We start from the raw sequence: 108,216 nt of genomic DNA on the forward strand, positions 1-108,216 counted from the left end.
GGGTTAAGAATAACAATCAGGCTCCACTGCCTCATGCTGCCAGAATGAAACTATTTAGGGGCAGGCTTCCTAGGGCTGCCATGAGCTTGCTCCCCTGGCAGGCTCGCAGGGAGAAGATCTTCAAGAGGTAAGGCCCATCAGTACCCCCAAAGGAAATGGAGGCCAGTGGGGACACGACTTCATGCCTATAAACACAAGAAGTGACAAGTATTTGGCACGTGCTTTACAGAATAGGATTAGCATGCGCCTTGCAAAGCTCTACTCGCCTGAGCATGGCTTTTGCTTAGGGGGTTTCTGATCTCACTTGTTTATCCTGGTTGTACATGATCATGAAAGCCTTCCAGAGCCAACAGAGATGAAGGAAGTGCATTCCTGACAAGTTGCTCCCTCCCGAGTCAGGCCCCTCTCTTTCAGGGGAAGACTCAGCAGCCTACACAAAGCATTGTGTTTCTTAGGAGACTAGAATAGAATCCATGTCCTGTTTCTGGACAAGACCTACTGCAAGCTGCCCTCACATGACAAGGACACCTCAGAGTCCCCCTCTCACAGCCCCCATCACAGAAGGGATGATATGAGGGAGACTAGGCATGGGAGCGCTGTGCAACCCCTTGCTGAAGGCTAGAAATGCTCTCTCTTCCTTGGGAAGTCAGACCTCAGCACCCCTCTGACACACATGGCTGGGAAAAGCAGGAATGGGATTTATGATCCTCATGACCCTGGGCTGAGGTCATGCTATCCTCTAATGGGTGATAGTCATCCATTATACAGAGGTACAAGGTGCTCTCTAACCACATGTACCTGCAGAGCTCCAGGATATTCTTTCCTAAGAGACCATCAACTCCAGCCTGACCTGTGCATTTTTGCAATGGGGAAGAAGAACTTCATGGCAGCAGATGAGGAAAAAGGGAGGATGAACACAGTGGTGGAAAAAGGGAGGGTCAAAGCAGATAATCGCTATAAAACACTGAGCCCTTTGCTTCTACATGCTCATAAAATTAAAGCAGTTAAGAGCCTGGGTTGAGCATTAATTATGACATTTCAGATAAGCTCAAGCACAGTGATGCAAATAAGTGGGGCAAAGAGTTACCACCACTTGCATGGAAACCCCTCCCTGTGAGCTCCACTTAAAGGTAGGAGCCTTCATCTAACAGGCTGTCATTGGCCACTGCTACTCCATTACCTGGCAACTTCAGAAACAAGCAAACCCATCCCATGGCACTGCCTCCTTACTGACGTGCAGGAGCTGATGCGTGCAGGGTGTAGCTGTCATCCAAGTAAACACAGAGTAGCAGGGTGAATCTCCAGGAGCAGAGGAATTGCAGGATGCGAGATGGCCATTGTACTTTAAGACAGCTGATGTTGGACAATTGCCACACAAAGACCACCCAACACCATAATTTTCTATTCCCTGGACAAAACCAGCTTCAGATCCAGAATAACCATCAATTCCTCAGGCTGGGAGGAGGAAGGAGACATTGTCACCAAGTTGCCCTGTAACCACCAAGCTCCCTGCCCTACTCCGCAGGGAGAACATGCCAGGGGCCATCCTGGCTTGGCCATTTCTGCAGTACAGCTGGGGTAGGAAGAAAATAGGGCATTTCCACCCTTTGAAATTTAGTGGAGGTGCCCTGCATACAAACAGGCTTCTGCAATCATCACCTGTGCTCCCCGCAAACGTCTGCTCTTGTTCTGACAGGGACTAACAGACCAAATGTCTCATCCAGAGCGAGAGACCCTCTTGCTCCCAAGGTTTCCAGCTGCACAACACATTGGCTTGGTTCAGCTTGTCAGATGTGGGGAGGGAAGGCATCTCCCCAGGATGTGCATCTCCTCACATGAAGCCCAAAGACGAGTTGCCACAACCCAAGCAGCACAACCCTAAATATTGACACAGTTCCTTGTGAAGTCTTGTCCTCACCGCAACAAAGTGGCCCTGTTGTCAATGAAAGCTGCTCAGAGCAGACCGATCACTGTCCCAGTTAAAGCCAGGCCTGGGTCTCATCTTATTTGACTGGTTTGGGTGTGCAGTCAAGCTCAAAGTCCTTTTTTTTAAAAAAAAAAGAAACCCGGAGCCTTCTATACCATTGAGAAATAAGCCCACTGGAGCTGGCAACCTAGTGCTAAGTTAGGGTTTCACTGCTGCCAGGATTGACAGGACCATAAATCCCAGAGATTTGGGATTTGTCTTTTTAAACCAGTGACCAGAAATGTGGGTGAAGGACAGGGAACTGCTCTGGCAGCTCTTGTAGTAATTTCATTAGTGTCACAAAGTCAGCAGTCACTTGTACTGCAGGAGATCCAGAGATAGCCCATCTGCTTCCCCATTTACAGCCCTAGCACATGCCTGCAGAAATCAGCCACATACCATCCCACTTTAATACCCTCTCCTATTCTTAGCCCAAGCTGGCCTTCTTATAGGCTATTACTCAGCTGTGTACTCCCTGTTTTTGGCTGCCCTATATTCCTCCCCTGACCTCTTCCAGCCCCACAAGACCAGCCAACTCCCCCATCTAGAAGTTTCAGAGAAAAGCAAGTAAGTGATCCACAGCACAAAGCTTTCCAGGAACTGCTAGAACATAGAGAACCAGGACAAACCACCTTCCCCTCGACAAAACATCCCTCGGGCTTGCTCCTGCTGCTTACAGCAGCATCAGGCTCAGCCCCAGCTTGTACACTATGCTCACCTGGCAGAGGAGATGGAAAAAGCAAGGTAGCGGGGCTAGAGGCAGCTCTGGTACTTGTCCTCTCCTAAACTGCCATCTAGAGAAGTAAGAAGAGCTCCCTCTCTAGGAGCTGCAGCAAGGCAGGAAGGTTTCATGAGGACCTACCCACCTGCTGATATAGGGCATCATCCAGAGCAGCTCCACCTGAGCTATGGGGCTGATCCCCAACACCTACTCTCCTGGCCCACAGCTGTGCAATGGCATTTTCTGCTTAAACTTGGGGGTTAATGGGAGAAATGTCATTCTTAAGAAAGCAGAAAGTCCCATTTTAGAAAAGCCTTCTGGGGTAAGGGCTGAGAGTCTTCCCCTCAGCTACAGGGGGCTATGGGAGGCAGGAACCTTTTGTAGCACATGTGCCTGTCCTGTGATTTGAATCAGCAAGTAAAGATGAGTCTCTTCTCAATAACTTTATTGTGCTTCTCAGGCTGTTAAATCCCAGCTCTTGTCTGAGATGACATGTTATTAATTCTTTTAAAATCTAGGCATTGCCATGCCTTTGTCATTCAAAAACTGCTCCTGCCCACCTTACTCTTTTGTTTTGTTTTCCTCTGCTTTTCTTTATGGTAGCAAAACAGAAAAGGCCTCAAGGGCTGGCTGAGCCTGGGGATGGGTGGGAGTGAGAGCCAGGAAGAAAACTTGACTGGGGCCCTGGAGCCAGCCCCAGCAAGCATAGCTGCCATACACTCATGTTTTCAGCTTTAAATACTCGTGGGTTCAGATAGCCAGTGTCCCACCTTTAAATTCCCATCCCCTCTATTACATAGGAGAAGTATTTCAACTCTGACGATGACCTCACAAAATCCTCTGAGAATTTAAATAGTCAGAAAATATCCAGACTGGGCAATATGCAATAGGAATATGATGCTCAGGTTATTTTTCGGAGGGTGGAGGTGGCTTTTCCAGCTAAGACTAAGGATGTTGTGGAGGAGAGCCAGCCTGGGGACTCTGGGCAGGACCAGAGGAATCCAGGCCCAGGGACGGTGCCAGGAGCCCGGCAGCAGAGCATCGGCAATGTTTGGAGTACAGGGACCACGTTTATATGTTACATCTCATTTTCAAGCGGCTGGGAAGCATGACTATGTCCCTGCAGGCCGAGCTCTCCGGGCCAGGAGCGGGTGCCAGCGGCAGTCTCCACTGTCCTCCTGCAGCTGTGCTGGGGACACCCGTGGGGCGCTGGCCTGGACCTGGCCTGCTGCCTCGACCTCCTCTGTGCTCCGGGAGAGGGTCTGCAGCCCCCGGCAGCCATACGTCCCCCAGCCCATGGACATCTGCGCTCGCTCAGCCCCCTCACAGACAGGGCCCATCCTCCCCAGACCCAGAAACCACGCGGTGAGCCTGGCTTTAGAGCAAAACCCGAGGGAATAAAGTTCCCTGAGCACCAGGTTCGTGCTGTGATTTGCACCTATTGCCTCTGCCCTAAGAGTGGTCTGCAAATGTGGTTGGAAATGTCCAGGGATTCCCGAATACACCGTGCCCAGCAGGGCGGCTGCAGAGGCACCATGTGGGAGCCTTGGGGCCCTCGCAGCCTTTGCAGTCCCCCGCCACCCGCCCCTGGGTGCCTGGAGCCCCCCACCCTGCAGGGCACAGGGCTCGCTCTGCTTTGGGTCTGCAAAACACGAGTACCTTTCACTGATGGATCCACAGTGCTTCACCCGTGCGGAACTGCTGTGTCCCCACGGGGGGACGATGCAGCACGCTGAGCACCAGCACGCTCACTACAATGGTGTCTTTGTGCCACGGACATCTGCTCCCGACGCCCCAGCCCAGCCGACCCCACACTGAACCGATGACGGTGACGGGAAGCCCTCCGGCTCCCGTTTCCATCCCGGGGGAGCTCGAGCCTCCTGCGGCCACATCTGGAGCTGATGGCAACAGCAGGGCAGCTTTGGACCGGCCAAGCAAGCCACATGCCATGAGGAGACAGCAGCTTTTCTCCATCCTCCCCGAGGGCTGTCTGGCAGTAGCGGAGCCCTGATTCCCGCTCCATTTCTGATCATCAAAATGCATAATATGAAGTAGAGAAGGGCATATTGAAAGCCTTTCCCCAGGCTTTATTTATAAACCACAGTTCCCCCCATGTTAAATAAACTTTATTTAACTTGACATCCCGTTAGTGGGGGTCCCAGCACCACTGTGACCACATCAGCATGGCTGCAGGGTCACTGGTCCTTGTTACCACAACAGGCTCCTTGCTTGGGCTGGAGAAGCCATGGAAGCAGTGCTAGTCATGTCCCTGCCTCCTCTGATCCTTCAGGTGCAGCTTCCAGATATTTCTTTTGTGGAACAGGTCAGAAAAAAGAGAGCAGGTGTCTTCTCCGAGATGCTGTGCTCCTACCTGGCCTCATCTCCCAGAGGAATCTGTAACATGCTGACATTCATGCAGTGTCACCCCAGCAAGGACTAAAAGCCATGTCTTCTTGACTCGGGAGGGGAGAGGAAGAAAAACGATGTGAACTGAAGAAAAATCCCATCTCCTGTAATGGCAACCCACAACACTCTGCCCCTGCAGCCCCTGCTCAGCCTGGCAGGCAGAGGTGGGATGGGGAGCTGCTTTGAGCAGATCGACACCGATGCAGTGGAAACAACCAGAGGCAGCTTTACTCAGCAGAAGGAGCTGCTACATGTGAGGTTTTTTTCGGTTTGTATTTTTTTTAAAGGATATTTAATGGTTTAATGGGAGGTTTCCATTGACGCATGCCTCACAAATTCACACGGTAGCACTATGCCTGACCCCTCAGCAAACGCCCTGGCTGGCACTGCAGGAGCCAGCCTGGGGTCCCACAGTGACACAATGACACTGCCCCCGGCTTCCTGCCTGCTGCCGGGTCCCCCCAGGAGCTGGCCCTGGCACAGGCAGCAAGAGGCGTTTCTGTAGGAGCTTTGCAGAAGCAGGGCAGAGAAGAACAGTGTGTCCCAGTGGCTGCTGGCCATTTCTCTCCTTTAACATCCCTAGACAACAGCAGTCTGGAGGACCCTGGCCTCCCCGACATCGCTATTGCTGTTCCTAGCACAAGTTCTCACTCACCACTTTCAAGGACTCTCAAATGCCCAAATTATACCACAGAAAATGGATTAGCAGTGAGAAAAAAAACCCCAGTAACATCCTAATGCAGTACTTGACCTTGCTTCTGTCACTCCAAACTCCTGGCCGAGGCATCAAGAAGAGCTTGAGGCTGACTGTATAGCATCCTTCTCCGCTCTGGCCCATCGTCCGCAGCGCAGCCAAGTGTGACAGAGTCACAAATGAACGTGATACATCTTGATCCCTCCCAAAATGTAAAAAAACCTGAAACAGGAACTCCAAGAGCAGGAGTTCATGTGCACGGGTTAGACTGGGGCGGTGGGTGTAATTGCGTCTCATTTGGCTGCGTGCAGCAAGGCTGGTCTTTGCAGAGAGGTGAGGCTGCTCCCGAGCCGCAGCAGCCAGCACCTCACTGCAGGTGGCATGCTTGGTCTGCAGAGGACTGGGAGCTCGCGGTGTGGGCAGCCAAGGTTTATTAGAGAAATTGTTAAATTCAACTGACTCGGATACAAAGACAAGCTGCACTGCATTCTGAAAGGCAAAGGGGTTTCTGACCTGTAGCAACTGATACAGGTTACCGAGACATCAGTGACCACAGCAGGTTTGACAATAAAATTATCACCTTGCAGTTAATCTTAGTGGAGTCAAACTTTCTTTCTACCTAGTACATCCAATAGGATGTGTACATTGTGTCAGCATCTAACTACTGCCTCTGGCCTATAGCCTTGCTGCCCTTCCTCCGGGATGTTGCCATGCGTCTCAGCAGCATCTCTTCTGTTCCATTCAATCACAGCAGCTCTCCCCTCCCTCGTTTGCCATGTTTACACATCCAAAGTAACACATCTCTATGGAACATTTCTAAATTCAACATTAGGCTGCTCTCATCTTTAACTGGGTAGGGGAATAAGAAGGTGCAGAACTCAAAATCTGTTATTAGACCTTTAAACTAAAAATAAAAATAAAAGAAAACCAAAACCCACTGTTCATTTCTCATGGAGAATTCAAACCCTTCACTGGGATGTTCCTAGGAAAGTTTTTTCTGCTTGCAACAGTTAGCATCACGGGGTTGTATCCACCTCCACTCCCTGCAGCACCATGGCGTTGTCTCGTCCGTGGGGTGAGATGTCATAGGGCTGCACACATCAGTGCTGCTGTCCACACACTTGTCAGCACGAGGCTGGCTGACAGTCTGAGCACAGGGCAAGCCCGGAGGGACGGGGAGGCCGAGGTGCAGGAGCAGACCTCGTAGCCGTTTTCTGAGCGGCTCTCGTCATGCTGCCCTGGTTTGGAGCGTGCCCCAGTCCTGCTGCTCCCGGCTGCTTCTGGGGAGTCGGACTGCATATCGCTGCACACCAGCCAGTCTCTAGCGATGGACTGGGGATAACCAGGCTGGGCCTCCAGGTCACTGTCCAGCACTTTCCAGTACTCCTTGCCCCTGAAGAAGTAACTTGCACCTGCAAAGAGACCAAAACCCAAAGGCAAGATGAGCAGTGATGGGCGCTCTCCCGGTGGAAAGGGCAGAGGAGCACTCCCAGCCTAGCCAAGCCCCAGGGAGCCGAGGCACATGCGATACCACCACTTGGTGCCAATACCCTCTTACTGCAGGAGCACAGCGGCTGCTGGAGGGATGCTCTAAAAGATGATGCTGTGCCCAGCTGGTATCTCACAGCAGGCAGGAGCCATCAGACAGATGGGAGGTGGGTGGTGAGATGCTGCCCCTTCTATGGTGGGTCCTAGAGCAGATGCATCCCCCTGGTACTGAGGGTGTGCAGGGTAAAAACCCTAATAAATCCACAGCTGGACACACCACACACATTTCTCAGTGGCCGCCAGTGGACAGTCTTGTAACAGGGCATGGTAAGGCTGATGGAGACCTCACCTACCTGTTAATGACCTGGGGTGCTGCTGCTATCCCTGGCTCAGATAAATAACCTGAGCCTGACAGGGCCCTGGGAACCTTCTGCTCTTGAATGTGTTTTTTGCACTCTGAACTGGGAGGTTGTGAATTCTCTAAGCAGGTCCCATGCTCATGGAGGACTCCTACCCGCGTGAACGGCCACTCGTTCTCAACAGCTTCAGGAATTCAGTTTGAAAAGCTTCTGGAAATGTCCCTGCCCTTCTGCCTGGTTTATTGGTTGCTATTACACCATTAGGTTGCCAGTAAATAACACCTGGAAGTGCCACTTTGCTGTGAGCGAATGGCTGGTTTTAAACATCTCCTGTGACAAAATTTTTGTGGTCTTTTCAGGAAGAAGAAACTACTGAGAAATCTCATCCCCAGAAAATAAGTCGTAACTCTAGGGAAAACATCTCCTTTAAAAATATCCCCTGTCCACATCCTCATATATCTAGCTAAAAATCCAATGACAACAAATTCAGCGAAGAGCAAGCCAGCACAGATTAGGACAAAAAATCACTGCAAAGCAACATCAACTGTGTTCTTTTAATAAAATCAAATTATTAGGCCCTCAGGACATTTTTGTTTCCTGCTTGAAATTACTGTGTCTTTTAGTAAGCTTTCTTCAGCTTTCAGACACCGGGAACTGGCGTCCCATCTGGGGCTGAGCAGTTTATGTCAGCAGGCAGGGTAGAAGGGGCTATAGCTCAAGTGCAAATGAAGCATTGATTTTTTTCTTGTGTTTTTTGAACCAGCATATAGACTCACCATCTGACCACCTCATGGCATCATCTAAAGGGCTTGGTATTCCCTTCCACAGGATGGTCTCTGAAGGGTACCCGGGATCCATCCTCCGCTCGTGGTCATCGTAGCGCCAGTAGAGATTGTCCTTAAAGAAATAAGTCTTGTCATTGTGGGCCCAGGAGAAAGCGGCGTCGATTCCTCCTGGTGGTAGACTGAAGTCCGAGATCGGCCGTGGGTATCCTTCCTCCACGTTATTGTCTTTGAAGACCCAGTATCTGTCTCCTGCAGAAAGGAAAGAAGCACAGAGCAAAATCACATTTGTTTTCACATTTGTTTCACAGCCGAAAGCAGCATTCCCCCACAGACAAGCTGGTGTTTCATTATCTGTTGCCGTGACAATCCTCAGGACTGAGCTCTTGACATTGAAGGATGGGAACAGGAAGGCAGCAGCCCAGTGGGGAACCTGTCTTTGAATAGTTGCTTTTTTTTTGTGTCAGGCTCTCCACAGAGCACAGCCCTGCTTCACTCCTGGACGGCTGCAAGCGTGATGGTCCCAGGACACGAACACGCCGACAGCGTTAGTGCAGTCGTCGCTTTTATGCCTTTGGTGGCAGCATTTGGTTTTCTGCCCCTTTGGTTTCTGCCTGATATCCAGCTGCAAGGAATAGAGAGTTACCTGCAGCTTTTGTGGGCAAATCGAGCACCATCTGCCTGCTATTCAACTCCTGCGAAGCACAGCGTAGTGCCACTTTGGAAGAGAAATCGCCACACTTTTTAGAGCCAGCCAGGCTGAAGGACCTGTGGATTTTAAGGAATGTAAGGAGGATGCATAGGGGCTGGACAAATCCCATCTGAGCAGCTCACTGCTCTTCAAGTGTCCTACACAGCCACCCCCCCAGCCCTACCCTGGGCAGGAGAGAACTGTCAATATGGGGTTTTTTTCTGATAAAAATGAAGCACGACATGACTGGCCCATGGTCTGTGGCAGAACAAGAAAAACCCAGATCTCTCAATAATCCATAATCCTCTAACCACGATGGTCTGTGGAGTCACCATCTCTGGATGTGTTTAAGAGAAGACTGGACATAGCACTTAGTGCCATGGTCTAGTTGACATGGTGGTGTCAGGGCAATGGTTGGACTCGATGATCCCAGAGGTCTCTTCCAACCTGATCAATTCTGTGATTCTGTCTCTTTGGGAACCTGCAGTGTCCTTTTTAGGTATCGCACAACCTATTTTAAAGATCAGGCTTTTTCCTCCCTCGGTTTTCTAGAAGATCTGAAGAGGCACTTAAATACATGCCCATGTATCAGCAGCAGGACCGTAGAGGCCAGGGTAATTTGTGTGCTTTGGTTTTTGTCCAGGGATCAATGAAACAGCACTGGAGAGAGAGAACAAGACAGTATTTTATAGCTGGAAAGGAAATCTCGAGTTTAATCTTAGGAGCTAGGCAGGACTAACACACACATCATGCGTGACCATGAAGCGCTGTGTCTCGCAGGGGCAAGACCCCAGCCGTGACACAGCTGTAATTTTGGCCTTACCAGCCAAATTTAGCCAGCAGCCCAGAGGAGCCCCTGGACCTGAGCTGTAGGAGGTCTGTCCGTCCTCAGCAGGGACGGAAGGGAAGGAAGCGAGCGAGTGCCTCTGTGGTCTGCAGACCTGCCTGGGAGGGTCTGGTGCCTGGCATAAGGGCTGCCGCGCTCCAGCTGGCCCCATTCCCTCTGGATTAGCAGACAGGCAGAGCGGGGTGGGCTGCCTGAGGCAGCTTTCAGTGTGCTGTTCCTTGGGGAGATGCAGGGCTTGGCACAGCTCTGCGGCGCTCAGCGCGCGGGTAGCTTGGAAGGGCTTCGGCTGCGCTTGGAAATGCTCCTGCGAGCGCAGAGGCTCGTGCGGGACGTAACCCATTCCTGCAGCCTTGCTGGAGGAATCAAACCCAAAGTGCTTGGTCCAGCACTTCTGAAACTGGTAACTGCCCCATGCTCAGAGCAGAACGGTCGGGAGACAAAGAGCAATTCCCAGCGGGGGAGCACGAAGGGCTGGGATGTGTTTAGCTCTTCCAGCGCACAACCAAGAGCCGGTGCCTGCTTGGGTGACTTTCAGCACATGGGTCTAACCAGCATAGACGGACAGTTTGTGGGGGACTTGGACATTTGTGCAGGAACCATGAGCTAATCTATTTCCTTCAGCGCTTCTGAAAGAAACTTGAGATGTTTTTAAAAAAAGAGAGGATTATAACACTTATTGCAAGAAAAAAAAATAGTAACAAATATAATTAGCAAAACCAAGCTCTTCAGATTTTCATTTTTGTCCCCCCTGCAGCTTCTTCACATCTCAGCAACAAATACTAAAAAGAGAAAAGGTCAAAGAAGGAACACAAAACCCATGAAGTGTGTGCGTGGGAGTGGTTCCTGCTTTTAATTCGTTCTTGAAAAGCAAAGGTTTCAGTTAGGTTTGGCTGAATTTTTTTCTTCAATGATATTTCTCTCAGTTTCTGGGGAACATGACTGCTGCTTTTGGCCTGCCCTCCCTGTGAGCTAGTTTCTCCTGGCCTCCTGCATGGACCACAGATCCTGGATCTGCCCTGGGAGATGCTCAACAGCTCATGCCAGTGTCTCCTGCCTACAGAAGAGGTCAAAATGCTGCCAAGGTGCCTTGGCACTGGGCTGTACACCAGGGACACACACGTGCTGCCTCCAGCACTGCATTCACTCTCACCTTTGAAGAAGACAATCTTGTGGTCGCTGGTTCTCTCATAGACGGCATCCAGGCTGTCCAGGTTGAGCGGCAAGCCCCGCCAGAAACGGTGGATCTGAGCCGGCTGGAGGGAGACCAAGTGCTTATTGCGAGTCAGTCTCCAGAAGTACTTGCCTGGAGGAACACACTGGACGTTACTGAACCACACTGCAACCACCTTCGCCGGGGGAGATGAGCGCCGGGCACGCGGCAGCAGCAGAAAGCAAAGTGCGTGAGATGGCAGCTATGAATTAGAGGCATCCTGCTTCCCAGCAGCAGCTGCTAGCGCTTTCTATTTCTGGCAGCCATTAGAAGAAATCCCCTTTCTGGGATCAAAATAATCCTCCGGACATTGCACCGGAGCTGTTATACTCCTGGCCGTGGTGTGAAGCTGCACCGCTGAGCTGGAGCAGGTGAGAGGAGCCTTTCATCTCCTCCCTCACTGCTCTGCGTGGGACCTCCTGGGAGCTGGTGGGACCAGGCAGCAGCTGAAGCTACACCAGGTACCAGCAGCCTTTAGCGAGAGCCTCTGAAGAAACATCCCTATTTTTCCTCTCCCAGAGCACCTGCAACTTCCTGCACGTAGGGTGCCCAGCTGCTGTCATGTTTAGAAATGTGTATGATGTTATGACAAAACATGGAAATATCAGAGGATTTTTTTTTCAGTGAAGAAAGGGAGTAAGTAAATAGAGGATGATCAAACTACATTAACAAAACTGGAAGGGGTTGAGGGGGGAAAGGAGGCACAATGAAGGAGTTTGGTACCATCTAGAGGCGTAGGATGAGCAGGGGACCTCGGTCCTGCCGTGCTCCCAGGGGCTGAAGGTACTGGCGGTGTAAGCAAACACACTTCCAGCACTTGCAGCAACACTGCCCCAGCTAGGGAAGAGTGTGGCTTGGGGTATTTCTGCAGTATTTTAGGTAGTGGAAAAGCAAACAGGTTTGTCCTCTGTGGGAAGGATGCCAAACTTTCTCCTGCTGAAGGAGCTTTATGTGGGATTTCCCGAGGAGTCTTAATGATTGCAGGGGCAACTCAAAACCTCCCTCTCTGCACTGTCTCTGGGATTCTCAGCCTGAGTTTTTGCAGCACACTTTGGGCTGTGTTTTCCCCAGAGAGCTCCACACAGCGAGACCTGAGCCGGAGCAAGATGTCTAAGAGACAGCTCTCAAGTTTGTCTCATATTTATTATTGCCTGTTAGAAATTATTGCATGTTATTTACATCTGCTCTGGCATGAATTCCCAAGGGGGGATAAGCAACAGAAACCAAAGATACGTCTTCAGATTTGTATTCATGACACTCAGGCCTTTCTCCAGAGCCGGCAGATTGTGACACCATCTTTTAAAATTTTATGGAAATTGGATCTTAGCCTAATAATGCAGGAGGCAAAACTCTAACACTTAAACATCTGCAGAGAGGGGGTTTTATTCTAATTATAAGGATTTATATCATATTCCTGTTCTTCTGCTCCAGTTTGCATATTTGCTCTATCTGACTGAAATTAATAATACATTCAAATGTGGCAGGAATTGCCATAATTACAGATTCTTTTTAAGAACTTTTAAAAAAATAGGATTTAAATTTGGTGGCCATTGTACATCGATGGAAACACATGTAATTAAATAAAGATTATCTCTGCATCTCTAATTAGTGAGGCACTAGACAAAGCCAGATTTTCACTTTTTTAGCAAGAAATACAGCTCGACATAATTCCTTCTTTAGTAGATAAGTATCTGAACTTCGGAGTGCGCTGGGCTCATCTGAGACACGGAGGGAAGCCCCAGGGCTTTTGACGTTTCAACCCCTTCCCAGCGATGGGCCCAGTGGGTGTGCAACTGCAGCAAGCAAGCTTTAAGCGTACCCTCAAAGGCAGGCATAGCCTGGACTGTTGGTTAGTTTGGCTGTTTCTTTGATAAGCTATCAGGAAAAAGCAAAAAAATACAGCAATTAAGTAGCAAGGAATTCTTTAACGCGATGGCCCCATTCTGCCTGTGCTCATGTTTTGTCATGGCCAAGCCTGCTTGCCAAAGTGCTGCGGTTGCTTGGACGATCATCAGCCAAAGCCAGATCCATAGGGGAATTGCTGCCATTATCATGCAGAAATATAATAAAATAAAATAAAAAAAAATCTCAACCCTGTGTTTAAAAAGCTTGATTTAAAACCACCCGCCAAGCTGGCAAACTATGCAGGATAAAAGCCGAGTGTAAAGTCCTGCTGTCCCAAGCGTCTCATTTTATATGGATGATGGGTTGAGGCAATTGCTTTCTTTAATACCAGGTGATTTTGATCCCAGCTGTGTATCACGCTCTCCGTACTTTGGCTGCCTCTGGCACAACTGCTGCACACACCATGCAGACAGACACAGAGGCCAAAGTCATTTTAAAACTTCAGAAGTGTGTAGCAAGGCACCTAAATCAAAGCAAGCGGCACTTTGGAGGTGCAGAGAACCCACCGTTGCCTTCAATACGACAAGCCTGGGAGCCCTGGGGAGTTCCAGACCTGGTGCCTCTGCGGTGGGAGAGGCTGCTCCGGGAACCAGCCGGACCAGCTCAGAATCAAATGTCCATCGATGGAGGGAGCTCATCACTGGAGGTCATTATAATCCTGCCCGAGAGGTGATGTCCCAGCTCCTTGGCGCCCAGCACAGTTTGGTGGCAGCGATGGGGGCTCCAAGGGAGGTGCCGGGCTCTGGAGGCAGCCGTGCAGCTGGCACCCACTGACACTGTGCTCTTTACATTTGCATTTTGGCCCACAATAAATACATCCAAAAATAGACACCAAGATGGGTTTGTCTTTAGTTTTCATCGTTTTTTTCCCTCTGAAAGACAGACAGCCGTTTATCCTGCACACCAGTTCTTGTCTCTTATTTTTCCTCCTTCACTGTGGCGTTTTAGAGCCAGCATCTGAACAAATACCGCAGGGGAACAGCCTCCATATTGTGCTCCCCCAATGGCACAGACGACATCGAATTCTCTGGAGCCCTTCTGCCATTCTTGCTTGCGACCTGGGACTCACACTGTGATACCCAGATGGGTTATACGCACCCGGATGCCACTCCTGGTCCTTGGGGGAGATGCTTCTGCTTCCCTGCTGGGTGGCTTTGGGGTGGCCAAATGGTGGCCAGGGATGGAAAGAAGTGCCCAGTGGGCATTTTTCCATCTTGGAAAGGTGGAAAAGGTGGCCCATGGAGTCCAGCCTGGAGGGGCTCTGTACAGCTGAGAAGGCACTGGTGGGATCCTCGTCGACAGCCAGGCACCCCAGGGACACACTGACACAGAACCAGATGGCTCTGCAATCACGCACATGTTGTCTTTGAGCGATGCACAGCAAGCGGCATTAGGGAAGGTGAAGCGTGGGAGAAGAGGAAAGTTGGAGGCATCCAGGAAAAAAGCAGCAGAGAGCTGCTGTTGTTCTGCTCCTCCTTGGTTCAACCCAGATTTCAACTTTGATAGAGCAAATATCAGATTTTAGTTCTTCACTTGGGCAGTGCGGTGCGGCGGATCACAGCATGGTACAAAGCACCGCGCTGGATCATCACCAGCCCGGCCGCATCAGAGGGAAGCGTTAAACCCCAGCTCCTGGGCAGCCATGCTGGGACACACGCCCCTTGTGGGCACCACACTGGCCACGCGCCGCGGTGATGTGGGCAGGTGGGGTTTGCCTTCACTGGCCTCTCCTTCCTAACCACACACCAGACCCCCAACCTGCCATCGGCTGCAGGGGCACCTCCTCCGCCACGCTGACAGCAGCGGAGCCGGGCGGTTTCCTTCTGCACCAGAGGCGGGATTTGCACTGACATTAAAATTTCCTTATTACCCATCCTCAGCCTCAGCGGGCTGATTAAAGGGCTAAGCCCTTTGATTTGAGCCAAAAGGAGCCAGCGGCACACGAGACACCTGCCTGGGTCTGCAGGCCCCGCAGCCTGCACACCCCGAGCCAGCTTACCCTCACCGCCCGCCCCAGCCTGTCCGACACTGCTGCTGCAGCGCTGCGCTGTCACACCAACGTCACCGCAGCGTGACGCACGCGAAGGCCGCCAGCGGCGGGCACTTACCTTTGAAGAAGAAAGCCTCTCCCCTGATCTGGGCCACCGCGTCAAAGTGAGTGTTGCATCTGTTGGGCACGTCCCGCCTGAGCCTGTGGAGAGATGCCCAGGTGAGCACGGTCCAGGTGGGCAGTGGGGGGCCATGTCCTCCCTGGTTTCCCCCATCCAACGGACCGCATCTCCCCTGCCCCCAGAGCCCCCAGCAGAAGACCACAGGCTGCGTCCATCTGTTGTTCCTCATGTTCAAACCCAGCCACGTGCATGGGGATCGCCAAGGCGAGCTTGGGCAGCCCTCAGCCTGAAGACAGCTTTGTGGCAGACATGCTCCCTGGGCCACTGGAGACCATCGCTGGGAGCCAAGCGAGGACACGCTCTACATCTACCAGCTAGCGTAACTGGTGAGGGCAGAGCTGGCTTCCCGCTCCCTGGTGGCACAGCACAGCTCAGCTGGCTGCCCCCAGGCAGCAGGACACGTGGTGGATAAAAGCCAAGCAGCATCTCGCTCCAGTGGCTGGTGATGTTGCTGCTCCATGGCCGAGCTCCAAAATGCCAGTGAGAGGTGGCGGAGCTACAAAGCAGAAAGCAGACAAGACCAAATGCAGGGAGACGATGCCACATGCGAGACAATGCCATGTGATACGTAGTGCAAGCCACCTGGCAAGTCGCAGCTGAAATGCTGAACTGCTTTTAACAAGGTGGGTGGGAAAGGCACACACATTGTGAAGGACCAAAAGTGCCACGAAGCCCATGTGAGAAATGATGATTGATGGAAGACAAGGAGAGGATGCTGGGAACATGCACAGAAAAGCTGCTCTGGGTGACAGGGAAGCATAAATCTAATTTGCTGATCCAAGAGTTGTGCTGGGCTGCCAGCACCAGCTTCACTGCCCTCTTTGGGCACAAAACAACAGATGTGGAGGTGAACCCTGTCCACTTTCCCAGTCATACACAGGGCAGGAAGAAGGGGTTGGCACGAACAAGTGTCCTGCTCCTCCTGCTGCCCGTGCAAGACGACGGTCTCCTACAGCAGCAGGGAGAAATGCTCTCGTGTTTCTAGGTCAAAACATGGCCATACAGAGCCTCGTGGACAAACTTCCTTGGAAGCTACACGGGAAGAAAGATAACTGATGGCATTCAGCATGTTCAAGGAAAAGGGTCCCTTAGGACCCTCACAGACTTTCTGCAACCCCTGGCAGCTGGGACACCTCCACCAAGAGCAGATGTTCAGCACCTCTGTACTGTGGGCATCACAACAAACAGGGCAAAGTGGGGTGAAGAAGGTGCTGACGTGGGAAAAGTAACTGCAGCACAGGGATATTTTTTCAAGATTAGATTCTTCTTGGTCCCATTACTGTACGACAGATGCAGTTATTCACGCTACAGTGCTGTTATCCCCTCTTTGCAGACAGAGCATTAAGGCACAGAGAAATGAAGTGATTTCCTCAAGGTCACGCCCCAGATGGGGGCAGACAGGAGGTGAAGGTGACCTGCTCCATCCCTCCTGCTCTCACTTGGGGTGCTCCTGGTATCTGGCAAAAATACGTGTGACCATGAACTCCTGCCTTTTTGTTCTGTGTCCCTTCCTCTTTTAACTGCCCTGCTGCCCTGGTAGCAAAACAATTTGGTAACTCCAAGGTTTATTAATGAGCTAGATCCAGAACTTCCCTTAATGAGGGCATGCTGGTTGCTTGATGGCACTCAGCATAAGCAGTCCCTTGCCAACTCAAACCTGCGCTGGAGTCAGGCTACCGGTCCACTTGTTCCAATATTCACCCCCATAGGTACATTAGGGAGTTGCTCACCGTGGAAAGATTTAGGTCAGTTATGCTTGCACAATTCAGGATACTGCAGAGGAAGTTTGATTAAAATTTCAGCAAGGATGAGTTCACCTAAGGGTGATGGGAACGAATTTCCATTAACATGAGTAAAATTATGAGTCTTAGGGAAATGCAAAGCATTCCAAGATGATACAGAATTTCTGGACATGCCTTGAATGATAAAAATTAGCTAAGGGATAAATAACAACTATCACTTTTTCCTGTTCTTAACTACTTCAGTTGTGGGCTGGCTGGCCAGTCTCCACACATACTGCTTGGAAAAAGCAACAGCGTACACAAGAGATGATCAGGAGAGGTGAGGCAGAAGGTGCATTCTGTGTGTGTGTATGTGTTTTCCAGAAGACAAGAGGTCCAGAGGGAAATACCGAAGCCAGAGTGAGCAAGCAAGCAAGATACTGATGCTTAGGTGGAGCTTCACTACTACATGTCCTTTGCAGGAACATCAGCGACGGCTGAAGAGAAATGAACTTGACTTACGGGACAGTGGAGCGGTTCTCTGGCAGCTCTGGCAGGATAGGATGGTCATCGGCTTTGCTTACTTCAGGCTTGGCTGTGGGGGACACAGATTCCCTGACTCCTATGCATAAAAACAAAGAAGCAGTAGAGGGGTACACCATCCTCCCCACTAGCTCCACTCACCCCAGGAAACAGCTATTCCAGTGTGCCCCGTGGCAGAAATGGGCTGTAGCCAGGCGAGGGACACAAACTTACCGTAAAGTTGCCAGATTCGAACTTTGTCCTCATAAGGTAGGTCATACTTCAGAGGATCCCCCACTGGACCCTGGTAGTAGGGTCTCATGATAGACTCTATGGCAGAGATGTGGGTCAAGCCAATGGCATGGCCAAACTCATGGACAGCTACAGCAAACAGGTCCATCCCATGAGCATCTGGAAATAAAGACAAAATTGAAATAAAAGTCACTACTTGCTGATTGTATTTTGGGAGCTTGGTGGGCTGGAAGAGAAAGATACGTATATGTTGGATAAGCTGGAAAGAAAAGTTTTGGAATAGGTGAAGTTTGAGATGGAAATTTTTCTCCAGTTGGAAAAAGGAGACTGAAGTGTATTACATAAAAATGGAAAGCAAGCCAGACATCAGCCCACAGTGCGAGTCCTCAGCCCCATACAAGCCTGGGGATTGCCCGGCTTATTCCCAGATCACTGGTGGCACCTGAGAAAGAGCTGGACAAACAGCTGAGACAGAAACCTCAACACAACCATCCATCATCCCCGCTAACCAGCGCTGCAGGAGCTGGGCCAGAGCAGTCATCTCCCGTATCTCACGTCTGCCCTGCAGCAGCTGCAGACACAGCCTTTGCGACGCCCAGAACACCAGACTCCTGCCGCCAGCCAGCAGCTCGCCAATGCCTGCAATAACGAGCAAAGCCACGTGCCAAGGAACCGGTGAGCGCCGGGCAGTGCCCGCCTGCCCACGGCGCTCTGCTGCTCGGCTGGGCTTTCCCTGCCTGCCCAACGCTGGCATCGCATGCTGCTGCCCGGGCCAAAGCCACTGTGAAAGCCTTCCTGCACACATACGCACACGGAGCTGCTCGCCTGCTCATCGGCCACCAGCCCTGCTCATCTAACTGCTGTCCTGACTGGGTACGGCCGAAGGGGCAAAGTGACCACATCCAGCTTGTTTCCAGAGGACTTGCCCATCTTCTCTCCTTCCACACTTTGTGCTGGTTGGGCTGCAGCTCCGGGGTCTGCTCCTGTAGGCAAACACTTTGATACTCACACACCACACTGGGCATGAGGGAGACTGCACTGAACATCAATACCTCCTCTGATGACTTTTTTTCCCCTCAGTCTGGGGTCTCTCTATTCTCTTTCCCCAAATTTCCTTATTTGCACCCCAACCCCTAGTGCCTCAGGGCGCACCCGCACACAGACCCGTCCCATACTCTCCAGAGCCCCAGATGCTCAGGTCAGATCTCAACAGGGGTTAATGTCCGCTTCCAAACCTACACCATCGCTGCCAAAGCAAAGGAGGAGCTTCCCCCAGGAGCCATACGGGACTGATCCTGCTTGGTGCATTCCCACCACCCACCTCCAGACCGGCTGGGCCAAGCACCTGTGCGATTGCTGCCCCTCGCTGCACAGCAGTGCCCTGCAGAGCAATACCAGAGGGCGGCAATGATTCTAAGTATGGTTCTTACAAAGATTATGATTGCAAGTACTATAATAAAAAGGCGGGGAGGTTGGAAAGCCGAGGTCTCCGCAGAGCTCAGGAAGCCCCACGTTCTCTGAGCCATGGTCAGAGACGTCGCACAGAAGCAGCTGTGGCTGATCCTGCACAGTCCTTTGTGCTCCCCACCGGGCTCGGGGTGTTGGGGGGGATATTTTTGCTGAATTCTGCCTTTTCCTTGATGACTATTATTTACAGTGTCTGTAAACAGCCGGGATTTTTATAACCTGAGCTGGTTTTCCCCGGCACTAGGAGAGAACAAGACATATGTTTTCTGACATTTTAATGCCAAACTGACAACCTTGGGGATATTTTTATATCACCTACCAAGTTGTTATTTTTAAATCACTAGGGAGAACAAAATAAATAAAAGATGAACTTCAGATAGCTCCAAGACCTTCAAAATAGAGGGCAGCTTTCTCACTGTCAGGCTCATCCCCTCGTTCCTTGGCGATGCTTGGAGGGATCCTCCCTGCGGGGCTGCCGGCCCCGAGCCCGCTCCTCCATGTGAGCCTGTTTCATGAGCATTCCCAACCATCAGCTACAAAGGAGGTACCACTCCTTACTTCATCACATAACACATCTGCTACAGCAAGCTACCAGACCTCATCACTTGCCTCTGCTCTGTACGTCTGCAGAGCAGAGCTGTTGCTTTTTTCCTTCCCCAGAAGACATTGGTTGGGGTTGCACAGCAGCATGAACCAAGATGCAGGATGAATCCTGAAGAATCAACCTGTCCAGACCTTTAGGCTTAACCCCCGATCTCCTCCAGCACGGCTGGTGAATGCCCCTGCCCATGAACACTCAGTGGGGATGGATGGAGATCAACCAGTGAGAATGGAGAAGGATGGGGAGAAAGAAGGTATTAGCTAGTTTCAGAGAAGATGATTAGGTCTAAATGAAATCACTAAGCTGAGGCAGCAGGAGCCACAGGGAGGCTGGCAGAGGAGGTGGCATGACAAGTAAATTAGCAGCTGGCAACTGCAGGGGAGACACTGTCAAAACGTGCCCGATATGAAGGTTGGGGACCTGATCCCCACAGGTAGCTCACGCAGCTGAGGCACACTTGCTTCTGAAAGTCCCTCTGCTTATTAAAACTCTGCTTTAGCCAGACATGATGAAATAAAAGAAAAAAACTGTAACTCGTAACCATCCTGATGTCAGGTAATGGACATGAGATGGCAGGAAAAATCTAGCGTTCACAGGGGGCTTTTCCCCAGCAGACCACAGCGCCCTTTCCAGGCAGGTCAGCTAATAAATACGCTTCAAAAATAGGAAACCAGGGCACGTGGCAATGAAGCCACCCAAAAGATGGCGAAGTCAGAGAACACAGTCCCTATCCAAGAGCTCCAACAGCTGCACACCCAACTTGCAACCTTCCAGGTCCCCGAAGAGACAGGGACGGGGGCGGGCGATGGGGAGCTCTGCAACTGCCAATACAATAGAGAGAAACAAGGAGATATCGAGGCTTCCAAGAACATAGAAGGTTCTCGATGCTGGCTACTGTCATTTCACCAGCAAGGCTGAATGGGGAACCAGAAGAAGGTGTTGGGACCTGCAGGCCTGGGGTGAAGGCGTAGCAGAGGCTAAACCACTCTAGCCACCAGCACAGAAGAGGGAAGCTGGAAGCACATGCATTTGGCTGCAGCTCTCCCACCCCGACATACCTGATGATCGGAAGGTCCAATACTCATCATCGTCAAAATGGGTGTCTCCTGCCGTGTCATGGTCTCCAGGAAAGAAAGCATGTGCCACTGTCCCACCAGGTCCATCAAAGGGGTAGCCATCGTTGTGATCTGCCTTGGAGAAGTCTATCTGGATGTCGGCATTGTTACCTGCCACTTCATGGAAATTCAGGGGGGTAATGTCGCTCCAGACCTTCAGGGCGTAGTACATCAGGGCTCGGACTGTGTCGTGGCCCAGGTGGGACTCTTTTGGGAAGGTGCGAACTCTGAAATAAAGAGGGCAAAAAAAGAGGATGGGGCAGTAGCATGAAAGATCTTCTCCAAGGACCACCAGGAAGGGCTCTGCAGGTGCCTGGTGTGTCACAGAACCTCAGTGAGGCCTCTGGAGCTCTTAGCACACCTCCAAAGTGCCCCAACATACTTTATTTAAGTCTCTGAATCACTTCTGTTCCAGAGCTATGAGGATTTCAGAGACTGAGTTTGGGTCCTCTGGGAATACCAAGCCAGTCTTGCCCACCAGTGTGAAACATCCCGTGGATGTGAAACACAACCAGGATTTGAGTCCTGGTACCTCCTGATCTTGCTGTACCAGGTGGCAGTCAGCCTCAGAGCCACACTTCATGCATGAACTGCTGTTAATGCCTAGGACCACTACCCTTGCCCAGCCTTGGAAATGCCAACACCATGAGTCCCTTTCCAGAGCTTGCCCATTTCTTTTTTCAAGCTCCCCTTCAGATCTATCAACAATTATTTTCTCACCACTTATTTGTTCCAAGTGCAACCCAAATATGCAAAGATTCTTGACTTCTGAAGCCTTTGCACCACACACAGGCCCATCAGTATTCCTGCAACAAACAGCAGGTCATTGCTCATTCTTATTACACGCACATGGAAATCCAGTATGCATTTGCTGCCTCCATATATTTCCCAGCGTGTCTGCCGGAGGCATGAAATATTCTCTGAAACCAGTACACTGCCAGCAATCTCTGAGACTGCAATCCGTAACAAGGAAGAAGAGGAAAGGATCTATTTTATGTAAATCACATTCAAAATTCCTCCAGCCTATTGCCTGCAGGAGATGGGCTATCTGATGGAGCATTGGAGTTGAGAAGTTCTTGCCTTGCTTCTTGGTAGGAAAAGCATTGATGAGCGGTGGCCTACGACACTACTGCACACACCACAGGGCTGCTATGGTTTCTCTGTATCAGCATCCCTTTGTCCCCACCTCTGCCTTGCCCTGGAAGAGAAGGCAGGTGGGATGAGCCGTGTGTCGGCCTTTGTCCTGCAGCTGCGTGATCCTCCCTTTTGTGCTGAGCTGGAAGGAAAAAAAGTCAGTGATGTTTGCTGGATAATCAAACCTCCAAAAAGAATTCCTAATATTGTTGATTTAACAGAGGAGGTGAAAAGACAAAGATGCAACAAGGTACCTTGGCTTCTAAAAGAGTATGTTTAGATAATCTTTCATTAACAACTCTGACAGAAATAAACACACTCCAGAAAATGTACTGTTGACTGAGTAATTATTGACAAAAAACAATTCGGCTGGAAAATTTCTGGCCAGCTCTACCCTAGTAATAATGGATATTTTATTTCTTGTGTACCGGCACATCGACCAAAGTGTTCATGAAATATTCATGCCTTGACAGATTTTTAAAGGCTGAAGCAACAATTATGATCACCTCACTTGCCCTCCTGCATAATACAGCTGGGAGAGCATCGCTCAGTATTACACCACTCCCCAGCACCAGTGTGAAGTAATGACCCAACTAAACGTCTAGAGGTAATTACAGGTGTCAGAAAGGGGTGTCACGTCACTCAAGCTCTTCCTACAAGTGGTGATTTGGGTACTAGGAGACACCATGGATCAGCGAAGAGGAGTAGGAATGACTTGCTGACTGAGGTTGGATGCTCTTGCTTTCATAAATATTTGCATATATCCCATGCCCTCAGAGACACACAGCCCAAGGTGGGTAGCACACCTCCTGACCTGGGCAAAACTGATGAGGGTTAAATCCAGGACAGAACAAAAGGGGACTCATGAGAATAAGCAGAAGTCTCACTAAACAGTTTCTCTGAAGATCTTGGTAAGCCCATCCTAGAGATGGTGGGAATGAGATGGGTGAATCAGTCAAAACATATCCCAGCCAGATGAGCAAAAATCACCCATATCTACGCCTTTGCTATCCCTAAACTGTTTCAGGCAAAGAAAGACCTTATTTACAAAACTAAATGAGTAACCATACATGTAGCATCAGATAATTGTAGGACTTCAAACAAAACACATTTGGAAAGAAGACAGCATGGCAGTACAAACAGTATGGGCATGGGATTAGAAAAGACAATTTTCAGGCAATTTTTAATTTACAGAAGAGACTGTGGCTGGATGTAAACCTCTACAGTAAAAAAAAAAAAAAGGCCACCTGGTTTCCAGATACTCTTTAACTAGGTATCTTCATCTTCCACAACACTCCTCTAGACTTAGGTAAACCCTTTGCTGCTTTAATCTCTACTGAACAAGTCATTATACATGTTAAACACCCCATGTCTAGTCCAGAAATTACAACCTATCTCCAAGATCATGGTGCCTAGGGCATGGACTCAGATTCAAGGCCATTATCTGCTCTTACTTCCTCAAGGCCCGCTCAACCACGGGAGCTGCTTTCCTTTCCTTTCCCTTCCCTCTCTTTCCAGCTGTAGAATGAGGATAATAAATCTGAGCTCCCTTGTAAAAGGATGCTGAATGAGAAGCCCTGTCTGAAGAGACAAACATTATTAATATTCATCCCAGCCTCTGACTCCAGAAACATTCGATTAAGGCAGGAACAGTATCAATACTTTGCTGCTTCTAAAAGGCCCTGCACCTCTGAGCTGACCCACATTTTATTAACATGCTGCAGGTGTAAGTGAAAAATCCCCCATCCTTTATTCATTACCACCGTTATTTTTCAAGAGAATCCCATCAGGGTTTTTCAATTCAGCATCTGATTTGATTGCCGGAGCTCTGCTAATTGTTTTCAATGAGATCAGGAGAAGACTATTATGCTGATAGGATGTTCGGCAGCGGTGCCTTACCCAGTTCCACTGAACAGGAGGCACAGTTCTAACGTCACGCAGATGCAGACAGGACTAAATAAGCTTTCTCCTACCTTGATTATTATTATTATTTGTAGTAAACGGTGCTTAGGTACCCAGTGGAGAGCAGCGCTCCTTCTTGGATGTTAATCCCTCCCGAGACTCCCCTCACAGAGCTCCAATCTCAGGCAAAAGCCTGATGTGAGTAATTGCAGAGCAAGCTCTCTCCTCCAGACAGTCCCTGCCAAGCCCCGGGAAGGTGATGAGGACTGGGCTGCTCAGTCCCCCTCCGGTCACCCCACCAACACTGCCCCGAGCTGTGGGGTCGGTCGCATCCCTCTGCAAAGCCACGCACTGGGACACCCTGAGGAGCACCTGTCCCCGCAGCGGATGGGGCAGTGGGAGGCAACGTCAGCCGCGCTGCTTGAAACAGCATCTGCCGAGCTGTGCATGGCTGTGCGTGGCACAGCTCTGCTCTGCTTTAGGGCTCACCCAGGCAGCAGCACCCCCACGCAGACAAAGGAAAGCTGACTCTCACCTGGCTGCTGCCAGTCCTTCACATGTCCCTTGGGTCCCCTCCTTTGCTTGTCCCATCCCAAAGAGATTTCGGGTCCACTAATAAGTAGTGGCCAGAGAGGTGATCTGTCTCTGTTCACTATTGAGGGGCACCCACACCAATGGTTCTTTTGATTTCTGGGTTCCTTTTTGGTTTTTGTCCTCCCAAAGCCAAAAGCGGAAGAGTATTAGTGATGTATGAGAAATTAATTGCTGGTTAATGAAAGCACTCCTTCACCTTCCGCATCCCTGAAACCACAGAGAAATAAAATAACTGCTGATAACTACCAAACACAGCAGGCTAAGGATTGCCTGATAAACCCAAACTGATTTTTCTGGCAGAGCGAAGAGGGGACGGTTGAAAGAGTGGCTGCTGGCTGCCATGGTAAAGGCGCTTTCGGAGCCACCTGCGGCACGAGCGGTGGCACAGCAGCCCCAAGCCGATCCTACCCCGACGCTGCCACAACACCCCAGTGCCACAAGAGGAAAGTAGTGGGGCTGTCTGCACCCTCCATTGCACCTCCCCCCGCACTTTGCAAAAATTACTGAACATTTTGGGGTGATAATGCTTCTCCTGCCCTTTCATAGGCACATATCACCAGGCAGCTCCCTGCAGCCCAGCAATGGGTGCTGGCACGGGAATAATCTATCCCAGGGAGAAGAGGTGGATGAAAGCAAATTTCACAGCTGGTTTTCTCAGGCTGTGAGAGGAGCAGCTGCTCCGGGGGGGCTGCCGGAGCGGGGCCACTGCACTTCGCCACCCGCTCCAGCTATCGTGCCCCTATCCTGCTGCCTGCACTCTGCTCCAGCTGCTCGGGGCTTTTCCTACGAGGGTCCCACATACCAGCAATGGGTGTGTTATGACAGCCCTAAATCAGCTCTGCACTGGGGGAGAGACACTCCTGCCCTCCTCAGGCATCTGTCACCCCCAGGCAATGGGGGCACTGCTGCCTGCGACCAGCTGGGCTTGGGCTGGGAGGTCCCCCACAGTGGAATGGTACCAATTAGAGGAGGAAAGCGGGAGGATCAGGTCCGTTGTGGGGATGGGAGCGTGGTACTGGGGGTTACCCCGGTTGCACACCTTTACCCACGGTACCTGCCCGGCAGCTGCCCTTCCATGCCCGGTAAATCCACATCTCAGCTCAGGCAGTGCCGTACCTCCACTGCGAGCGGCCTCAGGATGCTCGCAGCGATGACGGGCAGAGACTGACAGACGTCACTGCTCCCCCACCGCCTGCATTTGCTCCAGCGCCGGCACCGCGTGCCCTGAGCATCGCAGTTTCAAAGGCTGCAGCTTTGATGAAGTGGCACCAGGGACTCGTCCTTAACTAAAGATGCATAAAAGTCAGCTCAGTTTGGCACTGGGCTGAGATTTCAGCAAGAAAAAACCTGGGCAATTTAGAAAGCCGGGCTTTGGTGGCTTCCCAGCTCACAGTGTGCAGAGATGGGGCACAGCCCTGACTCCCATGACTGCAGGGAGACAGCGAGCACCTGGGAAGAGACGGAGATGCCAGCTGTGAGCTCCCCTTCTGTGGGGCAGAACCAGAAGCAATAAAGTAAAATTAGCAGAAGAAAAACCAGGCTGCAAACGTGCAGGGGAACTCGCTGCGGGCAGCTCCCGGCGCCGATGCCAGCAGAGGGCATCCACAGTACGCCACTCCCGCACCCCGCGCCAGCCCCAGAAATATCCCAATGAAAAGATTTATATGCTGTAATATCGGAGATGAGGCACAGAAGACGGTGTGTGTCTGACGCTGCAGCAGGATGCTCTGAGGTTGGACCGCGGGCCGTGCAGGATGCAGCCCGTCCTGTTTTGCTCCCCAGACCCTCCAGTCCCACAGGCTGCCTGTAGTCAAGTGTAAAAAGAAGAAACCTGAGCAACCTGCATGCCTATAAAATGTAGTTTGCCAAACGCTGCCTTCTCCATCAGTGCAGGTGCCCAGCCCAAGATCATCCTTTCGTACAGCTTTGCTTACCTGTTTATTCCAGCCTTGCAATTCTTTAGGTTTTTCTTCAATTTTTAAGTGCATGGCATAGTAGAACTTGGTTTTGTTTTCTTTTTTTAAGATCTTCAATCAATGTGTAAAAGGCAAGCGTGTAAAACTTTATGTCTCTATTGGCAGATTTTCTCGGCAGTTTCAAAAAAGCTATTTTAATCTCAAGTGTTGGATGTAAATACTACGTTGGAGTTTCTATAATGCTATAGCCTTCTGTTGGCTTATACAACCTCCAGTTATAAAATACAGCCCTTTCTTGAACAAAAGCCAAGATCTTGGAAAAGATCAAAGAATAAAAAGCAGAAATGAGTTTGTCAGGAGATGGATTTTTTTATGTCATACACATAAAATAGTTTCAAACCTAAACGCCTTTTTTATGGCAATCTTTGCTGCAGCATCACAGTTTCTAAGGAGGTGGGAGGTGGGGGCTATCCTGGGGCTGTGTTCACCAGAACAGCCTGACCCTGTTCCCTCCTCCACGCTTTGCTCCAGCCTGGGACTGTGGATACGGTGCCAGCACGGCCGGAGTCCTGGGGATACCTGCAGCACCAACTCCTGACTGCGCTGCCTGGCCACCGCGCCTGCCCGCCGTGGGACAGAGCTCAGGTTTGTCCAGCTCAGAGGAGCTGCCGAGGTCAGGGCTATGCACAAGCCATCCCCCCTGCACTGGCTCTGGCAGCTCGCAGGACATGTGAAACAGCAATAGCCAAGTCAAGATTTGTTACTGCAGTGGGAGGTGGACTTGCTCTAGGGACTATGTCAGGATCAAAGAGAAGCTTATTATGAACAAGGAGATCTCTCCATAGCATCCACATGAGTTTTCAGGATAGGATGAGCGCCTCGTGGTGCTCACCTTTCTTGGAGGAACAATCACTGCAGCACATGATCTTTGAGGAAGGCAAAACGAGTCCCCAAAAGCACAAGGCTTGGTGGGACGGGGATCAGCTTGTTTGCCAACACTGACCTGCAGTGTGCCTGCAGGGTCTCTGGAAGTTGGACCTGAACTTCCACGTGTCACGGGTTCAGAGTGACTCACACGTTTTGCTCCCTGAGTTCAGGGTTAAAATACTCCCCTGTGGCAAGGACTAGGAGGAAAAAAGTGACTCTATTACCCAGAAAATGCTCCCAACCCTTAGGCTCAGGTGGGACAAGAGAAGAAGCCCCATCTGTGCCAAGCCAAGTCTGTGGTAGCTACTTTAGAAAGCACAAAGTCCCAATGAACTCCAGAGAAATGATGCTCTAACCATTGCAACACAGCAAAAAGCTCCCAGCTAATCCACCGGCCAAATCTGCACCATTCCCAGCCTCTGGCTGAGCAGGTCCAAGAAGTCAAAGCTGGGATTGGCAGGAGAGGAGTTTAAATAAATAGTCTGCAGGGTTCTGGGGGCACAGAGGGACACGTTTTAACACATCACCCTGAAACTCATCACAAAGCCGTATTTAGCCCAGGTCTGTGGTGTCAGCCCTTCGCTGCAACATTGTGGTAGTGGAGGATGAATTCCTACCTCCAGGACAAGTTCCTTTTGCTCCATTTGGTGATAGCCTGCACATATCGCTTCCTCCTGGTCTCCACGGCGGCGAGGTCGGGCAGAGAGCAGCGAGGGGTCTTCATCAGCTCCAGCGTGGCTTCGTCTGGGGTTAGAAAAAAAATAACAGAAATAATGGGAATGGTGGGTTAAGAAATCCCAGGGGGAACAGGGAGAAGGGAGAGGATGCAGCAGTGGAGCGAAAGGCAGTGCCTGGGAGCCATGGGGCAGGGTCCTGGCCCCAGCATCACCCGAGGTGCCACCCATGGGGCACTGAGCCCCCTCCAAGCCACAGTTGCACCCACCAGTAGCAGCAATTCCTGCTGAAAGCCCATTTCTTCAGAGCACTCACCAGCTGGGGCTGCCGGGAGGTGAGGCGAGATGGCACCCCGCGGTCGAGGGTTGGGGCTCGCTCTGCTGTTACTGTCAATGGACGGTTTTATTGATTTCAGGAGAAAACGCAGCAGGTTACCTCTTGTGTGACACTGCACAGATATTGAAAACTTGTGTGGAAAACCACCTGTGGCCAGCTTTGATTATATTTTAAAACATAAATTTTTAGTTATTCTGCTTTATTCTCTCTTGGTGAATTTCCCATTATTCCCCTGGCGAAGCAGAGATACGTTCGCATGTAGATAAACTGTATCTCTGTTCAGCTAGGAGCTCATTTGGAAAATGTTCTTACTCCTTTTTATTTATTTTTAAAACTGAATGAAAGCGTAAAGCTCCTATTCTCATCTGCTGAAGGGCAGAGAAGTTGTTCGCTCACCCATTTTCTGTGCTGACTTTACCTCTTTACTTAAACACTTTGTTTTCAGATGCAAACCCATGTTCACGACCTGCCCAGGGCAGCCCCCAGGCCTGCTTCAAACACCCCCCCTCCAAAAAATGAAAATGCAAATGCATTTCAGAGGCCGTCCCTGCTCCCGAGCCTCCTGCGCCTGCGATAAGGTGGAAGAGAAATAGTTAAGAGCAGGGAGGGGAAGTCCCAGCAACAGGACAGCCAGCGGCTGCTGGGGGGACCAGGATGCACAGAGACCAGCCTGATAATTAGCAGCTTCTCATTAATTCTGTACGGAGCAGCAGAAGCAAGCTGGCCACGTGTCAGGAGGTCACGGCCGTGTGTCAGGGAGGGGAGGAGAGCAGCCAGACGCCCTTCCGAGGGCCAGAATAATGCTGGCTTTCTCTTTCCCTCAATGAGGACATTGAGAGGAACGACCCCGGCCATGCCAGGAAACTTGTGTCACTTCAGCCTGGCCTTGGGCTGCTCCCTCTCAGCCAGATGTGGCCGCCATACCAGGCAGAAGCCACCCACTGCCCTGTCCTGATGGCCACCAGAGCCGGCAGGGAGGGTGATGGGCTCTCAGCTGGCCGGGGGTGACGGGGGGTGCCCGGAGCTGCTCTGGCTCGGTGGGAGCCAAGGAGACCCCCGCCCGCTCCGCAGGCACCTCGGGGCTCTACATGTCACGGGCAGGGGCGAGCAGCGCTGGGGCGATGCAACACTGTCTTCCTCCCTCCCCTGCGTTGTGCCCCGGCGGTGGAGAAACCAGAATATATACGTACGCAAATTAGGAGGCTTAATCAGGATTTTTGTTCAACTCAACGTGATGCTGCAATTAAGGCTTTGAACAGGACGGCCTATCAGCCTGAGTTTCTCTTTTTTTTCTTGTCTTTTTTTCTTCTTTTTTTTTTTTTTTGAACACACCAAGAGCTATTTTAAGCTATTTTAAGCACGACAGGAACCCCAAGGGTGTGTGGGTCTGGTGAAATAATTGCTTGCCTCAGGTTCTTGAAAGCACAAGGCAACACAGCACCTGAGCCATGTAATTACTCTTACAGCTGCAAACTGGGCCGTATGTTACACCCGCGTGTGCTTTTCCTGGAGATGATGCTACTCCATAGCTCAGCACCAAGTCCCTTCTCCTCCCCAGACCCACAAGGAGCCGTCCCTGCATCCCTCTGCACTCAGAGAGGAGGGATCATGAGCCACTGACCTAGGACCCCCGTTGCCTCAAGCCCCCCGAACCGCTGCATGGCAGTGATGGCCTTGGTGAGCTCCTCCTGTGTCTGCAGCTGTCCTGTGACAGGATCCGGAGGAGGCAGATACCCAAATTTCGTCAGCCAGTCCTGTGAAACAAGGAGAAGGCGGGGGATGAGAAAAGGAATCAGCAGAGTGGACTTGTCCCAGCAGCATCAGAAATGCCAGGACTGGCTTAATGGTGAAGCCAAAACCTCAGTCACCTGCAGCCCCTGACAGGACTGACTGATTTATTTAAGAGGAGAAATAAATGGCTCTTCTCTCTGTGCCCTCATTTCCAACATTTCCACGTGCCCTGGTTTAACCATCTCTCTGCCAGTTGCCTTAAAGCATTTAGAGCCAAGCGTGGGTATCTCTACCACCAGAAAGCAGTGGGGACCTGTGAAACACCTGCATGTCCCTCTGCCAAAGCCTAAGCAAGCACAGCCACATGCCAGCGATCCCCCTGCCACGGATGCCTCATTAAAACCAAGACCGCTATTTGATAGGAATTTGTCTTTCAAAGCACAACGCATCTTTATGAAGATCTTCCTCTTTTCATTCTAAAACTGATGACAAAATGCCATAAATCTTCTTACAACAGCTTTTTAAATGTCTGGTGAATTATCTTTCTCAATCCTTTCCTACCTTCCTTCTTGCTCTCCTACCTCAGCAAAGAATAGTAATACCACATGCAGAGAATGCTATAAACACCTACCCTCTATTTTCTTTATCTGTATCAAGGAAACATTGATCTATCGAGCCTCTTGAAGGCTGATATTGATCTAGGCTTCCACCGCAGTCGATATGCCACAAATTTATTGCAGTCAGATTGGTGCCAAAAGTCAGTGCCTGCTTATCGCTACAATCTGCATGTTTCATAGCTCGGTGTCACCTGCAGCGGCCACCCCGAATGCCACAGCATCCCCAGCGCCTCTCTGGCAAGCCCAATTAAACAATTGCACACTTACAGTCCTTTACGACAGATCTCCCCATGCCTGGGGTGGTTCTCCGTTGGGGAACATGGTCTCCTGTGCTGGGTTTCTCACCGGCAATTCACTTCCCTCCTCACCCTCCTTCACGGTTGCCTTATTTTAGCAGGGTGCTGTGTTATTACAGCCAGAGAAAGCAGCTTCTCTGGCCAGTTCTTGTTGCTTAATGCAACTCCATTAGCCACCACCTTGCTAGGAGCACATTAGCATTGTCACAGCCTTCCCTCGCCATCAGGCCGAAGGCCAGGCCAAGCACTCTCTCCTCCTCCCCCTGCTCCTCTTTGTCCCTTTGCATAGCAAAAACGTTTGTGACACAAATTAGACATACAATTCGCCCTTGATTGTTCATGAGAAATTGGCTGTGACACAGAGCTCGGCAGCCGGCCCATCAATTGCCGAGGATGGTGGGGTTTAATTTGGTTTCTTCGCCGGCCATGGAGACAGTGTCATTTATTCTCTAATGACAGCGGAGCTGATGCTACCCCAGAGATGTACATAACTCAGCTTTGCTCAGGTCCTCCTGGAGATGGAGGTGGCAGCAAAAGGCTGGGGAAAGCAAAGGCACAGTGAGGTCCAGCAAAGGTCCTGCTGCTCTGGCTGCAGGCAGGGCAAGATCTTCTCTCTTTCTTAACCCAAAGGAACAGAGAAAGCACAAACACAACTGGACACCCCAAAGCGAATGGGGGGCTCCCTACAGAAAAGATGGAAGGAATGGGCAGATATCACAAGCCCTTCACCTGATCCACCTTGCAAGCACTGATTTTCCTGCCTGTGAGTTTTCATGTAGACCATCATGTTTATCATGTCTTACTCAGGTTCTCCAGAATTTTATAGACCTCTGTGACATCACTCTCATTTCTCTATTTTCCAGTGTACGGGTTCTGGCCTGTTTCCTCTCTCCTCATAAGCAAAGCTGATCCATAATATTGAACTTTCACATACCACCTTTGCTGTGGCAGAAAATTCCATTAAGGAAAATGCAGCTGGATTTGAGTTTGAGAAAGACCAGCAGGACTTGTTTGGCTAATTATCTGTGTGCCCTGTGAAAGCTTTTCAGATATTTTCTTGTCCTTAACTAGGACAAAAGTTAAACTCATAAATTTCCATAAATGAAAAAAAAAAATGTCCACTGAGATAACTTCAACATGTTCCCTTATTTCCACTTTTTTTTTTTAATAAAAAAGCTTTTTTCCCAACTCTCATTAGCTTAAAATGTTTAAATGAAATAGTGATTTGAGCAGAATGCTAAAATTCTTTGAACATATTTCTTGCCTGAGTTGGCATGATAACAACTTTTCCTTAAAAATGTGCTGTGCTAAATGAATTGACCTAATCCCATGAGAAGATTCAGCTTCAGCAATTCCCTGCTTTAAAAGGAAAAAAAATTGCTTCACCAAAAACTTCAGATTAAGCCAACGTTCGAGCATTTTCCAACTCTAAGATGAGCTGGGAACGAGTGTGGCTGTACTACATAGCTCATGCCGTGGCCTGGGGTACGTACCTTAGTCTGGGACTCACAGGATCTCAGGGAATCACCTCATTGTGTCTCTGGCCCCCAGTTCCTCATCTACACAATACTTGCAATAGACTTCCCTGGTCTGCTCACACTGGGAACTCCATCCTCAATGGCGAGGGACTGCCAGGCCCGACCCAGCCAATGTGTTTCACTGCTATTGCCAAAAGTGGACCCACACAATGGACTTCTCCTCCAGTGCTGGGAGCTGGCAAAGATGGGGCTGGGGGCAGATGGAGGAACCAAGCCCAGCCCACAATGGATCTTTTGATCCAGCTCCACCACCGAGCCACACAGAATTAAAGGTTTCCCATTGTGCCCACGTCTGGGGAAAAAAAGAAAGAAAAAAGAAAAAAGTAAGAACTGCATGCCTGACAAAAATGTCCAAAGACACCCATCCATCTGCACCTCCCCTCCACTGCACCAGATAAACACAGCTGCCAGCGAGAGCCCTCACGCTGGTCAGCGTGGAGCAGAAGCACACACACACCCCTTAGAAACCACAGACAGGGGGTTTATTGACAAAACACCATCCCTGCGTGGGGCTGGAGATCCCACCCTGCCCCGTGTGGCATGGCGGGACTCACGCCGTGTCCCGGGCAGCGGGGAAAAGCCATTGCAACACTTTCACCTCTCAGGACCGAGGCACCAGGGATGGAGGCTCCCTGGGTGCTGCCTACGCCGCATCCCCTGTGGTGTCATGGGACCAGCCATCCACGGGCAACACAACTCAAGAAATGTAGAAAAAATGGGGGGGTGGGAAGAAAAAAAAAAAAAGATTTTCCCTCCCTTGTATCCCTACAATCTTTAAATGGTTTGATTTTACCCCTCCCATCCCACCGCGGGGGGTACCCAATAAAAGATGTCTTAAGGCAACTGCTTCAAAGCACAGTTTTACTGTGTTAATGGTGATGCAGCAGCATCGTTCCTCCACGGAGCCGCTCCACACGGGCGTTTGGAGACAGATTGCTCACTTGGTTGGCTAAAAATAAGCTCTATTATTTTTTCTTGTCTGGGCTCCCGTACCGCTGTGGCATAGCGTGATGGGGAAAAGCCTGCTTGTCGCCTTAAAAAATGGTAAACAGAATCTAAAGCAGCAGAATTTTTTTGCATGTAATTCTTTTTCTTTCGGAGAAGGCACAAAGTTAGGAAAAATGCTAATTAAGTCCTCTTCTCTCCTGCAAACAAGCCCTGCTTCAAATTTGGACTTTTTTTACTCCTGAACCCATTTGATGGAATACCAGGGAGCGATGCTGCTGTGGCAGCACCCAGGGACTGTGGCTTTCCAGGGCCAAGTGATGACCCAGAGCAAAACACTGACTCCAGCAGCAGTGAAGCCTGTGGTATCACTTATGCAGAGCCAATTTTCAGATTAAAATGGCAATTTGATTTCTTTCTTCTATCCACTTCCTTTGTATCAATACCCTTTTGTCCTAGAACCTACTTACCTGCTTCGTTTTAAAATAGATGTAGATATTGTCCCTCTTTTATGGAAGATTTATGAGCTTTGTAGGTTTGCTTTTACAAATATTAATATTATATAAGCTGATGGGCTTATTCAACTGCCACAGGCAAAAAAAAAAAGACTCAGTCAGCAAGTTTTCTTCCTGATGATTTCTTTTTAAGGGTCGTAGGCTGGCATTTACAAGAAGACAAACTCGTTCGGGATAACAAAGAGAGGATAAACAGGATAAACAGCAAAACAGAAATTAGGATAAGCAGAAAAACTCTACCCAAGCCAGTTCCGTGCTCCTCCCTGCTCTTGTATTATTATAATGACCATGTTTCTAAAGCTTAGCCCCAAAAAACAGGGTCTTTTTCTTTTTTTTCTTGATGTTGCGTAACTGTACAGGAAAAAAAAACAGCCTTAATCCTGCCGAGTTTGTAACACTCCCTTTGCTTAAGGATGTCGTTTTACCCGACACATCCCCATGTGGAGAGGAGCAGAGAACTACCTGGTTCCTCTGCAGACTCCCAGACTGGCTCCATCCCCATCTCATCAACACTGGAGGAAAAAATTCATGAGTTTAAATTCATGTCCCTGTTGACAGGGGTGCAAAAGCAGCACCCACAACGCTCTGCCTAAGGGCTGTGGGTTGTGACACCTGCGGGCACCTCTCCCTGGTCCATGCCACGGCCACCAGCATCACCCCGGATGCCTCTTTGCAGCGAGGATCCACGCTTGCAGTGACTTGCAACATACCTCCAGAGACTCTTCGGATGTGCAACATGCACAGAGAGGATGCTGGTATATCCCAATTTCCAAATTTTCAGGGCAGTCCAAGGTTTGACCAGAAGCATGTTTTTTTACTCAAAAGATCCCTTTAATTAGCACCTTTTCTTATTAATCAAGCTACAAGTTGCTTTTATTCATTTAAAAAGGCTCCTGTCACAGCTGAGAGGCTAAACCCTTACCCTGACCTGAACCTGGCCCTTGGCTTTCCGGCGGGGGCAGCCCCAGTGAGGTCCCTCCCCGCCGTCCCCAATGGCCCCAGATGCTGCAGGAGCACAAAACACCCCAGCGCTCATCTCCACAGCTCGCCTCCTGCCATCCACGCCAGATAACCACGGAGAAACGGGGCTTTGTTTTTGCAGGGTCACCCAGGGGGAGAGGAATTTGAAAGCTCCCTTTCCTGCTGGAAGTCCCTTTACACCCCGGTGCAGTCGCCCTTTGCTCATGCAGGGGAAGAAAATCCAAACACGCTATTCAACAAAATTAATGACCCAGATTACCAAAATAAAGCTACAACTCAAACATCCGGAACTAATTTCCAAATTACACTTCACTTTGTCTCTGCAGCTACCATTAAATAGGGTGGAAGTTTTTAAAATTACAAAAAAAAAAAAAAAATCACTGCCACAACAAACTAAATTAAAGGGAAATTGCTTTTGGCTGTTTGAGTTTTTCTTCCAAGTTTTCGAAGGTTTATAGTATTCAAATTTTTACAGTAATTTTCCTGAGATCAAAGGACCCCAGGAACAACACCCATTAATTAGAGCAACACATATGGTGCCGCAATACTCCAAGGAGCACGCTCCTGCGATGTAACGGCCTTTGGGCCACGCAAAGCCAATAATTTTTTTCCAAAGGTTGCCACGCACCTCTCTAATGAGCTATCGTATGCATGTAATCAGCTGATTAATTCATTAGGAGAAAAAACTGCAGTTTGGATTAGAACCAGGATTTTGGTTGCCGCCACCGCTGAACCATGGGACCAGTTTCATTAGTTCACGCCAGAGGAGTCGCTTGAATCCAAACAGCTATTTAATTCGAGCGAACGCTACGCACAGAATCCAAGGTAGAAGTTAATGCAGCTGCTAATGATTTCCTCTCCCTCCCCCTTGCTTTAAATGTTCCATTAGGTTAACAACAGCCGCGTTGTGAAAGGTCACAACCTACGAGTCCTGAAGACAGCAGGTCCCTTGGCAAGGGACAGATCACACCACTCGATGACATTGGACCTGTGACATCCAGGTCATTAAAGATCCAGTGTAGATAGCACCTCCACTCTGGCACAGCTTGCTTCCCAGACAGCAACTGGATGCCAACTTGTCTGCCTGCAGGTCTTGTCAGACATGATCAGGTCTTGCCTGTAGCCTCAAACGCTCGTTTGTAGGGCTCTGCTCATGTTACCGCTGTCCTGGGCGTTGGGAGATGACATCCTCCACCAGGCAAGGTGAGCACAGAAAGCGTCTGTCATGATTTGGAAGCAAACTTCATCCACTCTGCAGTAGATGTTACACAAGGTGTAAGCATCTCTTTGGTTGGCTGGATACCAACAGCCTTCCCAGAAACACAGAGTTAATCAAGAGATGTTGTGGAAGCAGAATGAAATTCTCTGCAGACCACAGAAACAGCCTTTTCAACCTCTTTGAACCGAAGATCAAAGACCCAGTTCCCACCCATAGAAGGCAGGCAGAACAGTGCAGCGCAGAACAATGTTTACTACAGCTGGTTTAGGTTTCTTTTCAGAGTAGGAAAAAGTGACAAAACATATAAACAAGGTACAGTTTATTCTGTATTTTCAACATAAATGTGTATTTTTCGTGGTGGAGATTTAACACACCAGGGCTTTAGGGAGGCCTTCAATCACTGGAGGTTTTCCAGCACATCCTGAAAATTTCCCCTCAAAGGCAATGAACGATGCAAAAATATTTGTGTGCAATTGAAATTCCACATGACCATCAAAAAGGAGTTTCAATGGGAATAGTTTTCTGTTTTTAAATCAGCCCTAGTTTTGCATAATGCTGCCTGTCGTGGTGAAGCATCCTTTGTCATCAGTGAGTTATTTAGGAAGGAAAAGAAGAAAGTCCTGGCATATAACAGTCTGTTGAACTGTGACGGGAAGTTAGGTAAATGACCAAATTAGCATTCTTTTATCTTGCTACAAAAATAGCTCTAAACCATGGAACTCATCACTTACCATGGTTTATGAAAACAACCCTGCTCCTTTTGTGCAGGTGTAGTCGGAGGCTGTTTGCGGCAGGCGCAGGAGGCTCTCACCTGGCAGCACCATGTCCCAGTGATGGGTGCCACCGTCCGGATCCCATGCTGAACAGCAGACTTGGGACTTTCGCTCTGCCTGAATACCCCCAGCCCTGCTCACTACAAAGGAACATGCCAGCGCCTGCATTAAAAATAAAAATGTGACAAGTCCTAGCCCTCTGGTGGGCCCAGAGGCCAGTAACATCACTGGGGGATCTAAACAACCTCAATGCTCTATTCCATTGAGAAGCACAGTAAGTAATTACCATTGCAACATATGGCACATAAATACCAGCAGCAGAGTCTGGATGTGCTTTAAGATCCACTTCAGAGCATCTGTGCTACTGGTACCCGGGCTGTGCCCGGCTTCATCACTCCAGCTCCATTTACAAAGGACGAACCAGAGCATGGCCTCGACTGATGAGTCCAGGTAGGATGGACAGTGGCTAAGCAGGGTAGAGGAAAAAGCCCAACTCTAGCATGAGAGATGGAGCACCTGGAATCCATGAGACCTGCCACCCACCACTCTTGAAGCGGCTGCAGATGATGATCAGCAGTGTTCACAGCTCACATTAAACCCCAGGACAGATGTTTCTCCTGGATGCCGGCTCATCTCTGTGCTGGAGCCTGGCAGCCGGCAGGTGCCCAGAGTCAGGGAGCACATCCCCCTGGCACCCCCCTTCCCCACCAGCATCACCCACTGGTGTGCTCTGAGCACACCCGTAGGTACGACTGGAACAAATCTAACTTCAGTTCTGGTGTGATAGGGTTAAATGTCACCAGATACAGTTCTTACAGCATTTGTGAGCCCAGGAGAACTGTCCTCCACATGTACCCGGCCGCCGTCCACACGTAGCCAGGAAAGAGGTTTCCCTGCTCAACACAGCGCAATAAATCATGGTGTGAGGTTGCCTCATCCCTGAAATCACATCCTTTCTGTATGAAGAAAAATCAAAGCCAAGACTTTGCGAATTCGAGTTTTCTGGGCACCGGACATGGGAATGTCCATGGCTTCCTGGATGATTTTGCACAAGGCTCATTGGAGTCCAAAGGTGCTGGAGGGCTGCTGTGAGCAGAGCCAGCTGGACAGTGCTCCTCAGGAAATGTCTGCTGGAGATGGACAGAGGGAACAAAGCGTGCCTTGACCCTCCTCTCCCTGCACTCCTCCACCTTGTCTCATCCATACAGCAGGAGGGTGGGCAGGAGGGCAGCTGCTGTGTCCCTTGCCCAAGGGGAATAGCACATCAGGAGGCTCCCCGAGCCCTCTCCACCATGGGAGCTGGGCTGCTTGCCCTATGCACAGCAGGGAGGCTCTGCAAGTAGGGTTCTCTGGGGGTTTAGTTCATCTCAGCTCACAGATGTTCAGACATTTAATTAAAATCTCTGAGCTTCCCAAGTATCCGACAAGGGGCTGTTGACATCACCCAAGCAGACTGTGCAGAGAACTTCCAAACACTTGTGTCTTCCAGCTGGACTGGGACCAAGATGAGCAAGAAGATGATGAATTCTTTTAAAAGTAGTATAAATTGCTCTTTACGAAAGTGAGAATACATGGCAAGGCTCTCCTAGGGGGTGAGTTTAGAGGTCCTGGTTTTGCTTAATGAGCCTGTCGATCTCATTGGACCCAAACGGCACGTTTGCTCACGGTACATAGGGAGAGTCAATGACGCACTGAGAACACAATGGCGTCAATCTATATTCTCTCCTGGTCTCACCGAGATGAGCTCCTACTCTTTCGGTTTCAGTCATTAAACAAACCACGTCTGGCAGCTAACTGAACAGACCACTATACATCAAATCAAATCTCTCGCTAACTCCATTTATTGGATCTTTTATTAGGACAGTGTCTTCTCCAGGATGGACTCCACACCTCACTTTCTCTCTGCAGCATGACTGGTAACACCAGAGTTTGCCTTGGCCTGTCCACGTCCTCACTCACAGCTTTCAACCTCCATCCCAGGCTTCAGAGTTGAACCTCCAGGATGGCTTACCTGTTTCCCCATTTACAGCAGCCAACAACATTTTACCTTGATAAATCAGCTCAGCTGCACATCTCTCCTCCACTCATTAGCTCAGAGATCAGTGGCTTCCTTCCTCCCCCATGTAGCATCATGCTTCCCTCCAGCTAGGTAGGCTTGGCTTTCAAGATAACCTCAGGACACAGACTGCCTGTTTAAATATGCTCACAGTGTGGCTCAATAACCCTTTCAAGAGATTGCAGAAATTCTCTAGTCCTCTGCAAACTGGGAATTCAAATGCTGTTATCTGTGCTCTGTGCTAGGACTGGTCCAAGGGCTGCTAACAACAGTCGCAGTCCCCGCATTTACCTCAGCAGCTTTTAGATCGGGTCTTAGCTGCATCTTCCCATTTAGTTTTTAGCAATGAAAATATTGTGACGTTAAGAAATCCATAAATCAGAAGCTGTGCTGGGGTGTGAAATAAAGCATCCATTTGGGAGAGAATTAAGCCCTATTTATGTGTCCTGTCCCTGGATCTATGTGACTACAGGAACAACACATTTGCTACCTGGTTGGCTTTGCTGCTTCCCCCAATCTCTTTAAAACAGCAGTATTACAATGAGCTCTTCTTGTTGACAGGCTCTTTCTATTAGCTGTACAAGTGTCTTGAACAATTATTGATGCTGTGGGCAACTGGGGAACAGAAAAAAAAGGAGCTTTCTGTTCAGGATCAAGGCTATTAAAGCAAAGGAAGCAATAATATCGCAATTCTCAGGTGACCAGCCCTCAGGTGCAAACGTCTGCAGAAATACTTCAGGAGCACCCCACAGGCTGCATGAGCTGGAAGGAATTACCCACTGAACAGCAGCAAATTAAGTCACCAAAGTATTGGGCAGTTTGCAAAACATGACAAAAACTCTTTAATTATTAAAACAAACTAACTGAAATGAATAATTTAATCTGCTCTGACTAGTCCAGGGCATTATCCCATGGCTACCAGATGACTCTGCTTTCCACGAGAAGCCAGAGGGGTGCCGGGAAGCACCAGGGAAGGGTCTCCTCATTCTGCACAGTGACCCCCAAAACCGAGGCTTGGCAGGCGGGAGCCAGGCTTGGCTAAGCATCACGTGTGAACAATGATGTCCCTTATTAGGAGTCCTTGTTCCTGGCTCTGTCCAGGAGCGGCAAGAAGCCTCGGAGGTGCCTGCTGTGACTGATGGCACCGGCCATGGCAGCGTGGCTGTCATTCGATCAGAGGGGATGCTTTATGCACAGGCTGCAGATAATAAATAAGATTTGGGTGACTTTTAATGTTCCCTTGAAGAACATGGGTACTGAGTGGTGCTGTTGTGACTCATGTCCATGTGAAGGGACAGGGGACTGGATAGCTGTGTGCTGAAGGACGGACTGTCCTGATGTACCCCCACACAGCTTCAAATGACCCCTTCAGGAGGCCGGTTCCCCAGGGACACCACCATCCCCGGGGCACCTGCCCAGCATCCCAACCCCGGGTTTCTGCCAGGTGGCTCAGTGCCATGTGTCCATGGCCACAGGGTCACCCCACTGCTGCTGTCTGCTCCTCATCAGCCTGCAGACCTCAAAAACCACCATTATTTTTGGCGTGGGCTTGAACAGGTACAGGGCAGTGGAGCTCCAAAGCCCTTAGACAGGGACGAGCCTTTTCACAACACAACGGCCGTCTGCGCGACTGCAGCCCTGCACGGTGCCTCGAATCCAGCCCTGATCTTAATTACAACAGTGTCTCTTCGCTCACTCCGGTCCTGATCCCACCAGTGTTGATGGGATGTGCAAATTAAAGCCAGTGCCTGCGATTTTACACATCAAAAGCCACTCCGGGCTTGCGATAAAGGAGCCAGCTCTCCCCACCGCCCTCCAGCCGGCACCTCTGCACATCCCCTTCCCAGCACGGCTGGCAACAGCCACATTTATGCACAAAGATCATCTCTCCCCCACTGTGTGGCAAATGATGAAATAAAAAGATTATCAAACTTACATATTTGAAAAAGCTCTAATAGGAAAATATCCCCAATCTTCTGTGGCCTCTCTACGGTGTTGATAAAGCCTGACACAGCTGGAGGCATCCTTCACCTTTCTATGCATAAATAGCCAGAGTTTATGTACCTATTAGATCTATCTGCAGTGGTAGGCAGATATTGAGATTAAGGGGTTTCAGCTTCCCAGCCACGTACCCCATGCCGAGACCCAGGTAAAAGCATCCCACCGAACTGCCCCAGCTACCGCTAGTCTCCTTAAACCTCAGGCACACTTCCCTACCCTCGAGGCTTGGTTTGCCTCTCACACCATAACCCCTATAGCATAAGCAATAAAGGAAAATTGACATTTTTATCTTGCTCAATCTTTGCTAAAAGTACGCTTCCCCTCTGTGAGGGCTGTGGGTGTTGGTGGCGACAGCAGGACGAGGCAGATGACTCCCGTTACGGGCAGCCGCTGCGCTATGCTCACAAGGTTTATACAGAAATTCATCCCTTGGCCCCTTCCCGAGACCTATTCCAGCCGAAATGATGCAGACTAACTTTTGATACCAAACTCATTAAATGAAGAGGTCTCACATTCCTACATAAGCAGAATATGAAATGCAGAGAAACTCCTGGAACAGACCATCCTGCACAGCAGAACAGAAAATCCATCTGCTAAATTGGATACATTTAATCACACCGGGTTTGTTTTGCCTTTTCTTTATTATTTTTTTAAAGGCCCATATATTTTGACTCCTTCAGCTTCACGACACAACCTCTGTCAATGCATTTGATTGAAAATGTCACAGTGACCATCTGTATCACGTCAGGAGCGGAGTCGCTCTCCTTGCAACACCAGGACGGCTCTTCATCAGGAGCAGAGACATGCCCCAGCATGCTGAGTGGGCTGTTGTTCTCCTCCGCTGTATATATCAAGTACCATTTGTTAACTATATGGAAGCCAACCATCCAGGCCCACTGTCTCTTGCCCTAAATACCAGGAGAACAATCTCATCTCCTGCTGAACCTTGTGCAGAAAGGTAATCAACATCATCCTGCAACTGCAGAGTATCTTCAGACACATCTACTGCCAAAGCTCACAAAGCTGGGTGATACCCCAGAAGGAGCTGAACACCTTCCCAAGGGGAGAAGGAACCATGCACAGCCACATCTGCATCACCCTGGTGCTCAAGGACTTGGAGATGTGGTGCTACAACAGACACCATTACGGTGAAGGGCCAGCAAAACCCACCAGAAACATTGCAGAAGAGAGGACATGTATGCCCTTGGAGAAACTAAGACAAAGCACCAGGTTCTGCTGACTGCGGTGCTTGGGGTTTTGCCTTGACCACGCAACGAGCTTGTTCAGAAATGCAAGTGATGAGTTTCTTTTTCATAAAGAGTGGGGTGAACCCTTGTTCCTCCTTATCAACATGTCAATTCTTCCTGCTTTGCTTGGGGAAGGAAGAAGTGCTCAAACTGCAGCTAGCACAGGAGAGCTATAAAAATATCAGTAAATAAGTGTTACTCCCTCTTTAACACAGGGAATGAGACAATTTGACCTTTCAGACACCTGCAGCTTTCTACAGCTCCAGCCCTGCCTTTTGGATGATGTTTTGGGGTACATCAAGCCCGCAGAATGCAAAGGTGGCACAGAGAGCTTTCAAACAGTTTAAGCAGGTTCAGTGCTGAGACCTGTCTAGCCACGATAATAAACCAGCTTTGTTTTGTTCAGGGTTTTTTTTTTCTTCCTTTTTTTTTTTTTTTTTTTTTGTGCATGCCACAGCCACAAGCGTAGACATTATCCTTTATTTTCTTCCATAGCAAGGACACAGACATACAGTGCAAGCAGATTTGCTGCTGCTGTGCAATTAACCCACTTTAGCAGACAGCTGTCCCTGAGCAAAACCCCAGCAGCAGCAGGGGAGGTAGGACACAGCCCCTTCCTCAAAGGGATGCGACTTTCAAAGCGTAATTAGGCCAATTTCAGCGATCAAGCTATTAAACCGAGTTAATCTTGTTTTTGGTTATTTCACCAAAGAAATCAAAATGTAAACCCCTAAGTTAATACATATTTAAGCTTTCACATTGATTGTCCATCACGTATTTATGTCATTGCTTAATCTAGCAGCACCAAAATGAACATGCTTCTAGCGATGGTACAAATAATAATCCTCAGTGCCTTTCCGTGCGCAATAGCATCTCTGGCTCTGAGGCTGCTGCCGTGCAGGGGTGCACAGAGGCCACACGCAGACAGGCAGAGCCCTTCCTTCCCCCCAGGGAGATCTCTCCATGTCAGCAAGAGAAATGGCAAAAGGGAAACAGGGAGGAGGAGGTGTGGGCTGGAGGTCACACCACAGGGAGCACATGTCCCCCATGTGCCAGGAGGATGCCCTGGCCACCAAATCTCAGTGCCTCGCAGCAATTATTCACAGCAGCGCTTTACTTTATGTGTTATGGTCTAGCCTTTTTTCCCCTGTTAAAGCCTTGGATTAAAAATAAAACAATGATTTTGTTGAAAATCTTGTTTATTTATTTATTACCTTTTGAGAAGTATCTGCAACCCACAGAGCATTGCTGGGGAGGTGGTGCGGCAGCGATGCTGTCAGCATCAGGCCTTAATGGTTAGCGAACCCCCCCACAGCCCTTGTTTTGCTCCCTTTTCTGTATTTAACACCATCATTTATAAGGCCCTTGGGTAAAGCAATGGGTTTGCATGCGAGTGTCCCGTGAATGTTCCACAAGAACCCAGGTTTCTGTGAGCAGCGATGCAGCTGAGCGCCTGTGTTTAATGAGGTTACATCAGAGCTGGCTGTGTGGGAAGAGCAAGGGGGTTGCAAGAGCCTTTCCTTTTTCTCCTTTATTTCCTTAAATGAATGTCTTTTGTCATCTTTTTCTTCTCCTTTCTGCTTTGCAAACAAGCCATTAGCGTGGCCCGGTGACCATGGCCTGGTGGAACGTGTGGCCAGCGAGCAGAGAAACTGAGGCACGTGAGGCTCCCTAAATAAACACGTTTGAGCTCCCAAGGAAATGAAACGCTGGGGTGGGAAGTTGATTGGGTTTTGCCATTGAGGGCTGCCCAATTCCCCACAGATGTGGGGACGTCACAGCCAGCACAGGGGGACAAACGCCAGCCTGGCCGGATGAGGAGGGGAACAAAGCCAGCGGAAACCCTCACTGAGACTCCTCTGCTAACCAGGTACAGCAGGAGTAAAACAAACACAGGAGAAGAAACAACTGTTCTGCTGCAAGAGGGAAGTTACTCCACAGCAGCCAAAGCCAGAAACCAGAGCCCCTTCCCCTGCTCTTAGACAGGGAACCCGGAGAGGGGCAGTGTCACCCAGCCCATACTGATCTCAGTCATCCCAACACCTAATTTTGATCTGTCTCTTTTCTTGCTTTAATACAAAGACCTCGCTTGGCTTTGGACAATCTATCCATCAGGCTGAGCTTTCAAAGCACTAAAAGAAGATGTCCAAAGTCCATCTTGTAGACCAGGGAAGGAATCTTGAAGGCAGGACTCGCCGCAAGTCAGGGCAGCATTGTTATGTATATATTCTGTGAATCAATGCCTTTTAGCTAAGCTAGCAGGACTTGAATCTTTTCCAGCCCACAGGCTCATGGTTTTAGTAAGCAGCAGGTATTGACTTTTAAAAAGGCCAAGATAATTTTATGACCATCAGGAATATTTCAAGCTATACAAAGCCAGATAATGGCATGGAGGGGGAAAAAAATAAAGAAAGAAATCAAATCAGTTCATATATATCAGGCCTTAATTACTCACTGACACCAGCCAGGAAGGAATTTTTCCTTTCAGAAGCAGCATTTCACACACTGTTAGAGACGGGGCTGGCAGGAGCCGAGAGCACATTTGCCCTTCACGGGATGGCTCAGAGAAGGAGCACGAAGCCCTGTGCTCCTACCAGCGCACCGGGACCCCGCTCGGCCTGACCCCGCACCTTTCACCATCAAGCCAACCCTTTTCTCAAGCGCTGGGCTGATACATTGGATGCTGGATAGAAAGACACATTTCTCTCTCCAAACCATCCAAATAAAGAGGGGAAGCCACTGGCACAGGGCTGGCAGCAGAGCTCCAGAGGAAAGCAGGGTGAAAACATGATGTGAAAACACACAGGAGACAGTTTCTCTGTGGCTGACTTGGCAAAAAAAATAAATCGCTAATTAACAGAGTGGGGAGGCTACAGAATCAAAGAGGAGCCAAAATATATCCGATTAATTGAGCTCACTGGATGGGTGAGATGGAGCCGGAGGGCGGCAGCCGGGCCCTGCACTGGGTGCTCCTCCCCACCTATCCCTGCAGAAGTGAGGACAGCAGAAGTTAAAGAATTGCATTTTTTCCCCTCAGTTCTATGGCTGTAAACTGCCTTTCTCTGGAGGCCCAGCACCAAGCGCAATCCAGCACTTCCACTGCTGCAAGATCTTATCTCATTTTGCTCCCAGTTTGGCGCTTCATGGGCTGGTGGGTTTTGGGAGGAACAGGGCAGGTGGAGGAAGGGCGAAATCTCGGCTCCTTTGAAACCAGAGCAAGACTCCCACAGCTCAAAAGGAGCCAGGATTTCTCCCCCACATCTGATCATCCAGGCGAGGAGGTCTGAGAAGTCACTCTCCTCCTCCGTTACCCATCACCCCAGCCTCAACCACAGCCACAGTTTGTACTGGGTGGGAGTATAAACATGTCAGCAAAAGGTGTCCTCCGATTGATGGATGGAGAGGGAGGAACAGAAGAAAATATATATATTGTTTGCTCTGACACAATTTAATCTGACTAAAAGCCACGACCGCAAAGGCAGCGGCAGGCAGACACCCACAGTAACCCCAGCCCACCACCTCAGCAGGGCCCATTTTAACGGACTTCTTGTTTGCTCCGAGTTTGAGTATATCGTACACCGTTGTGTTGTACTACAAAGAGCATTAAAGCAGCTTCCCCGCTCTGGGAGCGTGAGCGACAGGTAAGACAGCATGGGGACCCTCTCAGTGGGGCGCTGGGGTGGGCAGGCTCCACCAGTCACCCCCCCAAAGCCTCACATATGAAAAAGCAGCATGTGAGGTAGGTTAGGAAATGCAAGGAGAGGGCAAGAAGAAAATGTTGCACATCCTGATAAAGAACACCACAGACTGCTTGGTAAGATACGGCAAGTGTCAGCCAAGAGCAGGAATGAGACAGACGCTGATGAAGGTTTGGCTAAATAGAAAATTGCAGCAGTGAGCTGCATCACAGGGATTTCTAAAGGAAAGGCAGGTTAGAGAGGGAACCAGTGCTGGAAGAAGTCTGACCCTCTACAGATGCTGCCAAGGCTGAGTATGCACAGCCCACCCCCGCCTGCTGCCCCCAGACCCCCCCAGCCTTCGGCAGGCCGATGGGCACATTGCAAGAGGCGGGTGGCTCCCCCCGGCACGCTGTGCCAGCTGGGAGCACGCTTGTGCGGTTATTCGCCCCCACCAGCAACGCCCCATGTGCAGCATCAGCATCCCCACCTGCCTGGCCAAGGAGCTGCCCACAAAACCATCGCGATTCCCCCCCTCGGGGGTGAGGTACTAACAAACACGCACGTGGCTCCCTGCCCCGCTGCCTTTGCGCCCACCGCACCCATCCGCCTGCTCGCGCCCAAAGCGTCGGAGACGAACCCTGCCATCCTAAGCAACCCAGCAAGAAAGCATTTCCAACAATAAACCCACCACCACACAGCAAACGGAAACTATTAGGAGAAAGCAAGCGAGGTCTTTGGGTAAGAAAACTTCAGCCGAACAACATAAGCAGAATAAATTTCAAGATATACTTGACCTGGACAGCAAGAAAAATCATCTCAGCGTGCTGCTCCCACCTCCTTTTGCTGCTGGGGGCTCCGCTGGCTCCCCGTGCATAGCCCCAGCGTGTCCTGGCCATCCCAACACCAGGGACATCAGAGGCAAAGCCAAAATCCCCTGTCGCCTGGGCAGATGGGGCTGGGGGGAATAAGAGGCAGTGGGTAAACAGGGAGCAGCCAGGGACAGGAGCTTCCCTCGCAGCTCCAGTGGGTAAGTGCATTTTGATATCACATAAGGGTGGACTTTACAGCAAAGCTCCTTCTGAAACTGGTCTTGTAAGAAAAGGTTAAAGAAGCTTAAATTATTTTCTCTGAACTCAGAGGCTCAAAAGTGACGTCTTTCATGTTGCTTAAGGTACTGGAAACCAGAAGCGCAGCCCCACATGGGGTCTGGCTGCTGTGGGGGCTTCGGGCTTCAAGGGAAAACAGAAAGTTTGTAGGAGATTGTATTTTTTTTCATTTGTGCCCATACCACAGCACAGGCTCCAGCTGGGACTAGCTGGAGAAGCGGTGAAAACCACTTTTTTTTTAATTAAAGAGCTGGCTGAGTATGCCATTATTTAAGTTCATTTTGTGGCTTTTTTTTGCAGGGAGTCTCCCCTGGGAAAACTAAAGCAGTATTTTCAGAGGCTGCCCTTCCCCATCCCCTTGGTTAGAGGGACTGAGCAGGTCCAACACGGCCCAACACTCCCTGGGGCTCTCTGCCCCAGCCAGGCGCCCGCGGGGCCCTGAGCCCGCAGCCAGCACCCCTCAGAGGTGATCCGCCCCACGGCAGCAGGATGGTGTATTTTCCATCACTGCTGTAGGATGCTGCAGGATAGTTTTAAGGAGGTTTTGGCTCAGCTTTGCTCAACGCCCACCTCCACCCCTAGCCATCAGCACGCCTGCAGGGAAAGCCGCTTATCCTAAGGGAAGCGTTCCCAGCCCGGCCCACTGCAGTACGGTGTCTGATCTCTACACCATGCCAAGAAAGAGATTAGTTAACAGACAAGGAGGAAATATTTACTGCTTCTCATAAGGGGACGTATGAAGCTCCCCGCCACACCCTCAGCAGGCTGTGAGCACCTTGAAACCTGGAACCAGGAACACGCTAATGAAGGGACACAATAAGAGAGATCATTAAGCAGTTTTAAGATTTTTGCCTTTCCGCCTTGTCATGTAAGGTCACACTCTGCAAGCCCAGAAATTAAGGGAGAAGCAGGGAGGCAGGACCACTGTCCCCAAGGGACCAGCCAGCGCCCTGTTCCAGGTGGCTCCGTGGCATCTTTAGCAGGAGCAGGAGGCTCCAGGGCCTGACTACTCAGCCTAGTAAGCTAGTTGCAATGCTGAAGCAGCTACATAAAAAACATATAGTTATGCAGGATTTTAATTATGTATATAGTGGCTTTATCTTCTTGTTACCTTCTTTCATTATTGAAAACCTTTATTTCACATATACATTTTAATTCTCAGATCCAGCCACCAACAAAACTACTTGTAAATAATTTAACACACAACAAGGCACCAATTCCTCCAAAAGCAGCAATCCTGGAATGAGGGTACTGGAAACTCTCTCAGCATCTGACACTTTAATGTTGTACCAGAGCACCCAGCAGGCAGCAATATACGGCTCCTCCAAGCTACACACACTCATCTAGAAGCTGTAGCTGAGAAGCTCATGCGAGAAGAGCATCTCCTGGTGATCATCAATATACAAGAGAGGTCTTTGGCACACATCAAGGCAGAGGAGCCTGCCAGCAAGTTTGCAACACCAGCGTGAGAGCTTCACAGAGAGAAGGAAAAAAACCCAAAACCCTTCAGCTACATGCTCCTCTCTGCCCTGGAGACCCATAGCCAGCTACACAGATTGGGCTGGGCAAGAACATTCCCCTAGCAATATCTTTTGGCACCATGATACCACATTTAGGATGGAGAAGAGTCATTGCAGCATGTCAGACCACATGGAGCAATTAAGGAGGTCTCAAGCACTGATAACAGCTACTGAGCACCAGCATCCCTACAAAATAACCCCAGGAGAGCCGAAGGGAGGCCCTCACCTCCCAGCTGTACCAGGAGCAAACACCACTAGTTATCCTAGCACACAACCAGCATTTGCTTAATAAATAGATTGTTCTAATGATGTTTGTCAGCTTTTCTAATTACACAAGATATGCAGCACAACACCTTAATTTTTCATGTACCTGCCTCCCTTTTTCCTTCCAATAAAATGAAATTAAAGATGAATTCACCCATGCATTCTCTACCCCAATGAAACTAAGACTTTCACCACAGTCATTCACACAGCCAGGCTTTTACCTTACATTTCTTCATTGCATTTATTCCCCCCGTGAAGCTGCATTAAAAATGTATAGGTTAAAACAATAGATACCTGGAGATAGAAGCGTGTCCTCTTTCTCTTGGTCCTGCTACAGTGAGCATTTGTGCCTAAGACCCAATGAGGGCAATAAGAAACAAGCAGGTGCTTAAGTTTTAATCATGTGAATAAATTAATTGTTATTGAAGAGAGCACACATGTGCATCCTTTACTGATTGCTGAAGCAGTGCTTTTAAGCTAGCAAATTGGATCAGCCTGACTGCCATTACAGAGTGCCCTTTTGCCTCCCCACCACTGAGGCAAGACCTCCTCAAACTGACTCTTGTGGCGTTACTCAGTGGAAGGGGAGACACAGGGAGCTCCCCTGAGCCCCTGCTTCCACCAGCCCTTCCCGTGGGGCACCTGTGCTACGTCTTCAGCTCAAGTAAGTGGGAGATGTAAGAGTAGCTGCTACGGAGCCAACTCTGGTGCGCCGCAAAGAGGAGGCGAGTGCACCCATGGGTGTGGGATGACTCTCAGGGTTCTCCGGTTCTGTGTGTGCTACGTGGAAGGCAGCGTGGGCACCACACAAGCCTTCTGCTCTACAGTAAGATGGGAAATTAAGACGTATTCCTAGGTAACATCAGATTTTTGCCACTAGTACTAACGAAACCACAGCTGGCAGTAAACCAATAGTGATTTTGGGTGCTGACAACAGCCTAAACTGGTGCGATGACACAGCGGCAAAACGTTTGCAGCTGATGGTGTCAAACAAAGTGCAAGCAGCACTGAAGGATCACGTGGATGATGAGCTTCCTCCGAGTCCCTCCCGCAGACAAACCCAGCGTGTTTGCTCATGTCGGTAAGGGGGATGCTCCGGATCGCCCCTGGCACGGCCCTGCTCCACAGAGGGCCCGACCCAGCCTCGGGCAGGCACGCTCCTGCCAGCGGCGTGTGTTGGAGCTGCTGCGGGCAGGGCTGGGCAGGCTCTGCCCCTACCCTGGCTCCTTCCAGCCCCCATCCCCAAAAACCAAAGGGTCGGCCGCTCACCACGCATGTCCCAAACCTCAGCCCTCATCCCTCCAGCCCTGTTACATGTGACTACGAGGCGTTCCTGCAGGCTGGATCAACTCCCAGTTTTGAAGCCGAGATCGTCAGATGAAGGTCCCATGGCCGTGGCGTGCGTCACCCTCTACTCCTCCCCACGCTTTCATCTGGCGTGAGTGCACCGGGACCCTCCTGGGAGCAAACAGCCTTTGCAAAGGGGCTTTATCTTTGCTTGCAGGAAACCTTGACGGTTCAGACGGCAGCAAGGGAAATTTGTGCTGTCAAAATCAAAGCCGCAGTAATTAAGCAGGAGTTTCCTCTGTCCCAGGGAGGCGGGCACGTGGAGGCAGTTGGCAGAGCAGTATTTGTGAGCAGGGACACAAGGTTATGTCCTACAAGAGCGGGTGTCCATACTCCGCAGGAGGGACTGCACACGCACAAGGGGAAAACCCATCCCGTTCCACGGCACGTTGCGCCCACACCGTGGCTGCGTCCAGATCTGGCAGCAAGGTCACCACCGCTCCCGTGTGTGGGTGTATCCTGAGGACCCTCGCCCTGCTGTTCCAAGTTCATCCTCACCCTGCAACTCAAAACTTATCCCTTCTTTGTTCCAAACTACGAAAACCTTCCAGAAAGAAGGAAAGAAAAAAAAAAATAAGCAGCTTCTAAAGCACTTCCCAGTCTGATGTGCAAAAGCCAATTACCCAAAGCAGAGGTGAATTGATGGAAAAGGCTCTTGGGTGTGAGGAAAGGCAGCAGCTGGCCTTTGCCAGGGCTGCACACAGCCCAGATCGATGCTGCTTTGCGGCTGGCACCCGCTCTCCATATTCCTATTTGTTCCAGTGATGGGTTGCCAAGGTGTCAAAGTCAAGTAATTTTAATTTCTCACCAAGTGAAAGATACTCAAGGTTCAAAATTACACCTTGACCCAGCTGGGTCATTTTGCAGCAATTATCACCAATTTCCGCGGTGGAAGATTGTAAAAGTTCAGAGGAGAAGAAAAAAAAATTGCTTGTCCTTTTTTCACCTTGCATACAAATGAAAACCAAATATGATCTTCTTGCTCTTGACATAACCATGCTTTAAAGAGCTTCACAAACATCTATTTCCTCATTTGATCTCACACAGAAGACATATTATCTCTTTTAAATATGCCTTCTCCTTGGCAGTGTGCAGCCTATCCCCCATCTTCAACATTTCAAGAAGCCGCCAAGTGGTTATTTGCAAAACTGACGTTAGGAGATGGATATAATCTATTTTAAACCTCAGCAAAATTGGCCAATTTCACGAGGTTTTAACATATGGATGAATTAATCAAGTCACACAGATTATGAAATGTGAAACGCAGCCCCACTCCCAGCTCTCCACCCACATGGGAGCGATTTGGAAAGAATCCAACCCTCTCACGGCACAGCGAGAAGAGGAAAAAATAATAATAACGGGAATGGTTTGCAACACACACCGGCTTCCCGAGCGGGGATGCGCTCCCGAGCGGAGCGTCTCTGTCTTGCAAGACTTCCACCTCAACTCGCCTCTCTGGCATCGCCACACTCCGCTCCTTTAGTGGCGAAGCCCAGGGAAACCCCAATGATGCCTTTGGGCCCCGCACCCACCCTGCGCTGCCTCGCTGGCAGTGGCGGGGCCACATCCAGCCCTTCCTCCCCTCTTCCCGGGTGCTTTGGCCACCTCCTGCCTTTCCCTGCTGCCCTCTGCGTGGGTAACCCCCTCCCCAGGAAAGGAGCCTCCACGCTGGCTGGAAGCAGCTTCGCCCTTTCAAGGGGAAATAAATCCAGGAAAAGGCATTTCCTCCAACATTAGAATCCCAGACTCCTCTGTCTACTTGATCTCTTTGCGAGGTCTTGCTATTCAGTTGCTTGGAGCCTTTTATTTATTGCCTCGTTTTTCTGTTGTTTTAAATGCTTGAAGTTAGCGTTTTAACTGAGAATGAGGCCAAAAACATCGATTCCCAGGCAAAACCGCCTGGAGCCGGCTGTGGTTTCCATCTTCTGCTACAGACACGCCTGACGTGAAGCACGGTGCCCTGCGCAGGGACTGGCAGACACGGCACCACACGCCAAATGCTCCTTCCAGTGCAGACGGCTGGCTTGGGCTGGGGGACATCAGCAGAGCAAAGCCATGTGGGGCTGGTGTTGGAGAGGGAGTTGCTTGCTGGATCTGGATTTTTGCGTCTGTGCAAATTTCTTCAGCTGCCACCCTCCCTCAGGCTCCGTGTACGGGCAGATGGGCAGCGGCACATCGCTGATGGTCACCAGGAGTGCTCGGAAAGCTAATTCTCCTTCTGGGTAGCACCGTGCAGCAGCTCTGGATGCTTTACTCACAGCTGAGGTTTTGCTCAGGATGGGGGACCCGCAGCAGGCAGACGTGCCCTGGGCTCACACTGGCAAAACCCCAGCGGTGCCAGCTCCCACCTGGGCAGTTCAGCTGCTCCCGGGAGCAGCAGCAGGTCCCAGCCCTGGCTCGTCCCCCAGGCACAGGGTGACTTTGGTTTCCCGGTGCCGACCTGCCCACGCTGCTGGCTCGCTGCCTGCCCTCCTGCCCTACCATTGGCAGCGGGAGAAAGCTTCCCGGCACGTGCCCTGTCCCGTAGGACCCGTACCAGCCGGCCCAGAGCAGGCACAGTGTGGCGGGCAGCAGCAGCTTCTCAAAGCCAGGCAGCTATTTTGTAAATTATTCAGTGCAGCAGCAGCTGCCGTGAGCGGAGGCAGCACAGGCAGGAGCAGGAGCACGGCCCCTGACAACACGGAGAGGGCTTGAACAACGGCTGTGTCACCCATGGGATCTGCTGGATGCATCACCCAGGACATTGAACCCCTGGAGCAACTCGGAAAATAAGGTGGAGGTTTCCAGCGATGGCAGGAGGGCAGCAAGGCGAGATGGGCATGCACCCGGGGTTGGGGTCCTCTTGTGGCCCACCATCCCCTGGGCTCTCCTCCAACACAGCAGGTTGTTTTTGAGGGTGCACGCAGCAGCATCACTCCCACAGACACCTTCTCAACTGCCTGCACTCAGACTGGATTTTCAATAATGCCAAACACGGCATGCACAGAGCTGAATTCAACCTTCCCTCGGCCTCGGCACCCCGGGACAGGCAGCATCTCCCAGGCGCCGGCTGCTGTGCACAGCCAGGGAAGGGAGGATGCGGTTTGAATGCAAAAGTGCTAGGGACGAGAAGACAAATGGCTCCAGGGGAAATACAATGACCTCCCCAGCAGTGTCAGGAAACATTTGTCACATGGCAGAAGTCATTAGCTGTTTTGCCGCTCACCTATCAGAACGTCACATCGCTGGTGACGGCTGGTTCATGCAGACCTGACAGGGCTTTTGCTGCCAGAGCAGAGGTCAGCTCCCCGCTTCGGGTGGCAGCAGCCAGGTTTGCCACTGGTCCAGGCACCCCCGGCTCTGCCCCCGCCTTGCTGATGGGCACAGCAAACTGAGCCATGCCAGGAAAACCTGCCTGGCTTCTGGCATCCCTTTTGAAGTAACCCCCAGTGCTCATTTTTCTATAAAATCAGAGGATTTCTAAGCCTTTTACTAAGGTGGAAGACTACTGCAAGCCTATCGCAATGGGTGGGAAGCCAAAGGCCTGAGCAGGTAAAGGATTTCCTTGAAATCCATGAAAGGTCAATGCAAACCTCATCAAACCCTACGACCTATCCTTTTGGATGGCTTTAGGGAGCGTTGTGCTGAGCTGTATTGAGCACAAGCATCCTCCCGGGAAAGCCACTTGCCTCCTACATGCAGCAGAGCAGGAGCAAGCTTGTCACCAGTCACCAGCCCTGTGTTCGAACGAAGGAAAGCAGATTTAGTTTGTGCAGTGGTTGAATTTTGCCTGCCAGCAAACCTGCACCGTTTGGTGTGGGACCCTCAAGAAGGGACGCTGTGGCAGTGGGGACCAGAGGGGTGCAGCAGCATCAGGCCCCTGCTGAACCTCCTGCTCTGGTGGGAAATGGTGTCTGGCCCTTCTGCAGCACTTCAGCCCCCCAGATGCATTTGCAGTAGGTACATCCCTCACCCATCTCAGGTCCAAACTCATCCTCCTACATAAAACAGCAAAGCACACCTGAAAACACAGCGCTGGGGGTCTCAGCCCCGCAACGTGGATGAGGCAGTGAAAACGAGCGAGAGGTCAATTCCATAAAAGCCTCCACCATCCCCTCAGCAAAGAGGCCGCTTATCTGCGATGCTCCCTGCAGCAAAGGAATACAGAATTGCCATGAAGCAAAGACGTGTTTTCTTTTAGTGGGTCCTTTTGCAGTTAAGACATCAACACAGGCGCGCGCCGGTTGAGTCACCAAACCCACTCCTGCAGGGTTGCCTTCCTGGAGGAACCTCTCCTGCGAAAGCGGCTTTAGGAGGAGAGTAGAAAGGGCTGCAAAACACACGAGTGAGCAAAGCCGCACGGCATTGCCGCCGCAGCCTCCGCGGCAGGGCCCTGCTGCCAGCTGCCTTACGGAGTGCTGCCTTCGCAGGCGGCCCTGCTTCCAAACAACATTTTCTCTGGAACGGAGCTGCGTGTTAAAAGTCACTATATAAAAAATATAAAGCAATATAAAAAATGCACAGCAGAGCAGGGCAGGTTCCTGCAAAGCCTCCCCTTGTCCCCCCAAGCCCAGCCAGGGTCGCAGCACTCCCCCCGCCACCTAAACCACTTGCACCGCTTTCAGCCGTGTCTGGTTTTCTTGTCCCAGACCCCGATGGCGTGGGGCGTTTGGGTGCCCAGCCCTTCGCTGGCACACACGGGTGGTGCCCAGGGATGCCGTGGGCACTCGGTGCCTGCCACAGGCACGGGGTCTGGCATCACAAGCACAGCGCACCAAAACGCAGAGTTAACATCAAGAGTTACATCAACAGTTCAAAACACAAGCAAACAGCACTAGCGCAGTGCTGGAAACAGGAAAAGGCTGTCAGAGGTGTCAGCACCAGGACCATGCCCCTCTAAGTGTTGTTTCAGTAGGACAGGGGGGAGAAGCAGGATCACCAGGAGACCCTGAGCAGGCAGAAAGGGTCCTCCAGCCATCGTGCCACCAGACTGTGGCAGTTTTTGGTCCTCCCCATCCTGCCCAGAGCTGTCCCGCGGGCAGGGACGATGCCAAGGAAGCCCTGCAAGAGCCTCTTGGCCACGGCACGTCCCCGCCGGCCGCCGTGCGCTCTCCTTCCCCCTCCCCGTCAGCCTCCCCAGCGCAGGGCTGGCAGGGCACCAGGGAAATTAAGCAGGCGATTTCTAAAGCCGAGAGAAAAGCAGCCATCTGGGCCCTAACAGACAGGTCGTTTTAACGAACAAAGGGAATTTTCTAGAGAAGCCAGAGAAACGCAACAGTCTGGATAAAAGAAGGGGTAACCTCTCGATCCATCCAGGGGCTGCCTGGAGAGAGAAGCTTTCAGGGAGCGCTGAATACCGGGGTAACGCCCCGTCCTCTCTAATTAAAGGATGAAGCAGGAGATGGGCTGAAGCGGTGGGAAGCAGGAAGGAGCCCAGAACAAGAGCAGGGTGGGCTGGGGGTAAAGTTCAAGGGGTGTTTGTGCCATGAAGAGCCAGGGCAGCCACCCATGATGGCGGGAGCAGAGCCAGCCCCCTCTGCTGAGGCACCTACTTCTGCACCTTTGGGGATGGGATTTACATCGCCAAGTCCCCCAGGAGACTTGATGTGCCCTCATCTTAACTCTCAGCATATTCCCCTGCAGAAAGTAAGATTCCTACTGTGTGACAGACAGAAAACCCAGGCGATTTTCCCAGGTCACAGTTCCAAAGTTCAGGGGACAAACCTGGCACCGTTGCCTTCGCCTTGCACACCCACTGGTGGATACAGGCACCTCCTCTCCTTTCTGTTCTTCCTCGTAGGAAAGCCATCATCACTCATAATTTAATTTTCGAGTACTTTCTCACCCTGTTGCTTCGTGCTCTGCCGCATTTCGTAACCTTGTTTTGCACGCCCGCGGGCAGCGCTCCCCCTTCTCCCAGGGCTGGCGAGCAGGTCTCTTCTGAAGCTCTTCCAGGTTATTGAACTACTATGTTAATACAGCTTGTTTCCCATCAGTTGAGGGCAGAGTGCCGGGGACATCATTTATTTTCCATGTTTGTTTATGTCAGGAGAGTCCTTAAAGGATTTGTTTGCAGCTGCTTCGGTCGCTGCTCTTGCCGAGATTACCTCCCACCCCACCGCGTGCCAGCAAGTCAGGCCCCGGGAGACCGGAGTCCACCAGCTTCCTTCAGCTGTTTTGATGCCGTGGAAACAAATAATTTCCTTTATGCTTCTTAATGAGGAGCAGAATTGCCCTTTCTTCTGGCTAATAGGCCCTTATACTCCTTGAAGGTAAGGCCAGCTGGGAACCACCAGTTGAACACCCCTATTTCCGCGCAGTCCCCAAAAAAGGGCCGGTTCTGGTCACCTCCTTTTCGGATGGCTTGGGCATGTCCTGTCTGGGCTTTGATGATATGAACACAGCAGAAAGCAATTGTTCCCGTGGCGTGTGGGCCCCCCAGGAACGAGCTCCTCCTCCAGAATGATGTGGATGGAGACCTGTGAGCCCTTGAAAAATGGAGGTATTGGGATTATCTCGACTGAGCAATTCCCTCTGCCCCTCTCATCCTTGAGGAGGAAGCAACTGGGTGTATAATTTACTCCACATGCCACTGCCTTTATTATGACTATTTCTCCAGGCTCAGTCATTGCTGCAGGTGGTCACATTTTTCTTTGCAATAAACAATAAAAGCCTAATTTGCAAATGGAGGTGACCTCCTCTGCACCAGCCCCTGCTCAGGGCTCCACACCAGCCCTGGTTCGTCACCCACAGACGATGGCCAAACCCTGTGCCCTGCCCCAGGTGGTCTGAGCCAGATCATTGCCTGCTCCCAGCTGCTACCCAGCAACTTCCAGCTCTTCGGAGCGTCCCAAGGTGATGTGCTGAGAGCTGGCTGACAAGTAGTCGTCTTCTCTTCAGGGTTCAAGGCTACCCAGGCAGAGGAGAGCGTGCCATATCAATTTCCTCCGTTGTCCTCGCAACCATCCGGGCAAAGAAACATTTGTTATTTTGTGACAGATCCCTGTAGAGGCTGCTCAGGCATCCTACCCGCTCGCACAGCAGAGCTGGCAATTTTGCCAGAAACTCTGCTTCAAAGGGTTTTGCAACATTAATTAAATCTCTGCAGTTGTATCTCTTGGCTCTGAACAAGATCGGAGCTTCTCTGAGCACGTGAGGGAGGGCTCAGCTCCTCGTCCCCCTTAAACCTGGCTCTGAACAAGTCTGGCTCCCAAGACTGAATTCCCTGTGTGCAACAGCCGAAATACAATATTGTCCCTCACCAAAAGGAAATTAATTCAGGACTGTCAGGGTTCAGATACAGTATGGGTCAAGATATCCTAGAGGCTGAGAGATGATCCCAGAGCTACAAAAAAAGCAGATGTCCTTGCCCAGGGAACCGATTCCTCTAACAGACAATCAAAAATGAGTACTTGTGATAGCACAGACAGGCACGATGCAGGAGGGACAGCGAGTCACCCCACGGACTCCGGATGAATTCGACACAAAGCTCGAATGCTGGCACCAATGACCTCCCCCAGCATGGCTGGGCTTTTGCAGACACTGCTTTCCAGGAAAGCGTGGAAGGAAGAGCAGCTGCCAAGTGCCTGGGAAATGTGGGAGATAGATAGGTTTTAAAATTATTTAGAAATTTAAAACAGAAGCTGTTTTTTCAGGAAGAGGCTATTAATAAATGAGATGGGAGGGAAACGTCGAGAAGTTAAGGAGAACTTTTAACTCAAGGGAGCTGTGGGACTGGGGCTTCCTGAGCAGCAGGGCTAGATCCACTGCCCGAGCTGTTCTTGCGGCAGAGGTGGGAGACGGGCACGCAGCTCACCAGGGTCCCGCAGGGCTGGGAAACCAGAACAGAGGATGGAAAACAAACCAACGCTGCTGGGCTGGCATTTTCTACGCAGGACAGCACGATTTCTGCCAGCTATTACAAAGGGGCCTGGAAGCGAGGCGGTCGGCGGGGTCAGAAGATGCTTGGCACCAGCAGGTTTGCTCCAGGGCAGCTCTTATTCATCGCCCTTTGCTGCCGGAGCGACGGAGGGGTGGTGCTGGGCTACAAAGGCGAGAACCAGCACGTTGGCACTGCGGTCCCGTGGGCATGTTCACCCGCTGACACGTTCAGGAGTTGGCCAAAGCAGCATAACACCTTCCCAAGGAGAGCGGCAAAGCCACCGCAGATGGGCCATGGTAGGTCTGTGCCTGCGCTGCGGCTGTGGGAAGCACTCGGCGGGCTCAGCCCCGTGGTATGCTATTTCAAGAAGAAAGTCAAAGTTTGTGCAGCTGTCGATAAAGGTATTTGCTACGAGGTAAAAGGCAATTCCTGCAGAATAAGAGCAAAGAGGCGCAGAAGGCACTTTGCAAACTTTATCCACTTAAAGCACGGACTGCGGTCACCATGCAGTGATTTAGTGACCAAAGGTCTGCTCCAAGGGGCAGGACTTGAATGCTGGGAGCCCCTGCCTCCCGGGCTAAGTTAATACCATTTCCCTCACCCTCTAATTAATAACAGCAACAAAAAAGGCACCCAGGCAGCAGCGTGGAGGGCTGGGCACGGTGCGGGCCCGGGGGGAGAGCCCAGCGCCCCACCGCGCTCCCACGGGTGGGTTTCCAGTCTCCACACAAACATATTTTCTCGGCTATTTCCCCACTTCCCACAAGAGGGCACCGGCACGACACCGACGGGCCCCCGGCTGCCCCCGGCCCTGCGCCCCGCGGGAGCGGCCCCGGGCCGGGCTGAGGGAGGGCAGCGGTGGGTGCCCAGCGCCCAGAAGGGCTCTCTGCAACGGCTGGGAGCGGGGAGAGCCCCGGCCGGAGCCCCGGCTCCCCAAGCGACTCGCAGAAATAACCCCCTTCTGCTCAGAAAGGCGTTTTTCTTCTAACAGCGAGGGGCTGCGGGCAGGGGAACGGGCTTTCCCGGGGGGTGCGGAGGGGCACCCACCATCACCCACTCCTCCGACCTCTGCATCCCCGTGCCCAGCCCAGGCACCGACTATGAACCCTCAGGAGCTGCTGCTTTGGGGAAACAGCTTCGTGCACAGGGCACTGTTGGGCTCCTGGCAAACCCCACTGCAGGGAAAGACCCAGCTGGAAAGAGAGTGACCAGGGAAAGTGAAGCCTCCAGTAAGAGCAGCATGGATGAAAAGAGGTGGCCCAGCTCGGCAGGTGGGCTCTGCAGAGCAGACCCACAGGGCACACACCTACCCCAAGCCGGGGCTCAGCCAGCAGACCCCTAAGTGTCCAGAAGGCACAAACCGCTCCAGGGCATCACCTGGGAGAACCACATCGCACAGCCAGGGCAGGCCCAGCTCCCAGAGGTGCCAATGCCTCTGGCTCCCAACAGTGTCACGAGCAGTGACAGGACTCAGCACTGCTAGGAGCCTGCCAAGGTGCAGCCTAACCACACGCACATTGTCACTGGCACCTACGCAAAAGCATTCGTATTCATACCGCAACTCTGAGCGAATCCATCAAGTGCTTCTTCCTCCACTACATGACCCTCCGCAGTGCTGTGGTTTGATGGGGAACAAAGCAGCTCTTAAGAGCTGGAATACATAATGCTGCCAAGCAACCACCTCTCATGTGGAGCCCCTTGAGCTGTACCCCAGGGAGCTGCAGTGATGGTCAGAGGACACCCTATGAAAGCCACCCAACACCAGACCAGACTGGATGCCCTTCACGAAGGGAAGCCTTTGGCTATTAGAGACCTGGTGCTCGGAGCTCAGGTTACCTTTCAGCAAGCGATGTGGTTGCTTGGTCAACAACTACATCTCGTGCCTCAGAGCCTGGCAGATCAGGCACTTGGTGCTCTGGGCTTTAAGCAGAGAAAGAGAATTTTAGTTATCTTCTCAGGGAAGTTTTTCAACCCAGGTGAGCTTGTAGAAGACTATCAAATCACTGCTGTCCTGTTCACCACCCATATGGGCCCCTGGAGCATGGCAGCTGATTTCCTCTAGATTATCTTGATCTTGCTGGACACCAAGTGAGCGTGTACCAAAGCATAAGGTGTATTAGAAAGGCCAAAACAGCAACAGATTGTCTGATGGGGCTGTCATTCTGTCATGAAATATGACATGCACCCAGCCTGGGAGGAAGAACGGGATTGCTGTACACTTCAGTGCCAGCTGAGGCCATGCAAGATTATTCCTCATTTCAGAGCTTCATTGATCAGACCCGGAGGATACATTTCTGCACCATAAACAAAATGTGACAAAAGTCCCAAACCACCCACCTCTCTTTAGCTGTGCCTTTACATAAAACACGTTGCCATTTCACAAGCGTGTCTATGAGGGATTTCCCTTTTGTGAACCCAATTTCCTCTCGCTTTTGAACAAAAATGCATCTCTGACATGAAGGATGCAAAGGTAGAGACAGCATGGCTTGGTACAGAGCAACGGGGAATTTGCCGAGCAGCGACAAAATGAAGAACAAACAAGAAAAATAAAAGCCAATTTAATGCAGAGAATTTATCAAAGGAGCAAAGATGCTTCTAGAGCAGCATCACTGACTGCCCTTCTGTTGGTGGACGTGCCGGAGGGACACTATGAGCACAAAGAAGGAACAGCAATGACAAAGTAAACACAAGTAATAAGGTGGGAACAAGCCTACTGGCTGGTGGGAGCTCCCCATGCTCCCCACCATGTGCCTTCTCAAAGGCACAGCCTCAGCCAAGCACCAGCTAGGACATAACTAATGTTAAGTGGATGTAGTATCTCTGGAGGAGATCCCACATGGTCAGCTCAAGAAAAACAGGAGAGATTGCTTTGTTTCTCTCTTGCTCAGTGATAAATGAGTCCTGACACCCTTTCCCAAAGGCTGAATTCATCAACTCCAGAGCTTACAGGTAATTAGAACTGGAGTTGTGGTGCGACTGGATCTAGAAGTTACGGTATCTTTTTGGTTATTGTGCTTTCCTTGGCATGCTATAGCAAATATTCCCAGGAACTACAGTAGGACAAAAAGAGCATTTGCTTGTGTTACACCCTTTACCCAAGCAGACCTCCATGTTTTTTGGTAATTATAGGCCTTTGAGAAGTCACTGTGCCCACCGTGGCTGCAAAGGAGCCCAGCAGAGACACCCAGCAGCTCAGGGCACCAGGAGTTACAGCTTCGACTTCAAGGGTAACATGAAAATCCATCTCCTGAGATGTACTTCAGCCACAATATCAGCAGTAGAACTTCTGCACGTGACAACGTCTCACAGAGAAAAGCAAATCTTCATGAAGGGTTGACTGATACGTAGACAGTCAAAGCCTGAGAACAAGCAGTATCGCCTATAACTTGCAGTATTTTGGAAAGTCTACAGCTGCCAATCAAGCGCACGCTTCCTCAGATGAGTGGGCTTTCCTCTCAAAAGGGATCCCGTGGGAACCCCTTCCTCACACACCAGTCTTTGCTATCTTTTTATCCCATTCAGGATCCCTTCAGGGTTCAGCTGCCCAGTTGGTCCCAACACTGCTCTCATATCTGCTTCCTCAACCTCAAAAAAGCTCTGGATAGCAAGATCCCTGAAGTCTGGCAACAGCCCATGAAGTTTCCTTTTGGTCTCTTCGTAATCTGCCATCTCCAGCAAGGGGTGTTTGGTGGGAAGTGGAAAAATCCAGAGCTGGGTGGTTTGGGATGGAGGCCCTGGGGAAGCTGTATGGGATTAAATGCCTTCACCACGGTGTAGGATAGGCAACCTCTGCAAATGAAGACAGACCTGTGGATGAAGCAGTCCAGACTTCTTATCTCCCACTTGTAACTTGGATGAGAGAACCTTTTGTCCTGCATCATTAAAGAAGGAAGTTTGTAGCAGGCCATGTAGGACACTCTTGAATTGCAGAGCAAACCCAGGACGTTACGGCAGCACCTGGGCTGTCGTGTGATCTTCAGCAGCCGGAAGCTGAACCACAGGAGATGCCAGTTGGGGTTTGTTAAATGACAAGACGATATAATCCAAACATGTCCATCATCTTCAAGCAAGGACCCTGTGACACAGGTAAAATTGTTTTCGTTCACCCAAAAGATCAGTATTGTCAGGACGAAATAATACGTCAGCCAGCATGAAGAACTCCGCCTGACCACTGACAGTCAACAGGCAGAAACTCCCTCTTGAGAAAATAATATAAACAAAATCCTGAGTATACTGCCGCCTTCCAAATCACCGTATTCGGACCGTTCTCACCAGGAGCTGTAGATCATCTCCAGATTTCTTGTAAGAATGATTTTCTGTACACATGGGTTATTCTGATGCAGGAAATTCCTCAGATTTAATCGTGTTCTTTTCTGTTAAATCACCACGGCTAATCAAAACTGCCAGAGTCCCATCTGAAGACCTGACTCCTCACTGAACATCGGCATTTACTCCATGTCAGTCACAGCAGGACTTTCCTCTGAACAAACCTGTTGTCAAAGGCGGTTTCTCATTATGCTCATCTAAAACTCTCCGGCCCTTCAGCAGCTTCTTCCCCTCGCCCCTACATGTCTGCTTTGCTTTGCATTGGATTTAACTTTGCACATGTGGTTTGGTGTGGGTTTTTTTAATATAACATCAAAATCTCTTAATTCTCTGACCCAGAAATCAGAGACAATCCTCATAAAAATCTGGGACAAAGAAGACACGCAGCTGCACGTGTGTAGCAGCAAAAGCTTCTGAAACTCCCAAATCTACCCATTTAAAGTGATTTTGATTAAAGAAAGCATTTTGAGAACTGTTGCTGTCAGAGCTCAGGTTATTTCGAAAGCAAATCCTTGGCTTTCAAGTGCAGCTGCACGCTGAACAAGACACTTTAAAGAGCGACGGCACCATGGCCCAAGTTTACCATCAGCTGGTGATTCTCACCCGAGATGCGAGGGCTTTTCCCTCCCGCATTGTCAACTCCACAAGGCCACCTAGGACCCGAGACCCACGCTGGGTACACACCTACAGCATCCAGAAATAAAGGCTCCCTCAGCTGCAGCGTGACCTTTCCCGGAGCCGCACAGCCCGTTCCTGCAGCACGTTTTCCAATGAGTAAATAATGAGAAATTAGTGTGCGGCCCCAGCGATGAGTCAGAGCGAGCTGCCGCTGGCACTAACGAACCTGCGTGGACCAAGCAGGGTGTCGGAGACAGCTAAGCCCCCTGGTTTCATGACGACGTCACCGTGTCACTCCCACGTCACCCCCGTGTCCTCGGTGGGGCTAATGCACATGGTCCCACCGGTGAGTCGCAGCCAGACACCAAACCGGGAGAGCCCTGTCCGATGTCGGGCAGGGGATGAGAACGTGCTGCGTTTCACATCGCCTCTTTGCAAGTTTAATTTAATGAGGGAGAGTAACGAAACATCGCAGGATGAGTCAGGTGGGCGCACACAGGCAGCGGCCTCCCTTGTGAGAGCCCCAGGAGTTTTTAGGGGCAAAAGGAGGGTGCAGAGGCACGGCCCCACTGCACACTGCCACCAGGGATCGCAGGGTCCAGCTGGAGGCGGGGGGGTGTCCTGCCAGCCAGGACCTTCTTGTACCCCCCCAGCACTTCGCTACGTTACCCAAGGATGAAGAGCGATGCCAAGGTGGGATCTCACCCGCTCCATCCCCAGCACCAACCATGGGCAAGTCCCCAGAGACAGGAGGATTTCACCCACCTGCTCTGATCCCTTCCTGAAGGCAGAGTCTCATTAAAGCGGGTAATTTGTCTTAACTGTCCTGGGTAATTCACACGGCTGGGCCCACAATAGCAGCCAAGCCAGGAGGAAATTGCATTACTGTATCTGGAGGTCTGGGGTGCTCAGATTTGAAGGGGAAGTAGGAGTTCAAACCAGCCAGGGCTTCAATACCAGATTAAACGCTTTCACAGGAGCCTGTCTATTTGAAAGCTTCCAGCCAGCCTTTTGTCAAGCCAATTTAGTTTGCATCGTTCTTTGGCTTCAAGAGGTACCTTAAAATGTAACCAGCAGCACTTTTTTTTTTTTTTTAAATACGGTAGCTTAACTTCTTTGGAGGAAATTAATGGACCTGGGATGGCCACTGCTCCATACGGGACAGGAATGAAGTGCTGTGATGGCAGAGGGGCCAAGCAAAGCTCCTCTCTCCAACACCATTGGACTGAATGCATTATTGTTTAGGGAATCTATTGAGCATTTTGTCCTGAAAGACTTGCCATTTTAGAAGGCTGAATGGAGCTCCAACTGGGATTATCAATTTTTAATTTCCCCATTAGCAGAAACAGAAGGTTACGCGTCTGGTAGTTTCTCCTGGCAGAGGGAACAGCCTATTTCCACACAAGGATTTTACTTTAAGAGGGCTAATTACCCCAAGCCTTGGACCAGGAGGTAAGCCATGTCTCAGGTACACCATGCCTGGCCCGAAGTGCTTAACTGCAGCAATTTAGGAGTTCCTGGCTGATCCTGGGGCAGGCAGGAGCACAACTGGACCGGCGTGTGCGGCTGCACGTGGGCGCCTGGCAGCGACAGCAGCGGGATGCTCCTACCCTCCTGCGGCAGGAAAAGCACCCCAGAAACAGCAAGAAGGAGCCCGTTCCCCAGGCGTGGGCTGCCTTCGGCTTTGAAACTCAGCACCCAGGAGATGCAGGGCACAGATTTGTAGGAAACTGCTGCTGTTCCTCCTGCCCCTCCGCTCCCTGACGTGGGGACACAGAGGAACCTCTGTCTGTCCCCCCAGCCCACCCCACAGCGTTGCAGGGCTCTGTGCCACCCCGGCTCTCCCCACAAGCGCATCCTTGTCATTCAAATGAGAAGCTGCCACAAAGACAAGGGCCCTGCCCTAACAAAGAGCCACTTGGGACCGCAGCGGAGGGGGACGCGGGTTTGAGGTCTCCACTGATGAATGCAAATGCCTCCATCCCCTGGGAGCAACTTCTCTGGAACAACACAGACCGGCTTTGTGAGCAGGAGACCGAGAGAGGCATCGCTCATACGCAAGCCCCCAGGAATGCCCAGCAAGCCCCAGCTGGAGAAATGCCTGGGGGGCACACACAGACCTTCCCCGTCACCCCTGACCACGCAGTCAAGAAAAAGCAGCTCACACTTGTTTTTTCACACCCACGCTCTTGCAACCAAACTATAACTTCCCTGGCACTCCTGCGTCCCTTGGCCACTGGCACCGGAGCCCACGTCCACAAGGGATGATCTCGGTGATGCCACCACCACCCCACTGCCAACTCCTGTCCTGCAAACTCAGTGCCAGGGCCAAGCATCTCCCTCGGGGCCAAGCTCACTCAGCTTTGAGTGTCGGTCCCTCCCCAAGCCACAGCTTTTGCCCAGCACCCGGTGTCCCACCACACAGCTGCCGTACCCACAGCGGGCAGTGGCAGGAGCTGCCCGTTTAACAGCCAGCTCCTTTACAAACCAGGAGGGCTCCAGGTCAACACCTTCCCTGTACAGACTCCACCGCGCCAGCTCTTCTGAAAAATAAAACTCGAAGGTAGACCTCCCTTCAGAGCTGGTTCAGAGCCCAGCGAAGTGAGAACTCGTCTTACTCAGCTACTACTAACGTACATAAAGTTTTTGCTGCTCGCACCCCTGAGACTCTCAAGCCCAAACAGCCATAAAAAGATGCGATTTGCGAACGCTGGGCACTGCGGTGAGGAGGGGCTGGGGGGTTTACTGTAAAGGCAGCACTGCAAAATGCAAAGTAGTAAATCTCAAAAGCGATGCACTAAAATTCAAGGGAAACACTCAAGTCAAGCTCTGTTCCATCTGCTATTTTATGCTCTCTTTGTTAGAGCAGCTAATGGAGAACAATAAAAACATTAATAATCAAGCTAGATTTATAAACTGGGCAGGATATTCCACTAGTAATGAAATCTGGAGAATCATTCAATATTATATTGCTTTGGGCAGCACTCTAACAAGAGCTGCCTTTGAATTATAGCCCTCTTTCATTTTGCTGAACTTTAATTTGGCCCAGCATCACTGTTTCATTTAAAACAAACCTATGGCAGGACTGGAGCTGAGGATGCAGCTCGGAGGCAGTGTCCTGCTCGGTGCTGAAAGCCTCTCGGCTGCAAGGGGGGAGTATTTGGGATGTAAAAGCTCTGTTGACATCGTGCTCTATTTACTGCAGAGAATTGCTGGATATAATTTTCAAAGGTTAGCGGAGCTTTCTATTGCCATGGTTTCATGCTTCCTAGTTTTCAAATATTTGGTTGAAATGCATCACAGATCTTTAATTTCTTAGTTGCTTCATAAAGTGGATGTCAAATAATTCTTAAAGCTCTCACTTCCCACACAGTGGTATTTTCCCAACAAACACCTCCGAAAATACCTGGCATTTTCTGCTCCCTGCTGCTCATTAGAGGGCATAAGCACATACCTGCTTTACCATCAACTCCTTCGTAATCCCAGCAGTGCCATCTCAAGACAGAGAGATGTATTTGCCCTGGCAATTACACCCACCGGAGGGGAGAAATCCCCCAGACACCCTCTGACATCACCGACTCTGTGTCCCCAGCCTGAACAGGGCTTGCTCTGAACGTAGGGCTCTGTAATCCCCTTCTCCCGCAGTTCACTTCTGCGCTCTTATCACCATCCCCAGCACCTTTTGCTTTGTGAGACTGCCACAGCTTGTCAGCATGGTTTTGAGCTACTGCTTAAATCCAGTCCAGGACAAAAAAAAAGGTACCTTAATGTCTGAAAGCTGTCAGCGATAACTAATAAGCCCCCTTGAGTATTAACGTTTAACCTGTAAAAAGCTGAGTGCAGCGTGAACGGTAGCAAGGGCAAAAGCAGGTCAAAGATGAAGTTTGAGTCAAATTGATTGGGGCAGAACACACCAATTTGCGTGCCGTTTGCATGAAATATTAATTCCAGCTTTAACATTTGGTTATAGAGGAAAGCAAACGCACCGTAATAACGCAGATGTGCCTTATTTTCCCCACATTTTCTATTCTGCTAGGAACCGATGGGGAAGGATGCGCTTTGTCCTTCCCGGCAGGTGTTGAAGCGGGAGCCTGCGAGCCAGAGCACGCGCTGGGTGGCCGAACCTCGGCGGCAGCGACAGCATCCTGGCGCACTGCTCTGTGCGAGCCCCGCTAGTTAGATAACCCTGCCGTGCTGCAAACACTCCCTCCCTCCTTCCCAGCAGCGCACAGGCGGCGTTTTGAAATTTGCTGAATTTCAGGGAATTTCTCTAAACCGGCGGGTCCAGCCCCAGGACTGCTTGCCCACGCCCAGCCACAGCCGGCTTCCCGACACCCAAGTCTGATGTACTGCGGGGCTTCTCCTCCCTGAGCTACGGCTTATATCAGCTACAAGAAACTTTTCCTCCTCCAGGAGAAAAGCCTTCATCTTTCCCATCTCAGAGGAGACGGCGCAGAGCTGTACGGACCTGCTGGCACTGTGACCTGGCGGGGACATGACCTAAGCCCTCGCTGCCTGCTAAAGCCCATCACCTCCCTGCAAACAGAGCACGCACCCGTGCATGGCAAAGCAGGACCACGAGGATGCCCACGCTGTGCAGACCACAGCAGCGGCGCCAACCCTCCGCCTGCCACCAGCACCGAGCAGCCCCTAACGTGTCCCCGAGCGTGTCCCAGTCCCCAGGGATCGCCCTTACTCCAAACATGCCATTTTAGCCCACTTGCTGGCAGAGTTTGTGTGGCTCCACCGCAGGCAGAGAGCCCTTGAGAGAGGCCAGCCCTTTCCCAGCGCCTGAGAAATCACCATCCGGGTGTGAACGCTGGTGGGGCCGTCATGGTGCTGGGCTGGGGGACAGCTGGCCCACCGCGCCAGGGTGCAGGGGGACACGGCGTAGTGGGTGCAGGGGGGGCACCATGCACTGGGTGCGGGGTGTGTGCAATGGTTGCAAGGGGACGCGCCATACACCGGTTGCACGGGAGGGGGGACACTGGCTTCAAAAGGGCTCCGTGCAGTGGGTATGGGGCGGGGGGTAAATGGACCCTTCCGCGGGTGCGGAGAGGGGCACCAGGTGCAACGAGATGCTCCACGTAGAGAGTGTTGCCGGGGAGCACCGCGTGTGAAGGGGCACCGGGCGGCGGGTGGGAGCTGGAGGGCACCGGCTGCCAAGGGAGGCACCGAGCAGCGGGGCGCTCCGGGGAGAGCTTCCAGCCGCGGGGGCCGGGGATGCCCGGAGGTGGGGAGGGGGGGCCCAGAGAGGCGGGTGCCGGGTGGGGTGGGAGCGGAGAGGAGCGGGGGGGGGGGGGGCGGTCACGGATAACTCACAACTCCCCGGGTGATGTCGTCCGGCGCGGGGGTCGGCGCCGCGGGCGCTTCTTGCCACGCCAGGCACAGGGCGACCACGAGGAGCATCTCCCGGCGGCGGGCGCGGTGCCGGGCGGCGGGGCTCAGCATCCCCCCGCCGCCCGCCCCGGCAGGGCCAGCGCCCGGCCCCGCGCTGGGCTCCGCCGGGCTCCGCGCCGCATCCGCGCTCCCGCCCCGGGCTGCGGGCGCCGCCGGGGAGAGAGGCGGCGGGGGGGGCTCCACTCCGCTCCGCCGAGGAGGTTCCGCTCCGCGTCCGCGCTGCCGGGGAGGCTCCGCCGCGGGGGCGGCTGCGGGGCGGCGGGTGTGCGGTCACATCGCCCCGCTCCCGCACCCCGCGGAGCGAGAAAGTTGCTTCAGGCGCTGGCGCGGAGCAGAGCGCGTCTCGGTGGCTGCCGCTGCCATGTACCCCTGCGCGCCCGGCCGGCGGGGGGCGAGGAGGAGGAGGAGGAGGAGGAGGAGGAGGAGGAAGGGATGCTAATGAGGGAGGCGGTGTCAGGGCTCCGGCGGGGAGGGGGCGGCACAGCGCGGTCTGGCCGCGGCGCTCCGCAGCGCCGAGCACCGGCAGCGCTCCCAGCGCCGCAGCTCGCAGGAGGGGGCTCGGTCCCCGACGGCACGTTGTGTCCCTCCCAGCTTCGCATCTGCGTCTGGCTGAGGCGTCTCAGGTTTCCCACACGCTTCTATCTAAGCATCAACATTTCTTTAAGTACCAGCCTCATCCTCCGAGTTTTTTTAAGGCGCTGTGGAAAAGACTTGGGTGGTTGGTGCGTCGCCGACTGATTTCCAGTCTCAGCGAGACAAACGTCTGGCTTGTCCCCATAAACAGCATAAGGGGATCCTATGGCCTCTGCAGCGCGCCCTCCCATGAGAGCTGTGAATCTGCCACACGCTCTGCCAGGCCAGATGGCCCGGGACACCCTGACATCTCCAGCTCCTGCCAGTTCAGGATGAAAACGTACTTCATACTTAGCATCTGTGTTTCCCGCTTCCTATTAGCACATTAATATACTCAACAGCTTTGGAAATGATCTTTAAAGTTGTTTTAAAGTGGAAACTGTAAATGTACTCTTTTTTTTTAAAAAAAAAAGATAAATAGGAAATTGAAGTAATTAAAATTGGCAGAGATGAAAAATTGCTTCTAGATGCTGCTGAGGCAAAATTGTAATGGACATGGACATTCTGCACAAATAGATTAATTCAGCAATGAACCGTATCTGCTTCTGGAGATATTTAATATGAGACAGGACCAGAGCAAATCAGTGGAGGATGAGAGAAGAAATCTTTGTCCAGAAAAACTGGTTAAAAAGAAATGACAGGGAAACCTCGCTTCCCATGGGCGAGTTCATGCTACCCTGTGTCCCCATGAGTTGAGCTGAAATTACTGCTCCAACACCAGAGAAATCAGAGGGAAAAACCCTGGATTCCAGGGCTCAGAGCCTCCCCAGTCAGAGCTACCTGTTGTAGCTCAAGAGCTGTTATCTATCTCGAGAGCTTTGCTCCCCACTAAAGCAGAGCCCAGCCTCTGGTTCCACAGGTGCAAGGAGGGAGGTTTCTGAAGGGCAGGAACTCCCCGTGCCCAGGTGCTATGTGATGGGGCTGGCAGCTCCCACTCACCATTTGATTCCACTTTGGAAAGATGGCCATGGCCACCTTGCCGCAAAGCCCCCCGTCTCCTGAGGGGTGGTTCCCCTTCTCCATACATCGCTCTCCCCTTTGCAGGACTCGCTCCTCCTTTGTGCATCTCCTGCTGCCCCCGCCGCAACCTGCCCAATAACTGTCACACCAGCCCCGATGAGACGAGACTGTTATTTGCTCTGTTCCAGAATCCACTGCTCTGAGCAGAAAGCAGCAGCCACCCAACACCCCTCGACCTTTCCCGGGTTTTCCAGCAGAGAAGTGTTATCCTGGGCAGTCAGGCACGCCTGACATTGCTTAGCAACATCACACGTAGTAATTTCCTGCTAAGCAGCTCCAGAATCTCTTCTTATTAGGGGTCATTTCTCTTGGCAGTTGACATGACTGTGGGCAGATCAAAGCGATCCTTGGGAGGAAGGCAGAGGCAGCACAGCCACGTGGGGCTGGGAGGAGCGCGCAGCAGTGACTCAAAATCCCAGAGTTTAGGACAAGCCTGCAGCCCTCAGGGTGAGCAGCTTCTGCGGCGACAGCCTTGGCAGGGTGAAAACTGCCAGCCCAAGTTCACCGACCTCGGTAAAGGACACAAAATAGGTTTGGGGTTATCACTGACAAATGCTTCAGCACCTGGAAATGCTTTCTAGGGGTTTTGGGCTCTCTTACAACAGCTCAGCACAAAAAACCTCTGTCCCTCTACATGTCACAGTTTGCATGCTAGCCTGGTGCCCGTGCTGGGCAGCCTGAAGCTCCAGGGCTTGGTCCTACACCATACCCCAGTGCCACCTCTCCTGCACTCGCCCCATCATCCTGTAGCAGCAAGGTTACCTCAGCTCCCTCCCCCGTGTTTCTGAAAGATGTTGCGTGCTCCACCTTGACCTTTAATTCCATTTTGCAGATGAGGGCAACGAAGGATAAAGGTTCATCGTGGGCAGCCTGTGAGCTGTTGGACCAAAGATAAAGGCTGAGCCCACTCCAGCTGGAAGAGTTTTGCTCTTAACTTCAAGGGGTCAAGATTTTAAGGCACATGCTACCATTTTATCTTCACCTCCTAGGTCATTCTCTCACAGCAGCACATCAGGGACAAAATTTTCACGGTTTTCCATCAGACCCGGTGTTTTAAGCAGATTGACAGCAGGGCAAATGGAAGACGCTGCTCCATGTCAAATGTTCTTTAATCCTTTTAGATTCTTTCCTGTGGCATTAAATGTAAGAGTGTACCCATTTTTAACAATTGTAGAGTATACTAAAACTTGCCTATTGCAACAGAATACTTTTCCCACAGCTGTTCCTCACGTACGTGTATTACATACAGGCACGGGCTGTAATCTCAGAGTTTTGGGTGTTTGTAGAACGTTTCGCTGCAGTAGACATGATCCAAGCTGCCAGATCCATCCTCCCACTAAGGAGCACCATGCAGAAGTCCAGCTTCCCATCAGCTCCCCTTTGCACAGCCTCCTGCCTCCAGCATACCAGGTATGAGCATCACCCTGGCTGGGATAGATTGGCTTTTGGTGGAGCAGATGGTCAGATGGCCCCAAGCAATGCCAAAAAACAAACAAAACCACCAAAACAAACCAACCAACCAACAAAACAAGAGTCTTGTGTTATCTATTCCTGCTAACAACCCCAGTTGGGGAGGACTGTAATATTAGGGTAGCTGCAGATATTATAATGAGAGCCAAGACTCACAAACAGCACTGCCCAAATCAAGATTTTGAATCTCCTTTAGCACCAGTTACTTCATGGCAGATGGGAACAGGTCACCAGGAGATGGGCTTTTAACGCTTAGCTCAGTTAGCGAAGGTTGAATGGACCCCTGCTCTCTTGGATGCAGCGTTGCTCACCTGCACAGGTCAATTTTGGATTGTCTGCAACTTTAAATGCCCAAGTTCTGCCTTGGCCCCCTCTACGTGCAGCAAAAGAAGCGTGCACAGGGGCGTGTGTGCACCCATTGCCCTCCCCTGCTAACACAGGGCCCTGAGCAATCAGCTTCAGGGGGTGTTTCAGCTAGTGGTAGTTAGGTGGGATGGGCAGCATCCTTGGTCCTGCTCAATGAAGCACCTCAGCTCATGGCTCAGGATCCTCACTTGCATTCCAGCTTCTTTGTTGTGGTCTCAGGTCCAGGGCTGTGATCTGTGCACCTTCCTCCGACTGGGACTGGAGCAGAGCCGCATGCAGGGTAGGAGTTGAACTGTTTTGCAGATCTGGCTGAGATTTTCAAGGAAAACAAACAAACAAGCCCACAAAATACTCAGAGTTTTTAGGTGGCCAAATCCCACTGAATTTTCCAGCCTGACTGCTGCAGTTGTCAATACCTGCTCTGTTTCGCTGTCCCCAGGTATTAGTTATCAGCATCCGTGCTGTGACAACACCTCAGAGCCAATCCTGTAGCACAAGAACCTGCAGTGTCAATACTTATATATGCTGGATGAGCAGATGCTTTGTCCATACCCTAAAGCTATTCAAAGTAATTCCCAACCTATTTATAAGCATTTTTAGCAAGCACTTATAAGAGACAAGATGGCAGATTTCTACACATTTATCAAAAGCTGTCACAAACTACAATACAAAAAAACTCTACAACCATGCCTTGTACAAACAGCAGGGAGAGATTCTTTAATAGTTTAATTTTATTGCATGAGGATTCCTCCTCCAGCAAAATACAGCTCGATCATCAAGGCCCAGAGAAATATCAGAGGAGATCTAAACCCTCAGGCTGTTGTAGGGTATGTATTCAGCTTTAAGCACATGAGTAATCATGCTGACATCACTCTAACCAAATGACTGTAATAAAAGTACGTCTCTTCCTGGGAAGGTGGAAGGCCGATCGTATGGATGCCATCAGCTCCTTCCAGCTGCAGAGAGCAGAGTGAGGCAATACGAAGAACCTAGTTAGAACAAACTGAACTGTGAATATTTTTTCTCTCTTTCCTTTTCAGTCAATAAAAAGCCACCTTCATGGCGCAGGTTTAACTCCATGCTCGCGTCGTAAGAACAATACGGGTAGATAGAGTTTTCACGCTGTTCATTACACAGGCGAGTCGCTGAATAGGATTTATTTAAGGAAGGAACAGTGTGATGGTTTTAATTCTGTTAAGTGTAGCTTCCAAAATGCATTCTTTATGCTTCATTTGTTGCAAATGAATGACTCAGTTAAAACAGTATTTCAACACGTTATAGCCAAAATATTTGCTTTGCACAACACCACAATACAGATAACTGCAATCATCTGTAAATAAAAACAAGCACATTGACAGACACAGCAGATAGCTGTTTATTGTGATACCTATAGTCTTTTTTAGCACAAAACTTTTATGCAAAACAAGAAATGGTAGTAAAGCTGATTTGCAAGTTTACATTTCCCTGGTCTGCCTGGTATTGTCAGCTTTTGTAAAAAACTGTAAACAAGCACGCTATATTTGTTTTCTTTCCACATGCTTTCCAACCAAAACGCACGTATCTAAAATATTTGCACATTTGTGCACCAAGATGGTGAGTATGAATTTAAAATATCATTATCTTCTAACTATATATGCTACATGCAAGTTGAAGATTTCTCGTCTCAGTGTCTTTAGTATAATTAGCATGTATGAAAACATTCAGACGATTTAATTTCCCAATTACACAGCTATACCTAAAATATCCTTTGCGTTAAATATGCAGCAATTCTTACCACTAGATACTCTACAACTTCTTCTGCCCTGTTATATCACTGCAGATGCTCCTGTTTTGGCAAGTTGAGAAATGATGATTTTCCGCCCTATCAACCAGGGAGCCAGAAACCGCAGCCCCGCAGCGGCGCGGGGGCCTGGGCTGACGCGGTGCCCCCTCCGACGGCACACGCGGTGGTCCCAAGGGCAGCCACGCAGCACGGGCTTCTCGCTGAGCCTACGTGGTGAATCCGTGTATGCTGTGAAGTGTGAGAATGAGGACATTTGTGATATCATCCCGCTGTTCTAGAAGCTTTGGTAGCCATGGGAAAAGCAGTTACTGGAATCTAATTTGCTTGCTTGTAATTAATATCACTCAGAAGCTACTTATTTGCTTGCCTGCTTTTAGGACTGATGGATGACCAGTGCTAACAAAATAAAATCAATAATTTTTCCAAGACCAGTAGTAGACATATAGTTGCATATATGTTCAGTACTACTCAGGGGAAATTTGGAAACTTTTCTTTTCCATGAGTAAAAACAAAGCAGAACACGGCATTTACAGATGGCTTGAGAGTATACAGCTTTTTTTCCTTCCTTGTTCCTCAACTGAAAAAACAACCTACTGACATTTCTTCAATAGCGTATACGAAAGGAGGGAAGCCAAAGTTAGAAGGAATGAGGAAACCAGTATTTTCCTGCAGTCCAGGGCTCTGGAGTGGAGGGATGCTGCAGAGATGTTTGCGGTGCTTTTGGCCACAGGAGTCTTGTTCTCTGCATAATCACACACTGGCACAAAGGATCTCCAGCATCTCATGGACGTCCATCTGCCAGCTCCAGCTGAAGAGGCCAAGACAGCACTAACCATCTCCCCTCAGAGCTCATCCCTCTTGAGCCCACTAGCAGCACGGCTTAGACCTCTCTAACTCACTTTAAGTTCTAAATCTTGCAGATTTCTCCCACATAACACCTGAGAAATACAGCCTTCCCCAGCTTCCCACGCAGCTGCAGCTCTCCCCAGCCCGCATCTCCTCTGCTGTAAAGCCCTTTTATCTCCCCCTGCCAATCACGCTCCTCCAGGTACCTGTATCAGATGCTGTTTCAGAGGTATTTTTCCAAGCCTATCGCTTTGACCATCTCTCTGCACTCCTGAGCAGCTCTCTGTTGAATTCTGTATATCAGATCAAACATAAACTGCTTGTCTCTATTTCAAAGGCTTTCACAGACAACCCTGCTTTGTCTTTTATTGCTCATTTAGCACCAAGAAATCAGTTCCCTCCTCCAGCTGGCCATGAAACCGGCCTCTCTCTTCCTTTGCTGGGCTCTCAAACAATTATGGCCACACTTTCTTCCATGCTGCCCCTTCTGCACAGGGTTTTTTTTCCTTCTGAGAAAACCCAAGTTAGCCGTGCTGTCCTCCCTTTGCCTGTGAATATACTCTATAAGATCAGGACCCCCCCCCCCCCACCTCGGTGTTTTTTTTCCAGTACAACTATGCTCCAAGAAGTTGAGCAATGTTATTTTGTAGTTTCCTTCATCTCCCTTGCTTGCAGTCATGCCTTGTTTTGTGTCTTCTCCTGGGTAAGAGAGCTCTTTTTCTTCTCCAAGTTTGTGAGGCACCTAATACGAGGTCATCTGAATCTACTGCTGGAGTCCCTTGGCACTGCAGTAACATCAGTGATGGTGACAACATCTAATTACTCAGCTCACAGCCACATTGCCACCAGCAGACGTAAGCACACACCATATCGCACAGCACCGGCCACTTCTGCCTCCCCGCTGCATCGTGTACTTCTCACAGAACAGTGTTTAACGCATTAACACCCATGAATTATAAAACAGTACAAAAGAGGCACATGTTCTCCAGGCTTCGCTTTGCTGCAAGCTTCCCCAATGCAGCAAAGCCTCCATCAAGATCTTGTAACAGCGAGCCAGGCAGCAGGACGGGCCAGATTGCCATGTTAAAGCAAGCTAAAGTGTCATTGTCTCTTCACTAGCAGCATTCCCATCCTTGTTCCCACTGCTTTTTAATAACATCAACATCCTTTCATGCACTGTCTTGTTTAAGCAATGAAGAGGAGTCTAAAGGTTAATGAACGAGAAGTAGAACATAGTCACTTTACTCAAAAAAAAAAATCCCAACAAAAAATAAAAAAAAAAGAAAACCACTCCCAACATTAAAAGCTACAAACTAGCATTTGATGGAGTTTTCCAGTGGAAAAAAGTACTAATTTTAACACAACAGACTGTCCTTTGGCTTAGGAAAGTCATGAAACTTTTGACCTACTTTCATGATGCATTAATAAGTGTTTGTGCTCTCTGTCATTTTGGAAGACAGCAAATTATGTGGCGTACATCAAAAGCCAGCAGTCCGTTACATGCACACGTACAGGCAGAAAGGCACTTTAGGAACAGCAGAACATCTCATCAATTAGATCTAGCCATATATCTTCTTTCAACATATGACACGTTGATTGGCGACCTTTCTAGTGACCTGGCTCAGACATCTGGGGGAATTTGCTGGCCAGGTCAGTAAGGCTTTTAAAGCAATGCTTTCCATCACAGAGTCATGGGTGGCGAGCTAACAGACCTCATCTGCATGCTGTGCTGTGGTACCCGCCACTTGCAAACAGCACATGCTGCATCAGCGATGCCTGCCCTGATCTCAGGTCCTTGCTCTGCTCTCTGCACTGCTCCTCTTCCTGGTGTACCCCAAAATTCTTCCTCTGCCCAACCCTTCTTATATATCCTGCCAGTTCCTTCTCCTTTCTCTGAAGTCCCTAGTAGATGGGGTTTGACTGCAGTGCTATTCCCTGCTTCCCACTGAGCTCACTCTTCTCCTCTCTGCCTGGCTGCTTCTCTTGGAGGGCAGCAGCTATTTAAGGTGCTGAGAGTCCTGGGTTTGAACTCTGGATAAATCCTGGTGTCCTTCACCTTCTACTTCTGGGAATCTCACTTCTAGAGAAATGGGGATTACTTGGTGTGCAACAGAGAGCAACAAAAAGCATTCAGATGTTTTATGAGAAAGGACTTAAGACTGACCATACATACCCATCTTTTCAAGGGAAAACGTTACCAGAAAAAAAGAGGCAGGTGAGAAACCAGTCATGAGGATGGGACAATCAAAAAGCAGGTTAAACAGAAGATGCAAGATGGACACTATGGAAAGCTGTAAGAATAGCAAGGTATTTAACCTCATTGCCTGGGAAGGCTCTGGGATCCCCACCATCAGACCAAGAGGCTCTCAGGATCAGCTCAGGCATGGCTGGCTACCTTGGTGCAGAAGGATGGAGAACAGTCTCCTGATGGTCTTCCTAATCTAGTTTTATATTTTGTTTCTTCTGCTCCTCAGCTAGACCTGGATCTTCCTGCCTTTAAGAGCTTCAAGAGGTTCAAGAGCTGAGGAAAATCAGCCATTAGCCTAAGGCCATTGTTGCATTCATATAGATGCAGCCCCAGCTGCTTACCCTTTATAATGGGATTTAGAAGCCTCAATATTCAAATTCAACTTTCTCTTCATTAAGCAAAGAACCTTTAAGACGTGTTTGAGCCACATGTTTGGATTCAGAGCTGAACACTTACCAAATTGCATGTTCAGAAGTTTTCCCTGGCCCGGTTGGTTACAAAGTCCAGCTGGCAATCATGGAACCTGTTCTGAAATGTCAGCAAAACCCAACAATATTTTGGAGCCAGTGTTGCAAATGCAGGGTTTTTCTTGCTATAAACAATTCATCTCAGAAATACATTGCCCACAAAGCTAACATGGCCCTTAGCAGAGATAAGCACAACCTAAGGACACCTGCCAGTGCCGCTCAGCTTCCCTGTTAATGCCCTGACGGGAAAACCCTGCATCTCTCAAGCAAAGCCATTCCAGTGCATCAAATCCACACAAATCAATACTTGCAAGGCTTCTTTCTCCACAGCCTCCTCTAGACCTTCTCAGCAAAACTGCGACCAAAGGAAAGTATAACCTGCTTGATCAGTCCTCCCTGCTTGAAGCCTGCAGGGAAAGTGACAGTTAAATAAGGCAGATGCTCACTATGAAACCTCTTCTTGGTGGCAAAACTAATTTTTTGCATTTTGGGGCTATTCTTGCCTGTGGAAAATTTTCCACCAAGGTGAAATTAAGTGGCTTTTGTGTGAAGAGGAAGGCTTCACTACTGGAAACACAAGGCACCAACCCAGGAGGAACACCCTTCTCTTATTCTACTCTCTCCTGGACTGATGAAGGGTCAAGATCAAAAGCCCAATTCAGACTGGAAGGATTATGCCTCTATATGTCAGAGGTGTGTGAAATAAACAGCAGTGTAATATGTGGAGCAACTTTGGGAACTTAATTATTTGTCAGGGTTCAACTTTACTGACTCCTTTCTACTCCCTGGATCCTAAGCATCTAGTTACGTCATGTTGCATTAGAAGCTGAAGCTGCAGCAGACAGAACAGCATCAGACCTGGGGAGGCGGGGAGGAAAGAGAAAGGGAAAAAAAACCCTGAGTGATTTTCCTTTACCAAGAACAAACATATGCAGTAGCACAGTGCTTTGGAAATAAATTGCTCATGAACCTTCTGGCTTGAAGCTATCAGTAAATCTTCCTGTTTGCAATGATGCCCAGGTATATACGGCAAAAAATCTCCCTGCTCTATTAAAGGTCTTACTGAGAAGTCTCCCTGCTTTACAGAAAAGCTCTTATTTACCCCTTGTGTCCTCAGAATAACGGATTACCACAGCTCCTGGCACTCAGCACAGCTCAGCTCTGTGTCCACACTGCAGACTAAAGTGCATTACACAGATTGCAAGCTGTTACATAGACCAAACTTTTATTATGGTGGTTATAGCAGCAAGATGTCCAATGGGATGTTTTATATACAGCCTCTCTCTGTGCTTAATCAAAGTACAATCAAAAGCCTTTTTTTTGAGCTTCACTATAGAAATGCTTTATTGTTTTTAAATCATCCAATACTTACCACTAATTCCCTATGTTATTAAAGCTTGAACGAGGAGACTAGGGTCTAGCTCTTGCAAATCCTCAGTCGATTGAGTTTGGGGTTTCTAAAGCCTCAGTGCTGAGTGATTCAGACCTGAATTCATTGCATCTGAACTGTCAGAAGACAGCTGTCAGTGAACAGGAGGCTCAATACTGTCCAGCTCCGCTCATTATTGTCCCTGCTTTGTTGTGAGAACAGACAGCTACATTGCTTAGAAGCAGGGTGAAGAAGGTGGGCAAACAGGTGATGCTTTGGCCTGGAGATGCTGTGTGGGACTGGACACAACCAGCAGCCCCTCGTCACTCAGATCTGACAGCAGCGTTACGTTTCTCAGAAGCTTCCATAGGAAGATACAGGACAGAACACGAGATGTTCGGTTAATGTGGTAATGTGCCTGTGGAAAGAAATCAGGCTGCCACAACAAAGGTGGTGTAGGCCAGTGGATCTGGGACCCCAGAAGTGCCCTGGTCCTGATCAACACCAGTGGCTGATCGTGCTCTGCTCAGCTGCGTCCCGTGTGTGGGAGCAGTCAGAAGTGTGCATGGACACATGTCAGGGCTCTGTGGTGGGTGTGCAGCATCAGAGCACCTTAAATACCCACCTCCTGCCTCAGAGCAATGTACACAGTCCCAAACGCACCCCCCATCCCACCAGAGCCATTCCCCAGGAGCTCTCAGTGCACACAAGTCCCCTCCCAGGGGACAGAAGCAACTTCCCCCTGCCCAGCACGAGCCGGCTGTCTCCTGACTGTAAAGCCGTACTAATTGCTGTCTGGTACAATTAGGCTTATTCCTACTTGTAATTTAATTTGTGTGAGAATGCTAGTTCAGCACAGGAGTTTGCATGCGTTTGTGGCTCCTTCAATTAGCGGCACTTCGTCGTCACTCAGACAATGGCTGCGATAGGGCTTTGTCTCCTCCCTCCTGGAAGGATGCTCAGAGGACAGCAGGGCTGGTGGGACTGGGGCAGGGACATACCCAGCCTTGCCCCTGGTGGGGACCCGCTCAGGGTAATGGGGCAGGGCAGGACATTTGGGATGAGCCAACCCTGCCATGACCCTGCATGGCAGCAGAGGTCACCAGCCAGGAGCCCTCTTGTCTCTCTTGTACCAAGGGCAGCTAGAGTTAAGGGACAGGTGGAGATGAGTGGCAACAGAAACAGGAGGAAAGCAGAAGGAAGAGAGCAAGGAAAAAAAAAAAAGCTGCTGAAGGAAGCCTGACATATGCGACACCACGGCAATCAGCCACGGCCTCCCCAAGAGGCCCCTTCCCATGAGGTTTGCTGGCCCATGGACTCAGGTGTCTCCAAAAGGGCACATGCTTCACCAAGACCACCAGCCAGAAGTCTAGACGATGCTGTGCTTAACTTAGGGAAAGGAGGAGGGAAAAGAGGCGGGAAAAGACATAAGAAGTAGAAATTAGAATAACATAAATGCAAATCAGAATTTACTAGCACTTGTGATGCTGCACATGATATATTTATTGTGGGATAAGGAACATCTTAGGTACCGCGGGAGGATAAGAGTTCTTGACTAAATAAGCAGTTCTCCTGACATCTGTCTTTCACATCCTTTGCTCTGCACACAGATACTAGATACAGGAAAGCTACTGTATCCCTCTGACAAGTTTTTCCTATGAAAAAAAAAAATACTATAGTATTTCCTTAGCCTTCAATAAAACCCGAAGCCCCTATTTGGAAAATAAGAGACCTGCAGAGGTCTGATTTGAAATTCATCACACCATCACACCTCCTGCTCCAGAGACATGCCTAAGGACAGATACTTCAGAACACAGAAAACTATTTTCAAACTTAGCCATGTCCTGCCTGCCTGTTTTTCTCTGATATTTGCTTCAAGAGAAGAGCATCACAGGGGCTGCTGCAAAGACTTTAAAGGTAGAAAAGACCCCTTTGGTACCAAGGGAGGCAAGCAATCCCTTAAAGGGAGAAAAGCACAGCATTGTATCAACACGGAATTTGACAGATAAAGCATTTTATTTGTAGAAACTAGCAAAAAACCCCCAAACAACCCTCTGTCCACAATAACCAGAGAAATTAAGATGATTTCTTGTGTCCCAGCCCCCCCTTTTAACTAATCTTGCCAAAACAAAACACTTCTTCATTCTGATGCTTAAAGGACAGCCATGAAGATTTAACAGTTGAAATAGAAACATTTCTTTCAAAAGGCTGTAGTAGAAGATATATAATTTTAGCAGCAATTGCCTGTGGGCAGTGGAGAGAGCTGCTGAATGTGCCATCAGCAGAGAGATTGAAGAGAGGTTAAAGAGGAGAGCTGGGAGAAGGCATTCACCTTCCCAAATGGGCCATAAACTCAATTGACTGACTGCAGCCAACTAAAAAGTAAGAATATTTCCATTGTGTATCAAAATAACAAGCAGGAGGCTTGCTGGAGCCCTGAGGATGCTTTAGGGGAGCATATAACGTGAAGTGCTGTTTTATACAGGGCGCAAAGCAGTTATCGCACACCACAGCCAAGGTGATTAGCCCCGTCCCAGGAGCTGAACACCAACATGAGCGTTGGCCTCCTTAGGTAGTGCTGTGTTGGTAAATTGAGATCTCTAACACCAAACACCCCACAGTTCACCCATCTATTAGCCATTGACAGTCATCTTCCCCTTGTCCCTCTTAAATCACTCGTAGTAAGTGCAGGGTGTCCGGATGCACCAATTTGCAGGTTACCAGTGCCCACCTGAGCCCATGAGCTCCCAGGGACTTGGCTGGGACTCAGCAGACTTGTTCCCAGCTGGACAGTGGGTGAAACACTTGGAAAGAGCCTACACTGAGTAGCCATGAGCAGAGGCATCGCTGCACCCTAACATTAGTACGGTGCCATTAGCCAACACGTACCAAAGGTGCGACCAGAAGGCAGGATGGGCAACGTTATGGAGGAAGGGACAGCCTGACCCAGCCATGGAAGGGGGGCTGGGTTATAGCTGGGCATTCCCAGGCACTTTGAGTGGAGGCTTTGTGCCTTCCCAAATGCCACAGGGCTGAAGTTCATCAGATGATGCTCCTCAGACAGCCCCATGGCTCCTGTGCCCTGGGGACAGGGAATGGCCCCCTGCATGCCTCTGATCTGCTCAGAGTCAGCCTGATTATTTGTTGTTAGTCCCAACACCAAATCCCCATCAAGCACAAGAAATTGTCTCTTCTCAAACCATCGCACAAAGGGGAAAGAGACGCACGCAATGGATCCAGGTGGGCAGGCTCCTTTGGCAGCATAAGGCCAAAAACAACCCCATGGGTGCCCACCATGCTGCTGGAGAGGGGCTGCTGCTCTTCCCAGCCACTTCCAGGCAGGAGGACGCATCGTGTGGACCAAAGTACAAGGTGGCGAGAGCAGATCTGGGGCTTCAGGTAACAGATTTATGCCCAAAAAAAGAAATCAAAGTAAAAAGACCAGTCAAGCACATTTGCGGCATACTAAATCATTCAGGAGTCAGGCAGATGCCCCCACGTTTGACATGGTTCACACACCAGTTCTCCTCAGGCTTAGCCCAAGTGAAAAGCACATTTCGTTTGCGCCAGGCTCTGTCAGATGCTCAGCAGTTTCTGCAAGTCTGGTTTCTGCCCTGAACTCTCTCAAATCCAGGTCATCTCCATCACTGGATACCTGGGCCCCAAGAAATCCGTGTGGGCGGGAAGGAAGGAAGGAGACAGGGTTTGGAGGCAGCAATATCCCAGAGGAGCAAGTGACAGCATGGGCAGGCGCTGCTGGAGAAGCAGGAGGAGAGGGAGGGGAGGCTGAGCACAGAAAGGGTTTTGCTGGTGGCTGGGGGGATGCGCGAGGCAGGGGCTGTTCGTGCGGGGGAGATGGAGTCAGAGGAAAACCAGAGGCTCTTCCCAGGCAGTGCCCAGACAGAGTGGGAAATGCACCTGCAGCTCTTGTGTAAGCCATAAAAAGGAGAGACTCTGCACTAGCTTGTCGCAGTGCCCATTGCGAGCCTGGCAGTAACTCAGCAAGTGATGCTCCAAGTCAGCCCCGGGCACTTCATGAGAGTCAGGAGCCAAACAGCAGCTCCTTGCTCGCAGATTTACATCACCACAGATTTATAGCACCTTCCACCGTCTCACCCAGAAAGCCACTTTGGGATGTACCAGGGCACCGTTCCCCGTCAGCCTTCTCATCTCCACCATGGCTGGAGCTGCCCAGCTGGGGGCACAGGAGCATCCCCCATCCCTGGGAGGCTCAGCCCTGCCAAGGTCCTGCTTTGCACTGACAGCCACAGTGCTTCTCCATGGCTACTCTTGTTTTCCCCTCTATTTTCACCCCCCCACCAGGCTTTTCCTTTTCCTCACAGCCCCCGTCACCTTTACAGCTGCAATCAAGAGGGGCAGAAAAATTTTCACAGAATCACAGAATGTTAGGGATTGGAAGGGACCTCGAAAGATCATCTAGTCCAATCCCCCTGCCGGAGCAGGATTGCCTAGACCATATCACACAGGAACGCGTCCAGGCGGGTTTTGAATGTCTCCAGAGAAGGAGACTCCACAACCTCCCTGGGCAGCCTGTTCCAGTGTTCGGTCACCCTCACCGTAAAGAAGTTTTTCCTCATATTTATGTGGAACCTCCTGTGTTCCAGCTTGCACCCATAATTTTGCCATCTTATAAGAGCTGGAAATTATTCAAAAGCAGCAGAGAGGAATCTCCTTTTATTGACATCAATAACTGAGAGGGGGGAAACAGATCCACTGTTTTATAGAAGATTCATGTATAGAATTGTGCTCAGCCCAGCCCCAGGCTTCCCCTCCACAGCTGGTGGGAGCTTTGCCACCCTAAGGCAGACAAAGAAAGGGCAGTTACTCCAGGCTGGTAAATGGGACATGGCACTTGCTGCTCTGGAGCTGTTTAAGGGAGGAAATGTGTAACACAGCCCAAGGTGACCCCGCGGCAGCCGTACCCCAGGCACCCAGCAGCAGAGCAAACCAGAAGAAAAGCTTCCCCGATAGGATTTTTCTAGTTTATCAGAACTGAACAAGGAGGTGATGGTGAAACCTGTGGGTTTCTACAACTTCTTTGCACCCAGATCAGGGATACCCCTTTGCTTGGCAGAGCCACGGCCTCACCGCCCCAGCCTGGGGCACATTTATGCCCTGGGCACAATCACAGTCCATCTTGCTTGAAGCACCAGGAGGGGGAAGAGTCTCCACAACTCTGGACCGCTCAAGGGAGGGAGCAGCGGTCAGGTCACTACAGCAGCCAGTGACCAAACCCCAGAATGAACCGAGTGGCAGCAACTACAAGAAACACATCCCTGAAACCCAGCGTGGAGTTTACAGAAAAAAAAATACCTGAAGTGCTAAGAAACCAGTTATTAAAGTTTTTCTCTTATCTGAAAGAGTTAGATGCTTGAGAAACTTCTTTTGCAAAAAAAGACATATATTTACTTCAAAACAATCATAATTTTCTTTAAAGGAAGACTCCACACTTCTAGGGAAAAGAATAATTCCACCCTGAAAAAGCAGAAGCACTCCACTTTCCAGTCCCTTACTAACTGCACTCCAGCTCACTTTTCCCCTTTCTGGTCTCACTCTCACCCCTTCCCTCACACTTAACACAACTACAGAAATTATACAATACACATGCTTACTTTTCCCTGTGCCATTACTCCTCAGACACGCTCTCCCACACCTCCGAGCCACGCTTGCTCCGTGCCTCCCCTCTTCTGCTGCGCAGGATCCAGCCAGCCAAGGCAGAGATGGTGTAAGAGCACCCACCACGCGGCCTGCTGCCAGCCATTCACTGCCACCTCCCAGGGGCTTCTCCCTCCGCCCCTGGGCAGCTGAGCCCCATCACTCTCCCCCAGCTGCCTCCCAGCCCCAGCTCCTCCACATTAAGTAATCAAACATGCCAGGCTTTACAAATCTGCATCCCCCAGCTATGCAAACCAGCAGATGTGGCTTAAAAATCTTACTGAGGGGCACAGGCCCCCCCCTGCAGAGCATTAGGGGGCTGATGTTGTACTTAAACAAAATTGCTGAAGACTTTATACAAATGTAACAGGGCATTGATTTATTTCCTTCTGCTTTTCAATGTGCTGATGCCCCACTGAAAAAAAACCCAGCGAGCCCAGTCTGACCATCACCGTGGGTCTGGCCGCGCTGCCAGAGGCTTGTCAGCACAGGAGCACCCCCACACTGAGCGCTGGGTGCCAGAGCCCGTCGGGTCTCACTGCAGAAGACACCAGGGACCATCCCAAGCCCCGGCTGAAGGCAGCACTGCATCCCCCACGCAAGGGCTGCGCGGAACTCGGCCTTTTCCGAGAAGCCTGATGCACGGGTCAAATCCTGGGCTGGAGGTCTGAAAATCACATCTGACAGCTCGTCCTCCTGCAGGCTGGAGAGCTGGTGTGAACACAAGGAAAGGCACTGGATCCCCGTTACCATGCTCATCTCCCATAGAGAGTGACGTGGTGTGGCTCTGGCTCCCAGCAGGAGCTCAGTAGCATCCTGTTAATGAAATTATAACCATGGCTCACACAGCACAGTTCTGCTGAATGCATCTGAAATCTCTTTCCCTCAGAGGCTACATAACCAATGCCTGGGAGTTATCTTGCTCCTGTTATAAAAGCAACATGATTAGAGTGCCGAAGCTAATTTAAATCCTGTTGAATGCTATTGTAAAGCAGCCAGAGACAAGCTGGTATATAATGTGTCGTTGAGCCGTCCTCAGAGTGGGCACATCAGTCTGATACCCAAAGGTTTGAGCACTAAATTCAGAGACTTTATCATAATTGCAAATCCTGCGTGAACAGGTTCTGTTTGATGAGACTTTCAGGTACGTAAGGTACAAGTCTCATTTAATTGTGTGACCACTCGAGGACTCTTAGCTGGCCACAGACTGAAGTATCTTCTTGGATCCTCAGTTATCCTGACATCCTTTGGGTACCGTGGCACCTCTGCTCCCAGTGTGAGCAACGGGTGTGGAGCTGGGGGAAATGACTGGGATAAATCCGAGCACTGGTAGTGAGGCCGAAGCAGAGTTTAATTGTACAGGTCAGTGGTGTTGGAGGTTCTTCTAATCCCTTGCTCTACAAGCTTTGTAGGGATTTGGGGTGGGGTGTGTGTCTTTTAAGAGCTGTGTTTTGTAGCTCTTAAAGAAGTGTCTCAGCCTCTGCGCTGCTGAAGAGCAGTGCTGCTCCCACGCACAGCCAGGACGTCACCCTGGGAGAGACAAAGCGGCCCCCGCGCTACAGGACAGCCCCACCAGTACAGGTCGTGACAAGCAAACAAGATACTGAGCTAAGAGGTTTTGTCTTGACCTTTACTAGCTGCTGCAACATCCCAGAGCTCCAGCAGTTGCCACCTCGCAGAGCCTGAGCAAACAAATTGCCAATTCAGTGGGGAGAAGCGAGTCGGTCAGTACTCGAGCGCGACAGCAGACTGCAGCATTCAACTGCTCTCCCGAGCACGGCATCGTAGAGACGGGCTCCTAACATTTGCATTTTGTAATTGTTCCTGCAATACAAAGGAGGGTTGAATCGTGCTTTTTTCTCCCCTCCCTGTCCCAGCGCACCTGAAGGCAGATCACAGAGATGCAGCCAGGCTGGGTGGGTGGTTTTTCCTGGTGCTGAGCAGGCTCCCGATTACCCCGTGAGCATTTTGTCCCATCTCAAGCCAGCCCCATCACTAGCTCTTGGCCATGCCTGACATGGATTTCTTGCCCCACTCCATTTTCCCCCCTCACCTGACACTATCAGGTTGTCCTCATCATACCTCTGGCTTGTGCTTTCTGGGCAGCTCCCATGGCTTCTCCTAGGAGACAAGGTGTTTGGTGTCTGAAAGAGGTGTCTTCAACTTGGGCTGGTTGCTGTTGCTCCCTTTGGCCATGGATTAGACCACCTGGATCACATCACTCCTTTGGTCTTCCACCTTCACCTGACTTTAAGTCCATTAACCTTGTCAGATCAACATGCACCTGCTGTGACTAGAAACAGATGGCGAAGTATTTTAGGAGGGCAGTTAACACTCCCCAAATCAACTCATCCTTTCAGTTCATGTGCTAGCAGCACGGGCTATCACAGCTTTATTTTTAAATGGCCTTTCCCTTTATCACTGGAAAAATTTCTTCCCATTGACCTGAACAGCTCTAGCAAAGTCAAGTGGAATATATATATTCTTTCCTACTCACTGAACATAGTCATTGTTAATCTGAGCATGTTAAAACCAAAAGGGACAAGACGTGGAAGGTGTTTAACACTAACGTGATGGGAACAAAGGGGAAGGGGTGAAGACCAATCTTGTTGAAGGCAGAACTAGATGTTTAAAATGGAAGTGAATTGACTATCCATCTTAGACTTGCGGTACCTACCTCTGTCTCAGGGGACGTGGCTGTGGCACAAAGACTCTTCACTGAGAAGAGACAAAGAACCAATGGTCTTGTGGAGCTAACAGCAGCATGAGAACCACGGATACATGCTCACATGTATAAAACTGTGGGACATCCAAAATAAAAAAAACACAGCAAAAGTAGGTTGCAGAGTGTTTGCAGAGCACACTGTGCCAGGTCACTGGGAAAACATTTTGTAGCCACTTTGAAAACTGTGAGCCAAGACAACAGATACTCAGACTTTCTTTTTTTTTTTTTTTTTGAACACCCTTTTCTTTTAAGTCAGACGTTTGCATAAGTTCAAGGTCGGGGGACAAAATGCATTTTTAATAAGCAATAAACAGCAATTAGCTATGCAAATAATGTGGGTAAACAGCATTTGAGGGTCAGTACGCAGCAGGACTGTCTCATGTGAAGATGAAGGGAGGACCAGCTCTGCATTCAGGAGATCTCAGCCTGGTGCCAATGTTGACAGTGCTTCGCAAAACAAACTCACCTGGAGCCCATTCTCTGAAGTGGGCTGGAAATGATCCTACAAACTTTAGTAGCTCTTCCTTTCCAAGGACAGGGAAAAGAAAAGCCTAGAGGAAGAGTTTTAGCATGCAGCAAGCTGAGATGGGAATGTTTGACCAGCTGAGAGAGGACAAGCTTACCATTCTTTCCTTCCTGAGAGTTTTACAGGAGTAAAATGTACCTGTATAATCCACCCAAGGCCTGACAGCACTTAAATCAGTCTGAAGGTATCTGTGGTAGCTACTGGAGGGGAGAGTGAGGAGTAGGAAGCTACAGAGCTAGAAGGATTGACTTCTTCCACAGGACCAGAAAGCAGGCAATTCTCCTCCCCAAAATCAGTCCCTACCAGCCTCCTCCTCTCAGTGTTTGTGAGAGAAATTCAAAAGCAGGAGCTAAGCTTATGCATTGGAATGATTTTCAACACAGCAAATTCCAATTTTAACAGTGAATTTCATCTGCAGGAAAAGAAGAAAAAAAAGGAAGAAAGTGCCAAATCACACTAATCCATCAGGAACTGTCAAAATTGTCTTTGCTGGTACAAACGCGTGTCTCTCTCATTCACACAGCGCTAGAGATTTAGGGCAGAACAGAAAAATCTCTGGCAGAATTCTTTGGATGGTATTTAACTATACTACAAAACATGGGTCTAAATAATCCCTGAAACTGGTGACATTCCACTTGGAGTGAGTCTGCCCGTTAAGCCTGAAGAGGTGGGAAGGAAAAGAACAAAAATACACATATGCTTCAATGCAGCCAAAGACCTAGCACAGTTGCTTATTAGAAATTAGTCTTCATTTAGAAGTTAATTAGAACCGTGCTGAAAAACGAAGGGGCTGTAGATGGTAAAGGTGAACTTTAATGAAGGTTTAATCACTAGAATGACCATGAAGTACCTCAGTTTTCATGCCCTCTGCAGCAGGATGGAGCTGCAGCGGCATCTCAGTGCTGGGTACCACTCCCAGGATGTCAGGAAGAAATAGTTGAACAGCACAAGGAACATGCAAGTCCAGAAGTCCCCAGCAGATGAGGGTTTTGTACAAAGCCGTCAACAATGCAGAACGGAATCAGACTCTGTTTCACACATGGGATGATCATTACTCTGCTGCCAATGTTTTTTTAACTTGGAAAGCCAAAGCGGCCTCATTTCTGGAAGCGATGAGCTGACCTTCCTTTTGCCTATAATGGCAGTTCAGTGCATTAGCACCTACACCCCCTCTTTAAAAATGCGTGTTACCAGCCTACAGCAAACTCCCATTAAAAAAAAAAATATGAAAAATCTCCTAACAAAGTGGGACAGAGCTATTTCAATGAACATGGATGCAATTTCATTAATAAGAAAAGTATTTGCTTTTTCGTAGGCACACCACTGTAGCAGCCACAGTGACTTTGTGACCCCTGCAATAAGCAACGCTTTCTAACTGGAAACAACAGAAGCAATGCCCAGCACATCTGAAAAAATAATTTATCTTCAAGGCATTGCTAATCACAGCAACAACGGCCAGAGTCACTACGATCAGTATGCACGGATAGGCACAGCTCGGCTACGCACAGCTCGGCTAGGCAGGCTAGGCATGGCTCTGCTAGGCATGGATAGGCACAGCTCGGTTAGGTATCGGTAGGCATCTAGGCATGGCTCAGTTATGCAGGGCTAGGTATGGCACGGCTAGGCAAGGCTTGTCGAGGCAAGGTTCGGCTAGGCACAGGTAGGCACAGATACACACGCTAGGCATGGCTCAGCTAGGCACAGCTAGGCACAGGACAGCTATGAGCGGCTAGATGATCTCAGAGGTCCCTTCCAACCCCAACCAGTCTGTGATTCTGTGCTCCTCACATCTCTTACTGAAAATAACGGAGCAGGTTTCACCTTAGTGGCTGGCTCCCGTCGAGTCAGCCTCCATGCCCCTAAATGAACGATAACAGCTGCCACGCCACCGTAATTCCTGTGCAGCAAAGCATGATGAAACCTGTTACGTCCTGTTTGCTCTCAGCGTGGATCATTGCTTCTTCCACCGCTGCAAGAGCCAGACCAAAAGAAAAACCAGCGGCCTCTCAGCAGAGGTGTTTAATGAATTTACCGCATGTCTGTGAGGAGATGCGCATACAAACAGGCGTGGGAGGCTCTGAAAGGCACCAGGGCTTCCCAGTGCTGGTGCGGGACAGACCCCCAGCACCTGGGAACGGCCGTGCTAATTCGCAAAAGGGCAGCACGAAACGCTGGGCACTTTCAGTCCCAGACAGCGGCTGGGGCTGGGGGCACAACAAAAGCTTGTCTTTGCCTATTGCTCCACTTTGCTTTATTAGAGATAGGAGGGGCTGCTTCCTCTTTTTTATTGTCTCTGAGGTACTGTCAGCCTTAAGCCAACGAGATATAATGCAAGAATTATTTAGACCAATTCAAGGTTGGGTTTTGTTGCGCTTTTTTTTTTTTTTAAACTTTCCAGAAGCAATCCATTTTTATTCTGCACATGGATGCATTCAATATCGCAGGCACTGAATGCACTTAGGCAAAGCAAAGGCAAGAATTCATGTAAAGTAACAAAAAATAATCTGGGTTTTTGTCTAGTCTTCCAATTAACTTTGCTGGCAATTTATAACAAGGAATTCATAAAAATCCTGAGGCACTTTTTTACAGGCAAGATGGAAAGTGGTTTATTTTTTTTTCATCTTGCAGGAAATTTCCTTTTCTTTCTCTGAAGCAAAAGAAAACACATCAATAAATAAAGAATGAATCTCCAAAAACTTTCTTTGACCCAAAGGCAGCCTGAAATTATACAGCCTAAATCACTTCAAGTACTCCCAGCTCGGCCGGGTGAGTGCATCATTCCCAGAGGCAAATGCTGCATTTCTAAAGGACTGTCCATTAAGCCCCACCAAAGCCCCTCTCTGCCTTCGATAGATTGGGTTAGATTGCACATCGACTCGGTGTCCTCGTCCCCTCTCCGCATCGAGTCCCTTAACTCAGCTCTGATTGCTGGCACAAACAGCAGAGTCCTCTGCAAGCATCACCCTTCCTTGCCGAGGTCTCTCCTACACATCTGAAACCTGATAATACAAAAGGAAACCCTGTGTGTTCTGACTGCAAAATACCTGCAGGAAACAAGCCGGGATCTTTGCTCCCTCCCTGCCCTCGCTCAGCGTCTGTCTCTGGTGCTTGACGCACGTGTCGTGATGGGTGTTAGCAGGGAGCAACAACCCCGACCCTGGCAGGGACTGTGGCCGTGCTGCTACCTGGCTTCCACCTTCTTGAGTGTTTCAGTGCTCAATGGAAGTGTGTTGGCAATTTCAGTGAATCCCTTGAGTTCCGGAGGGGGTTTTGTTACTGAGAAATAGAGTCAGGTGTCATTTCCTTCGCAAGAAAACAGAATGTCATACAAAGGCACTTGAGCTGCCCTGGTTGCCTCCAGCATCCAGGAATGTATCAGGTATGTCAGGTCACAACAAGCATTGGAGGGCACTGATTTTGGTTTTCCGCCTGCTCAGCCTCTGAGAAGCTGGGAGTCATTTGGAGGCAGCTCAAAACAGTGCAAATTGGTGCTGAGACAACTGTGGGATTTCAGGGCGGGGTGGGGTGGGGATTAGTTCTCAGCTCTTGGATTCAGACCGAACTCAGGGTTTCAGGGCACTTTGTGTAAAGAACTGTTAAAAAGCGGGTATGCAGAGGGGTGTATTGTTACCTCTTGAGACCATGTCTGCAGTGTGTATTTCTCACCAAGCCTGAGCCCATGGCCTTGTCCAAGATCAGAGCACAGCCCTGCAAAGAAACAGCAGCACCAGCAGCCACCATCCCTGTGATGGATGGCTCGGGGATGCTCAGGGGTGAGCCCTGGCAGACCCGGGCTGGGGACAGCCATCTCAGCCCCTCCGCTCCAGCTCCGGGGGTGCTTTGGAGTTGAACAACACACAAAGCAGCTAAGGAAAGACCCAGGTTTGGGTTCAGATCTCGGCACACAGTGTGGACGCACCAGGCACGCTTCTGCTGCAGTGCAGCAAGGGCTGCCCGAGACATTTTTGACAAAAATAAACCATTCTGCCTTCGCAGACTGCCCATGGGGAGTTGCTGCAGGGAGGGATGACAGTAAGGGAGGAGGTGGAGGTTGTGCTCCAGCTGTGCTCGGGGTAGGTTTATTGCCCGTCAGATGAACACCTTTACCACCGACCGAGGCACCATCAGCCTTTCCCTGATCAAGTGCATATTAATTACACTGAGCAGCTCAAGCCCCAGGGCTTGGGCCAGGGGCCCTGGCTCCAGCAGGCAGAGCACAGCACTCTGCCCCAGGACAAAGCCCGGCCCCGGCGCAGCCAGGGCAGCACGGTGCAGGGCTCACTCTACGACAGTACGGCACAGAGGCTGCAAGGAAGGTTTTGGTTTTGCTCTAGAGGAAAACAAGAACACATTTGGAAAACTCTGAATTTTCTCCACAAAACAGCTTTTCAGCCACCCTGTTTCCTGCTCTCCCTCCCCATGAGAAGGCAAACCCACTCTCACGGCCAGCCATGCCAGTTCTCCTGCTCAAAAGCTGGTGGCCTTGGACCACTCCTCCAAACATCTCCATTCAAGCAGTTTCCCACTTTTCCTCTTCAATCAACAGCTACTTTACAGGCTTTACTCTTCCCACATCCCTCGTTTTTATCTCCCATCTGCTAACACCTCTTTTATTATCCCCTACACCTCTCAAGTCGATGACTGCTATCCACATTCCCTTCTACCCTACATCTGCCGACACTTGCAGTTTGGACATATTTTCAGACGCCTGTTTGAAGGCTGCCTTTAAACCTTAATCACAACTGTTTCTCCTAGTCTGAGATAATTGGGTGTTAGAGACTGCTTCTCTTATTTATTTTTAGCAGAAGGTAAGATACTTTTACAGGTGTTTCAGCACACAGGGGGAGGGGAGGAGAAAGAAGTCAATTATATGATCAAAAACCTTCCACATTCCATCCCCAGCTCCCTTCCCTCCCGTTCAGATACTGCCAGCGTGTTGAGGCAAGAGGACATGCCCCAGCAGCATAAAGGTCATGTTTTACCTGTCTCAGAGGTCCTTGTCTTCAGCAAACAGCCAGATCCCCACCACTTCCAGAGGGTATCAGCAAAGGCATAACAGAAAATGCTCCAGTCTAGCTAATTTTAAATGAATGTAACAATTATTCAGCAGCCTTGGGTAAATTAGGGTTTCTTTGGGTACATTTAGCTAATTATCTGGGATTTTAAAGTGGAAACATGACACATTGTTCACAGCCAGCAACAAAAAGGATGTGCTCTGTGTCCTGCCTGGTTGGTAATGCCTCTCAATCAAAAGGATTCAAACAATGAAGAATTGATCAATGTACCTTTGTGCATGCAAAAAAAAAACCCCAGAAACAAGAAACAAAGGGGCTGGTGGGGGCTTAGGTGCTGGCCAGGGTCAACCCACCACGGCCCTCTGAGCTGAGGCCATGGGACAGGAGTCCCTATGTTCCTATTTGCAAAGAGGAACTGGGCAAAGAGATTGCTTTGCCCAAGGTACTTAGGGAATCTGTTGAGGTGGAACCTCAGAACTGAATTCAGACTTCCTGAATCCTCCCCCCGTTCTGTAGGAACAAGATCATCACCAACAGCATGTGGGTTTAACCAGCTGCTGAAGAGTAGCTGAAAAGCCAATGAAGGTAACAGAATGGTACCCACTGGCTGCAAGTTGAGCTTGGTAGGGCCAGCTTCTGAAATAACACACATACAGTCATTTTTTAACTATACGGGCAGTAAGAGTTGCATGAATGCCAGTAAGCCTGTCATCAGCAGTGTAAATTAGTATGATTTTTAATAATAACCATCAGGAAAAGATAATCTATGTTTATCAGAGGAAAGAATATAATTATTTAAAGGAACTTCTTTGTTTTTCCATGCTGCATACAAAATCGTATGGGTACATGAAAAGGACACAGGGAAAATAAATGCAATAAAAATTCCTGTGCCAGAAGGCTCCTTCTGCAGCAGTGGAGGGCACAAGGTGGAGGATGGATCAGAATTGTACGGGGCAGTGTGGATAAGGCATCCTGTTGGCTTTCCGTGCAAGGCAAGGATCACCAAGGTGTCTGCAGTTATTTGAGGCAAGGCTTTCACTTCACTTTGACCACACTCAAAAGTGCATCCCCCAGGGAGTGCGCAGTGTTGTGGGCAAGTGAGGATGGGGCAGAGGAGGGTGGAAGGATGACACGGAGCTCGCAAGCGTGGCTGTGCACCGACAGCTCCGTCTTTGCAGTCCCCATCACGCACCCAGACACGCTGCCCTGTGGGAAGCTCTGGTTTGCCCAAAACTGCAGGATCGGGCTCCTGTCCTGGCAAGCTGCTCTCAGTTCATTAGTGTATGTGAATTCACCAGCAGCTATAGAAATATTTGTACAGGGGAGCCAAAGGAGTGGGCGGATTTCTCCATTAAGTCACCCGTCTGTTATTTCTCCTGGAAAAACTGTGTGCATTGCTTCAGTTCTACTGAGACACATTTAAAGAAAGCGCGAGGTCAACAGATCGGCTGCTGATACTACACACATGCAGAGACGAAGGCGGCAGCAGTTTGTCGCTCACAGGAAAGCTGACAGGAATATGGCAGTACAATGGGGTCCTGTGCACGTTCAGACTGTAGTGCTGCTCTGAATGCTGGCACGTAGTGACAGCTTTTTGTTGAGGAGGAGAGGGAAAAACAAAGCTTTGCTTTGGACCTGCTAAATGCATCTCCCTGGAGTACTCCAGGACGATCTGCAAGGGAACAAAAAGCACGGAATCCTGTACTTACATGAATCACGTACCAGGAGCTTTTGTAGGACTGGGGCTTTGTCATGAAAAAATAATTTTCAGATGAATAAGAAGAGGTAGGCAGGATGCTTTTGAAGGCTGTAAAAATGGTATAATGTCTTATGGAGATGGTCATAAATGCGTGTATTTCCCTGTTTATATCTATCCACACTTGCATCTATGCAAGTTTATACAGCCTTCTCCCTGGCATGTGTTTTTCTCTCCTTGGACTTTTCAGTTTTCCCTATTTCTGCTCATTCCCACTGCCCCTGTAACTTTTCCTCATCCCTGCACCCCCGTCTGTGTTCCCTGAGCTCCCTAGCTGTCCTGTTACAAATTCTTCAGTCCTCTCAACCTCTTTCTCAGTCTGCTCTCACACCCTGGGCCATCTTGGCATATGTAAGATTTTCCCTTCAGGAAGGTAATAGGATTGGTCCCTTCCTAGTGCTATTTGATCAAAACCAACCACAAGAACAGAGCTGGGTCACTCAAATTCGTTGCTCAACAAGTGCCTCAAGCATAGCACCATCTCGTTTTATCACCACTTAGGGCAAGTACCTCCCAGTATTGGCTTTCTGAATGCTAACAGGCTTCTCACGACTCAAAGAGTCTGCAAAAACAGACCATTCCTGCTCATGCTGACTTTCCTGGTGGACTTACAGCTTGGAGGACAAGCAGAAATTTTCTGCTAATGTTAGTAATAATGGCTAAACACGGCACCAGATTCCAAAGAGCTCCACCACCAGCGCTAAACAGTTTCCTACCAAGGAGATGGAGATCCCATCACACCATCCATATGCTGCTGTTTCCACTCTGCCTCTCCAGAGAAAGCCCTGGAAAAAGCTGTTGTGCTGCATGGTAATACTCAATGAGTAGCTCATCGTAAAAAGAAAACCGTATGTTCAAAACCCAGCATGCTGATTATCAAATTCGTTGCTGGTTTAAGAGAACACAGATTGAACAGAATTAATGAATTGTGCCAGCTGCAAAACTTCTGGCAGATGGAGCAGAAAGAAAGCAGCCCTGGATGCTGGGAATGAACTTCACCTCTTTTGAGGGGGATACTTCTACAATGAATATATTTAAGTGATGAAAAAAACCCTTGTGCAAAGATGATCTTGGTTTTTCTTCAATCTTTCTTTGAAATAATTATTTCAAACACAACAGCTCTTCAGAAGATCAATAGATAGGATTATAAAAATATCTCAGCACAGACTGATTGCTGTTGAAGAAAGAATTATTACTAAGGTTCAGCTTCACTTTTTTCATATTAAATAGAGACTGTTTACAGCTGAGAAAACTCCATGTTTCAGGATCTGAGATGTCATTTTTAGCTATGCATTCATCTTTTTGGTTCACATCAACCACCATCATCTGTTAAGTCAACAGTTATCTTCCCTACCTACCTCCGAGATGTCCTGAATGAACCCATCAGTCAAGGAAGTCTTCAGTGCTCTTGCTGCTGGAAAGAAGAAAAAGCACACACATCAGAAGGAACCAAGCAAGAAAAGTTTCTTCGTACATCATCACCGAATTTGTTTTCTTAAATAAAAGTACAAACTACTGCCTTAGCTATGCAAAGCTACTTAAGATGCAAAACGAAAGAAAATTGCTACGCCAGATTATGTGCATTTTCTGTTAAGATTCTAATAGTCAAGAATTTAATATATTTAAAATTACCTCCAAAGTCAATTTTAATGCCATGATGCAGCTGAAAATTGAGTAAGCTCTCAGCTCTGGAAAACGGGAAAAATGAAGTTTAAAAAGTTAGAGAGGTCTTATACAGCATGTCTGGCACTAGGAAATCCCTGTCCATCTCTATGTTACCTGAAGTGCATTTCTTATCAAACACCTGCCTATGCAGAACATCGTGCTTGCAGAACAGGAGTGCAGACACCTTGGTATAGGATTACTACCTGCATTACAGTGTGGCGTCCAGAAGATTTTAGCCTCATTGCACAGTACAACAAATATACAGGGGTCAGAGTCGAGAGCAGCAGTCTTCAACCACACATTACAACTGCAGTACCATACTTGGTTCTCCCTCTTGGGCTCAGTTTAAGCTTTTCTTTCTTGTCACCTCTGAGCTATGCTCAAAGGTCTCAGAAACACCACACTGCCCTTAAGCCCAGGGTTACACACCACTGAACAAAGCAAAGAAGTAAAATAACCTCGATTTTTCTCATGTAGAGCTGAAGTGATCTATACGAAATCACGTAAGGAGACAGTTGGAGAGCTGAGATCTGAACATGCTCCCACCAAGAGCCAGCCCAGTGCTCTGACCACACCACAGTTCTGCCTTACTTCTAGGGACTCAAACTTTTCAGCTTCATTTTTTCCTCTTTCATCTGCCCTGCTTGGCATGTTAATAAACTGTTACAGGGGATAAGGCTTCAGCCTCCTGGTCTGGAAAGCAATCTGAGAGGATGGTGACAGGTGATAGGCACATTTCATGAACAGTTGTTAATTATCAAAGCCTTTTGATTTTATTTATCCAAATAAATTAACAGGTAGAAAGCTCAGTGCAATTAGCAGAAGAGCCCAAGGCCTGATGTGCACTTGGCCAGACGTTCATTAGTCAGATAGCAACATTTTTGTACAAATCCTGACAATTAAAGCCAGCAGCTAATAACATTCACAATGCTAGGCTAAATTGTGCACAGATAAAAATTGCAATGAATATAAATTAAAACTGAAGCTATAACACAGACCCTTAAAGGCACATCCTGCAGATCTCTGTGACCAGCAGTATCTGGGGACAGCAGAGCTGTGCGCTGCCGGGGTTCAGGTTATATTTCGGTTGTGCAAGGATTGCTTTGCTACTTTTTTTTTTTGCTTTCACTCAAAACCTGAAATACTTCTAAATTTTGTAGCAGCCAACACAGGAGCAACAGAACACCTCCAAACGTCCCTTCTTCGTGCCTTTACTTATAATTTCTGCATCCGTGTTGTTGCCTACGGCCTCACAACACAAACCTTCCAGCCAGGAGCAGCACTCCTGCAAGGACACGCTGACTTCACACGCCTCTAATGGCCCTCCTTCATCAACGGGGCTGGAGGATGTAGGTTGAAGGACACAGATAGCTGAACACCTCTCACTACAAGTCAACACCACAGGCTACAGCCTGGCTGGGAGTAAGGGGAAGCGTTTGCAGAACTCTCCAGGCCTCGGGCAGCAGCGACTGCCTTGAGCCTGCAGCCGTGAGCACCAGCTCCGTTGCCCAGGGGTCCCTCCCGAATAAAGCTCCAACATTTTTGCTACGAACATGGGTCAATAAAGGTAACAGGAGATTCTGAAATTTAGAGCTCTTCTTTCTCACCAAGTTATGTTATTAAAACTCTAAGCAACATATTTTAAAATATTAAATAGAAAAGGCAAATTCCTCTGCTTCTTATGTGGCAGCAGAGAGCTTGTCCCCTCCCTTTGGTGATGGTGAGCATTTGTGCAGAACAACTTTCAGTGCTGCTCCAAGGGAAAGAGATTATTATTTTCTCTGATAGCACCAGCCCTCTCCCTGTTTTCCACTCAGTGTAGCATGCCATTAGCTTCAGATGTACAAATAACAAAGAGCATTTTACAGCGAGGAATTAGCCTGTTATGATTTCTGTTGATAGGGAGATGGAAAGGGCAGACTGGCACCATGCTACAAATTAGCTGCTTTGATGTATTCCTTTTCTCCCTTTTGAGTTTTCATGGGTACTTCTAGACACTGCAAAGGCTCATCCTCCAGACAGTCCAATTAAAATAAAAGTTAGATTCAGTGATTCAGTGTTTCAATACAGCACTGCTTACAGCATTTTTCCTTGTTATTTCAGGATATCAACAGTTGGCAGAATAAAAACCATTCAATGTGATTTGTTGTTCGTGGGGCTGACTTTGTCTCCGTTTACAGGCTGCTTTTTGGAAAGGAACACTTTTATATTGCAATGACAGTGTTTCATTTTCTTCGTAAAAACAGGTTTCCTGATAGCTGTGGTTACAGTCACACATTCGAACCAGCCTTAGGTATTTTAAGATTTAACCCTTACCTCCCTCTCCCCTCTTAAAAGAATTAAAGTCTCCTGAATCTTTTGGTTGCCAGCACTGCTTTCTCAAAACGGTCCTGAAGATATTTGTCCCATCAGTCATATAAGAGCTTACTGCCAGTGCGAACCAGCAGACGTGCTCGAGCAGCGTAGCTAGCAGAAGGCAAGATCTCATATAATGCATCTTGCCAGCGGGACAGCACCGCACCGCGTCCTCTCTGCCCCAGCCCTGCGGCAGTGCAGCAAGTGGCCCCGTCCCCAGCTGGCACTTCTTAACCATTATTTCCATACTGCTTTGGCTGTTAAATATGGAATACTTCCCTCTTTTCCTGCCATTGTCTGAAGCCATGCCTAATAAACCCACATACGTTAACTCTAATTACAGCTGCATACCAGCAAATAGCCACCTATCTACATAATGCAGCATAATTTGACACAATGAGTGATCATCTGGAATGCTTTTCAGAGAGTTCAGCTATGCACTTGAACGCTGAAATACCCCTCTAAGAAGGTGGAGAAAAGCAAGTGTGATTGACATGTCATTTTTATTTATTGGCAGATCATTCACAGTCCTGGCCTCTGTGATATGAACAACAGGAGGATTTGGAAGGCTTTTTACAAGCAGTCCGTTCTGCAAAGATCATGCATTTTCAGGGAGGTTCTGTGAAACATCCCCACTGCTAATTTCTGTCCAGGCAATAGAAATGGTATTCAAAGCTTTTTATAACAGAGTGAACAAGATTTCAGTTGAACTCAAACTATGTGATATGGATAGAAAAAGTAACTATATAAGAACAAGTAACGGGAAGCTGTTTCATAGGGTAACAGTTCATTTATACAAGACTGTTGAGAAGCTGCTTTTGTGCTGCTGACAATGCCTGAATGAAATCAGTGACTTTAAAGAAACTGCAGATAGATCCTACTTTGCTGGAGCTTTTATTAAGGTGTAAAACTCATTACTAGCAAAGGGCTAAAAGCTGTAAAACTTTGGTCTTGAAAGCTCCAGTGTTCAGATGATGAGAGACCTTGAAAAAATGGGTTTTGAATGGGCTGTCAAGTTCAGAGTTAGAACTGAGCTTTGAGGTACTCATTATTAGAAACAAAAATTCAGCATGGGGTACTACTTTAGGCTCACAGCTGCTTATTTCTTTCCTCAGAGAGTGCCGTTAACTTTTGGCATGAGATAGAGACTTTCAAGAGGCCCAGGATGAAGCTGGCCCAGTCATAAGTGAGTCACTAGCCAAGCAGAAAGCAAGTACCACAAGGGAAAAAGTGCTTATAAGCATCTGGGGACTAGCTGCTTTCATCCAGCAGAGATCCACTCACAAACAGAACAATAAATTAGAGAGACTGTATGGAGATACTTGGCCACCAGCCTTTTAAGGGGCCAAGAAGCTATTTCCCTGAGAGGATCAAATCAATTGATGGCTGCCCAAACTTGTCATTATTTTCAGATTTCACAAGACGTTCTCCAGACCTCCAGCAAGGAGAAATGGGAAGGGACAACTTTGAAGCATGAAAAATAGCAGCCAAGTGCATTACCTTCAGCCATAGCTACAGACCACTGGCAACGGAGGTATAGCTCCCTGGGTGGACTCTCACCCACGCACTTACCACTGCTTTTACATGTACTGTGGACATAAATAAAGACTTGGGTTAACATTTCAATTCATTGTGAATCACCTGTCATTGTTTAGATGATGTCTCAGCCAAGTTAATTTCTTACGACTCAGTTTTTCACAACTCGGTTCTCGAATCTGTGAACATGTTAAATCATAGTGCTGTTTCCCTTCTTCACTCCCAAATAAGAACGAACATCAGTAAGTCCGAGTCAAACACAATGAAATACAGAACTACGTCTTCTGTTGTTAGATACTGACCTTGATTTTACAATATTGAAAATAAATAAATAAATAAATAAAAGCCCAGTAGTGGAATAATCTTCAACTGTAGTTGAAACTGGACATCATCCTACTTGGTTCAATTTTATCTGTGGCCTGACTTCCCGAATGATGCCAGCTGTGGGATCTAAGCTATATTTGCCTGAACCTGAACAAGTCTCCACATGCAATCTGTAACACCCATTTGAATCTATTCTTTCCATTTTAAACTCTGTACACTGTTTTAATCGGTATTTAGAACATATTCTCTTCTCTCTTCCCATGCAGATAGGCCACTGATGGAAGGAGGTTTCCCACAACATAACCGTTATTTCAGGATAAATAGTAGTATTTACTGTATCTGCATATTCTTAAAGCATAAAGGCAAAGAATATTCTTTCTTTATAGAATAGTTGGTATCTTGTGTTTGCTTGTGGCTTGAATAAGACCCATCACATTTGTGCTCTTCTGCATTGGCACAAGAAAATACTGAGAAGTTAGCAAGGTACAAAACCTATCTTTCAGTGACATTTCAGAGTGCCTCCAACGGCACAAACTTCAGCACACTATGCAGCAAGACACTGGCTCTAAACTGAGCAGCTGGGGAATCTAAGTACTCCCCTGCCTCATCACGAGCAGCCAGTCCATAGAGCAGAGGTCGCTCACCCATGCACATCCTCAATAGCTGTTTCTATTTCTGTCTCTCTGTGAGATGTCACCCACTTATCCATAAGAAAGAGTAAACTGCTTATTGCTTCAAAAAGAGACACAGACAATTAAACCAAACCCCTACTTATAAAATGGCATTCAACCCATTTGCCCTCTACAAAAAAGGACCTACCTACCTGAGATGTTACAGAAAGCATATTCCTAGCTTTCCTAAATCATAACTTCTGCGTTTGGCTCGGAGGATTGTCAAAAAGATGAAGCCAGGTCAATGATTTTGAAGGCCTGGAGCTCAATCATTTCGGTAAAGCAAGCAGTCTGATTGCACTCTGCCTGTTATCCTCAGCTCCATGTAAAGTAGTCATTATCCTGGGAAGGAAACACAGAATTGCTTCTGCCTATGAAGATCTGAATCTTCATTTGTTGGCAAAGTTGCACTGGCCTTAAAATCCAGCAAATTTTCACTGTCACAGTATGAGAACAGCTTTTCAACACCACTTATTGTACCCATGCTCAAAAAACTATCACAGGGTCATCAAAATCATTAGGTTGTCAGAACTGAGTGAATGTCTCTTTGCCAGTTAAGAAACATTGGACAAATGCCATCAGATTTGCCAGCATAGCTCACTCATTTTTACAGTATTCTCTTAAATTCAACGTATAATATCACTTTTTGTCCACTTCATCTCCTTATCTACAAGGTCTTAAAACAGAAATAGCTTCAGGAAAGCATGAAAGATGTGTTTAATTTTTGCCAAGTGCGATATCATTAAAGTCATTAGCCAATATTGGTTCCAATGGGAGATTACGAACAGCAAGAATTTAACGTGCTCCTTCTGCAGGATTAATAGATAGATGTCTCAATGTTTTTGTGTGTGATGACAGCTTGAGGCTGTCAGTTTCTACCATCTCCTGATTAAAAAACATCAGACAAGCTTACACCCATTCAAGAAGCACGAACAGAGGATGCAGCTAAAGACAAATCGTTATGTGATGTACAAAGGTTTAAAGTATAGGAAGTTTTTGGCAATGGGATGTGCGGGTTCTGGGAGTGTTTTAATTGGATCGTGAAGCTGCCAATGTTCAGTTATGTTTCCCAGATTATATAGCATATTATCATATTTTTAAATGTATCTTTTATGAAGGGGAAGGAGTTCAATAAAAGCTACTTTAGTATACTGGCTTTTTTCAGTCTTTGAGACAATTTCTATTGCCTACTGCAGTAAAGACAGAGGCCATTCACCTTTGGACTTAATATACCTCTGCAAAGCTATTCCAGAGACACAGGCGACAGCTTCACCCAGAATATGCAAAGTGGAGACAAAACCAGTCATTTCCACCCTGATTAAGAAGGGCAGTCTTGGAGCATTAGCAAACAAGTAACACAGAATAGCTGAGGTTGGCTGAGACCTCTGGAGATCATCGCATCCAAGCCCCGGGCTCAAAGCAAGATGAGCTGGAGCAGGGTGCCCAGGTCTGTGTGCAGTCAGGTTTTGACTGTCTCTGGGGATGGAGACTCCACAGCCTCTCTGGACAATGACAACAGCCAGCGAGTTAGACTTGAGCAATGAGAAGCAGGGAGCAGCGAGGGCTGACTGCTCCCTGAAGGATGGGACCCGGAGCTCAGTGCGATAACACAGGTGGCAGGGCAGGGACTTCACCAGTCTGAGCACAGCCCCACAGTACCCAAGAGAGCAGGGCAGGCCCAGGAACGGCAGCTGAGATCAGCCCAGAGTCCAGATCGCCAGACAGGCATGTGGTGAGAAGGCAGCTCTGAGGTCAAGCTGGGAAGACAGCCTGTGGGTCAGGGTCCAGGTCAGCAGGGTCCATATTCAGGCGCAGGCATGGCTGTAATGGACCTGGAAATGAACACACCTACAGGCAGCTTAGCAGGGAGTGGAGGCGCTGAGCTGAAAGGGAGTCTCTAGTCAGAGGCTGTGGGTGAAGGTGCCATGTGAGGCTGGTCAGGACCATTAAGGTCTATTACTGCATTCAGGGCCCTGACAGAGAGAACACAAATGAGCTGGAAATATCTTCCCACTGATAAATTGCAGCACAACTCACAGGGACAGTGTGAACCCAAACAGATAAGGGACCCGCACAAAAGAATAATGATCATCTATTCTCTCTTTGCAATGGTAATTCTGAGAAAACTATTAACTTACAAACTCAAAGGCTTTCACAATTCATGGTTCAACTGAGTAAACTGGTGGCTTCTTATTATGCAAATGTATGAAATGTTTTGTTCTGGGAATATAAAACAATAGATTGGGGCATCTAAAGAACATTTATTCCTCAGCCTATCGTTATTATACCACCACACTTAAATCCCACATATTTTACCACAAGAATCCAAGGGAATAAGAGGTTTCCCACTAGAAATACACCTCTGGAGCAGCTGCCTTTCCACTCTGTGTTGAGTATCCACTGGGAGAAGGTTTCTAGGTGAGGTCAAGGTCACATAGGCTTCTAACTTCTCTTGCAGCATAAGCAGCTTATTGAAAATGGACTGTAATAATGCCATTGTAACATAGGCTTCACCCATCCCACTAATTTTTTTAAGGCAACATATTTTACAATTTTAATAAAATCTTTTAATCGTTGCACTTGGTGATTTATAATCTTCACTGTGCGTAAGATAGGGCACTCAAAGACCTGCGGACAGCGTACTTTTCATTGTCTCAATAGGTTAAGGCTGAAATATCTTCTCACACTTAACTTGACTCAAGGTGGAAAAGTACTCATCTTTTCATCAGTCCTTACAAAATGAATTTTGCCTTTCCATTTTTCCTTAGAAAATGAATTAGATTATTAGAGCTTCAGAAAGGAGGAGCAGAGATTACAGATTACTTTTGTTTCCTTCCTTGTGATGCCAAACACTCTGACCTGTTTCTTGATCAGAGTTAAGATTAGATTTTTCAAGCTTTGTCATTTCCGAAGGAAAAAAGCTGTTATAACAAGCGAGAGCAATAATTTAACAGACAGTCCTACAATCACCAAGGCTACCATATGCTAATAAATAAAGTTGCAGACAAACATCTTTGGATTGCATTTTAACAAGAAACCCCAAATCGTCCTACTTTTTAATAGAGGAAATATGAGCATATACGGGACTTCTCCCTGGAAGAATACATCCTTAGAATTTATTTTACAGGAAACAGGACAAGGAAAAGCTTGGATCCCCAAATTACACCAGTTTCACTGAAGTAACGTATCATATCTGCCACTCTATGTTGTCTGGGGAAGTCGGCATCTGCCCTTCTCCAGTCTTGCACATTGGAATTTCTCTTACCCTACCAGGCAGCTGTATTTATAACACTGTCAAATATCATGAAGAAGTAATCACACCTTCTATTTAGAGATCAACAGTTTAATACTCAGTCTAAAGAGAAAAATGAGTTTGTCAGCATGCATCTAGATGTGCAGCCATTTTGTCCTTATCAGAAAAAACAACTCCTAGCACGTCTCCTGAGGAGAGTATGGCACTGATCCAGAAATGGCAAATTATCACCGTCGCTTTTAAAATGGTCTGGCAGAGCTTTTTATAATGTTTGTCATGCTACATGTTCAGGATTAATTGTTACCGAGAGATAATAATCTTCATTCAAATTAAAGATATTAATACCATGGAAGTTTCAAGTTCACTGGAAGGTAAGAGTGGATTTGTTACAAACAGTCAGGACTTGCTTTAAGATTACACAAGATCTAGTAGGCTATTTCTGTATCCATATTCACCTCCTGCGTAATCCAGAGCAGGAAAAATTAAGGCAAAAATCAAAGACATGCTTTTGTATCACGAATTATCAAGAATCCTTCACTGGTTCAAACACAGTAACAAAAGCAATACCACACCAGCTGGCTACCAGAAAGACTGAAACCTAATCAGCAGGCAGGTATTAGTTTCCAACCAACTGCTCCAATAAAGCCTTTCCTTTTATACATAATACTTAACCGAACTACACTTTTGGAGCTGAAAGGATCTGTCTAAAAGCAAACCAAAATATTCAGAACATGTTCATATTTAAATCACAACAGAAAAAAAAAAATCAAACACTGAGCTTTCAACTTTTAAGAGCTGCATTTAGGAGAATTTCAAACAAATTTTCATAAAGTTATAGCCAAGTTAATTTACGAGATGAAAATAAGGATGTTAGATCAGTGCAATGCTGTGTTTCATGCTTTCAGATCATGAGGCAAAAGAAAAATTAGTAAAGCAGATGCTTTAGCATTTTACTAACCTCAATCCTTTACCTCTTTGCTTCATATAATTAGTTGCTGGATAGGGATGGGAGAAGAGGAATAGATGATAAATGCAATTTAATTAAGTAGAAATTTAATTAAATAGGTTTTCTCACTAGAATTTATTCACAAAAGATAATAGACATTGCCTTAAATCCAAGAAAACATGAATTCTAAACCCTATAATTTGTTGCCCCATTGAAAAATTGAGAGTACGGTTTTGATTGTCTCTAATGCATGAAGTTCACAAGTGAGAAAGTGTATATTCCAAAATAATTGGTGTCAAACAAAACGTTATGATACAAAGAGTTACAAGTGACAATAGATGTGAAATCACGATCAATGCCAAGAGACCGCAGATACATCTTAACGGCTGTCAGCTTCTTGACAGAGCCAAATTGTTCCATTAACTCAGTTCAATAGAAGCTGCCCTACAAGTGGAAGCAAGGTCTCTTCACCTGTAGAAATCCAAAGTATACAAGTGAGATGGTCAAATGATTTTAACTTTTTTGTCATTGACAGGTTACCCACCAGCTGACTGAAAAGCCAAGTAGGAAGCTGTTGAACACATCTAATTAATTCAAATTAGAGCATCTTTAATACAAGTTATTATGAATCCACCTCTTGAACTATGAAGATTATACCTAGATGGGCAGATTAAGCAAAGCTGATGAAGTAGAAATCTGTACTGAGAAAAATGCTCTGAAGGAAACTGGTAACAGGGATTAGAAGATAGATGTATACAAGCACCTAACACACCTATTTCACTTCCATTTGACAAAGAAAGGTGGAAAACTGAAGGCTACAGACTACCTTTGCTGTAGCAATGCCTTTGTCCTATTAGCTCTGTTTCATAAAGCTATCCATCACTGAGAAAGTATTTCCGTAACATCTACAAATACCCAAGTCTGCAAATGATTTAGCGGTTCAAATACTTTTTTGATATCTCAGTTGAACCTGAATCTACTCTGCATGAATACAGAGAGAATAAAGTTTCACTGCATAAACTGACAATTTTTAAAGAATTTTTTTAATCTTCTAAACTATGATCTGGAACTCCTAATACAACGAGGAAAGACTGGCTAGCACATTACAGACAAAAAGGCCCTTCCAAGGTGCTTTGGAAAGGCAGCGTTAATATTGCAAGTCCTTTTGGTTTGTTACACGCATGCAAAGGAAATAATTCAAAGCACCTACAGCTAAAGAGTTGCTTAAATTACTGTATTTGATCGAATTTAAAGTAAAGCAATGTCCTGTTCTATTGTTTCCACAAAACTAAGAAATTTGAAAAATTAGAAGTAGATGCTGACAACTCAGAGGTACCATAGTGCCTTCCTCATGACTACTCAAAGCCCACTTTCTTCCAACTGAAGCTCTCCCAGTTTCTTAACTCCCCACAGTGTAGCAATCTTATGCATTTTCCATCAGAAAGAGACTCTGAAAATACAGCCAGGTGATACAGGGCCTCTTTAGGCCCTGTGGTGCATAGCCACATTGCAAGGAATTGAGTACCTACAGTTTTTGTGGCTGGGAGGTGGGGTGTGAGCTGCAGTCCAATTGCCCTTTTCTGCAAATCCCAGACCTGCTGCCTGTGGTCCCAGACGCTTAGGCAGGGTCTTACAACTGGGTCCAGAGAGGTCTCTTCCAGGGGTTGACTGAAAACCCATACCTAGAAAATAGAAATTTGAAAATTTTCTATTTTGAAGTTCTTAAGACACTTTCCTGATATTGGTTACACATTCTTCTGGTATACCTGACACCAGAAATTGTACTGATTGTATCACAAGCTTCATGCTGTATTTACAAGCACTTACAGCACATCTAGTGCCTGTGAAGACAAATCAAAAAAGCAGCATCGATTTCTAAATGTGAATACCTACAAAGGAATTACTCTGGTAAAGCAGTTCAAGCCCCTTTAGTAAGGTGAAAATGTCCATTCTGGTTGGAAAGAGAAAACAGTAACACAATAAAAACACTACTTTTTAAATTCTGGAAAATACAGCTACCTATGAGAGTGTGCTAAATGCAAACAAACCTCAGTAAACAATAAAGAGTGTATAAAAATGCAGCTTAATCTAAATTTTCCTGGAGCTAAACACTCCATCTCACTTCACACCACAAAAGGGAGTAAGAAAAAAGAAAAAAAAAAAAGAGGAAAAAAAAAAAAAGACTTGTACAGAAGAAGGGAAAATATTTTACGAAGTCATTAAAGCAACAACCTTCCCAAAGAGAATAAATCTGCAAAGCAGCAGCAAAACAAGCTGCCCAGTCCATTCTATCAAAGAGTTGGGCTCTCTCCCTATTACATGACAAACAACTGGCATCCAAGCTGCCAATTATTTAACCATGGTGAGATTTTAACTCCATTTAGGAGGGAAAAATAAAGCTGCTGTAAATTTAACACTGCAAAACAATCTACAAGAGCTGCCTATGAAATTTACTTTATGTCCTTTTTTATCTCTGTCTCTACTAGTACTGTTTCATCAACACGTAGAGAGAAAATGTTCTCTCTCTGGCACTGGTTGAAAGTTATTTTTGTCCTAGTCAAAGCATCACAAATAACTTTGAAATAATTAGCTAAATGGTAGATAACACGATTCTACATTACCATTTAGATGACTTTGTTTCACCACAATTTATGTGCACAGTAAGATTTCCCTGCATCAGACACAGCATTTTATATTGTTTGTAGGAGTGCAAACTCTGCTAATTATCACTGGCCAAAAATTGAAAAGAAACCTGATTGATTATTGTTTCCAATGGTTTAGATATTGTTCTCTCATTCCAAGTGAGCACCAGCAAGTGGCATATCAACTACCATTCTGACCATCGTGTTACTCAAAGCTTGAAGTATATCAACGCATTGTGTCTCCTGATGTTAGTAAGCATCTTTCTCAACTTTCATCAATTTCTCAATGAAAGATGTTAAATCAGAAGAATGTTGAATTTCTGTGAAGTATATCTGTTGAATGACCACAAAAATACACTCTCTTTTCTGTAGCTAGAGAGAACAAGGCACATTAAGACAAAGGGGCTACTGACCATTAGTTACTGACTTCAAAGGGTCAACTCCTCAAATGGAGGCTGAGATCTTTCTAAATGATGGACAG

General features: G+C 48.9%; 1 protein-coding gene across 2 annotated transcripts; it reads right to left on the reverse strand.

The window, feature by feature from the left end:
- Positions 1–6,022: 6,022 nt before the first annotated feature.
- MMP17 (matrix metallopeptidase 17) lies at positions 6,023–68,453 on the reverse strand. 2 transcript variants are annotated; one of them, XM_068412758.1, is made up of 10 exons: positions 68,366–68,453; positions 30,024–30,156; positions 28,009–28,135; positions 20,862–21,145; positions 17,718–17,894; positions 17,484–17,583; positions 15,178–15,260; positions 11,105–11,257; positions 8,411–8,668; positions 6,023–7,199 (listed from the first exon to the last, which is right to left on the reverse strand). In XM_068412758.1, the coding sequence occupies exons 1-10, from the start codon at positions 68,450–68,452 to the stop codon at positions 6,871–6,873; spliced, it is 1,731 nt and encodes a 576-aa protein (XP_068268859.1). In that variant the 5' UTR covers position 68,453; the 3' UTR covers positions 6,023–6,870. The 2 variants fall into 2 exon arrangements, with proteins under 2 accessions (XP_068268859.1, XP_068268860.1); XM_068412759.1 differs by lacking the exon at positions 68,366–68,453 and having other exon boundaries at positions 17,484–17,556; positions 30,024–30,147.
- Positions 68,454–108,216: the final 39,763 nt, after the last annotated feature.

The sequence above is a fragment of the Nyctibius grandis genome, chromosome 14, assembly GCF_013368605.1.
Source record: "Nyctibius grandis isolate bNycGra1 chromosome 14, bNycGra1.pri, whole genome shotgun sequence".
Lineage (NCBI taxonomy): Eukaryota > Metazoa > Chordata > Aves > Nyctibiiformes > Nyctibiidae > Nyctibius > Nyctibius grandis.

Bases quoted from the DNA above. Each gene is read 5' to 3' on its own strand.
- MMP17 (XM_068412758.1), bottom strand. From the start codon at position 68,452: ATGCTCCTCGTGGTCGCCCTGTGCCTGGCGTGGCAAGAAGCGCCCGCG. The intron at 30,157-68,365 runs GTGAGTTATCCG...CTTGTTTCACAG, and splicing joins ACGACATCACCCGGGGAGTT to GACTGGCTGACGAAATTTGG. The intron at 17,584-17,717 runs GTAAGTTTGTGT...TTTTATGCATAG, and splicing joins TCGAATCTGGCAACTTTACG to GAGTCAGGGAATCTGTGTCC.